The following is a 143,634-nucleotide window of genomic DNA, read 5'->3' as shown; positions in this document are numbered from 1 at the left end:
TTGTCTTGATCCGACTGTGATACAGGGGTCAATCTATCGCAATGCTTGACTCGTGGGCATGGCGCTGCTGCGCACATAAGCCAAGCTCCACGCTCGCCGAGGCGAAACCAGAGTGCGGGAGATCAACCCACATATAGGGTCGTGACCCCTAACAATGCAATGACCTTTTTGCCATGGCGTGCTACATACGACCGGCCCGCCATTTTCAAATTTGTGAGTCTATACTTTCCCAACAGAAAAGCTTCTCAAGCGTCAATTTCTATACTGATACATGTGTTCGACGCTTCGATAACAGTACGTATAATTTTTATACTCTATATTAACATAGTTATTGAGATTTTAACTACAGAAATGTCCAAATTTAATGCAGAATATCATTCTAACAGAAGAAAGAATAAGAGTACACATTAACGGCAATAAATGCACAAGTTTTCCAGACAGAGGTAGAATTCGTGCTCAGCAGTTCTGAACGCTTGTATTTGATAATTCTTTAGCCCTTAGCAATGGAGAGAATTTGGAGCTGTCAGAATTTCCTCAAATTGCGATTACGAAAGTAGGAACGTAACAGAGCTTCGGCAGTTCCGTCTGTTTACTGGTACGATAGCGTTAAAATGCCAGGTTCTTCGGCAGTATAATATTTTTTTTCTCTTATTTATTGTGGGTTTGTTTTTTTTGTCTTGCAAGTCCTGGGCTGTGTGTGAACTATGCTGATTATTAGGCTCATAACCTTTCATGTTTATTTGTTCAAGAAGCAGTGTTTGTATGGTAAAGGATTTTTGGTGTAAAATGTACTTGCTTTGTCACATATGCTGATAATGTTGACAGATTTGGTCCTTTGGACTCTTAACTCTGCCTCTCAATTTTATAACTTTTTAGGCTAGCTTAAACGACTTTTTCAAACACCAAACTTTCCACTGCAGCAGCTAATTAAGAATATTTGTCAAAGAGCAGCATAAGGATTGTGTTCCCAGTGGTGAACCAAAAAAAAACTTATATAGATAGCCCATTGACAACTGATTGTGACTGGAAGTATCATTTCAGACAACTTTAATGGTCTTTTTCAACAACAAATCATAATAACTGCATAATGGTCAATAATTTATTTTACTGTTATTCTAGATAGCTGGCTGCTGGCATTTTAAGATGAAAGTGGTCACAGGGTGTGCAACTTCCACCACAATCTATTGAACCAGATGCAAGCTTCATTAATTAGAGCTATAAAGCTGATTCCTCATGTCCTATGCTTCCAGTTCTCCTGCACAAGTCATAAGTAAGTGCAATTTACTTTTTGATTCATAATATTCATAATCCTTGTGCAGAAAGAAAATTTATGAAGCATGTGACCATTAATGGTCAAATGACTTCTATGTTATTGTGTGCTGCAGATTTAAGGAAGGAGAAAAAGATAATACCTGAACTGTTTGAACACAGTCATTTACACCACAGATAGTGTAGCTTTTGTTTGTGATGCTGCACTATAAGAGTGTGTTATTATTATACTTTTGATCTTGATTTGTGAAATCTTATTTGCCTTCTATATTTATTTCCATTGCAGGTAACTACCAAGAATCTAGCTGAATCTGCAAGGACAAAATGTCGGAGGTGAGAGTGATGACAAAAAATGCTCCCACTCAACCAAAAAGGATACGGATAACTCCGATTAGATTTCGGTCTGTTTTCATTTCCTCTGCTTAATTTTAGGGAATTTTTTTTGGTGGACATCATGTAGGGACACAAGGCTGTGTCCTCTTTCTGGTAAAATAGCATACAGTGATAAACAGTTTTGTACAATAACAATAAAATGTTCTTTAAAAAAATTTTAACAACCTATCAGCAGCTGACAGTTTTAAATGTACTAAGCTGAAAAAAGTTTATGCAAATGTATTCATTTGACACAGGGATGCACAGCTAACAGCGAAGGAGAGAAGGATGCCGAGGAATCACTATATGCTGACCATTCAGTTATGCAGCAATGTCCACCACCATTGCCATACTCTTTGCCACTAGTGGTTGGCACCATCTCAAGGGTGTCCCCCAGTAGCAGCTTTCAAAAAAGGACTGTTTCACCTTTGCCTTCACACCCCAGCGCCTTCCGATTCCATTGTCTGGTTTTCAGCCTGCCAGCATAAAGACCCATAACCCCTTGGAAGGTAATTAAAGCCATTTATTTATAATCATTTTAGCTTTTTTTTCTTCTTACCCTTGGCCAAGAGTTATGAACAGTGCTTTTATGAGTTAAACTGGAAGTGGAAAATCCCAGCCTTTTGCCATAGTGAAAAATTTGAAACAAATATGGATCACATATCAAATAGATATGACAAATGGTAAAGAGTAACCAAAATAAATGGTATTTTCCAGGCATTGTGAACTATAGCAAAGCTAGCCAAAGATCAGTATTTTACATGTTTTCTGCTATTGTGTTCTTAGGTTAGAACTAAACTAGAGAAAGTTGGGATGCAACAACTGTCTCTTCTGGAAGAGATGAAGAATGATACAAACAACCTTAAAAGGATGTTTACATGGATGGAGGAACAAGAACAGGAAAGGCAAATGACACGGAAATCTGCCAGAGGGTTCCAGTCTCCCTTAACAATCAGCAGAAGATGTAGAGAGTCTTGAGGAGATATGAAGACAGACCCATAAAAAAGGACATGCTTGGTATGTGCTTTATTCTGATTTGTTAGTTAGGAGGAGTCAAATCTTTTATCTGATTCCCTTTAAAGGTTTCCATACCATACCATTCATTGTATAAAACTAATGACATGTTTGCAGTACTAAAAAGTAATAAAGGCATTGTTATGGTGCATTGATTAGAGCAGATAGTAAATTTTCTGTACCCACTTTTGCTTGGTTGTATGAAACTTCCTGAATTGTTGCTGTCTTTTTTTTTTTTTGGGGGGGGGGGTGTCTTTAAATAACTAGTTGTCATAACAGGTATTATAATGTTGCCCACTGCAATTTTTTTTTAAATGATGTGTATTTTATTTTTGTCTGTTTTCAGGAATGCCATTCGTGATGCGTCGGGCTTCACATTAAAGCATGTAGTGAGGGGCATTCTATCTGTGCTATTTTCAACTGAGTTGGCCTGATCTTACAACTTCAATGGGACTCAAGAACCACCCCTTCATTTTACAAACAGTTCAGGGTAAGGATTTAAATATTTGACTCTGTGTGTGTGTTGTATACGGTACATTAATACATGCCTGTCATAAAATAGGACTGTTTGGATTGTTTCTTTATCTTTTAGTTATGAACCTTAACCTTTGACTCTGCTAGGTGCAGACAAGAATTTTCATGAGTCATAAAAAAAAAAAACATGACAGGAAGATAAATCAGGCCTGGAGAACTGTCCCTACCTCATTTTATTGTGATTGAATTACATTGCCAAAATAAAAATATGGACACATGTTTACGCAATTTCTAGTGACTGTAGTCCTTTAATCAGCTGGTTACACTGTGTAGAAAGGAATTAAAATGACAGTTTATAGACATCTTTACAGTTCCATGTATTGGATTGTTTTGAAATTAGAATTTCCAGAGTTTTTCTACTATAGAAATTCTAACTGAAATTCAAATGCAGTTCCACTTGTAGTTCCTTCTGTTTATAACACTTTAAATTTTTATGCCACTTTACATATCAGTATAATTTGCTTGTACCTCTTTTTGTTTCACATTATATTCTGGATTTTAGGGTCAGTAACCTACAATTAAGTGATTACTTTTTATGCAGACCTCATATTCTTATATTTGTTCTATTTTTAGATGCTGCAAGAAAAAGTTATCCTGAAGCTACGGATGCTGACTTGCATGCATCAACTTGGTTAGCTGGTGCTAGGATCAAGAGAATGGCAGAAGGAAAGGTGCTGAGCACAGCCTATACGTCAGTTAATTGTTCTGGGGTGGTGGACAAGTAAAGCTGTGCAACTTTCTACCTACAGTTGTAAAATTCTTGTACATAACCTGCATATACTAAATCTGGATTTATATAATTATATAAAACTGTGCTGTGATTATTATTTACTCTAACCCATTAATTTATCAATGAGGATATTTTCACCCGATCCAATAGAGATGTGTTGTGGTAAATTCAGAATCATTTATATGTTTACAGTTCTTTTCTAATACCTTCTAAAATTCTTGACATAATTGTGTTTCAACATGTGTTTGATGGTTTCCTCTTCTTAGTGATAAAGGTGCAATTTAAAATTTTAATCTGTTTTAAAAGATTGTAGTTAATACCATAAGCTGCAATCCAACTAGAACCTTTTATAGTTAATTTCATGACTTTGATTTATTTTTCGAAATGTCTATTAAGCATCACTCTTTTTTGACAGCAATTCAGTTCATACTTATCATTTGATATATTGTCATAGATCTTGAACCTTTTCTTTGGGAAAATGTAATTAGTGTTAAGGAACTGCAATTTAATTTTAATTGTTTTGTCAATGGATACATGGTTTGCATCGTTCTACAACTTATAATTAAATAACGAATGTTGCATTAATATATCAAGAGGAAACATCTTTTATGTATGCAACAGACAATGCTTTAAAAAATTTTTATATATTTTTAAAATTATTTTTTTTTATCAGTTTGCTTTTTATCCTTATTTATGATTAACATTTTTACCTTGATAAATGATAAATTGTTTATGTATCAAATGAGACAATGCTTTAAAAAAATTGTATATTTTTAACATTATTTTTATTAGTTGCTTTTTATCCTTATTTGTGATAATATTTTTACCTTGATAAATGATAAATTGTTTATGTATACAAATGAGACAATGCTTTAAAAAAATTGTATATTTTTAACATTATTTTTTTATTAGTTTGCTTTTTATCCTTATTTGTGATAATATTTTACCTTGATAAATGATAAATTGTTTATGCATACAAATGAGCAATGCTTTAAAAAAAAATTTTATATTAAAAAAAAATTTTTTTAGTTTGCTTTTTATCCTTATTTTACCTCAATAAACGCAATAAATGACAAATCATGTTTGTTTGTTTTTTTATAACATTTTGCACTTTTGTGCACTCTTTTGCTGCTTGTTATATATATAATTATTGCAAAATACACAAATTATTAATCCATTTGATATTGGTATTTTTTAGGAATTTTGGCATGTCTTGATTTAGAAATATGTAAATCAGGATATGCCGAAATCCCTAAAAATACCAATAATCTGAAGATATAAATAGTGGGATATATAAAAAAAAAAAAAAATGGGACGTACCCATGAGCCATCAGGGTTGACTAGCGGTCACAAGGGGGAGAGAAGCGTCCCACGCTTGTTTGACAGGTAAAACCGACATGACCCCGTTGTTACGGCCCGGTTTCACTTTCGCTATGGGTCGGACGCCATTTTGCCACATGGCCCCCGGATACTCAAGACATGTGTCCCACCTGTAGCCAATATTCCTTTGCTGCTGGGGTAGAAGCTCTGCACACTCAAGGTCGTTTGCGGCAACAACAGAGAGAGGAGCTAGTGTTGTTTGCGTCTCTACAGCGGCGGCGAGACAGTGAACAAAACACTACACAAGCTTTTCTATAAGTAGAGGACCCCGTCGAATACTAGCTTTTCTGACCTTTGTAGGTGTGACACTATGTTTTAAATAGTGAGACATCATGGGAGTAGCTAGTGATATTTATATTGATTACCTATTCCTTTTATCGTTCATGATAAGCAATAATCATTCCATGCCGTTAATAATTGCTGCTTTGCAGATGTTAAAAAAAAAAAAAAAATACAGAAGGTCGGTGAATGATTTGGTTGAATTGATCTTCTAGTTGTAGGTTTATCCAGCTTCGACCTTTGACTGTATATAATTAGCTATTCATCAGCTTACAGCTAAAGCCTGATATGCATATTCTGTGCGTCTGGGTTGAGGAAGAAAGGAAATTCTACTAGACACAAAGTTTGCATTATTCATGTGTTAATCAGAAGACCAAGGGTACACGAACTGAACCTTGAATATGCAGCCTCATACATTATGCATTGTGCTCTTACCAAGAGCCATTCAAATATTCATCCGGCATTGTTATCTCCACGACAGCGGAAACACGTACGCCTCACAATCATCGCTGTTGGTGGTTAGATTGTACATTTTTGTGATTCAGCATCCGGTGTTCCTTCCACTATCCAGTCAAGCAGTTAAACTAAAGGTCATGCTTTCTGACTCATCATCAGGTCATTGTACACACCATGCACACATAGGAGGCGGTGTACGAACAGAACAGCCACTGTACTGGTGGGAGAGTCCACTATGCTGAGGGGGAATAAGGCTGCTTGTTTCTGGCCACATCTTCAAAAATTCTCGTCGTGGCCTTGTGTGTGAGAAAGCGAGCGTGTATTCGTATGTGTACATGTGTCTGTGAAATAGAGCATGACAAGCTGGTTCACGGTAGTTTTAACTCCACTACCTTCATGCTTCCCAGAAACCTCTAATGTATTGACTTACTGTCACATGACTAAGGTATTAAACTCTTGAAACATTTTACGCAAAAGAACAGCAGACTTATTTCCCTTGATACAGATAAACACTTGAGGTATAACTATATACTAAGAATTTAGTTTCGATTATACATTAAGTTAATTTCTCTCTGTGTGTGTGTGCACGGCTGCTATTAAGAATTATGCAGGTCACTATACAAGAATGCAGTTTTGGGGACTGAACTGTACTTCTGCTTTTCTGGTCTAGTCACACACATACACACGAAAAAAACATTCATCTTCCTTCTCTTCTTACTCACTCTAAAGGAAGACATTTTCCTGTATGACAGTCCTCATCAGTCTAGATACACTGTTATTTTTAATCGACATATAAGACTTCTTATCATCTCGCCTAACAGAAATTGTTTATTTTTGACAACGGTTGAAATTCTTTCTGTCTTTAGCTCAAGATGGAACTGGAGGATGTGGCACGGGATGCATAGTTGGGATAGTCATCGGAACCTTTCTTGGAGTAGCTCTTCTGATTATCATTGTCATATTTGCATGCAGATGTAAGTATTCTTCAGACTTCAGACTTAGTTTTAATGCGGAGCTCTTGAGACCACGTGACTAGAAGAAATTACATATAAACCATTTAGCAAACATCAGTTTGAGGGCAAGTTTTTTTTTTTTTTTTCAGCAGCCCCGGTCATTCCAGCTCAGAGTACATTAAAGTCGTTGTGATTTAAAAAATAATCGTAGTTGGATCTCTTAATGACACAGAGGCAATTAGTCACACGAGATCGCTCATTAGCTGGACTCCAAGTATCAGTTTCTCAAAATTACTGGAAACGGTGGAAGCGTTTCAGATCAGGGGCATCTAAACCGCGAAACAAAAAACCTGAGAGGACGACGGATGGTTAAGTAAGTTGTAAGGATCCAGCGAATAAACATCTTAGCGAAAGCTTTCCGCATCGAAAGGCACAAGGCACAAACAAGGGCATAGTTAGAAATGGATAGCAATAACACAGCGACCATAATCTCGTCTACACCCAATCCTAACATTCACTTGGATCCGAATAAGCTGCCTTACCCTAATGTTGCCGAACTCTTTCAATAGCAAGTTGTAGGCTCATTCGCCGTAACCATAGTCGGTTCTGGCGTGGACACCACGTGAAAGAGGTGCTCCTGTCCACTGCCGAAAAAGATCCTAGGCCGCCCGGAGTTGAAGAAGCAGCCCTAGGTTACAATGAAGTTTTCATCTTTGCGACCGCAAGAGGGCCTTGAAAAGGGAAAGGAAAGAAGTCTAAAACAGACACGGGGTATCGAAAGGTCAACCGCGATATCAGAAAAGGGATAAAGGAAGCCAGGGTAACTTTGATTGAAGACTGATGCCTTGAGGCAGAGAAATTGATGGCTTCGTGTGTCAACAGTAAGCCTTTGCACATGCTATACTTCTTCTTATTGTCTGTTTCAGCTAAGAGAAGAAAGAAGGGTGGTGAGCGTAGTCTCAGATTAACACAGTGACGACTACCTGCCCTGAAAACATTCCACGTGTAACGAGATCGTGGATTGCACGCCAGAGAGAGACAAACGACCAATCTTTATTTACGGGGGTAACAAAAGAAGAAAAGATTACTTCTTTTTTTTTTTTTTTTACATCTAGCCCTCGATCCAAGTAGAATAAACTGAAACACTACATTAGTTCAAAATATAACATTAAAATTACAAGAGAAAAGAATTAGGGTTAATGTCTGAATTAAGACGGATTTGTTTTTTAAAAAACGAATGCGTAAACAGCATGTGGTACTTCTCTGTCTTGTCAATATTAGTGAAAGGTGTTTCAGCTGAATAGGAAGCTTCGGTAAATTATCGAAGGTTTTGATGTAGATGTTGTAGGGGTCCTTTTTGAACTGGTATAGACCTGATTCCGTTTGTTGGAGATGCGAAGGAGAGCTGTTCAAAAAAATAAACAAAAAAACACTAACACAATATTTTAGACTCTTCAGTAAACCGATTCTCGGTATGGGAGTATTAAAGCTGAGTCACCCTCTTATTATTTTGGTTGAAAAAGTGTAGAAAGTTTAGGGCACATTTTGCCGGCTACTATTTGGTAGATAAGCACATTATGTTTAATTGTAGTTGGCTTATTAGCAGCAGAGAGAGAGAGAAAGTGTATTACTAAGTGCGTGTGATGGATGGAGACTCGTAAAGGCTTTAGTACATTCTCGACTACTCCGCCATTCACAGATATACCTGTGCACGATGCGTTTTTACTAATTAATAAATTCACAATGGCTCGAGCCTCCAACGCACATCTACAATAAACGAACACAACACAATTTAGTTAAAGCAAGTTAGTGGTAAGAAAAGAGTTTACACCGATCACTAACATAAACAATGTAAGGGAATATATATACGTAAATTTCCTATCTTAGCTAATTATCCAGGATGTTCTATCTTTATTCCACTAATCCAGATACCTATTGAGTAAATAAAAAACCGTATCATTAACTACCACTTATCATACTCACACTCGTTCACGTACACATTTGCATGGTCCATATGTCAGGCATTCGGTCACTTCTTAGCTCAACCAAACTGTCTTTGCTGTGTGGAATACAATGATCCCTGATGGTATGGCACACAACTGTCCTTGCTAAACGGAAGACCCTCCCAATGCCACGCAATAAGAGATGGTGGTCTACTGACCTTCTCTGGAACCTTGCACCAAGACACAAAAAGTGGTTGCAAGGATTTGGAAGGAGCGGTCAGGTATACTGTCCCCTTGTAGTAGTGTGCACCCCTTACCTGCCACCCGCAAGCTTGATGTGACCACAGATAAGTACTGGAGTCTCTCTCAGTTACCAGAGTAACCTATCCCGCTTAGAACGATGTCTTGTAGGGATAGATATTCCTCTCCTTGACACTCCGTTTTAAGAATGAACTGCACACCTGTTGGGGATTCTCTATACCTCGTTTCTTGTCTGGTGATGGCGGACTTAACATTTGATGACGGAAACTTGGGTTTTCAAAGGTTCTCGCCCTGATGCGTGTGCTCAAGAGTTCGGTGGCAAAGCAACTATTCTAGGTGCATCACAATGTTAAATTACTGGTTTGAACCTCTCACAGCCACACTCATTATTCACCTTTCTACAACACTGCAACCAATCATTCATCACCACTAGAGCGTGTTATTGTCACCCAGCCTCGGGAATATCTTCCTTACCTGCATTGACCCTTGTCTGCCTATCATTACTAAATAGTTGTGTGATTGTAATCAGAGCCAGTGCTACACGCCCCTCGATTACCGAGTGTCATCCAATTACACATTCCACATTATTTTGTGACATTGCAGTCACGTGGTTTTGCAGTAACTACTATTTGTGCTTTGGAAGCTTCAAGATAAGAAAATATCATTCAGACATTCAGTGTTATTGTCCACTACCTAACTGGATGAAGTCACACACATGTTTTTTGTTGTTTTTTTTTTTTTTTGCATTTGCATTTTGACCTAAACCTTGATCTACAACTTGATTGTGACCGCACAACCACATGCTCCATTTATTTCTCTTTTTGCCGTTTTTAATACAGAAGAATCGTCCCATATAAATTTAAATTTAACGGATATAGTAGTCCACATATCGCCTTTTACATATTGGTGGGAAAAGGTGCTAAAATCGCTTTATCATCATCAAATATCTAATTCTTTATTTTTATTTTTTCACACATAGAAAATGTATAATTGATTTTGGTTTTACATTTCAATGTCCATTTATTACCTTGATTTAAAATGATTGAATGGATTTAAATGCTTTGGTCTTTTAATGTTTATGTTACTGTCGTAGCTTCTATAATTATTCTTTCCGCTAGCGTTCGCGTTTTCTATGCTGATGTGACTACTTCCAGTCACAAGGATTGTACGTGCTTTTTGCAATAATCATGACCAAGTAACTAACTTTTTTTTTCTTGCGTGTGGGTGTGTGGGGGAGGTGTCAGCTCTCCTCAGTTTTGCTTTTTTGCTGTGATTTATTGTACTCGTATACCTATTGTACCGGCCAACTCTTATTGATGACGTCATCGACATTTTGGCCTTTTATGTTTTGTCTCCTGATATCAACTCTCTCATCGCCGTTTGTCTTATCTAACTAACGCAAACATATTTTCTTCATTTGTACAAGTTGTTACATGAAAGACACACAGCTATGTGCTTCAACCTTTTACTGCAACATTGGTGATCACGTGAATATTACCCTTACAATTTGATCTATATTTCTGATTATTAATTAACCTATTCTGCTTTAAAATGGCCTGACATTCCCATGAACTTCACAGAGAATGGCACATGGGTTGTTTTTTGGTGTTGTGTTTTCGTGTTTGTAATACGCGGACATCCGGGCTTTAGCTGGGATACCGCATTAATCAAGCTTACATCATCATGTTATCACAGCTGCAGGACTTCCGTACATGTAGTGTGGAATCGTGCTGCAGACAAAGAACTTTTCCTGATAAATTTGACAAAGAGTATTACAAACGGGGACCATTTGCACACACACACACACACATATTACGAGCACGCATGCGCACACGCATATGCACATACCTATACAAGGACAACAATTACGAAATTCTCCTCTATGTTAGATGACCATTTACACATCCGACATATGCAAAAATAATGAATATTGTAAGAAATGAACAATGCTGGAGAGAGCTGTGCTACTTCTCAGATATCGAGTAGAGTCCACTGTCCTGAGGCAATCTTTTGGCTTCTCTGATTTGTAATTATTGTAATAATCACTGGGTTTAGTGTTATACTATGCTGCACTCATTAACCGGGGCTTCAAGACAGCGATGACAATGTCAATCATAAAAAAAATTGTTATATTTTCTGTGTGCCTTACTTCTTCGCCTAATAGGCAATGCAAGCTTATGTTGATAAATTTGTTCATTTTTTTCGGAGACAGTTTGAATTCCGCTTGTGATGTACTCTTGTAATAAAGCTGGAAAAAAAGTTTTGTCTTGAGATGTCTTTAAACTTTTTTCCACGTGAATGTTATTTGGAGAACTAGTGTTATTTAATATAAATTTTGGTAATCATTCATTTATTTTTCTTACATTTTACTATTCATTCGAATCAGTGTTTGTGCGTGTATAGATGTGTGTGTGTGTGTTTGTTATCTTTTAATTGTTCTGAAGTGGGAACCACTCTTAGCCCCTCGCGTACATCCTTTGTCGGGTCTTCTCTCTCTCCTCCTGCAAACTTGAATCTGTCTTTTGAGAATTACATCAACAGCTCTCTCTCTCTCTCGTGCTTTTTACCCGACGCACAAACCGTACTCATTCCTTGCTCTGACACACGGAAGGACAAAAGACATCTTTAAGAGATAGCAAGAGCTTTCCTGTGCGAGGAACATGTTTCAATGATAATGTTTATTTTTATTCTTCTATGATTGTTGTTATCACACGTTATTACTTTTTTGTAAAATGTTTGTGACAAGTTGACGAGTAGATAGCTCGGTGATTATGGTGAGATGCACAGAACAACCACACGGTGATAAAGCACGTATGCTCTCTGCCTGCAATCTACCTACTTTCAGTTCTAGAAAATATTTTTATAACACACACACACGAACGAGACAGAGGGAAGGATAGACAGAGTCAAGGAAGGCCAAAGACACCAGGACCACAGTTAGTGCGACAAGTGCATGATATGACTGGGCTGGTAGAACAGACCCGGTATTTCATTTCCTTTCATCAACCACTTGAGTCTCTAGTTGTCAGAACTGGAAAGTCTGGTGTTACAATTCACTTCACTGAAACCCATTCGTCTTCCTGAATTTTAGATTGAAATAGACAATAATAATATACGACAATTATTCTTATCTTTCTCTCACACATCCACCGACAAACTGATAACCAGGGGAATAACCCTGTATGTAGATGTTAGCTAAGAAGCATATCTACTGGGGATATGCTCTCAAAGTATTCCTTCCTAGCTTAGTCACAGGTTAGTGAACATGGCCTAGTGAACTTGAAAGCACGGTTACCCATTATCGTTGACATGTTGGGAAAAACGAGAAGCATACACCAAAAAGAAAAAAAAAGTTATATCTTTCATCGACTAATATAACACATAAGGAGTAAAACACAACCATCAACACTGGTTCAAGGAAGTTTATTACAAAGACATCCTGCTTACAAGTTACCTGGCTGTTAATTTTGACCATTGTGTTTTCCAAGCGAAAGGAAAACAGAGGATAAAAGTGTTGTGGTTAAGCAGAGACCGTTTACCTGATACTATTAATAGCCTATACTGGTCCTCTGTGTTTTTACACTCCTGACACTCAGCAACATGTTGTCTAAATTCCTTCCGTGTTGATGGCTGACGGTGTGGGTACCAACAGAGCGATCGCGGAACCCTGTGTGAATCGTGTTCCTGGTTGAGTGAAAACTCCGACACCTCTTGACCTCCACTTGGCACCACGCCAGTTTAGGTGGAGTGGGGGTTTATTCAAGTACTCTTTTAAACCAACAACCGCTTGCTAATGCTATTTTTTGTTCTATTATACTATTCAAATACACACAAGCACGCGCGCAAACACACATACACAATTGACACAGACATATGTAAACCCATGATATGCAGGACAAAGAGTTGTATGCACGTATAATGTACGTGAATACGTGAAATAATAGAATGTGACTTCCGTTTAAACTGTGCATATAAAGGTGTGGGTAATCATGTGAAATATATAGGTAGATAAAAAGTGTTAAAATTTGGCTATATGTGTATCTTAATATAATTTTATTTGTATCGACTGGGGCACAAGTTTGTCTGATAAAGTCGTAACTCAACAACACCGGTATGTGTTCGAGATTATTCGTCGGTCTCTTAACGAAGAGATAACCCACTCAGCTTGTGTACAATGACTCCCAAGACAGACCCACTGCGGCATACGGGCTCCCTCTTGTGTCACCCAAGGTATAAATTATGGGAAAACAAAGGGGCTTCCCACTCACTATTTTTTTTTTTTACGACACCTCAGGTTGCCATGTCGTGGGAACTACACACCCAATGCAGTTTACGACTTACACCTAAGAAACAAGTGTTGTTTGCGTCTGAAGAGCAGTGGCAAGACAGCGGGAATAAATCTCTGTAGGCTTGACCTCCACAGACTAGTGCAGCCTGTTTCATTCTCTCACCTTTGTAGGTGTGTTTACACACTGGTCTTAGTCCGTGACACGGCATAGGAGTAGCTGGCAATATTTATATCAACTACACATACTTTTTGCATAATTTGATGAATAGACTACAGAAATAAGTTGCATTCTTCATCTAATAGCAGAATTAGTCTGATTGCTTAACGCTATAAAGTTGTAGTTGGCAAAGGAATGACATTCTGGGTGTCTTTGCTTTGGGAAGAAAGAGAATTCTATCAGATATAAAGTTCTTTATTAACTGCTACGATAGATGTATACTACCCCAGCCCTTTCTACTTATGACCACCATTCCATCCTCCACCACCCCTTACTACTTCCAATCCCATTCTTCCCCCCTCCACAGGGCAAATATACATTCGGTGGAAGCATCTTCTTTTTCAATAAAATCACCTTTATCTACGAAAAAATAGACCGCCTAGAAAGATAAAAAGATCTCTTGCTGTAATAGTTTGACTATTAAGATTCCTTAAGTGTATAATATGGTGGGTACTACTTGACCCTATTAGGGTCACTCGTCTCGCTGCTAGAAGGGAAGGGGGTTCATACTAAAGGGAACAAAAATAAAGCACTGACAGGGGTACACACTACTCCAAACAAGCGCTATCTCTACAATAATTATTATTTCATAAGGTATAAGAAGTGGTAATTTCCTAACAACTAACTTTGAAAAGAAATAAATGAAAAATGATTAAAAGTAACTTTTTTAAGATTTGTAAATAGCTGTACTCATATAACACAAAAATATCCTACAGAGAGGGAGAGATTGTATACAAACTATATCTGGGTTAGAGTCTGGGAAGCTCCCACTGTTGTAAGAAGTGCTCCTTGCGAGCGAGACTGATGATCGAAGTGTCGTACACTTGTTTGTGTGAACCAGAAGGACGATACACCATGATGCTTTAGGTGCCTTTTTCCATGTTTAAGAATACCTATCCTCACAACTCTTACTCGTCAGCTTAAAAGAGCTCTTTATAGTCTGATTCAACATGAATGTTATCAGGAGTAGAGACATATGGGGGATATTCTGGTTACTGGCCGTTTCCTGTCCACGACGGTCTATTGGTAAGTAGCTTCTATACTTCTCGTCTTTTCACTCATTATGCATGTGTTTTAGATTTAGAAGTTACATGCTTAACACCTGAAGATTTGTGTGACTTTTTGCTGTTGATCACGAAGATTTTTACTGTTTTGTTTATCTGATATTTCTCACTCACCGAGAAGGATTAGGAAAAGTTGCAACACCCTCGTATACATAGAAAAACATTCATAGTGGTCGATGGGAAGTAATTCATGTAAGAAATTTCTTGATGTAATGGCCTCCCTTTATAGTTTCCACAATTGTAGCAATTATTTTAATATACTTTAAGAGAGGTAAATGCCATAATACATCATAGCTGGTTCACGCTTACATTGATTATATCTTAATCTTTTTTGATCTTTTATTTTTACTTTATTTTTGATTGTTTTAGTAACCTGTCATTTTCAAGACTTCCAGTTTAGCTTTTCTCACCGAACTTAACATGCATTATAAGATGAAACAATGTACTCGATTCATCGCAGTGTTTTTTTAAACAAATTATTATTCTTTTAATGATATACTTTTTTAAGAAACATAAAAATAAGATGTTTGACTAATAGTTAAAAAAAATTGTCTCTTGTGGGTAAGCAATGAATATTAAAAATGTAAGGGCTATACACTTACATGTATTCACTAACTGCTAATGTCTTCTGAGCCATCTCGGTTTGGTTCTTTAAATTAGAAAATCCTTAAACAAATACTTTGTGATGCTGTTCGACGACTTTATTTCTGACATGTAGAAAACCACACACACAAAAGAATCGTCAAGATCTGAGAGTAAATGCCATTAGTATTACTATTATGTGAAATATTGTTTAGTTACATTTTTATATTTTCTTGGTTTTACAAAAAACACCAGGAAAAAAAGTATAACACGACCCTTTTTAAAATGTTTGAAGCCTTTTTGATGACTCACTTTTGCATTTTACGCCTGGAAATACCCTGGAGAAGATATATTACAGCAACAAAACCTATACATGTACAAGACTCAAAGTACAGGAAAAAGAATTTGGTAGAAGAAAAGACAGACAAAAAAGAAATTGTCAGATATCATCCAAGAGTAGACCTATAATTTTATGAATTGCAGACAACCAAGAAAGTTGACGAGTTAGTAATACAATCACTCGGTTGCCCTTAAAGACATTCAGAGTCAGGAGGTTAATAATATTGATGCTAATCAAGCTACTGCTATTGCTGCTGCTCACAAACTCCTTCATAAATGAACACCCGCACACACACACTCTGCTTTAATTTCTTTCTCATCAGTGTGGATACTCGCGCATTTTATTTCATACACTTAATCTTTAAAAATCGTCTTTTGCTTCATCGCCATCTTTCCAATTGCCTAAAGTTTTATTTTTAATACCTTCTTTGTCTAAATTAACTTAAGAAGTTGTTTGTGTTTACTATTCAGATTTTTCTTGAGCTGAAAACATCATTATACTTTCAAATTTAGCCTCTCTTGCCATTTTGCTTTTATAAATGTAATAATTTTCTTAAACGCAAACGTCTTTAGGCAGCTTTTACACACACACACGACCTCACTCACTTGTGTGTATAATATTATATACATACAAAGAGACAGAGAAAAGTGTGAGAGGAATTAAAGAAATATCTTTAAACGAATAACAAGAGTCCTTTGGATTTGAGATTTTAAGATACAAGTATTACTACGTATTAAATGATAATGTAAAATATTGATAAATGAAATTTAATATTTATGCATTTTTTCGTATTAGAATTAGCAGTAAGAACCAGTACTATAATAAGATACATTATTAAGATACATTATTAAAAATATTTCAGTTGCCTTAGTTGACTCACTTTCCTTGTGTGACGACTGGAAATACCTGGAGGTGGTAGAGAAGAGCGACGACAACACCTTTACCTGTACAGGACTGAGAGAACAGCAAGATGTCGCCTGGTTATATAGTGGAAATCGTATGGCTACCTGTCCTCCCCCTCCGTCATCCTGCACACTCCGTGATCCATCTCTTAATACAATCTTCAGGTTTAGCAGAACTTTGACAACAGCCAGCAACATCACAGTTCTCGCCACGGCAGCTCCATCCCTGGACTACTTTGGTACAACTAGTCTGACATGTGAGAGCACAGCTCAGGAAAGTGTGACATGTCTGCTCGACTCAGTTTGTAAGTGTTTTTTTCTACATACGTGGAAAATTGTTTGTCACACGAAAAGAAAAATATGCAATAATGGAACTCATAATAATATTATCACCACGCAACATTTTCTTACTTTAACTTCATTCTGCTGCAATACAAATAGCACGTTAAATATTATTAAACATTCAATTATGCGTATATTTTTTTATGAATGTGTCCTTTTATTGTTAAAAACATGCACCTGGTTCTATTTTGTTACGCTATCATTATTTAAGATGTTTTGTAGAACTCTAAAGTAGTAGTATACTAGTAGTATGTTTCCAGAGAGGTGAAATATATAACTAACTAAAAGGACCAGCTGTGCGAGAAATAAATTATTGTAGAAAATTAGATTTATGCAAGAGATGATGTTAATACTTTAACTTTTATATAGAAGTAAGTGCCCGCTCTGTAACTAATCATGTTTGAAAACAAAATTGGCGTATCTATTTATTTTATTAACAGCTGAATGACCATAAATAATAAAGCCTTATGAAGACTATTGTTTATAAAAACTTGTAAAACAGACACAGTTTTGTGCATTTACAGTTACTCAGAATAATGGTTTTAGCTTTTTCTAACTAGAAAACACGTGCAAGGTCTGTCGCTGCTTTTATCACAAAAGTCTGGTCCCAAGAATAGAAATAATCACTAGTCACGAAAAGTAAACAGTGACAAGACTACAGGACCGTTAGACTAATTGGCCACGCAAACAATGATATGCCAAAAGTAATCTATAATCATATAAACATCCCTATTTGTACCTGCTAGAAGGAAAAATAGTAGCTTTAGACCGATTAGGAGCGCAATGGATCAGCTGCATATTACCAGTTCCGTCTGACCATCGGTGCCACGAAATCCAAAGTCATGTTCCACCAAGCCTTAGCAGAAGCCACACATCACATTAAAGGGTGAAACCTCGACACAGCTGAGCATTTTATTTATCTGGATAGCACTCTCTCAAACACAATATTGAAAGCCAAGCTGACTGTCAACACTGCAGTCGTTCTTCTAACCATTTTTTACTCTAGTGAGACCTGAACTATTAACACCAGACACACCAAGCAGCTTAATGAACTCTACATGAACTGACTTACACCTGCTGGTAACATAGAATCCCTCACAGAAGTCTTAGGACTTGCTTCCAATTCCAGCAACATCACCACTTTGCAAGCTCAAAGAAACTATACAAAGTCAACCTCGAGGATTTTGGCATTGATACTGCTATTAGGGAGGCTTTTGCCATTCACCGCCCTTCCCCATCTCTGCCAATACATCTTCTCAGGTATGTTCCGCATGCATGAAAACTTCCGGACCTGAACTGGCCCCATCAGCATTCTTCAAACTCATCAACATCGACACTTAGCCCACTCAGACATTCAGTAATATTTTGTGTCTGTGGTACATCCATTTCTTCTTCATTTAATTCTTCATATATATATATATTTTCTTTGCTTTTATTAACTCTTTAAAGTACTGTCGAGTAGCAATTTAGAATGATTATCGTTTCAGACCCTGCTGAAAATATTACATGTAAAATTCAGTTTAATGGAGAGACGTGGGAAGTAACTGGGTGGTGCTTGGTTTCCAAAGTTCGCTCAACGAGAAACAAATATGGATGTTATTTATACCAGACACAGGTATGAAGATGGTTATTACGTATTGTTTATAAAACATTTCGATGTATCAGATTTATAGCAACATTTTACAAAAAGTAATAGTCTTAATTAAAAAAAACATTTTATTAATTAACTTACATCAAAATTAATGTCTTCAGGTATTGGAAAAGACACTGTAGTACTTACTAATTAACCATCATTAGTACATCAACTTACAAGTACTTTATCGCGATTCGAAATTGAAATGTATGTTGCCAAAAATGATTGTTGCATTTAGGTTAAGTAATGTCTAATTTTCAATGTATAATTTTATTGTATATTTTAATTTTCGTTGTGTAGGGTTCGCAAGAGTCAGTAAGAGTTGGGTCATTCAGTATGAGCACAGAGGCATCCACGCCGTCAGGTTATTTCTCAGGCACGTGTAACATGACCTCTTACCTGCCATCTGACGGAAGATACAGCTACACAGTGCTCATCATGCCAGGGAAAGTAAACGTTCCCGCTGTACTTTACGGAAACAATGAAATACGCAAGTCCTTTAACTATTTGTACCTGCCTGCTTGTTAAGAATACCATCTCTGGTCAGAAACTGACCCGGCCGTAGAAGTAACTTAAGCAACAAATTTTAAGCAAATAAAATGATGTTGAAACACGTGGCAGACGACCCTGGTCTGAGTTGAATGTGTAAATATTACAATGTTTGGCTATGCCCTCTTTCATTTCTTCCGCTTCGAAGCGATTTGTATGGCTAATACATCGACATCATGCATAGTGTGAAAAATGAAATTTATTTGCAATGTCTTTGCCTGGCTATAAAAAGACTTATTTACTAGTACCCAGAACAGCTGTGGTTTGTATACATGACGTTCTTTGAAATATTCGATACCTCAATTTCCACCTCTTTAAAACAAAAGGTTCTAATTCGAGATATTGTGTTTCTCTACATCCATCAGAATACATACACACACATATGTAAAAAATTTGCAAAGAAAAGAGATAAGAAATAAAGTGAACCGTATAGTATGAGAAATTGAAAGGACTTTATCTTCTAGGCGTCTATCCTTATCATTTATGCTTTATCACATAGAAAGCAAGTTGACAAACTGAATTTGCTTTTTATTTCTTGAGAGATTTAAACAAAACCATTAAAACAGTTGTTTTAAAATCAATAACTTATGTTTATGGACATTTTTCCTATAAAAATATATCACGCTTCTCATTTCCTTCAATCATATGCATACTCGGTATTATCTTCTGTAAAGTCAGTTTGCATTCCTTTTAAGTGAAAGAAAGAAATGAAAGACAAATTTAATCAGTTAATAACTAAGGATACTAGACTATTTTGCGACATTTAAGAAGGTCTTCACATGCTCTTAATAACATGGAAATAAAATGATAAATCATTTATATATGTGTGTCTGATTCCTCAGTCCGTGGTGTGCATCATTCTTGGAGATAAACCCTTTTGGTTTTAATTATTTGTATATTTATGGTTTCAGGTCGACCTAAAAGTATTCCATATCACAACTGTCCCCTGTACGTCAGAGAAGACAACTCTGTAAGTTGTGTTTGTTCTGTCGACGACTTGGGTTCACCTCCTGGACAACTGAAGTGGAACAACATGAGCTCAGGGCAACTCGTACTCCCAGGTGTGAAGATGGACCAGCACGGAGTGAACTACGTGTGTAGTCTCACCTGGAACAGGACAGTCGTACAGTCGGTGACCTACACACTTCTTGTTGCTTGTAAGCTTTTAAGTCAGTGTTTCTTTACACGTGCTTCTCTAGTTTAGTAGTTTGTGCGATATAAAAATGGATATCGGTATTACGACTGAGCACGCTAGTAATGTTTACTTGGTATATGTCTGTCTTGATGGATAACTTCTTATGGGACGGCACACGTACAGTCATCTTGCTTGCTACATTTTCCCAAAATGAATTAAGTAAGTGGGGAAATAAATGCAACCCGCCACCATAAAATGAGTATTTTATTGCACGGAGTAGTTTCGTATTGCAGACCCAGAAGATGATTAGGGTCAACTCGGACCTGCACACTTTGAGCCTTTTTAACATCATTTTAGTATTAGAAAAATAACTTGGTTATCAAAAGATCTCAGAACCTGTATATTTAAAAACAAATATACCGGCTCATGCAGCTTGCTGGCCAGGGCATATGAAAACTCTTCTGCAAATCTAATGATCTGCCATTTGGAGGCATTAAGCCTTCCTTCCTTCTTCTCTACTATTGTGGCCTTTTCTTTCGCAGAGTTTGAGCTTAGTAATCGGCGTTAGTATCAGAAATTTTCTGAAACAGATTTCAAGAGTGGGTTAGGGTTAGACAAGAGAACAGCTCCTTTCTAAGTGTACTCGTTACCGAAAAAAAATTTGTTGAATAAATACTTTTTTTTTTATGACATCAAATTTGTGCTTGTTTATCTTTTTTGTACTTGCTGCCTTTGTCATTAGAATTTACTTTATAATTTTATAAAGAAAGAATTCAAAATGTGTTTCGTGTGAATATATGTACAGATCCACCCACTCAGATGAGCTTTAAGTTAAACATCGCCAGCGAGAACGTGGTTGTGACAGAGAAGAGCCCAGTGACCATGTTGTGTCAGTCTGACGGCAGACCCACACCTAACATGACCATCACTGACGTCACCAACGGTAACCGTGTGGTACACAGTCAGCCTGGAGGTAACGTGACTCTGGCTGATCAAAGAGTACAAACACAATATGACAAGGCTACGGTTGAGTGTGAGGACACCGGTGAATACAGGTGTTCGGCTGATAACATCATAGGCAGTAGATACCAGGCTGTCACATTATTTGTCATGTGTAAGTTTCTTTTTTCCCATTTTTTTTCTAAGAGAAATGTGATATATTTCTTCCATTAACCACTTGGTCGCATGTCTTTATCTACATTTTTTATAAAATTCGTAATTGATTATGTAGCTACTTTTACATCCAATATCCTGTGACCTCGTTTGTGTGATTGAGTAATAATTTATTGATTGGTTTATCCAAGTGTCATGTATAGAGCAAGCGTTTTATTACATATATTACATTTACATATGTAATTACTAAATTAACTGTTATTGAGTATCCATAAGCTACGTCAATCAAGGATCGCTGATCTATGCTTAGAAAATGTTTTAGAGGTAAGACTTAAACATATATAAGTTCACGCTTCATTTTCATGCCATCAGTGTTAACACCATTCCTGAATACTGGCTAAAATATAGGGACAGTGACATGGTTTACAAAGTGCATAAAATACAGCAAGGCCTTTATGCCCTAAACCATTTGTTGTAATCATTTTGTATCGTACTTCCAGATGCTTTAAAAAAAGTTTGGCATTACTGTAAAATGCAAGCCATATCTTAAGTGAAAACCGCCGTTTGCTCTATTGTGTTTTGGAGAATCTTGTAGACATGTGCAGTGGTTGCAAACAGTCTCAGACTGAGAGGGTTAATTGCTTTAGTTAAGTATCTCTTGCATATGAATCCTGTGCCAACTCCTTTTTTGTGGATACATGGCAAACTATAAAAGGCGTGCCGGACTTTTTTCTGAGTACTAACTGGCAAATGAATAGGTCGTTGGGAGAAGATGATAGAGAACTCGCTTTTCTCAGCGCAAGCTTTATGTAAGGGCGATATCCTGTTACTCACCATCACCTTTTCAACCCTCTATCATACCAGTTTTCGACAGCTCGGTCGACTGGGTGAAGATTAAAGAGTATCGAACTGGGGGCCCTCGGTTTCTATAAAGACTGATTCGTCTTCTATTATGTTTAAACTTATTGATGTTTATAATTATTGTATCCTGTATTTATTCAAAATCATTGTGTAATTGTGCATGATAAGTTACTTATAAAAACTAAAATGAAAGAGACGATTATTTGTTATTCAGGTGCGCCTAGAAGAAATCCTGCTGATGCTAACTATACCATTCCAAATGTTGAAGGAGGTAAATCTGTGACGATTGAGCTGATTGCTTACCCAACATCTTTGAATGTGACCACGTATTTCCTGGGACCAAACATAAGCAGCGATGAACAACCTGCCAAAGAAGGTATATTTCTTGTGGGCTGCAATGCAAGTCCTCCGCCTAGTTATAGAGTTATCTGCACCATCACTGTCACAAATGTGACATCGGACACAGCTGGCTTCTACAAGGTCGTTGTCATCAATCAGGCGGGAAACGTGTCATTTGCTTTTCACGCTCTTCCTCGAAATCTTACAGGTATAATTTTTAATTTGCAGTACTAATGAACAGTCTTTAGAAATTTCTTTTAAATTCTTTTGAAATTTCTTTTGAATTCTTTTTTATTATATTTGGCTAATAGCAAAAAAAAAGAAAACAAAACAAAAAAACAAAAAAAAAAACAAAAAACAAAACACATACACACACACACACACACACACACACACACACACACACACAAAACACCAAAACAAACAAACAAAAACAACGTAAGACAGAATAAACAATTTATATTATAGATTTTTGTAAAACCAGAAGTAGTGAACAAGTATTATACAAGGTCCTTACGTTTCATTTATTAAACAGTGAATTCGCTTATATCTCAAACATTGTAATGATGCGATAGGAACAAACTGAAAAAATATTGATATTAACGGAAATTTTTAGACAAAATACATTCCTGAACGTGAGAAATTGTGAGGTTTAAGATTAAAAAAAAAAACGGACACAATGCGTATCTAGGCTTTTTGTTAACCCGGATGATGACAGAAATTATGCCTCCAGTTAGCCTCAGTTAAACGCACTAAAACGGGAACACAGACGCAAAAACATACATGTACTTTACATACACTCCACACCCCCTGCGCATATTCACTCGCGTTCACACACCTGACTTGGTAATGCACTTTATGACTACTAAGTATGCTACCTGCATGCTCGCCTTGCTGTTGATGATAACAGACTTTAGAGCGCTTCTCCTTATGTGACAGTAATCGTCTCCTTCGGTTTAAAGACAACCACGATCGCTTAGCGAACTTTGCTGGAAATAAGCAAAATGGATACATGGTCACTGGGCTCTTCTCTGTCACAACCACGTTCTCGCTTTTGTCGTTTAGCTTAAAGCTCATCTGAGTGGGTGGATCTGTACATATATTCACATGAAACACATTTTGATAATAGTATCTTAATCTCTTTCTCTGAATCAAACCTGCATGTGTCAAGTATGGAGGAGTTGAAGAAATAGCTCAGCAAACAAGAAAGATTTTACCAAGCTTGACCCAAGCTTCGGGAAAGACTGTAACATTGGTTTTCGATTGCAAAGCCTCCCCCAAGCAATCGCCAGTGTTGGCCAGCGTTGTCGGTAAGCGCGTAAAGCGATTCGTGATCGCGAGATTGGCAAAACCGTTTAACCGCTACGATTTGCGACTAAGTCGTCAATTCGCTAACATTAGATTATATGGCGCATATTTGTAATTATAATTATCTTTTCTCATAGTTTAGTGAATTATAAATATATTTTATACTTTATGGTTATCAGAGTCTCAGAAAATATAAAGTATATATATATATATCATCAAGAACGCTCACTCGCACAAACTTTCGCGCGTTCATGTTTGTGCTATAAAAACAGAGCAAAGTTGCTTGTTTTTTGTTCTTCACTGGTCTTCAGTCACAGATCTTCACTTTTCGTCAAAAGTTTTCAAGGTACAAGTACAGTATTCACATTTTAATTATTCATCGATCAGCGTCTGTAATATTTACAAAGATGAGCGAACTGGTGAAGCACCAAACGAGGACATGGTCGAGTGGTGGTCTGAAGATAGAACTAGACATAAAAAAAACTAGAAACCAAAAAGGAAATTAGCTTTTTAAATGAGAGAGAGAGGAGGATTTTCTCTGCTTAAAGACAGTGATGTTGCCTGTACCATGATTACCGTAACATGAGTGTGATTTTTAGAGATACGGTATTGCTTAATTTATTACTACTCTACTACTGCTATTTTTGAACTTGTATAAACTTGCATGAGATAGGATTACAAACTCAAACTTTCTCTCTGTGCATTCGAAAGAATATGGATTACTACAAAAATAACAAAAGCAATCATGAAGATAGATTATTTAATGATAACTAACTTATTTTATTTCTCCTGGTGGAGACGTGTGGCAGACATGTTGACTTCCCCAGGCATGATGATGACTGTGTAGTTGTATCGTCCTTCATTCGGCAGGTAAGAGGTCATGTTACACGTACCTGTGTAATAACCAGTCTGTGTACTTGGCTTTAGATTCATTTTTTAACAAATGCTGCTGCGGTCTTTGCAATACTGTACAATAATTAGACAAATAATTAAGCTTTCATCGCGAACATTCCTTAAACTCCTACAGTGTATCAGCTAACGGGTGGGTATTTGATGTGTTTTTCAAACAAAATATGTAGTTTCAGGCCTATGCTTTATTTGTGTCACAAAAAAATTACCACTCTAGAAAGGAAAATTCATGCACAAGTCCAAAATATTTATTATTTAAAATTAGTTTATTGTCTACATAACATACACAAATGAGCGTATGATTCTTAACAGATTCTGAAATAATAATGCAACACTTGAAGTTCTTTTTGTTCCTACAAGAAAAAAAATCAAATAAATGACTACTTTTCTTACTAAATCAATCCCAACAAAAACCCAAAAAGAAATCAACCCACAAAATTCTAGTTATCCAACATTGCAAAAATGTAATGTCTTATATATTTTTAAAGAATAAGCGTTTATTTGGTTTTTATTTGTCGAAATAATGGTAATTAAAGCATTAACTCTGAATCAATGTGCGTTCTAGTAGAAGTTTACTAAAACACAGTGGACATGCCTCTTGACACAAGTGTCTAAAACCTATGATGCTCTGTTAGGTATTTACAACGTAAGATGATTGCATTTGTTATACTCTCATTGTAAAAACTACTAGTATTTTCGATGTAATTTTGTTCTTGTAGGCTGTTTACTAGTAACTTTTGTAACTAGTTTACAATCTTTAGAAAGTTCAAAAACTCGGTTGTTTGGCATTTTTTAAACTCCTAGGTCTGATCACCACAGCAGCATCTCTTTCTTCCCACCGGCTATTGGCGACAGTTGACTACGAGTATGTTACTCTCTGCTATAGACTCTTAACTTGCTTTTACATTATTTTTTCAGTTCTGATGTCTGTGTACAACTCTGCTAGAAACCGTCACTCTTTATGTCTCTCGTTCATCAACTACAAACGCAAGTACAGATCCACAATGAAATTCTCGTTTTCTATTAAACAAACTCTTTGCAACACTTCATTCGTTAGTTAGACTTAAAGACAATATAAAATTTAGTTTAGAACTTATCTGTTTGTTATACCTAGTTTTTCTCTACAACAACAAACAACAACAACAATAACAATACACTTAACACAATAGCATGCATATTACTGTACCTATACCGTTATATTTGTAAGATTACTGTCCTGATTTTAATTAGACCTGTCTATGCTCTGTATTGGAACCTAGCACTGGATATCATCTAAGATTATCAGGATTATTATCCAGACACTTTAAAGCTCACGTCTTTTTTCAAGTGTTTGTGTAAATTTACATTCCCTACAGAACTTCCTTGTCTTCGAGTACTAGTACCATGACATGAGGGAGAGACAATATAACAATACCCTGTCAACGACTTACTTGACCTTCAATGGACCAGCTTCAGTCATGATATTGCTGTTATTATAATAAAATAAAATAAAAATAAATAAAATGAGAGACTAGATAACTGTCAATATGAACTAAAGTATGTTCAGACTGCTTTCAACAGAGAACTATGTGCTTGAATTGAAGCCGTGTGTTTGTGAATATTTAACCTTACTATGTAGAAAGAGGTTCCATTATAATTTGTTTGTGATGCTGGTAAACAATGGGTCAGATGGTCTAATTAAGTCATTTAACTCTTCCACTTATTTTAGAGCTGGCTATCAAGGTCATTAAATCTCTGAGACTATAATAAGCAAAACTTAGAAAGGGACCAAAAGTTGCATAATATAATAGCTTTTTTATATTGTGGTTACGTTTATCTTTATGTTGACGACTAAGAGATTAAGATAAACAAGCACTTTCATGACAACGATGAAAATGTATATTTTTCTATTTACACATAGCAAAGCACGAAGCACAATGATTGTTTGAAATAAAACGGGATTGGGGGAGTAAGCATACTTTCTGTCTCAATTTTACAACTACTAGTTTTCATTCTGTCGAAGTAGTCGGGCATAGTATAAGATATTCTAAACAATACTTTCAGCGATCTACTTAGAAAATCATCCAATAAGTCTCAGAGAGGATGTATATTCTAGGAAAGTGTTCAATGCAAATAGCTAACAAAACAAAAATAAAATGAGCTTGAGAGGGCATTGCATGATCTGTGCAGTGTGCCTCATAATCCGTTATCATGTTTGTGTGTCATGGAAACCACATATACAAAGACTCTATTTATTTAATACTGTTGATAGTGTCTGGTGTTCTGCAGGTCTCCTCTTCTCACACAACTCCCTGCAGTCTGTGGTCTCATCTCATTCCGTGTCGGTGGCTGACGGTGTGGGTACCAGCAGCGCGCTCGCGGATCCCAGAGTGAATAGTGTTCCTGGTTCAATTACAACTGCAACATCTCTTGACCTCCAACTAGCACCGGGCACTTCTAAGTAGAAGAAACTAAAGAACCATTATATTAATGGAAAACAGATGATTGCAACCATAAAAAAATATATACATGTGTACAAACACGGAAGTGTCAGTCTGTTGTATCAGCGACAAATCTTAATTGCAGACACTCGCGGTACACTATTTCAATGCCAAGTCTAGAAGAAGGCTTTCCACTTTTGACAACTAGAAACTCGTGTAGCTGTAAAAATAAAATAAAATATCGGTTCGTTTTACCAGCCTAATCACACATTTGTAGTAATTGGTATCCTGGTGTCTTGCATCTTTCTTGTCTCTATGTATCCTTCTCTCTCTCTGTCTCGTTCGCGTGTGTGGGGTGGGAAGTGTAAAAAAATGTGTGTATGGGTGTGGGCTTCGTTAAAAATTGGTTTCGAAAACTCAAAGAGAGAGAATGTGTGTGTGGACGCGAGCGTGGTGTGTGTGTGTGTGAGAGAGAGAGAGAGACTAAAGGTGACGGTAAGAGCCAGATGGCACTGAGTTACCAACTCATCAATTTGCCACAAACATTGAAACAAAGAAGTAACAACCACCGAAATCGTGATAGATTAATACACATGTTCTATTCAGATATTTTCGTTGCACATCTCTTTTATGTGCTTTTTGAATAGAGAGTGAGGCAAAAGCAAGGTCTGCGCTTGAGGTAGGGAGAACACGAGAGAAAGAGAGAGAGAGAGTTTAAAATACAGTCGGACATCTCGATAAGTCGAACTGAAAGGGATCCGGGAAAAAAATCGACTTACGGAGTTTTCGAGTTAGGGAAAATGGCGTAATAGGCGCAGGTGTTTGGCCGGGAACTAACAATTAATTCGATATAGGGAGGTTTTCGACTTAGGGAAGGTCGACTTATCGAGGTCCGACTGTATAGTTCTCTAAAACAAACAGATGTAAGTAGATATCAAAAGCAGAGCAGGAAGACACGAACATGGATATGTGTTAGGTGCAAAGAGTAGTTCCCTCTGAAAAAAAAAATAAAAAATAACAAAACAGATGTAAACTTTCTATTTCTCTCTCTCTCTCACCCGCACGCATGCGCTTACAAACATTAACCAACCCAAGCACACAGTCAAGTACTTTAATTTGTATTGGCCTTATTAGACGCATTTTACTTGTGTGCCTTTGGGATCTTTTACTGAAAGATATTTGCAGAGCTCAGAACAAAATACGAAAATAACGAAAGTTGCGTACCTGTAGGTGGCGCCATAAAAAAGTGACGTAACTCGACCTCTGTCGTCTGCTCCACACAAGACACTGATCTAAACCGATGCAAAACCGATCTCTATGTGAAGAGATTAATATAAACAAAAGTTTTTATTACAACCATAAAAATGTACATTTTTCCATTTACACAGCTGCACTACGTCTGTTTGAAATGAAACGGGAGTGTGGGTGAAGGGAATATAGGCAATTTTTCATTCAGTAGAAGTAGTTGGGCATAACATTACCTAGGAAATCATCCAACGAGTCCAAAAGAGGATTGATGCTCGAGGAAAGTGTTTCAATACACACAGCTAACAAAACAAAAATAAAATATAAGCAAGAGTGAGCCGTGTGGGTACCAGCAGCGCGTTCGCGGATCCCTGAGGGAATCGTGTTCCTGGTTCAGTCAATCACCTCTTGACTTTTATCTAGCACTTGGAACCAGGTCATTTTAAGTGGGAGATGGTTTATACTAAAACCATTTTAAATAAACAATAGCATGCTAATGCTTGTTTTAGTTGTATTGCTCTATTAAAGCACACACACACACATAATATCATGGTATCTGAATCCTAATATAATTTTGTTTGTAAAGGCTGAGGTACAAGTTTGCTTGATAACGTTAGAACTCAACAACACCGGTATGTTTGCTAGATTACTTACCAGTCGTCTCAGTGAAGAGGTGACCCTACCAAAGCTTGTGTGCAGTTGCTCCCAAAGCAGACCCACTGCGCCATGGGGGCTCCTTACTTCTGTAAGCCCACACATAAATTATGGGAAAGAATGGGGCTTCTAAATCATGCAGCAGCAAATAAAAAAAAAAAAAACACTAATACGACACAATTGTTTTGCCAGGAGAGACTGTCTAGTATATACTGTTTCATGCTATATTTTCTGACCTATGTAGGTGTGTTCAAACACTGGTCTTCATCTGTGAGACATCATATAGGCGCATGTTACAATATTTGTTCCACTACTAAAACCTTTTTGCATTACTTTGATGAGATATGAATTCTGGGGTGTGGGCTTTGGGAACAAAGAGAATCCTATCAGAGACAAAGTTTGCATTATTTATTAGAAGACTAAGGGAGCGACTGAATCTTTGCAAATGTACTCTCATACATCAAACATTGTGCTCTTATCAAGAGTCATTCAATGTTTTTATCCTGTATTACTGTCTGTCTAAGGCAAGGAAGGCTTGCTATACAGTCATTGCCTTGTCTGCTGTAGCCACAAAGATAACTGCAATAGGTACAACAATTTGTTTCTTTCCGTTATTTTAATAATTTACACAGACACACTCATGTCAAGAGAAAAAGTGAAATCAAGTTACAGCGCACAGGTAACAAAGTCATTAATATCTGAGACAGGCTTACATCAAAAAACAAGGCTGAAAAAAAAAACATTCAGAATGATTTAAAGTTCCAAACAACATAGATGTTTTACTAAAGCCTTCATAGTTATGGTAGGGTTACACTGACCAGCTAGAGGGAAAGTGTTTACTTGACCACATAGGACAAATAAACTTATCTTTCTCTTACAAATCCACTAATAACAAGGGGTCTAGCTTTGTCATCTTGGTTTGTCGCTGCTTCAATGAGCAGAGTGAAGTTGACAGCAAAATCTGTTTAAATGGGTCACTCAATATCATAAACATGATATGAAAATCGAGAAGCTTGCACGTTTCAGGTCTGCATGATAGCGTGCTGTGGGGGATTTTATTCTTATATGCTTGGTTGTGTGTTGGGAGATGGGTGTGAGTGCATGTGTGTGTGTGTTTCCGCAAACATTTTTTTCTCTCTCTCTCTTTTATTTTCGATATAAATATGTCACTACACCTCAGGCACTATGAAACATTTACAAGGGAGATAACACAAATTAGAACCTCGCAATAAGGTCGCCGGAGTTATTCTCGCCGTTCACGATGTCTTACAAACTCGGTATTGACGTGACGGCGAATAAAACTTTGGCCGGTGTATTTGAAAATTATTAAAAAATAATATATAAAATTATAAAGTGCTCAATAAACATATTTTATTTGAATATAAATTAGAATTTTAATATTAATTACTGTTTTCTTATCATTTTTGGTTGTTTGAGTACAAATCCATGTTGAATTGATTACTCATGCGTTCGCTTCGTTACCGGGTTTACTAAATGATTACAGAAAAAGTAGGTTCTCTTCATAGTGAAGGCACACCCAAATGACAAAAAAGTGTCCTTGTGAGAGAAACAATTACAGTACCCCAAATCTACATTTCCGCAGACATTTTTTTCTCTCTCTTTTATTCTCAACATAAATATGTCACTACACCTCAATCTAAATGAAACATTCACAAGGGAGATAACACAAGTTAGAACCGCGCAATAAGGTCGCCAGAGTTATTCTCGCCGTAAATGCTGTCACTCGTTATTGACGTGACGGCGAATAAAATTTTGGCCATTTTATTTGAAAATTATTTACACAATCTATAAAATTATAAAGTGTTAAACAAACATTTTATTTCAGTATACATAAGAGTTTAAATATTACTTACTGCTTTATTCTCAATTTTGGTTGTTTGAGTTGAATTGATTACTCATTCGTTTGCTTCATAACCGGGTTTACTAAATGATAACAGAAAAAGTAGGTTCTCTTCTTAGTGAAGGGGTACCCAAACGACAAAAAAGTCTTTGTGAGAGCACCCCAAATCTGCATTGTGTGTGTGTGTGTGTGCAATTAAGTTGTATAATCGTCCTCTGAAAAAACTGGTGTTTTTGTCATTTACGAACCGAAGCAAGAAAGCGCTTAAAAAATGAATAGCAGACACATTAGTGACTTGCACTTGGAGCCTGTCGCATGGGGAAGAGTTTTGAATCCACGATTATATATAGACATTCTTGACCATAAAATTATTCACGAGTATTTTGGTTTAAATCAGGCTGTAATATCGAATCACTTAGGTCGTAGGCCATTAAGAACCTACAAAGAAATATCTATTCCCATATTTTTCTCAAGATATCTTTTTTCTTTAGATTTTGCCTCCTTATTCGTTAATGTTGTTATGTCGGAGTTTCATATGTACTATGTACAAATTTAAATGTAAAAGAGCTGTTGTTCCCACTCAAAGTGTATTCAATTTGTTGTTGGTTGTCTTATGTGTTTCATCTATCGCACTATAAGGCTATATTAAGCATGACTAAACTCGCTTAATAATCTGACCGAAGTTAGCATCCATTTCCTGTAGTGACGTACACCTTTTAGAGTTATTCACGCCTATAGTTCACACACAGGTGAGGGAGGGCTGCTTCACGTGTGCTGATGACGTCGACACTTGCGGCAACTGCTTCTTACCTCCCTTTGCCTAGGTTGTTAGCGCCTGCAGCATGGGGCCGTACTTATGTAGCGATGGTAAGCGAAAAATTCATGAAAAAATTGTTCTGTTCCGCAATCGTAAGGTTATGTTCAATGACTAATGACCTGTTTTATTTGTCACAGCACGCATTTTGAATATGGGAAGATGGTCTAGTCACAAAAGTAAAAGTTAGAAATATAGATAAGAAATTAAGTTTGTTGCAAGGTGCAATGCTAAAAGATGCCAACAATGAAAAATATTAGCGAAGGAAAAGAAAAAAATATGGGCAAGTATACAATTATACAAGACTAGGCTATACTTTAAGGTGTTGAATAATATCAAGTTCTTTTAAGGACACATTATCATTTTGCTGAAACCAAATACACAGCTATAAAATACCCTATGCTTGGTAATAAAATGTCTACATAGCTGCCCACACAGTTTAGTCTCATAGAAATGAGCGAGAAGCATAGAGAATACAAGTATAATTTTAATTCCATTTTAATTACTGTAAAGTACTGACAAAGTTCCTCTTAAACATTAAAAGACATTTTTTACAAATGGCTTTAGTTATATTGTAAAAATCGTAATTTTTCTGTGAAATATTTCCTTATAAAAGGAGCAATGACAACCTAACTAATAGAGTGGTATAAGGCAGGGTACTGAAACAGTAAATATCTCTTCTCTGGCATGACGCTTGCACTGGATATTAACAACAACAACAACAACAACAACAACAAGAAGAAGAAGAAGAAGAAGAAGAAGAAGAAGAAGAAGATTTGCATAGCTCATTTCTCCAGAATCAGTTTTACATACACACAGGTACCCGAGCACACCTTTTTAGGTCAGACAGGAAATGCATTGTGTGAACACACATACACAGAAATTTGCAGACAAAATGCACTGCAAAAAATAAATACCGTTGATTGTAAAAATACGGGAAGTTCATTGCATGGAATCGTCTGCTTCGAAGAGTAGAGAAAATATGATTGTCACTTGTGTGAAACTCAGGTCAATTTCCCAGTGCTGCTGCTCAACGGTCGCAGACAATGTATTTTGACACCAATAAACCAAAAGGTGTAAAAGCACCAGTCTAGGAAAATGCGCTGTTCTGGTAGACTACCTCCTTCTGACATTTTCCTCGTGCTGTCTCGTGTAGTTCCATGGGGGATTCATACACATGTGACTTCCCTTGATTAAGAGATACAGTACACTAATCAATATGATGCAGTAATATATTTATAATGTGTAAACGTAAACACAGGAACTGGTAAAAAAAAACTCGATTTGTGTGGAAAGCAGCAACAACAACAAAACTAAAGCAAAATAAAAATAGACCACAAATAAAAGCAAAGTAACACAAAATAAAAAGAGTAAAACAAAATCACTACTGTTGTTTATTCTTTTTCCCGAAACAATAGATACAAAATAACTATTACTAAATGTAATTATGGTTTCTAGAGGAGGTAAGTCGTTAGGGAGATGGTCACAGAGTAAGCAGTATGTAGAACTATTTATCAGTGTTTACAATTCACGCAACACTTGCATAAAAACTTCTCTTTAAAAAAACATTTTGCAAGCACTGCAAATATGCTATTGCCACTTTTATATTCTATTTCAGTAAGTAGGATTAGAAAATAAGATGTTCTTTATCCTCGTTTTCACTACTACTTTTTTACTGTCAACACTACGCACGTAAAGAACACAAATAGTGCCATCTCTTTTTATCTTCTTTTTCTGACAGTGAACTTTAAGCTTTTTATTTTGGGTGTTTGTCTTTTCCTTCTTTCTACAAGAATTTTTAATGACTTTTCGTCCCTTTTTTTACTCCTGTTTGATCATAATTTCATTCTAAGTGTTTTTATTTTGCTCATTAATTGAGGATGGAATAAAGATTAAAGAGTATTTTATTAAGATATGTAGTAACCTTCATGATCCGCAGAGTCGCTTGAAGTCTGCTGTTCTCCTAGTGTTTGGTAAGTAGAAGGGGTGTTTATGTCCTCCCTCTGTAGCTCATCATACAACTTTTCTAACCCTGCAGAGAAAACAGGATCTTAAAAGTTATTTATGAAGGTTTTACGTTCCTTATGCGAAAAAGAAACATTTCCCCGTATGTCCCCTTCTCTTTGTATGTAGCTTTACAGACTTTTGTTCCTGTTCTTTGTTTACAAGGTTTCACGAGTGTTGACAATCGTATGTTTACAAATGATCAGATTTAAATTAAATCTGTGTCCATTTCTCAACATCTTTGTTGTTAGATGAAGAGACACTTCAAAAGTCTCAATAAAATTATTTAGTCAGAGCCTATAATCACAGAATGTTAAATGGTTGTACTTTTTCCAGGTCTCGTTCTGGAGGTCGACGCTTGGTTTGATCTGAAAAAATAGGGTAATGTTGTATAAAAAGTATGTATGAAGTACCAAAGTGCAGGATATTTTATACTTTGATAACATGAAATGTACCAGAACTCCATTAATAATCTCATACAAAGAGCTGTTCATTCACTTTTACATAGACCAATACTCACGGTAAGCCTCTTTCGTCTCTTTTTCCTGGAAAAAATAACAAGTTAAAAACTATAAGTAAAGATTCCAGGTGTCAAACTGTCTCAAAAGATGCTTTACAACCTAATTTTATAAATAAAATGTGAGCATCGTTATTTATTTGCCCGTTTAAGTATACTTAACTCACTTTTAACAGACTTTATGGATACTTTCAGTTTACTGTTTTCTTTGAAAAAAACTCACTTTTTCTTATGATGATAAAGATGACTATACCGACAATGAACGCGATGAAAACGACAGCACCTATAACTCCACCGGCGATAGATCCTGCTAATGAGAGGTTATAGTGAACATTTTTTCAAGTCAAAAGAAACAAAATATACTGGAACTAAAGTTTTCGCTGAAAGACAAATAATCAGATGTGCACTTAAATCTTGTACCAGTTTATTTTTGTGAATTGTGCTTTTTGGTGAAGATCTGATGTAAAATGGTTGCAGCATATGAGAAAGTAGGTAAACGATGATTTCAAACTATAGACTAACCTCATCACCTTGAAGGTTATGTTAAAGAATGTCGTGGGTTTGTCCTTTGTTGCTACATGTATGTCTTTTAGCTGGGTGACAAAGGTGGCATCAGTAGAGAACGTGATGCACTTAACTTTGACACTGACTGCGTTTGATCAGATTGTCGTGTCCATTTTTGTCTCTTTTAAGTGGTTGTAAACTTAGTTGTAGCCATCGTCCTACGAAGTAACATTCTTGATGGAGCATCTACCTTTCTGTGCAACTCGAATATGCGCCTTGACCTTCTGATAACCCTCTGATTTATTTTCTCACAAAATACTAATTCTGTATATCTATTTAAATAAGGTGTGCCGATGTGTATTTTACTGTAGTAGTATTTTTTAGTTGTTACATTATTTTTCTATAACACTACTACATTACTTTACAGTAGTATGGTTCGGTAAAGGTGAATGTCTGGTGGTATATGTCAGATTATGTGTATTTTTTCATGTTTATTTTCCCCTTTCTTCATCTGCTTGTTTTACGCTGAAGAAATTCGAAATATGTCTATTTTTTAAATTCTAACAGAGTCGTAATTTCTGAAAAGTAGCTCACAACAGAACAAAAACGGATATTAAAAAAACTGCTTAAGGAAGCTTGAGAAAGCTGTTTAACAACCAAAACATGTCAAGTTATGGAAGTAACTGTATTCTGATGTATGCATGCGTTCATTTCAATAATACATATTTTATACTTACCTTTTGATACTGTTGCTTGTGTTGTGTCATATATTCTCTCTTTGACTTCAAAAGTGAAAGAAATGTTCCCAAGACCATTGCTGAAAGTCACGGTGTAAAATCCAGTGACATAAACTGTTTTGTTTAGGAGGATTACCGTGCAGGTAATCATAGAACTGTACGAAGTATCAGATAAACATGTAGACCTAACAGTGTCATCATGCTCCACCTTGCGGGAGATGGAATCATTTGCTGATCCGTTGTGAAATATCGATAGCAGGTTAGGCGAAGGGAAGGCGATCATTTTTATCATCAGGCTGGCTTCCTCATCCACAAACGTCGTAACATAAGAGTCGTTGTTAATCTTTTTCGGAAAACCTTTCAATCAGACAAAAAGTACAAAACAGGAACCTGCATTGAAGTAAATGTAGTTTTATATCATCAAAGGTTTTAAAGAGGGTGTTCCTATACGTATTTTCTATGAGCAAACCGTTAAATTAAACTACATCAATTGCTCGTTTTTGTTTTTAAATAGCATTGAACATACATTCAAAACTGTACACTTTCAATATCTATATTTTATCCAAACTCTTTGAAAGGTATCGTACTAAAAAATTCAAGCATAAACAGTAAGTAAATAAATAGAACAATAAAAATTCAATAACTAAATTTCAATGACAAACAGTAAGTAATAGTAAGTAAAAGGAAACGATTCAAATCAAGAATAATTCAGGTTTTAACGACACGTGTAACTAACGATAGTACAATTGAGTTCCTGAACTTGTAACAAAATTCTTGACTAATAATAAAACAGTAACAGGACACTCACATGAAACAATTAGCCGCAGATTTTTTTCATCTTCAGAGATACCGTTTTCTGATTTACAAGAGTAACTGGCTGTTGCCTCACACTGAACGGTAGTCATCGTATGTTGAAGTTGCAGTGCACTATAAGCTACACTTATTTCAAGATCTTGGTTGTTACTGCTCTTTTTCAACAGACGTATGGTGGGCAATGGTTTCCCCTCAGCTTGACAAACAACTGAGACATTTGTGTTTTCTCTGACATTTACAGTGTCTTCTGACTTGCCGTCAATTTGAAAACTCAGCACTCTGGATGCATCTGTTAGTATTACACATGAAAGATTGTTAGTCATAACAAATTATTATCATAATTCCTTACCATAATTTGAAAAGGGACAAAAAGAAAATAATTAATTGGAAAAAAACATAATTCGTGAAAGATTACACTATCGTCCACTTTGAAGAGTAATTTTTAATTGTATTGCAGTGCTCACTGTCCGTATGCAATAATTTTGAATTTATCGCCCAAAAAGCTTTAATGATTGGAGCCATCGATACTGTTAGTAACAAAACAGAATATCTGCTGTACAACCGGATTTTAAACTGCTTTAATAAAATAATTTTATCATATAGCTAATCATATAGCTTCCGTACGTAATACAATCAAGAACAAGTACTTTCTAACTTTTTTTCAAGAAATAATTACAATAAATATTGTCCATGCCAATCTTTCAACTACTGAACACTTTTCTTATTAGATAGGATAAGAAACAAATCTAAAATGTGTATTTTTTCTTCATTTAAGTAGCGATTTTTGTGACTTTGATAACTTTCAAAGATACTGGAGGATACTAGACCAAACGCGCTTTGAGTGAGCTTACAGTTGACTGTCACTGTGTAGATGGAGTTTTGTACAACACTGTTGTTCCACATCAAGTAACACATATTTCTTGTCCCACTATATGTCCTGTTTACATTGTAGATTTTCAACCTTGACGAGTTGGTTCCTTTCCAGATAAGAGAACCAGACGGAGCTCCAAGGTTCTCGGAGTAGCAAAGACAGTCAATGTTATCATCCTCCGTTATGTTTTGCGGGCAGTTGTGTAGGGGAGACTGAGATGGACGACCTAATACGAAAAAAATTTGTAACAATTGTGTAAACTTTTATTTGAAGAAAAAAAAAATTGGCTTCATTTGATGTACATACATCAAACCGGATATGCGAAAAACTGCGTATATCTGGCTAAATGGCTAATTAGTAGAAGGCAGCTTTAAATTATTTGCAGTTTCCCTGTTTGTACGTTATGGAGTTTATCTGCACCCAGTTATATTCTAGGGGGTTAAGCATCTTTAAGAAGTTTATTCTTGCTTATACAATAATGAATGACTAAAATAAATTTTTGTTTTTATTTCAGTAACTAAAATCATTGAATAATCTTTTCTGTAATCTTAAAGTTTTAGCTAAGTAAACACAGAAAAACATTGATGAATCTAAATACCTATTACTTGTGCAGTAAACTAATAATTAGCATAAAGTGGAATTACCAGAAAATATACAGTAGTATTTAAGAGTAAAAACTGTAAACTTACTAATTTGGTTGCTTCCATTGAATAATACCTGTACCTCACCAGGTATAATGATGACACTGTAGACGTATTTTCCTTCAGGAGGAAGAGCAGTCTTTATCTTACAGTCACCAGAGGAATAGTTAGTCCCTGCTACAGGTGTCGTAGACATTGTAAAGCTACCTATAAAAGCTGAAGATGATCCCTGGGGACATTTCGACTTTGGAAAACTTAAACATTTCAATGTTTTCTTGGATATAATAATAATAATAATAATAATAATAATAATAATAATAATAATAATAATAATAATAATAATAATAATAATAATAATAATAATAATAATAATAATGATGATGATGATGATGATGATGATGATGATGATGATGATGATGATGATGATGATGATGATGATGATGATGAGATGATGATGATGATGATGATGATGAAGTAGAAGAAGAACAACAACAGTATGAAAGCAATATGGAGGCACATATGCAATTTAGTACAAATGAAACAACAATCGTATGAAAATAAAGAAAACGTACATCACAATCAGATAAAACATTTGCATGCATAGTTAGCAATGACAAAAAGTAAAGAGCTAACAGAGACAAACTACAAAACCGAAAGTTTTTTCAGCCACCACGTCATTAACTGCATATAACTCAAAGTTATATTCAGCCGCATCTTCACACTACGAATGAGCTCCTAGCAGAAGAGCAGGAATGCTTCAGAACAGAGAGAACACATTTCAGGTTCAGAAGATCTCAAACAGACGGATGACATAGATAACAGAGCGCCAGAAAGAAAATAAGAGACGACCGAACTTCTGTAGTCTGATACTTTGGACAGTGAGAAGACTGGCATAGCGACCTGACCTGGCAGACCTGTAGGTGGACACAGGCTATATAGTTACACTTTTGCCCGCAATTTTCTCTTTGTTTTTCATACCAGCGTCCATAATTATTGATGAATTTTTTTAAGTACTTGAAGCATACTTTGGATGATAGCTTGAGCTACATCAATTCACTTTATTCATTTAAAGAGCTCAATGAAAAACGTTCCAGGGTTAACAAATACTGTACCACAGCTTGAAACATCAAAATGGGAGAAGATTGTGTGAGACCAGGCGACCATGGCCTATAAGAGGTATTTGCGAAGAGTGTCTTAAAGCCAGCATTAAAAATATCTAATATGGGATAAGCAACTGTGGTAGGGTATTACAGACAATTGCGCCAATATTGGTGACCAGGAACACAAAGAAAGTCTGCATGAGTAGGCTGGAGCGAATGATGGGTGGTAGAATGTAACACCAACAGATTTACAAGCAATTTACAATAAATCTCGTGTGTACTGGCAATAAAGTATTAAGGAATTTAAGTATTGGTTGAACTATCCGAGACATTACAGAAGGTTTTATAGCACGCGTACCTGTGAAGTCTGGTACAAATAGCAGCCATATCTGTCTCTCCTTGAGCGGACTTTGGAAACCGAGCACAAGCCAGTTACTTCCCATGTGTCTCCACTAAACTCAATCTGACACTTGGGATTTTCAGCAGGGTCTGTAAGTGTACAAGATTAAAAATGTCGCTATCAGATAAAAAGAGACAAAGAATAAAAAAATAAAAATAAAAGAAGGAAAATAACTTGTGATTTCACCGGTTACAACCGTAATGGAAAAAGTATTCAGTAATTATTGAATGTTAGTGACTCCATATTAAACTCGCATAATTAAACAGCAACAGCAGCTGTGTAGTCAAAGTCGGTGCAAGTAGAGACAATGTAATAAAATAAGTCGTTGCAGGCAAGATTAGTGTTTCTGGGGCTTCCTTCTGGAGAGTGTAGTAAGTAGACTAATGTTTTAATGTTATTAGTATCGTTCTTAAAATTATTATTATTTACATCACTTGAGATTACCTCCAATCACCAGCATGTCAGATAGCTAGCAGGTTTTATCTTAAATCTTTAATCACACAATTTCTAACAGTCAACACATCTTCAATAGTAGTTATTTCTCAAAACAAAGTACGTGTGTGTGTGTGCCTGCAAGCGTGTATGCGTGCGTATCCGTGCGCACTTTAAATATGCAAACTGTACTTACTAACTTACATATTACGTCCACTTGACAAGTCGCCTTACTGTCAGATGTCTGACATGACAGATTAGTTGTAGCTAAATAGTCTAAATCCGAAAAGGCGCCGGCATAAACTATGAAGTTACTATATGTTGCCTCTGGTCTGTTAGAACTGAAGCGCGTATGGTGCACATTTTGTTGGCAACCTGACACTGTACAGGTAGATACCAAGGTCGATTCATACAACCAGAAGGCTGTTTGTTGAGCTGTCAGTCCTGTACAGGTAAACGTGTTGTTCTTACCTTCTTTTACCTCCAGGTAACTATAAGAGCCACACAGTGACTGTGAGACAACTGAAACAGAGTAAAATAAAACATAATTTTATTACGTTATTAAAGTGCTTAAATTCCTAATTTCTAATATATGTAGCAAAAGTAATTAAACTAATGCAAAAGTTTATCTCCAGATTTTAAACTCCAAGTTTACCTTGCTGCATTTAACTTGAAAGTGTTATTAACCTGCTGTTTGAATGTAGTTCAAATGAATTAAGCTCATTTGTGTTTTCTGTCACCAAGGGACAGATAAAACAGAGTTAGTGACAGATCTTACTGTGTGATTATCATGAAAACCTACAAGCGTAACATGCTTCTTTTTGTCCCCTATTAGTCATCATATTATTCGTTAATAACTCCTCACTGAAGTATTTTTATTAATTTTTATATTTTTCTATACTCAAATATTAATCAGTAATATTTCGTCAAGGGAAATCTCTGTAGTCGTCCCCTTTTAAAGCGTTTAAAATGGAGTTTTCCTATATCAAAGTAATGCAAAGTGATGAGTAATTTGAGTTGAATATAACATTTAAAACAATAGCTATGTTTAGTTTTCTAAAATTCTCTTAATACTTTGCATGTTATTTTCACATGACAGAAAATTCAAATATATTAGCAAGAAGTGTACTAGTGACTAAAATAACAGCGGAATGTTAATGAATCTTGAGCTTTAGTGCTGTCCGTAAAGCACGAGTTTGGTTTCAAGCTGCCTTCATTAAAAAACTTAGGAATAGAGAAAAAAGTCAGAAGCATGAGGCATTTATCTTCTGTAGTCATTTGAATTTACATGCAAGGAATAGAACACGTGAATAGAAGAAACAAACATTAGCATTAAGCCCTCTGACCTCCTAAGACATGTAAATGTACACAAGTAGGAGCTTATCGTTCACCCACCCAAATTCTTTTTAAGCGCAAGTTCTGTTCAATTATAAAGTTCCTACCAGTTCCTACCGTGTGTGGCTCTGATAAAGAGTAAACACATCCACCCTGCTAGCGTGGACATGACGTAGAGCCGTCCGTTGCGTGGTACGTGAGATTACTGTCTCATATCCGTTATCATGTCTGTGTTACATATTAAACTACAACACATATTGAAACTACTCAACACCGAATGCTCTAGAGCGAGAAAACCCGCACACATCACGAAACACAGTTTGGAGTACACAGGTCTGACACACGACACCAGGAAGCACCCACAGAGTACAGAGACTTGAAACCCCGATATGACCGACTGGCGACAACATACGGGTGTCAGGGTGGAACGATACACTGAAAAAAAGTATATACACTGCTCACGCCAGACAACTGACCTTTCATAATAGGTTGTAATATCTACAAAAATGCTAACTGTTAAAGTTCTGATGTTTGCTATTGTGAATCTAAAAAGCCTTTCTGTTTTCGACAGTTTCTTATTGTAGAAGACACAAAATTTTCGTCACTTTCGAGATTTAATTATGAATTCACTTTATTCTTGTTCTCGTAGTTGCTTCCGAGAATATATAACAGAATCAATATGCTATGTTATGCTTTATCTTTAGATTGCTTTTTGTTTGCCAACAACTCCACTAATAAAAGGGCTTTGTTTACATTATGTCTCGGACATGTCACAGTTGCAAATATTGTTACAGGCGAATTACAAGCTAACTACATAAGGTTACTTACGATGTTGCTCTCTCTGATTATCTAGGGCAGGGATGCCCAACCTACGGCCCGCGGGCCATATCCGGCCCTCGACGCGGTGCCATCCGGCCCGCGAAAGTTCTGCCCACAGTGTTAGTAATAAAAAAAAACGAAAAAAAAAAAAACGAAAAAAAGAAAAACCGAAAAAAGGGAAGAAGAAGTATTTATCCCCACGTAGGGGCGTCTCTCAATTCTTTTTTCGATGGACGAACATTTCGATTCAGTGCTCCGACTTGGTGTCTCTACGATGAGGCCGGACATTCAGAAGTTGGTTTCGGGGAAACAACTTCAAATATCCCACTAATTACTACATAATTAATGGTAAGTACAACTTGTTTCTAATAAAAATGGTATCTGCTCTATTTCTTTTTTGTATTTTTGCGGTGAAGTGGCCCGCGACACGGCTTTCCGAAATGGATATGGCCCGCAGACCGAAAAAGGTTGGGCATCACTGGTCTAGTTGGTCTGTTGTTCTTCCAAAACTAAACCTCACTAATGACAAATATTAATTTGAGTTGGCATTTATTTCTTATGAAATGAGCTATGATTGAAAGATTAGACATACATGTATTTTGTTTCTTTCCGTTAACCGATGCCTTACAGAAAGCAGGGATGCCTATTTTTTATTTGGCAAGGGCGTAGACCTGTTTTAGGAGCAGTACCAGGAAACCTTGCAATAGCGGAAGTGCACCGATTCCAAAGTCACGATTTCGTGCTGCATCAGAGAATTAGCTTTTAGTGTTAGACCTTTATGTTTACATGTGGTTCTGCTGCGTTGTTTTTTCTATTCTAGTTTGCAACAGGACTGTAGTTGCATTAAATAAAGTGAACTGACAATTACCCTCTTGCACTTTCATACGATCACATTTCTTAATATTCTCAAGATTGTTATATGCAATAGGTATTACAGAAGAGAGGCGAGTTCTTTAATTTTTACATTGACCCAATTAATGTTATACATGTATTCTTATTTTAAAAAGACAAAACAGAACGAAATAATTATTCTTACCTTATCTTCCCAGTCTTGAACAGTACACCTGAAATTGATTAAGAATTTGATTAATTGGAGCGATTTGCAGGGTCTTAATGATGCAAGTAATGTAATTGTAAATTAAAATTACTATAGCTCTACAGCTATAACCACTTCTACTGATATTGCCTTTATCGTGCAAAACAATTGCATGGCAAATCAAACAAAAGTACAGCTACCCTTACCCAATAAGATTGCAGTTCCTACAGCAAATCTACAAAGAATCCCAACTGTTACACCAATTATGCAGGATGGGGAGCAGGAGTCTTTAAGGTCGGAAAGATCTGACACATACAAAACATTTATGTTTATAGATATATAATAATACACGCAAAACTTTTATAGCGCCTACTAACACTCCTAAAAGCCTATTCTCACGCTGCTATGTTCGGGCAGGCCTGACGAGAGGGGGGGACAGGGGGTCTGGTGTACCCGGGCCCGCGGCTGTCAAGGGGGCCCGGCCTTGGTCAGTGGATTTTTTTTTTCATCTCCTTTTCTTTTTCTTTTAAAGAAAGGTCTAAGGACAGAACACCCAAGCATTACACATGCAGAAGTTGAGTTTCAAGTCTGTAGAATACAATTTCGGGGTACCGGGGCCTGTCGTGAGAAGTGTAGTCAGCGGGTATCATATTCTCGCTGGACAAGCCAAGAGGTGACGGCCGCTGGACACCAAAGATTTTATCGTGTGAACCGCCCTGAAGAACGTTGGTGCCATGAGATTGCTGGCTACAGGTGCCACTACGAGGGGGGTGGGGTGGAGGAGGGGCGGGCCCTGCAAGCAAATCGGAATGAACAGTGGAGATCAGGCAGGTATGTTACTGATGTGTGCACTCTGTGAACCGACATGGTGGGGTCCCGCCCCTGGCGCTGCAGCTTAGTTCTAGCCGTTTTTCTAATCTGTCGAGGTTTTGACATCGCTGCTGACGTAACAGTCCTTACTGGGGGGGGGGGGGTCTGTGGAGCGGGGTGCTACAAGTCTGATCCTTTAACATCATTTGTCCTCATTTACTAACCACTCGCATGTAAACAACTTTATGTTCAAGTAGTGATGTAGATCCTAGTGCACTTGTCCAAATGTTTGCAGTCTATATTTCGTTACTGAATCGTTACTAATTATTTAAGTTTAAAAAAAATAAAATTAATTAACCAATTGTCTATTTACATCTTCTATTTTAAAACTAGTTACTTAATATTACCTTATATGTTGACGGATACTTTTGAAATAGAAATTCCAAAAGTCGATATTTAAAAAAAAATATTTTAGCTGAAGTTTAATATTAATTAACATTACCTGCTGGTTTTGATGATGGACTGGTGATTTGTTCTGTTACAAACAACACATAAGAGACAAATACGGAATAAAATGAGCTAAACGCAGGGCTTCTGCTTACGCAAAAAGTTGCGTACAGTACGCATTAAAAGTTCGGAGGACCCCTTCAATTTTCGTCAATGGGGTCCCAGGGGACCCCTTCAAATTTCGGGGAAGAACAGATACAAAATTGGGTAAGTGTAGTGTCTGACGACGTAGCGGCGTAGCCCAATCTATTGTCGTCTGCTACAAGGTGAGAGTTACTTCCCTTGCACTGAGTTTTTTTACCTTACCGGGAAGAGTTCCTCTAACCCAGTGGTTCTCAAAGTATTTTGGACCGCAAACCACTTTACTTAAGTAAAAATTTTGGCGGACCACCAAGGCCTAAAATCCCTCTGTACTATGAATTTCAAATTTAAATTGCCGCATTTGTTTCATTACAATTCAAAACTAAATGTCCTCTTGTGACAGTAGTATAGTAATAAGTTGACAATAAACTACGTACTTCGTTCTTTGTAATTAAAATGTTAATCCGAGGAATGCATCACTTTAAACATCACTTTGCTGACATATGACGACTGTCAGCCGCGGACCACCTGACATATGTCCGGGGATCACTAGCGGTCCGCGGACCACACTTTGAGAACCACTGCTCTAACCTATTTCCAAGATGTCGTTGACAGCGTGATTAAAATCATCGTCTCAGAAACGTAAAGAAAGTGAGCACCCCAAGTACAGTGAGCTCATAAGCTCATCACAGATGCTCGCACTGACTTCATGGCACAGAAATCTCACCGTTTCTGACTAGACATTACATTGCTTTGTGTTCCTCAAAGGCAGTTGAACAAAGTAGTTGATTTGTTGTTGTTTTTTTCAACTTTGTAAAGGGACCCCTTAGAGTTAGCCTGGGACCCCTTAAAAATCTGAAGAAGGGGTCCCTGGGACCCCAAAGAATTTAGCCTTAGCAGAAGCCCTGTAAACGTATTCACTTCAGAACATTTACTCTCCTCATTTTTCAAATATTTTTATATGGCATTGCAGGCATAGTACTAACATGATTTTCCTCCTCTTTTGATAAAACGCTGAATGCAGTCATGGATCCTTTTAGTCAGACTGCAACTTGTTTTGCCATCAGAACTATTATCGCTTCTGTAAGTGATGTAAGGGATGCATTGGATTAAGTTCATGTGTATGTGTGAGAGTGTGTAGGTGTGCGTGCGTGTGTGTTAAAATGTCGTTATATGGGTTCGTATGTTTATATATATATACACACCTGTTATGTTATGTTCACACGTATAAAATGTTTCGCAAGTCTTGTTTTATGTATGGTAGAGACTATAAAGATATTATAAATTATTAGACAAATTTAAACTATAAGAGGATAAAATGAATTCTTTCTTAGTCATCAATATCAATTAAATAGAAATTGGAAAAGGACTGCCTAAAACCCATCCTAGTGGACGATGACTCCTGGGTCAGGTATCATAAATGTGGGCTACACTGTTACTCTAACCCTTAGCAGAAAAATCGCAGCCAACTGTCTTGCTTATTAGAAGCTACATAGGCTTAGCGACTTGAGCCACGTTCTTTCTACACATTCAGTTTCATATCTACTTTTGTCCTATCAAAAGTTGCTGTTGTTGTTGATGATGATGGATGATTGATTGATGGATGACTGATGGATGATGGATGATGGATGATGATGATGATGATCCAACGACGTTAAATGTAGATATCGACGACGATGATGACCCAACATAAATTTATAACTAGTGCATAAAAACTCATTATTCCAAATAACAATACACATAATATATATGTTCAACATAAATATATAGATATACACAGTAGGGCAGCAGTATAAGGCAAGCGATTTTGAAACTTACCATAGCTGATGTACTGGCAGATTCCACCAAGTAGTTCACGTTCACAGTCCACATTACACAGTGTTCCTCCCTGATAAGTCGCTTTGTCTCCCAAAAAATTGAACTGATATTCTTTAGTACTCGAATTAGAACTTACACAACTACAGTTCATTCCACCAACAGGCGGTTGACCACATGTGGCAGTATCACTGGTTAGACATAGACGTCTAGGTACTTCGCTGTTTCTTTGGAAATCGAAGAAAACATTGTCGTGCAGACACATAGATGTTGGAATGGAGCATGAAAACATCGTTATCGAACCTTCATGAAGGGATGGGCAAGTTAGTGATATGGTTTGACACACTGAAGCTGTAATAGAAAAAAGGTAAGCTTGCTCAACACGTTTGAGCACCTGTTGTTTAATATATAGGTGCGTGTGTGTGTGTGTGTGAGGGAATACACGCACATTTCAAATTATAATCTGTGCTCCGAATATACACTAAGACTATTAAAACTGAATAACAGATTTATTATACTTGTCGCATAGTGGTAGAATCAGCCCTCAGCACAGCTACCCATCAACCAATCTACACACACTCAAGCAAAGCAGACACTCTATCATCGTTTACACTGATATGCAAGGCAGCGACCACGGACCATAAAATGAAATGTTCAGTCCCTATATTTATTAAAACAAAAATAGATAAAATAAATTACCTGATATAAAATTCATCAGTATAAACACTGGTCTGATCCTAACGCTGAATGATTTTATTCCGTTGTATGTCGCCATTTTGCGTGTGATATGTTTGTGTGCGTCATTGTAGCTGCGACACTGTGGAGCATTACCCATTGGTTGAATGGATAGCATGTATTATGCTCATCGACTGCTTGCTAATATATTTTTTATAAAATATCCAAACTCACCGTGGTAAGTCGACATAAAAAGTTTATGCATTCAAGACTAGAATTTTTTTTTTTTTTTTTTTTTTTTTTTTTTTGATAACTGTCAAAAAGGTGTTTCAGATCTCGTAAAATAAAGACGATTAAGATATCTATATTTAACGAGAAGTAATATAGGGTAAAATTTGAATATGAATGGCTTTCGGGCTTGACCGAAGAGGCGTGTTTTTCCACTCACTCAGCACGGAGCTTTTTGACACATCGAGGAAGTAAAAAAGATACAGAAAGGAGATTGTCTAACAAAACCCAGCGTAGATCATTGCAGCCCAACGATTGCATAGTTTGATACACATCGTTTATTTAAATAAATTCAAGTAATTCCAATCTGACTAGATAATATTTAGTCTCTATTTTCTTAGTCCTATATGAAAATAAAACAAAACAAAACAAAACAAAATTATGCATCAATTAGTATTTTTGACAATTATTATATTTAAGATATTTTTAAACATGTGTACAGTGGAACCTCGGTTAACGAACTTAATCCGTTCTTGAAAGCTGTTCGTTATCCGAAATGTTCGTTATCCGAAACAATTTTTTCCATAAGAAATAAAGGAAATAGATTTAATTGGTTCCCAGCCCCTGTTGACTCGCTAATATTTGAAAGTTACAGGCTATATAGGTATTTGTTTTAATGAGAACAGTTATAATGCAATATAAATGGAGTTAAATAAACAAAAACATTAACGAAAGCATTTAAACATCAGAAAACTTGCCGTTTTGACGGCGTGGGTGGATCGAGGTGTGGGGAGGAAGGGGTGGAATTACTGCTTTGATTCCCCCTCCATGAGCACACGTGACAGTATAAAATCGGGGGTGACTTCCCTTTTCTGTAGCTTTGAGGTTGAAGGACAAAACTTGTCCAGTGTCTGTTCCTTCTGACTTTTTTGTAAAAGTCTTCGGTAATACGACATCACATATCCGACAGACGCATGCCACCTTCATACTTTGAAATCATTTCCTTTTTCAATTCATTTGTTGGCCGCTTCCTTGTCATGACCTCACTACTGTTAATTGCTCTTAATCTTCTTTGGAGCCATGATTGAGGATTATCTTATTAAAATAAAGCACAAAAATCACTAAATAAGAAGGATGCGCATAGATAAGGAACAACTGATCGTAACTGTGTCTCGAGCGCGAATGATGACATGCTGGTCGGTCACGTGTGGTTCACGTGGTTGTTCGCTATCCGAGACAAACTTTGAAAGAAATTTTTGTTCGTCATCCGAAATATTCGCTATCCGAGGCGTTCGCTAACCGAGGTTCCACTGTAGTTTTGCTTATATAACACATAAATATCATAGAGAGATGGAGGAAGTGACTGTGTAAAAACTATCCAGGTCAGAGTGTGGGACGCTGCCAGTGTTGTCGGAAGTGTTAAGTGCGAGTGAGACTGATAAAGTCTTGTAAAATCTGTTTGTGTAAACAAGAAGGACGATACACCATGATGGACTAGGTGTCACGTTTCCATGTTTAAGAATACCTAGCTCACTACTGTTACTCAGTCGAGGAAACGAGCTCTTTATAGTCTGATTTAACATGAATTTTATCAGGAATAGAGACATATGGGGGACATTCTGGTTGCTGGCCTTTTCATGTCCACGACAGTCGATTGGTAAGTAGCTTCTACACTTCTCGTATTTTCACTAATTATAATGTGTTTATATAAGCCTTAAATTTAGAAGTTACGTGCTTAACACCTTAAGATTTTTGTGAACGTTCATTGTTGATCACTGTTTATCTGATATTTCTCACTCACCGAGAAGAATTAGAAGTTTCAACAACATTATCTCATAGAGAAACGCTCTACTCGTCAATGGGAAGTCATGCATGTCTGGTAATTGGCCTCCATTTATTGTGTCAACAATTGTAGCGATTTAAATATACTTTAATGAAGAGATGTAGATGACACAAGATGTCATAGCTGGTTCACGATTGCGTTTTGAAAACTTTAACTTTTTTGTAATGATTATAATAAGAAGAAAAGTAATTAGCAAAATATCATTTTAATAATAATTGCTAGATTTTGTCAGGCGCAGTAAATTGAGCTGTAAGATGATCTGACTCACTGGTATTGGTTTATATACTTAGCTATATAGAGAAATCGTCAAGATCTGATAGTAAAAGTTAATTGCTTTACTTCCATGTAATATACTGGTCAGTCACATTTTGATTGTTTTTTTTTACATTTTATGTGATTTAAAATACACCAGGAAAAAGTAGTATAATACGACACATTTTTTAATATTTGAAGTGTCATTGATGACATGTGACGCCTGGTAATACACTGAAGATTATAGAACACATCGATGACACCTCACGCACTAGTGTCTATAGTGAGAGAGAGGAAAAAAAAGAGGGAGAGGCTTACAAGAAATATCATTGACTGAATAAATACAGTCCTCTGGATTTGAGTTCTTAAGATACAGATGATGTTACTACGTATTAAACGATAATGTAAAATATTGATAAATGAAATCAAATATCTATACATTTTTTGTATTAGAATTTATAGTGAGAACAAGTACTCTAAAAAGATGCATTATTACAAATATTTCAGTTGCTTTAGTTGACTCACTTTCCTTGTGTGACGACTGGAAATACCTGGAGGTGGTAGAGAAGAGCGACGACAACACCTTTACCTGTACAGGACTGAGAGAACAGCAAGATGTCGCCTGGTTATGGAGTGGAAGTCTTGTCGCTACCTGTCCGCCCCCTCCGGCATCCTGCACATTCAGTCAGGCAGCTTTTAATACATTCTTCAGGATCAGCAGAGCATCGACAACAGCCAGCAACATTACAGTTCTCGCCACAGCATCTCCAACCCTGGACTACTTTGGTACAACTAGTCTGAGATGTGAGACAGCTCAGGAAAGTGTGACATGTCCGCTGGACTCAGTTTGTAAGTTTGTTTTTTTTCTACGAATGAAGAAAATTGCCTGTCATACAAAAATAAAATAAACACAATGGGACAGCTGCATGTTACTTTGGTCTGACCACCAGTACCCTGAAATCCAAAGTCATGCTCCAGCAAGCCTTAGCAGAAGCCTCACATCTCACTAAAGGGGTGAAACCTCGACCAAATTAAGCATTTCACTTGTCTGGGTAGCATTCTCTCAAACACAACACTGCAGTCATTCTTCTACACATTCTCTACGCCAGTGAGACCTGAACTATTTACACCAGACACACCAAGCAACTTAATGAAGTCCACATGAACTGACATATCTGCTGGCAAAATAGAATCCCTGACACAGAAGTCTTTAGGGAGAGCTGAGAGAGTAAGAGCACAGGTAGAGTGCAAAGAAAGCTACAAAGTCCACCTCCAGGACTTTGGCATTGAAATTGCTATAAGAGAAGCTTTTGCTATTCACCGCCCTTCTCCATCTCTGTCAATACATCTTCCACATCCATGAAAACTTCAAGGCCTGAACTGGTCCCGTCAGCATTCTCTAAACTCATCAACATCAACACTCAGACATTCAGTATTATTTTGTGTGTGTGTGTGTTACATCCATTTCTTCTTTATTTAATTCTTTAGAATTTTTTTCTTTGCTTTTATTAACTCCTTAAAGTACTGTCGAGTAACAAATTAGAATTATTATCGTTTCAGACCCTGCTGAAAACATTACATGTAAAATTCAGTTTAATGGAGACACATGGGAAGTAACCGGATCCTGCTTGATTTCCAAAGTCCGCTCCAGGAGAAAGAAATATGGATGTTATTTATACCAGACACAGGTATGAAGATAGTTATTATGTATAGTTTATAAAACATTTCGATGTATCACATTTATAGTAACATTTAAAAAAAACAGTCTAAACTTTCACACAATGACGAACTCTTTATGAATTAACATACATCACAATAAATGCTTTCAGGTATTGGAAAGGACACTGTATTACTTGTTAATTAACCATCCTTAGTACATCAGCTTCTAAGTACTTTATCTCGAGCCATTCAGTGAAAGAGGAAAGTTGTATTAAGATTACAAAGATTTGTTATTTTCTGACAATTAAGGATGCTGCATAATGATAGATATTATGGGATTAAAGTGTATGTTACCAAAATGATTGTTGTATTTAGGGTATGTAATATCTAATTGTCTAATTGTCAATGTATAACTTTATTGTATATTTTAATTTCCGTGTTGTGTAGGGTTCGCAAGAGTCAGTAAGAGTTGGGTCATTCAGTATGAGCACAGAGGCCTCCACACCGTCAGGTTATTTCTCAGGCACGTGTCACATGACCTCTTACCTGCCACCTGACGGAAGATACAGCTACACAGTGCTCATCATGCCAGGGGAAGTAAATGTGTCCGCTGTATTTTACGGAAACAATGAAATACGTGAGTCGTTTAACTATTTGTACCTGCCTGCTTGTTAAGAATACCATCTTTCATTTTTCTACATCCTGCAGAAAACAATCACACACACACAATTGCAAAGAAAAGAGACAAGAAATATAGTGAACGATGTAGTATAAGAAATTGAAAGGACTCTATCTCGTAGGTGTTTTTCCTTTTCATTTATGCTTTATAACATCGAAAGCAAGTTGAAAAACTGAATTTGTGTTTGATTTTCCAATATATATATATATAAAAACCATCCAAACAGTTGTTTTAAAATCAACAACTTATGTTTAGGGAATTTTTTTCAATAAAAATATATCAAGCTTCTCATCTCCTACAACTGTGTGCATACAAGCTATTATCTTCTATAAAGTCAGTTTGCATTTCTTTTCAGTGAAAAAAGGGAAATGAAATACAAATGTAATCAGTTAATACCCAAGGATACAAGACTATTTTGCGAGATTTACGAAGGTCTTCACGTGCTCTTAATAACATGGAAGTAAAACGATAAATCATTAATACGGTTGTATTTGATTCCTCAGTCCATGGTGTGCATCATTTTTGGAGGTAAACTCTCCTGGTTTTCATTATTTGTATATTTATGGTTTCAGGTCGACCTAAAAGTATTCCACATCACAACTGTCCCCTGTACGTCAAAGAAGACAACTCTGTAAGTTGTGTTTGCTTTGTCAACGACTTGGGTTCACCTCCTGGACAACTGAAGTGGAACAACATGAGCTCAGAGCAACTCATACTCCCAGGTGTGAAGATGGACCAGCATGGAGTGAACTACGTGTGTAGTCTCACCTGGAACAGGACAGTCGTGCAGTCGGTGACCTACACACTTCTTGTTGCTTGTATGTCAGTAGGGACTTAAACTTGCTTCTTATGGTTTAGATATACATTCACCACACTTTTCTCTATCTCTATATCTCATGGATTGTCTTCATGTCTCGTAGTTTTTGTTTTATTAGTGGATTTTCTTTAGGTAAATTATCCACTTTTTTAATACCTTTTATAATTCTTAGCTGGTCACCTTTCACTCCATTAAGTTATGTATTTATTTTAATAAATATCTCCGTGACTTGTTGAGATGTAGGTTACTGGTCTCTGACTCGTGAAGTAAGTCATGAAGAGTAAGGACAGGCCAGTAATGTCTTCAAATTTCTATGAAGATTCAATCGTCTTCTATTACTCTTATTGATGTTTATAATTATTTTATTTTGTATTTATTCAAAATCATTATGTAATTGAGCATGATAAGTTACTCAGTAGAACTAAAATGAAGGAGAAGATTATGTGTTATTCAGGTGCGCCCAGAAGAAATCCTGCTGATGCTAACTATACAACTCCAACTGTTGAAGAAGGTAAACCTGTGACGATGGAGCTGATTGCTTACCCTACATCTGTGAATGTGACCAAGTATTTCCTGGGACCAAACGAAGAACCTGCCAGAGAAGGTGTATTTCTTGTTGTCTGCAATCCAAGTCCTCCATCTAGTTATAAAATGCTCTGCACCATCACTGTCACAAAAGTGACATCGGACACAGCTGGCTTCTACAAGGTCATGATCATCAATCAGGCGGGAAACTTCTCATTTGCTGTGCACGCTCTTCCTCAAAATATCGCAGGTATAATTTTTAATTTCCAATAATAATGAACAGTCTTTAGAAATTTCTCTTAAAGGGCTTTTTGTTAACCAGGACGATGACAGAAATGATGCCTCCAGTTTCCCTCAGTTAAACGCACTTAACCGGAAAATCACCCACACACGAACACACATATATTTTACATACACTCCACACCAAGTGTATAATATACATTGTCACACACTTCAGTCAGGTAAAGCACTTTATGATTACTAAGTATGCAACGATGTAGATGGTAAGAGACTTTACAGCGCTTCTCCTTCTCTGATAGTCATAGTCTCCTTCGGTCTAAAGGCCAACACGAGCTTTAAACCGACATCGCTGGAAATAGAGCAAACAGTATCCACAAACACACACTTTATGACAAAGAGGCACGAGAAATAGTATCTTAATATTTTTCTCTCAATCACACCTATATGTCTCAAATAGGCAGGAGTTGAAGAAAAGCTAGTATTTCTAAGAATGGTCAGCAAACAAGCAAGATTTTACCAAGCTTGGGGAAAGCTTGTAACATTGGTTTTTGCTTGCCAAGCCTTCCCCAGGCAAACCCCAGTGTTTGCCAGCGTTGTCGGTGATCGTGAGATTGGCAAAACCGCTTAACCGCCAGGATGTGCGACTAAACCGTGGCCGACAAGATTGAGCCAGTCTCGCTGACGTGAATATTCATGACTATCAAGTCGCCGTACGCTATATATATATTTATACTGCGCATATTTATAATTACATTTTACATTGTTGAGTCAGTTATAAATATATTTTATACTTTATGGTTATCAAAGTCTCAGATAATTTAAAGTCTACATACATATCATCAAGAACGCTCACGCGCAAACTTTCGCATGTTCATGTTTGTGCTCTAGAAATAAAGTTGCTCGTTCTTTGTTCTTTAGTGGTCTTCAGTTTCAGATCTTCAGGTTTCTTCAAAAATTTTCAAGGCACAAGTATCCACATTTCAAATATTCATCGATCAGCACCTGGAATGTTTACAAAGATGAGGGAACTGGAGAAACACCAGACGAGGACATGGTCACGTGGTGGTCTGAAGCAGGAACGTGACATAACAGTATTGGTGTACTAAAGTATAGAATTTTTTTATGGATAGACTTCAGTCGTAAATATAAGTCGTTCCTACTTACGTAAAAAGACTGAGTATATAATTTATTTGTTGCTTGTCTAATTTCGGTGGGTGCGAGCACTAGGAGGTTACATTGAGTAACACCGCGCTTCTAAGGAGAGAGACTGATTTTGTGTTTAGACATGCATATCTACCAAACTTTTCCATTCTTTAAAGCTTTACTGGTGTACTTACTAGCAACAACAATAAAAACGACAACACCACAATTAACACAATGGCATACATGTTACTGTTCCTAAAGCGATATATTTGTAAGTTTACTGTCCTGATTTTTATTAGACTTGTCTATGTTTAGAATTGAAACCTAGCACTCGATATCATCTAGGATCATCAGGATTATCTTCCAGACACTTACAAGTTCTCTTCTTTTGTGAAGTGTCTTTTAAATTTACATTCCCTATAGAACTTTCTATTCTTCGAGCACTGGTACCATGACAGGGAGATATGACAAGATAACAATATCCTGTCAACCACTTATATGACCTTCAATGGAACAGCTTCACCATGATATTGCTGTTCTTAAGATGAAACAGAAAAGAATGAGAGAATAGATAACTGTCGGTATGAACTAAAGTATGTTTAAAAGACTGCTTTCAACAGAGATTTATTTATTTGAATTAAAGCCATGTGTTTGCGAATATTTCACCTCGCTATTTCCGTTATGAGAAATTGTTTGTGTGATGCTGGTTAACAATGGGTCAGATGGTCTAATTAAGTCATTTAACTCTTCCACTTATTTTAGAGCTGGTTATCAAGGTATTTAAATCTCTGAGACTGTAACAAACAACACTAAGGAAGGGGCCAAAACTAAAAAATATAATAGCTTTTTTATATTATGGTTATGGTTGTCCTTATGTTAACGACTAAGAGATTACGATAAACAAGCACTTTCATGACAACCATGAAAATGTATATTTTTCTATTTACACATAGCAAAGCACGCACCTGCACAATGATTGTTTGAAATAAAACGGGAGTGGGGGAGTAAGCATACTTTCTGTCTCAATTTTACAACGACTATTTTTCATTCTGTCGAAGTAATCGGGAATAGTATAAAATATTCTAAACAATATTTTCAGCGATCTACTTAAGGAATCATCCAATAAGTACAAGAGAGGGTCATGTTCTAGGAAAGTGTTCAATGCAAACAACTAATAAAACAAAAATAAAATAAGCTTGAGAGAGCCTTGTGTGATCTGTGCAGTATGTCTCATAATCCGTTGTCATGTTTGTGCTGTCATGGAAACCACATATACAAAGACTCCATTTTTTTGATACTGTTGATAGTGTTTGGTGTTCTTCAGGTCTCCTCTTCTCATACAAGGCCCAGCAGTCTGTGGTCTCATCTCATTCCGTGTCGGTGGCTGACGGTGTGGGTACCAGCAGCGCCCTCGAGGATCCCTTGGTGAATAGTGTTCCTGGTTCAGTTACAACTGCAACATCTCTTGACCTCCAACTAGCACCGGGCACTTCCAAGTAGAAGAAACTGAAGAAACATTATATTAATGGAAAACAGATGATTGCAATCATAAAACAATATATACATGTGTACAACCAAGGAAGTGTCAGTCTTTTGTATCAGCGACAAATCTTAATTGCAGACACTCGCGGTACACTATCTATTTCAATGCCAAGTCTAGAAGAAGGCTTTCCACTTTTGACAAGTAGAGACTCGTCTAGCTGTAGAAATAAAATAAAATATCGGGTCGTTTTACAAGACTAATCACACACTTGTAGTAATTGGTATCCTGGTGTCTTGCATCTTCCTAGTCTCTCTGTATCCTTCTCTCTCTGTCTCGTTCGCGTGTGTGGGGTGGGAAGTGGAGAAAAAAGTGTGTATGGGTGTGGGCTTGCCTGATAACATCGGAACTCAACAACACCGGCACGTGTGCTAGATTACCCGCCAGTCTCTTAGCGAAAGATAACCTACCCATACCCCACCCAACTTGTGTGAAGGCTCCCAAGACAGACCCACTGCGCTATACGGGCTGACGCTTGTGTCACCCAAGGTATAAATTATGGGAAAGAAAGGGGCTAACCCCTCAGGATTTTTTTTTATGTCAGGCTGCCATGTTGAGTGGGAATGGTGCACACTCAATGTCGTTTACAACTGAGTCAAGACGACGGCTGTATGCGTCTGAAGAGCAACGGGAAGACTGAAAAAAATCTGTCAAGGCTTTACCTGTTTAGACTAGTGCAGACTGCTCCATGCTACATTCTCTGACCTATGTAGGTGTTAACACACTAGCCTTAGTCGGTGAGACAGTATAACTGACAATATTTATGTCAACTACCGGTTATTACTCACTCACAAGGAGAGGTGGCATCATAAAACACATCGCTGTATGCGTAAATGAATAAAAACATAAGGGAGGCAACTACTGGAACCTCTAGGAATTGTTCCAGTATGGATTACTTAACAGGTATCATTATCTTCGTCTCACAAATCCACTGATAAACTAATAACAAGAAGAATTAGTTAAGAATGATATCTACTGGGGACATGTTCCTACTCTATTCCATCTTGGCTTAGTCACAGTAAACAGCATGTCCGCCTGAAAACGAGAACCGTACAGGGTCTGTACGATAGCTTGTTGTAATGGATTTTATTTGTATGTGTGTGCTTGTGTGTTGGGAGAGAGGGTGTAAGTGCTTAAGCGTGTGTTCACTCAGGCATGATTTTATTATCTTTTATTCTCATCACAAACATTTTACTTTAATATCAAGCTATACGAGACATTGACAAGGGAGGCAACCCAAATTAGTGGATTAAGGCTACCAGAGTTATGTTTGCCGTAAACGACGTTGAAGTACCTGTATACGATGCAGGGAGCAGACAGTCCAGTGTTCAGAGCGCTGGGGTGCGAACCGAAAGCTTAAAGGGTCGATACCCGCGTAGCGCATCTGACTTTCCCCAGTCAACCCAGCTCACGGGAATGGGTCAGGGCTTGACGTGATGCATATTTACTTTTGAAAATTATGTTTCACTTCGTGTTTATTGCTTCTAACAAATCAAACTTCTCTTTTTGTTCTTTTCCATCAGGTTCCTCCTCATTTTCCATTCATTTTATCGTCTTTAGTCATCACAACCAAAAAAAAAAATTAGTTAATTTATATGTACAAGCACTTTTGTTAAAAGGCATTCAACATACTAATTTTCTGGTATCGACCATTCTGTTAAAGAAAAGCTCAAAATACGCTATATAAATGTTCTTGAGCAAACAGCTTTTACAGTAGGATGAAGAAAAGGATGGTGATATCTTGGTCAGTTTTAGCTAAAGTCAAATTTCAGAGCGCTTCTCAGATGACCATACGTTCCAGAAGGAAGTCAGTCACCCACTCCGATTTGTCTGTCTGCGTTAATGATATCCTGGTAAGCTTAACTAAGTAAATTTTTTATCAAAGTGATTGCATTTATGCGAAAGATGGTTATTGTTTTCACAATGTTTCAAATTAAGTTAAATCATTTACCATGTGGGATGATAAAGTTAGGGTGCAGCATGTTGGGTCCACTTTTGGTTGTATCTAATAAGATATGTTGTCCAGACAAACCTTGTTTTAAAGAATGGGAAATGAATTCGCATGTATCGGTGAATAAAGATTTGTATCGGCCTAGCTGATTTCGCTGTCGCCTAGCGACTCGAACAATCTCTTTAATCCATGCCAACCGACTACACTAACCTATATTATCCATGTCAGTATGCACAAAGTTCAGAAAAAAAAATTACTAGTTCAGGACAATGACAAGCAAACAAACCACTAAGCAAAGAGGCGCCTTATGGGCACGCAATTAACCATACGAAATTACATTTCTCCTAAGTAATGTATTTAAGTTGTAATCCATAACTGATAGACACCATTTTCCTTCCTTTTACCATTTCCATGTGTTCTACTTTAATCTCACTGCTCTTTTGATACTTTTTGTTACATATTCATTCATTGGTGAAGTTGCTGAGCCTGTGGAGTCTGTAGCTGTTGGTTGTACTCCTCTCTTGACAACAGCACTGTACACGTCCTTTGTGGTCGAGTCTATTGTTGTTGTTGGCTGTGAGCGACTTTGTCAACATCTGTCTCTGTTTCTTTATCTTAAAATTAAAAGTAGTGTGACGTTGATTTATATTTTAGAACTCTCCTTCTAAAAGCTTTATTAAAAACAGCGAAAATTCAAACGATTGTTTTCTTTGCCAAAACAGTTTAATCATGTATATATTCTTAATTTTTAATAATATTCTGACATATTTATTTACGTTTATCATTATATCTCAAATCATACTTAGCTATTTGGATTAAAAATGTGATGAACATTGAAAACACATAGAGCTCTTGAAAATGCACGATAAGTGATCATAAAATAAGGAACAAAATTTGTTCTTCTTCGTTAATATAATATTTTGTAGCTCCAGTCGACCTGCAAAGTGATATAAAAAAAATTATTATTTGGACAATAAAACAAATCGCTAACAGACGGCTCTGGATAGAAAACAATCATTGTAGGTATATTTCAGTATAAGTATTTAGGGCTGTTAAACTGTAAAATTGTGCTTACACTGTGCAATTTATTACTTTACTGTGCTCAAAATCCTCAATCACATCATTTCCATATTTTGTAAAAAGGAGCCTTACTTGATTAGCTCGATTTATTAAGTTATTACTTAGAACGATAACATACAAGACTTAAAATGAGTGTGTGTGCTAATACACATAAAAAGGTCAAAGAATTTTCAGTCTTTTGAAAGATCATTTACCTGACGAAACTGATGTTTAAGATGCAATGAATTATCTCCATTTGTGTTATTTTTTAACAATTTCAGAAACATTTATACTTACCGTGACGAACCATTTTTACTTGGGCCTGTCATACAAGGTAAAAACTCATAAATGTAAAGAAAGTAAATGAGATAATAAATATGTTAATAAAGTACATGAGATCTTACTGCTTCCAAAATTGCCTTTTCTGTTGCTATGGCATTTCTTTCAAATAGTTTATCAGTACAAGTTTGCTAATCCTGGTCTCTTAATATATGTACTTGCAATTTAAATTGAACTAAAATTTAATCTTTCTTCATTAAGGTAAAATTTTGCGAATTTAATTGCTTTAATGATGCTTTCACAATAACCTCTTTAGCATTTGTAAAGGAATTCAATATTTCATTTACCTTTTCGCCTGATGACAAAGATAATTATCGCGACAACCAGCACGGCGAAAGTGAAGTGACTCAACCAATAACAACTTATCAACAAGTCCTGCTATTTTCTCTTCTGTTGTGGCCTTTCTTTCATAAGGAGTACATGTCACATTTAATGTTGTAAAGATATGTATTTGAACGTGACAGGCATAGTTGCATACGAACACACGACTGTAACGATATCCGCGCACAAGCGATGATAGGTTTTAGTAGATAAACAAAAGTATCGCAGGCTGTCGAATAGATATATATTTTTTTCATACATCAACTTGTGTGTTTGTACTGAGTACAAGTGTCATTTAGCTCACGATTTCGGACATCTGTTAGGGTAAGCCTGCGTTCACAACCATGCACACACACATTAATGCATACGCGTTTGTATGTGTGTTTGTGTGTTGTCTGTTATGTTTTCGACTGTCTCTTTGTAGATGTTACATTACGACTCATTAAAAAAATATGTATTCGTTACCTTAATCCGTAGAATGAATATTATATATATATATCTAAAGTAACAAAAACATTTAGAGAAAGTGCCTGCTAAGCCTTGTGGTTTTAAGAAAATTGATTTAGACTTAAACATTTCCATTGAGAATATTTTTAATGGAGCAATCAAAACAAGGGAAAAAAAAACACAAAAGGGAAGATGAAATTACAGTTGTCGTGAATGATATATATTACGTTTGTATTGAATAGTTAAATAGACGGTTGGTTTAATTAACTGACTTTCTCACAAACCCCTCTGTAATTGGGAATTTTAGGCACTTCCATTTTAGTCTAATGAACAACGTTTAGTTCAGTATTCATCAATATCTGATGTAAAAACACAATTTGAGTAAATAGGGATTAAGTTTATAATGATGCATTAATTAAGGCAGACTTTTTAAATATTAATTGAATTTAATGTTGTCACCGGACATTTACACACATTAGAAGTGGCTGTGGCGGGTGATGAGATCAAGAAGTGTTTCGTGTATGTTAATACTTAACACGACTTACCCAAGGGTTTTGTTGATGGATGCATTTTCTCTTTGACCTCGAAGGTAAAAGAAACGTTTCCAAAGACATTGCTGAAAATGGCGATGTACAAACCAGCACTGTAAACTGTTTTACTTCTGAAAATAACATCACAGGTAGTCCTGTACAAAAGCAAAGTGTTGCGAGTGCATTGATACTCAGCAGAAAAGTTAGTCTCCAGCTTTGTGGTATTGGTGTCGTTGAGTGAAGATCCATTGGGAATAATGATGAGTGAATCAGGATCTGGATAAGCGATCATTTCAAAACTTGCTTCGTCACCATCAAGTGTTGTTAAATATGATTCGTTTGTTAGTCTTCTCGGAGAGCCTAAAGAAAAAATAAAATACGTTGTTCTAACTCTCCCGACATATAACTCTAATTGAGATAACACCTTTGTAACTTGTGGAAAATTTATATACTTGTGAGCACCTCCGATGATTCACTAAGATTGGTCATGAGTGAAACGGCACCAAAACTATGTATAAATTCACACAGTATATGTATATAGACTCTCAATGACTGGCTTCATTGTTTGTTTATATATTTACTTTAAAAAGATATATTACTAGTAGGACATTATAGTGGGATTTATAGAGACTAGAAACCAAGAACCCATCATTTATTTTGTGTTGAATAAACCGGAAAGAGTACTTTAAAGTGCTAGTGAGTTTGCCTGTTGAATGTGTGCTGTTGCAGAAAATTCACTAATCACATATTCTTAAACATAGGCATACGCAGGTTAAAGAAGATACGCTAATTACCCCACGAAGAAATTGTGAAGCATGGGTGATCAGATTACTCTTCAGTAATTAGACAATATATAACCTTATTTAGTTTTTACACGTTAAAATGTAAATATGAAATACCTAACCAGTCGCAGATTATTTGTACATTTTCATAAACTTTTAAAATTATTTAGGTATTAATGGATTATTTTCTTTTGTTTTAATAAACAGTACATTCTTCTGCATCAGCTGTACTTTTATCAACAATACTATATTCTTTCGCATTTTACACACATTATACATATTGCAAATATTTTTCGTTAGTTTAGTTTATTTCTTGTTACTCCATGAGGAGCAGAGGGCCACAACAACATTTCGCTTGCGGACCTTGTTTAGGGCAGCCCCCCTCAGGTGGGTTCATCTGGTTCCGATGTCGTTTGCCTCCCTCTCTACTGTGATTTGTCAAGTACCATAATCCACTCTCTACTACTAATAGCCACCAAACTTTAAAATGTCAACAATCAGTAACAAGAGAAGTATAGTCAGTTTATGAAAAAAGTACAAAGAAAAACTTAACAAGTGATAATTACAAGATAAAGAGGATGGCACTAATGCTAAACATAATATTCAAATTTTAATTCGAACTCAAAAACCAAAATACTCACAGAAAACAAACACCTGGATCGATTTTGTATCCACACCAATGATGTTTTCTGATTCACAAACGTAGTTGCCTGCATCTTGGCATGTCACAGCTGTCATGGTATGTGTGAGTTCATCCGAATCCTTAACACCTGATAGTTTAAACTTTTGGTTGTCGATGTTCTTGAAGAGACTTAGACTGGGTGTGGGTCTGACATCAGCTTTACAAACAACTGTCATGTCTTTGTTTTCACTCACATTCACAGTGTCGATGTCCATGTTGTTTATTTTGAAAGTCAGCACACGTGATGAGTCTGTCAACACATGAAACATGCGACAATTCTGAATACTGCCTATTGTCTATGTCTGATAAGAGGAAAGATGATAAATAAGGATGTACACTTGAAGGCATAAGGTGTTTACGAAAACAGTAGCATTCTGTAAATATTCAAAACGCCTCACTAATAATCAACTGCTCCGTTATTTAAATACTATAGTAGTCAAATTAGCTAGAACAAACATCTGAGATATTGTACTTGTACGTAATTCAACTATTTTCCTTAAGCCATGTAGAAGTGACTTAAAATAAACACAAGTAAAATAATGCAATAAAGAAAACTTTCAAAGCACATTAAAATGGACAAGGGGAATTCAAGAGAAAATATTCTGAGATAAACATGTATGAGCCTCTTTAAGACAGTTGAAACGATTACAAAATAAACGAACAAAAGTAGAATAGAAAAGAAAAAGGTCAGAGTTAGTACCAGGTAGTACCGTGTCGGTCGTACTGTGTCTGTCATAAAGTGTGTGAAAGTGATAAACATTTTTTATGTGTTTGGAGTATTGAGGCATTTTTATAGAGATGGAACGAGATGGAGAGAGAAAGCTGACGAGCAGCACTTCCTAATACAAAATACTTACAGTTTACTTGTAATGTGTAGGTGACTTGAAATACATCGGTGTTGTTCCACATCAGACTACACGTGTAAGTCTGTTCATGTTGTGTCCTGTTGACTTTCTCAAGCCTCAACTCCGATGATCCAGTTTCTCTCCACATCACAAGACCAGACGGCTTGCCGAGGTCTGTGGTGTAGCAACTACACTTCACATCGTCGTTTTCCTCGACATACAGCGGACAGTTGTGACTAGGAGGCTGAGAAGGACTTCCTGAGAGTGGGAAAATGTACAATTAATATATCCATAATGGGTTAGTTTTTACACCGAGTAAAAACTGTATCATCATGATTGTCTTTGTACTAGCAGTAGTGGTGTTAGTATTAGTCGCATTAGTGTCACTGAAAACGAAATAAAAAAGATGACAACTTACGAATTTCACTACTTTCAATAAATGAAAGCGGCACTTGTGTTTGACCAGGTGTAATTATGATGTTGTATCTGTAATTTCCTTCTGGAGGTAGAGGGCTATTTATTTTACATGTGCCATTCACATAAGTGTCAGGTCTGGACATAGTAAAATTGCCCACTAAGCTCTGAACAGAAGGCGATTTCTGAAAATACAAAACACACACACATATATATAAGAAAATGACTTACTGGCCCTTGAATCCATGGTATTAAACTTTCAGACTAATCGAGCCCATTTGGTCTCCTTCATCAAGCGAATTTGTATTAAATTATGAAAAAGTGATAAGACGTGTGGATAGAGGGGATTCTTTAAAAAAGACGATTTTTACACACCACTGTGAACTTAGATTAATAAATATTAGTGAGTGTACAGTTTATATATCAGTACATAGTTTGCTCACCTGACTGATTTGATATACCAAACAGTAGTACCTGCCCCGTGAGGAACGTGCACGTGCGACATCACACTGTCCTGTCAGGGCCCACAGGCTGCTGCTAAACTCGCCACTACATACAACACCTGTAGCTGGAACTAAAAGTCACAGAAACACATTTTTTAAATTCTTCTCTTGTTGTCTTCGCTTTTCTATGTACATCTTTGGTATCAATAAAAATTGTCACACAGCATGGCACGTAAACATGAATAGTGAAAAGGAATGTGGTATGAAATGCTATCGTTTAGTGGGTTTTTTTCTCTGATACAGTTTCTCTAAATCTTGTCCCCAATGAATATAGTTCCATGAAAAACTAAAAATAGAAGTTTATTATACTGAATATATTCTTGTTTCCTAGACGCATCTTCTTTAGTGCAGTAAATTACTTTGATCATTTTTACATTAAAACTAGTCTTGTAAAGTGTATATTTCTTAAGGTAAAGAAATTTTTTTCTGAATCTATTCTTTAAAATATATACTACCAATAAAAAAATCAATAGCCATAAAGTTAGCCCATAGTTATTTGATAGTTATGTATACTCAAGGTATTTGATGAGGTCTATCTTGCATGAATACCTTTCCCACCACAACCACTACCGAAGCCTTGAAGTCCTTCATAAAAATTCCTCCTATTTATATTTTATACAGAAAGTTTACTGCTTCTTTAATAATATTTAATAAGCTTTTACTAATGACATGTATGCAAAGTCACTTACTGATCAAATCAAACTGACATTGTGTTTCCTCAAGTGTTGTTGTAACTGTAGAGGTCTGACATAATAGAGAGCTTTTCTTGAAAACATATTTCTGGGTGGTTGCCGTTTCATTGACAGTAATGGTAGAGGTATTAACAGTTCTGCTGATGCTGAATAGTGTTGGCAACACCCCGCCTGAGCATGGTTGACTGAGCTGAGTAGCATAACACGTGCCTAATGCCGTGCTATCATCCAGGAAACAAGAGAAGGACGCAGTTACTGTTAGTCCTGAACAAATGAACGTGTTATTCTGTTTTCCTTCCTCCACCTCCAGGTATCCTTTTGGTGATTCACACAGATTCAGTGTCGATTCTAAAGAAATAAGCAAATTTAGGTTTACTATTTTGTCACACATGTATGCATAAGTACAAAGTAGATAATTCACGTTTCTACAGAATAATAAATGCTGATTCCTTTCTTACATGTATATAAAGTAATAACGATAAGAAAGCTGGCTCACACATGCAAAAACAGACAAGCATGCACAAAAGTAAAGGGTATACAAGAAAAGAAGAGAAAGCCAGAAAGTAAGGTATTCCCGGAAAACATATTCTTGACTTTGACACATCGACAGTAAAAAGTGTGTGTTTAGGTTCACCGGTTTGTACATGCACTGTTTTTGCATTAAGCAAAACATAGAAAATATACCTGTCGTGTTATTGCCACCTACCATACAAAGCAAAGTTAAAAGTTAAACACTTACCACAAATGTTTATCAAGAAAACCACAAAACATAATACTGTGACTTTCAGCATGCTTACTTTTAAGCACAAGAGTGACGAAGAGCTGAGAAAGAGACGAAATATAATTACATCTCACAGCCCTTTATACTAATGAATATGATGGTGTAGCTTTTAGGCAAGTACCAGTAAAAATATCGCACGAGAGAAAATGCAATTTTTTGATGCATCTATAGAGCTGATAAAGATACTAATCACATTGATATGCTTTATAGTAGAATTGTCAATTCTGTTTTTAAGAATTGTATTAGGCCCAAGAGAACTGCTCTGTACTAATTGGCAAGGGAGAGATCAACGCTGCGAGTTTTTTGGCCCCATTAATTAAGAGACAGATACAAGTAGAGAAGCTGGATACAAGTGGAAGGGCTTTTTCCGATTTTAGGGAGTGAAAGCCAAGGATACCAAATCTGTTGCAATACCTACCTGGAGAAAATTATGCACGATACACTTAAGGACCACCCCAGCTCTGTACAAATTGGGGCCTACACCATTCCCAACACATAAAATAGAAAAAAATTACAAAAGAGCAAGTACTAATGTTCACAGAAGAATAAAATAAATTAGCTTTCAGATGGCAGTTGAGTCGCAAACCATAACATTCTTAGTTTGCTTTGTTCTAATTTCTCTCGCACTAAAATATATAAACAAACAGTTTTTTAATTTAAATTCTGTACTTGCTAGCCGTTCTTTTAATATCTATTTATAAGGCAATAGAAATGACATGGGGCATTTTATTTGACACCCAGTTAAAAGAAGGTTATGTGAGAAAGGACGTGTTATATCGATATTTATCGAGCGCTTTTGGTGAGTGGGTATATCCGCACCCGCCCCTGGCGTGGAAGCCATTTTGTCGAGCTATTGTTGACACGCATTCATAGCAGTTGTGTTCTTTCTGAGAAATAAGGGACACTGCGTTCTGTTTACTTGCTACACATGTAGTCCTAGTAAGTGAAATATAACGAACTTGTATTTGTGCATCGCTGTGTTTCTGTCAAGTACCCCTAGATATGTCTATATTGGCGTTTTACACCGAGCCAGCAGCTAAGGCCATGTAAACATATGCCGCATACACAGAAAGAACATCGTGCCGAAGATGAGAGTTGAACCCTGGACAGCCAGACTTCACTGTACTGGTGACAGGCGCTGCTTTCGTGCAAAATAGTTTCAATAACAGCTAGAGTACAACAGAGAGTTTTTCAGCTGAGAACTAAGTGCTTGAAGCAAAAATAGTTGTGAACTGCCAACACAGATACTTGCCACTTTTTATGTTTCCTAGATATGAGTATGAAGTAGCTTTGGTACTGCTGACGAATTTAGTTGAACTCATTTTAAACGTGAATATAAAGGACATCACAACTTCATACTCAAAGCGAAACATCAGGTGATAAAATAATTCCGTTGTTAGTAACAGGATATTCATTCATAGATTAATTTCGATCAAACAAATAATCGTAGCCATTAAAATTAAATAAAACCATTTATTTACAAAATGACAAATAAACAGGTGCACAGCATTTGCTTGTAATTTCGTTAAAGAATGGTGCCAAGCGGATTTCTGTCAGTTTTTCTTTATCTGAGTAAGTTGTTTTTGTGAAGTCAAATTAATTTTCCTGATAACGAAACTCGAATTTCTGGCAGTGTCAGTGTAAAGCCATCTCACAGGATGTATGCTCCCCCCTAACCCCACCAAAAAAGAAGAATTTGTAGAACAAGGATAATGATTTTTTTAATCAAAAGGCTCACCATGCTCCAACTACTCTGTTAAGGAAGTCCAAACAATAGGAGTCTGTTTACTTGATATTAGTAATAACCCTGTCATTGTGAGTTGCTGTATGGGTGCCAGTAGAGCTTTCGACAATCTCTGAAGTTTATTATTTAAAGTTAATAGCTTCTTGACAACATACCATTCGTGATTAAACGAGTATTTAAAACAACCCGTTTGTGGGAATTATTGAAGTAGAATTCTTTGTATTTCTACCCATTAAAATACAGCGGCACGCAAGCACACACAAACATATGTGACAATGCATAAAATGCAAAATTTTTTCCCTTATAGTTAACTGTTTATAAATTCAGCAAATGTTAAATAACTGTTATGTCTAACTAAATCTCTGCTGCCTGCTATTTTTATTTATTTTATGTAAATTTGCATTCATTTAAGTCAGTGAAAGACTTTACAAGATTGCTTGAGAAGATTTGAATGTTGAAGAGAAAGGGAGAGAAAAAGTTTTCTCTTCCCAAAGCACTAAAGGCATTAACCGACCTTGGAGAAAACAACCAAACCCACCAAAACAATGACACAAGTATGTTTGCTAGAATACACGCTGTTGTTGAGGCTGACTCACAAACATGTCCTAGACACGCTCCAGTGAGTAGATTATTTGCATGGGATGGGGGCGAAGTGTGGGGAAAACAGGGGCTTCCCCTTTAGTATTGTCCTTTCATGCCTTACCTGAAAAAACCAGCAGGTGTGCACACTCAGGTTACAATTATTGGCAGCTAGTAGCTGGTAGACGAACCAAGTCGAACAATCTCCACATCCTGGTGTTTATTTTCTTCTTGTAGACTCATGTGGTGTTGACTATCAAGCTTCTTTTCTATTCCAGTTTAGTTAGCAGGAACCTTAATTTTATTTTCCTGCAGATTGAAGTTCTTTCCTTCCCTACAGGTTGACTTCGTCTAGCTCTAGCTTCTTTGTATCCAGTGAATTTATTGTTTACGGGTGGAGTATTGTGTGTTGTTCAGGGGAGGATTTTCCTTAGCCGTCTTTATAATTTTGTTTTTTGAACCCTTTGACAACAGCATTGACTTTCCTTTCTTTTGTTGCTGGGTGGTGTTGTGATTATTGTAGTGGGTCAACACCTCCGTCTTCTTTTGTTTACCAGCCCTGAGCCTTGCATGGCGATGAAATGTGCAAAGGAGACCCCTGAAGAATCAAGCGTACAATGCAGTTCTTTGTCGCTTTACCAGGTGTTAGTGAACACATTTTACATTTGTGGGTAGAGAGAAGTTCTACCTGCTTCCTTTCTTGGTAGGAACTAAGCCAGTTGGTTGAAAATGCTTATTTCTGAGAAAGGCAGACATAACGATCGCTCTTTTCTTTTGGAAAGCATGCAAACTACTAACAGTAGACAGCTTTTCTCTCTGGGGCTGGACTTTGGTTTATAGTTGCACAACTCAAAAGAGGACCAAAATTTTATGTAAGAAAATGTGCTGCGTTGGTAGATTGTCTCTTTTTGACGAGTTTCTCTCGTGTTTTTTGCAGATTATTCGAAACTTTATACACTTGTAACTTTCCTTGATCTTGAGGGCAAACTTCACTACCTTAATTAAACGAGTGTGCTAATCCATCATTTTATAGAGTAAATATAAAATAAAACGAAATAGTTACATGGGGCATGATATTTTTGAAGCAGCAGTAATAACACTATGTAGTATCATGGTTATTTTACTATACACAAACTGGAAATTGCAAGAATGAGTACTTCTTTTAAGCATGTTTGCTTTAGAAAGGCATCTAGTTGGCTAAACTAACTGAACGCCCATAAACTTTGTTACTGTTCCCAGTAACACTCTTTGCAAGACACTCTCTATCCTGATGATAAATTTATAAACAAGTTCTCCATATCTGAGTAGTAATTGCCCTTCACATTCTTGTTTTTCTACCTTTATGTCTGACAGTAACTGAAGCTTAAACTGTATATTAGATGTTTTCTTTTTGGAGCATAGTAAAGAACAAAGAATAAACTGAAGTAGCTGCGTTCGTGTGCAACCGTAAATACGGGGTAAAACAACTGGTGTTAACATTCTAATGAATAATGGTCAAGTTCCTTGCTCCTTGACAAGATAGTATTAGCGAGTTCAATTTATTTCGTTGTCTCTTTAAGGCAGTGATTTAGAGGGTGAGTGTTGCTCATGACTTCCCTCTTAGCATGGGTTCAGGTCTGAGTTATAAAATTTTTGAACTCGAGCTCTAAATCTTTCTTATCCTTCCCTCATTTCTCTTTCTCTTCTATTCTTCCTCTCTCCCTCTCTTTTAAGAACTCCAAAATAAAAAAAAAAAGTTTTCTTTCCGGAAACAAAAGTGCTTTATTAAATGCAATTTTTTCTCTTTTCAATTTCAAATAGTAAAAATTACAAAAAAAAATTACAAAAATAATTATTTGTCAATTAGTAAACCGGTTTTAAATTAAAAATAATCGAAAACAAACTTCTAAAGCAAGCGTTTCATGGAAGGAACTAAATCAAAAAAACTAAAGCATACATCTTTTTTACATTCGTTTGTCAGACGCAACATGCTGACTTGTATATACAATACTCATCCTGAAACTTGTATACTTATCAATTAAGTTAGAGAACTATTTAACTTATTTTACATTATTTTTAACTTCAAAATAAAATGTTTTGAATGTAGCAAGGTGACATATAAGTAGATGTAAGACATGTTTTAATGTCCAGAACAAATATTTATAAAAATGCTAAGCACGTTAAAAGAAATTTATAATGCAGTTCAGTCAAAGAAAGAACAATCATTTTGGAGTTCATTCTTATCACATAAACTTTCGTTTAAAATTTAGCCACCTTTCCCCCAACTATTTCAGCATACACTGTTCTGTCAGATGTTGGGGTTGGTGTGGGTGTGTTCAAAGTGTCATCAAACACCACAATGGTGTAGTTGAGATTTTGTTCTTTTCGACGCTTGGTTTCTTTTGCTCCTTTCATTTTCTGCAAACAGAGAATTTTTAAACTCTGTTAATTTTACTAAACTGTTTTAACATGGGTTCACTACAATACAGTTACTGTGAAGTAGTGAGAAATGGGAAAACCAGAATTTATTTTTGGCAGGTTTTTAGTTTATTTTTACTTCTTCTAATAAAACAGATTTTAGAAAACTCTTTTCCACAGTTTTTTAAACTAAATGCAATTGTGCATCACTTAATTTATTTTACTTCAAAAAATCTTTAAATATGCCAGTCAGTTAAATTTTTAATTTTACTGCAGATTGGTCTAATAATACATTTACCTCATTTGTTTCGTTTAATGACTCTGTTTAGCATAACAGATACAGCCTGAAGTTACATTAAAATTCTATTTTTAAACTTTACGGTTAGAAATAAAAAACGTTCGCCGACCCACTTGCATTGACCTATCTATCTAAAACTTCTTCCTCGCACTGTACCAACCTGTCCTTGTGTTTCATCAAAACCAAAGATTTCATACTCGGACGCTCCCTTTGGAGACTTTGAAAAGGTCTCTGAAACAGTTATAAATCTGACTTATAAGTAATAAATGGTCAAAGTAAGCCTAGTGAGAACTTGACATAGTTATAAGTCACAGCAACACACCATGTGATCTCTGCTACTAATTTAAAAAAAAAAAACTTGTCCCAAAACATGAGAGCGACAACACACACAAAATGTTGCATGCTTTATATCCTTTTTATTCTAATATTTAATCTGTTCCCTTCCCTCTTCTTATACAACTACTTTTTGCAGTGATTAGGTTTCCTTTGCCTTTGTGAGAAAAATACATGACCATGTTTTTAGAACTTTTGCATTGTGTAATGTTTTGGTGCGGGGCTTGCGTGGACATAGATGGGTGCCCACGCTCGAGCTACACTACTTTGCCCTTTTCACTACTAAAGTGCCGACTAACGGTGAACACATTTGTTGCTTTATAAACCAATATGGATGATGGTGATGGTGAATGTTTAACGACGGTGTCCCGCGGCGAAGGACTGGGACCAGGGGACACTCCCACCACACAGCCAAAGCTCCATGGCACGGCGGTCTGAGTCACGTGTGTTCCAGGGGAGGATGAATGAAGATGCTTGAACTTCAATCTCGAAAGGATAAAATATTGTAACAGGGAAACGAAGGCTGGCATAACACATTGTCTTGTGGCGCATGTTCATACGATCCTACAAAATTACTCCTGTGTAATGTAATAGATTGAAATCCATGTCATAGATACCTTTTTCCTTCTTTTTGCCCTTTCCAGCTGTTTTCTTCGATTTCTCTTTTTCTTTATTACTTTTTACATCTTTATTTGTTGGTGAAACTGCCGAGTCTGTGGAGTCTGTAGCTGTTGGTTTTACTCCTTTCTTGACTACAGCACTGTACACGTCGTGTGCGGTCGAGTCTATTGTTGTTGTTGACTGTGAGTGACTCTTGTCAACATCTGTCTCTGTTTCTTCATCTTAAAAGTAAACGTAGTTAATACAAACTGCAAAATTCAAACTATTATAGACTTTGACAAAACGGCTTATTCAAGTATATTTTATTAATTTTCAGTAATATTGAGTCAAGTTCATTATTACTGTTTATCGTTATATTTCCGATCAATCATTGCTATTTGAATTTGAAAAGTGATGAAAATAAAAACTAAAAACTGAAAGCTTTTGAAAACGGCACTTGAAAATGAATAACCAGTTGAACCAGAAAAGCAAGAAACTAACTTTGTTCTTCTTCTATAGCTTCAGTCAACCTGCAAAATATTATAAAGCCAATTCTTGACAAAAATTGGTCAAAGATGGCTCTCGGGCCTCTCAAGTAAACGTTATGGTTGTATATATATTTGATACTAAGTATACAGGGGATAAATATCATTATTTATTTATCTGTAAAAATATCGCTGACCAATGTGGCAACAAGTTATTGATTTGCTATATTCAAATCCTAGTTTCTGTAAGTTTCATTCTGTATTAACATCAAGAAATAAAAAGACCCTTACTAGATCAAGCCGTTGTGTTATTACGATGGTGACCTGGAAGACTTAGCAAAGTGTGAGTCTGTGTGTGTGTGAAAATGAGTGAGAGAGGCTGTGTATCATATAAGAATATGTCAGTGTGTGTATATATATATATCAGTACCCATGAGAAGTTCAAAGAATCAATTATCTTGAAAAATCGTGTCCTTTACCTGGCGAAATGTATGTTTATAATCCCACCATTTGTATTTATCATTTTTTCATCTTCATGAACGTTTATACTTACTGTGGGGTTTCCTTTTTATTAGTACCTGCAGATAGAACAAGGTAAAACTCAAAAGTAAATGAAGATCCTATTGCTTGCACATCTGGCACAAACGTTTTGATGGCCTTTCTTTAGAGTAATTTAACATAGTAGGTGTTTGCTAATTCTGCCTACTTTATACTTGTAATATGAATTGAGCTGAAATTAAATATATATGATCTTTCTTCATAAGATGAAATTTCGCAAATTTATTTGCTTCAATAATGTCTTCCCACATACCTACCTTAGCCTTTATAAAGGAATCAAAAAGTTCATTTACCTTTCCGTCTGACAACTAAGATGATGATAGCGACAACCAACACGACAAAACAGACTCCACCAATAACCCCTCCCACGACAGGTACTGTTATATTCTCTTCTGTTATTTGTGGGGCTCCTGTGAACAGAAAAATAAAAAATCGCGTTAAGGGACATGTCACACTTTATGTTGCAAAGATATGTATTTCAATGTGACTTGTATACATCCATACGACTGTAACGATATAAGCGCAGAAAAGATGCAGGCTTGTAATCAGTTATCAACAGTATCGCAGGCTGTCGTATATTACATTTGTTCTCATTTATCAACTTATGTGTTAGTACTAACGTACAAAGATGTCATTTCTGACAACTTTACTTGTAAGCCTGCATTCACAACTATGCACGCACACGAATGCCTACGCGCTTGTATATATATATATGTGTGTGTGTGTGTGTTTTCTCTCTAAAATTTTTTGCACTAATTATTTGTAGACATAGTAACAAATATTCATGGAAAAGTGCTTGCTATCCCTCGTGTTTTAAAGAAAATTGAATTAAACAATTTTTTTAACGAAATCACACTAACTAGCAACAAAAACCAAAAAGAAACACGGAACGGGAAAATAAAATCGAAGTTGTGAATAGTTTTATGTTGATATAAAGACATATACATATAAATATTAGTAAGCGGTCGGTTGAATTGTCGCTGAATCTCTCTAAAACGAGGAATTTTAGGAATTTCTATTTCAGTCTAATGGACAACGTGGAGTTCAGCATCTAGCAATCTCTCATCTACAAACACCATTTGAGTAAACAGTGATTGTGTTTATCGTTAGTTAAGGCAGACGTTATTTAATGTTAATTCAAATTAATGTTGCCACCGAATATTTACACACATTAGAAGTGACTTTGGAAGGTGGAAGATCTTTGGAAGATCATTTTGTGTTTCGTGCATGTTAATACTTAATACGACTTACCTAAGGGTTTTGTTGATTTTGTTGCTGGATGCAGTTCTCCTTTGACCTCGAAGGTAAAAGAAACATTTCCAAAGACATTGCTGAAAATGGCGGTGTACAAACCAGCACTGTAAACTGTTTTACTTCTGAAAATAACATGACAGGTAGTCCTGTACAAAAGCAAACTGTCGCGAGTGCATTGATACTCAGCAGAAATGTTAGTCTCCAGCTTTGTGGTATTGGTGTCGTTGAGTGAAGATCCATTGGAAATAATGATGAGTGAATCAGGATCTGGATAAGCGATCATTTCAAAACTTGCTTCGTCACCATCAAGTGTTGTTGAATATGATTCGTTTGTTAGTCTTCTTGGAGGGCCTAGAAAACAACAACAACAACAACAACAACAACAACAACAACAACAACAACTGCTAAATCCTCAGTAAAACCCCTGATATTGATTAGGAGACTGTTAGAAAATGTTTGAACAAAAGCGTAAACATTTTGTCAAAAAATGAAAAAAATGAAAAACATCAGTCATGCGTGAACAGAGATATTTAAATTACTACTGAATATAGCTGTCATAAAGTTGCGAAATAAAACTATAGTGTACTGTAGCAGAAAGTTTACAATTCCAATATTCTTAAACATAAGACATTATACAGAATACAGGCTAATTATCCCATCAAAGAATTGTAAAGCATGGATAATCAGATTTCTCTTCAATAATTAGACGATACATAGGTTTATTTAATTTTGACACATTTAAAGATTATAATACATTCGCAGATTATTTTACATTTTTATGGACTGTTAAAACTAGTTTGGTATTGATGAATTATTTATTGCTTTAATAAACAGTTTATTCTTCTGCAATAGTTGTATTTAAACTAAAACTGCTATAATTGCTTTCTAGTTCTACACAAATATCCCATACTGCAATGATTTGCCAAGTAACATAATTCAATCTTTACTACTATAGTAACATTATTAATTCCTGTAATCAATAACGAGGGCTGTGTAGACAGTTTATGATAAAAGTACAAGAAAAAAGTGCTAATTACGAGGTAATGTGACTAATTATAATACTAGTCATAAAATTTAAATCTTAATCATAACTCCCAAATCAAAATACTCACAGAAAACAAACACCTGGATCGATTTTGCATCCACACAAATGATGTTTTCTGATTGACAAACGTAGTTGCCTGCATCTTGGCATGTCACAGCAGTCATGGTATGTGTTAGTTCATCAGAATCATTAACAACTGCTAGTTTAAACTTTTGGTTGTCGATGTTCTTGAAGAGACTTAGACTGGGTGTGGGTCTGCCATCAGCTTTACAAACAACTGTCAAGTCTGTGTTTTCACTAACATTCACAGTGTCGATGTCCATGTTGTTTATTTTGAAAGTCAGCACACGTGATGAGTCTGTCAACACATGACACATGCAATAATCATGAATATTCTACTCACTATTTAACGGACGACAGTGATTTATGGGTCATTGAATCTGTGGTATTTAAAGATAAAAGACGCGAAATAAGGAACTAGACTTGAAGAAATTAGTTTTGTACGAAAACAGTAGATGTCTTTTAGTATTCAAAACGCGTAGCTAGCAATAAACTAAGCCGACATAATTTTTTAGTAAAAGCAAGCTAGGATATTATGCGACAATGTCCTTTTGCGTTATTCAACTAAAAATTTTCAAACAGTTCTGTAAAGCTATCAAGAAGGGACTTAAAATATAGGAAACACCAATAAAGGACAGAAGAAAACTAAAGAAGCACAACGAAATAAACACAAATAAAAAAGTATCATAAAAAAGAGTCAGGTGTAGTACTCTTGCGTTTATACTGTGTCTGTCAGTGTGTAAAACTGATAAGCATTGCTAAAGTTTTAAGTATTGGGGCATTTTTATACAGATGAACACAAATGGAGAGCGAAAGCTGATGAGCAACACTTGCTAACACAACATACTTACAGTTTACTTGTAATGTGTAGTTAACTCTAAGTACATCTGTGTTGTTCCACATCAGGCTACACGTGTAAGTATTTTCATGTTGTGTCCTGTTGACTTTCTCAAGCCTCAGCACCGATGATCCAGTTTCTGTCCACATCACAAGACCAGACGGCTTGCCGAGGTCTGTGGTGTAGCAACTACACTTCACATCGTCGTTTTCCTCAACATACAGCGGACAGTTGTGACTAGGAGGCTGAGAAGGAGGTCCTGAAAGTGGGAAAATGCACAATTAATATATCCATGGCTTCCTCGGGTTAGTTTTTACACCGAGTACAAACTGTATCATCATGTCTTTTTACTAGCAGTAGTGGTGTTAGTATTAGTCGTATTAGTGTCACTAAAACTGAAATAAAAATAATGAAAACTTACGAATTTCACTACTTTCAGTAAATGAAAGAAGCACTTGTGCTTGACCAGGTGTAATTATGATGTTGTAGCTGTAATTTCCTTCTGGAGGTAGAGGGCTATTTATTTTACATGTGCCATTCACATAAGTGTCAGGTCTGGACATAGTAAAATTGCCCACTAAACTCTGAACAGAAGGAGATTTCTGCAAATACAAAACACACACACACACATATATATATAAGAAAATGACTTATTGGTCAGACTAATCAAGCCCATTTGGTCTCTTCATCAAGAGAATTTGTATTAAATTATGAAAAAGCGATAAGACGTGTGGATAGAGGAGATTCTTTAAAAAAAGACAATTTTTACAGACAACTGTGAACTTAGATTAATAAATGTTAGTGGGTGTGCAGTTTATATATCAATACATAGTTTCCTCACCTGATTGATTTGGTATACCAGACAGTAGTACCTGCCCCGCGAGGAGTTTGCACGTGCGACATCACACTGTCCTGTCAGAGCCCACAGGCTGCTGTTATACTCGCCACTACATACAACACCTGTAGCTGGAACTAAAAGTCACAGAAACACATTTTACACCTTCATTTTTTGTGTTTACTGATCTGACTTTCTTCATCTCTCGAATCGATTCAAAAACTATCAAACAGCTTGGTGTGGAAACATTCACGAGGGAATAGAAAGAAGGAAGTAGTGAAAAAAAGAGGTAGAAAGGCAGGGAGTGACCTAGAGACGCGCTAAAAGACGCAGAGTGTGAAGTATTATCTTTTATATTTTTCAAATACAATTTCACCATTTAAAACAGTAAATATTGCAACTAAAGAATAACGTTCCTTGAAAAACTTAAAATAAATGATTTCTATACTCCATTCATTCATGTTTCTTATGCGAATCTCAATCAATATCTTAATATTAGAAATATTGGTGTTTATATAGTAAGAAAATAACTGTATTCTAATCTATTGTTAGAAGTTAATATTGATAAAAAGTTTTAAAATTTTAAAAGTTTGCGTTCATAGTTATTTTACAGTCATTCGTGCTCAAAATATTTGATCAAGTCTATTCGGCTTGAATATCTTTCCCATCACAACCACTTCGTACTTCGTAAAAAACAATCCTATTTATGCGTTTATTTACAGAAGGTTAACTGTTTATTTAATGATTTTTAATAACCTTTCACTGATGAGATTATAAAAGGTCTCAATCAAAGTCACTTACTGATTAAATCAAACTGACATCGTGTTTCCTCAAGTTTTGTACCAACTGTAGAGGTCTGACATAATAGAGAGCCATTCTTGAAAACATCTTTCTGGGGGGTTGCCATTTCATTGACAGTAATGGTAGAGGTATTAACAGTTCTGCTCATGTTGAATATTGTTGCGAACACCACGCCTGAGCATGGTTGACTGATCTGAGTAGCATTACACGTGCCTATTGGCCTGTTATCATCCCGGAACCAAGAAACGGTCGTGTTTACTGTTAACCCTGAACAAATAAACGTGTTATTCTGTTTTCCTTCCTCCACCTCCAGGTATCCTTTCGGTGATTCACACAGATTCAGTGTGGATTCTAAACAGAAAAATAAATGTAAGAGATACGTTTAGTTATTGACACACTTATACATGTCTGTATGAGCGCGCACGTAAGCACAAAGTGAAAATTTCAAATTTCCACGTAGTAATTAAGATTATGATTCCCATGTTATATGGGACAATGTAATTCTGATAGGAAAGCTGGCTTACACATGCACGAGCAAACAAAAATGTACAGATTAATGTCAGGTATGATAGGAGAGAAGACTCCAGAATCCAGTATTTCCAGAAAAGGTGGGAAAAACTTGGAAGCATCAACGTTTATAAATGTCCGAGTAGAATGTTTCTGCGCCTACTTCATAGATAAAGGTTTTGTAGCAAAATCCTACATGTTTTGAATTTGAGTGTCGATTTAGTTTCAACACAAGCTAGCCTTGTGCATAGAGGATGAAGGAATAGCTAAGATTATGAACCTCATCTGCTAAACAGAAAAAAACCAACTAAAAAGGATGGAAAAAAAAAACTTGCAATGAAAAAGCATTATCACATATTTAGTTAACAACTAGTAAAAAAAAGTGTTTAGGCAGAAACAGTGAGCATGACAAACAAAACCTTTTCAGGTCCAAAGCACATTTTCTGGAAACGTTGTGTTTCGATTAACCGATTTATACAAACACCATTTTTGTATTAAGAATAACAAAGAAAATCTACGCGTTATAGCCACCTACAAAACGAAGAAAAAACAGTTAAAAGTTACCACAAATGCTCATCAAGAACATCACAAAACATAATTCCGTGAGTTTCACCATGCTGATTTCTAAACATAATGGTGACGTAGAGCTGACAGAATCAGACTATAACGATATTTCATAGCCCTTTATACTAACAAACATGCTCACAAACGTGTAGAACCAGTGAGATGCAAAAGAAAAATTGGAATTTTACGATCCATCTATACAGCTGAAAATGATAATAATCGCATTGGTATCCTTTATAGTAGAACTCTCAATTCCTTTGTTCGGCATTATATTAGATAAATCAAAGAAAACTGAACTGCACTAACTGGCATGGGGGAGATTGAAGGTGCAATTTTTTTTACCGCATTGAGTTACAGGTACTAATGTTGTCTATGTACGAAGGCTCCAGAATTTTGATACAAGAGGAAAAGTCTTTCAGATGATGATGATGATGATAATGATGATGACTGAGCGCCAAAGATGCCCATTCTCATTAATGCTGTTGAACATCTACCTGGAAAAAATTATGCACGAGACAATCCAGGTACACCACACCTCCGTGTAAAATGGAGTCCATGCCATTCCTAAGACATAAAATGGAAAACAAATTACAAAAAAAGCAATTACTGGTGTTCACAGAAGAGAAGAAGGAGCTTTACTATAGCAATATAGGTCACAAACTATAATGATTAAGCTTGCTGTGGTTTAATTTCTTTTTCATTAAATATGTCTAAACATAAAACTTTTCAATGTAAACCTTTTACTTGCTGGCAGTATATGCAATATCTCGTTAAAGACATGAAAATGGAATATGACATTTTTAGAAAAGTGAAATGAGGCATTTTATTTGACTGCTAGCTAAAAGAATTTTTGTTTAAAAAAAAACCCAACCTACTACCTCGATATGTATCGAACCTTTTTTAGGTTAATGGGTATATCCGCTTCTCTCCATTCCGCCATATTGTCGAGCTATTTTTACACACATTCATCGCAGTGGTGTTCTTTCTGAGAAAATGTTTTGTCCTATTTATCTGCTACACACGTTTTATTAGTGAACAAAATATAAAGACAGCTTTGTACCTGGTATTTGTGTAACACAGTTGTTTAACGTGTGCACCTGAATATACCTACCTGATGTAGGAAGGAGCTCCTTTACACCGTAGCATGGAGTGCTAGTAGTTCTTCAACATTTAGAAGCTGTACACAAATGACGAAAACGAAAATCACAAACCTACTCAACAGCTGCCTTCTCTTACTTTTACTGCTGAGGAATCCAACAGGTAAGACTTTGTAATCTCTCCTACCTACCTACCGTATACCTCAGCCGTATTTCTTGATCCCCCCATGTTTTGCTTTGAACAGGTCCTGATGGAATACTTCTTTTCCTTTTTGTGTAAATTCCAATGATATCATTTGTCTGTAGTCAAGCTGTGGTATCCCCTTTTACTCAGGATCGAATTCCTGATTCATCTACGTACAAATAATTATAATAAACATCGTTCACCACTTTGTCCAACAAATCGAAAAATATTTGAAAGTAGTGCTTCACCTTCGACATGAGATCGATGCTGCCCATAAATTTGTTGTAGGCAACGACAATTTCAGGACCAGGCACAACAGATCTGTTATCCATTCACTTGACACAGGTAACATTATTTGGTGACAATATGGGGCTTTCTCCGTGTTTCATATTATTGTCTTTCTTGAGATTTTAAATGCAAACCTCACAACACTGATGCTCAAGTGGTTTATTCAGCATAACATTCACTCCCTTTTGTAGCCCATATTCAGTTTCAGTTTTCTTCCCTGTGTACAAGTAGAATGGTTACAGGTAACTGGTCTTTGAATCAGGCCTGTATCACATATTGATTTTTTTTTTTAATTTATTGCTTCATTTTGTTGTACCCCGTGAATTTTATCAAGTGTTAATCAATTGATTGTTATTTGTTTGGGTTTCGTACATTTTGAAAGCATCGACATAAGGAATCTGTCCTCGGAAGCCTATCTTCATTGTTTGTAAAGGGAAAGGCATTACTTAAAACTACTTTAAAGCGATTCTGAGAATCACATTAGCAGCATATGACACCTGGAGATCAGGTTCAGTGGACTAGTAATCCCTCAAGGATGGAACCACATGATATCCCATTACAACATTAATTCCCAAGAATGCACGGATTTCTGGCGCATCAGTTTGGAAAGGAATTCTCTTCTGCAACATGTACTTTGCTCATCAACAAGAACTATCAAGCCAGAAAAATCACCGGATGTTTTAAATATCTGAAAGCCCTTAGGTGTCATTTCGGTCATTGCTGTATCTATTTTTAAAACTTGAAGGATAAAAGCAAAACATAAAAGTTGTTTCTTTCATGGCCCATATGAACATATATGTCCCATAGCAAAATATTAAATTGCAGGCAGTCCTCGGGTTAAGTCAATCCAGAGTTAGGATGTTTCGTGGTTACGACACATCTGCCATTGACTGTATGAAACCTCGTTTCCACTTCAGTGGTTTTGCTTCGTAAACTTCGTAACGCCAACTTCGTGTTTCATTTCATTATTAAACGAAATTATTATTTTTTTTGATAATTGCCGTGTTAGGATAGGTGTTAGGATAGTATAAGGGCGTTACAGTTTGTTATTTACTGACAGTATTTAGGTAAGTTCTGACTTACAAAGAAAATCAGTTTGCGACGAGACTTAAGCTGCTTGCTATGTTATATTTATTATCCATATCGTCAAAGTCACTGTTTGCTTTCAGGAACTCTAGGAGCAGCTGACATTACAACGATATGTGAAAACTCTACCTACACTGACGGCGCTACAAGCAAAGTATTTTGTGAAATTAATACAACAGCTGTTGCAAGTGCTTCATGTCTTGGAACACCGTCGCTGCTACTAATCCAGTTAACAAGTCCAGATGGAGTGCCGACAATACTGTGCCAAACAACCTATCCAGGAACATGCACGAACCCTAATGTAGACTGTGGTTGTGCGAACAATGTTAACAACTCAGCCAAATACCAGGCTCAGTTTACAGCAAATGAAATTACCCAGAAAGGGAGCTCCATCTCATGCACTATTGGCTGTGAGCCCCCCCTTTCCACAAATACAACTGTGGGCTGTCAGTCAATGACATTCATATCAGTCCCAACAACAAGTCCCATCTTGTTTACTACCAATAGTTTACCTGCTGATGATGACAAACCTGACTGCACCATACCCTGCATAATTGGAATAGTTGTTGCCATTCTCTGTGCCATTATTATAATTCTAATTATATTGGGTACGTGATAAAAGTAATTGATTACATACTGATTTGTCATGTAATGCTAAACATGATCACGGTTTTGGTGTGTCTACATACAAAGTGGAGACACAATATATACAAATGATCTCGATTTAGTTGGCTTTTGTTCGGTATGACATGCTATTCAGCAGCTGTTACTATCTAGATAGGTTTAGGTACACAAAGTATCATTCATTAGTCATAACATCTGTAATTACAGAAATTTAGTTCTCGTTTAATATAGTTTAGTATACATTATAGTTACTGTCTTAACCCAGGAAGCCTTAAAGAAATCAGCTTTAAAAACAAAAAAAGCGAATTGTGAGATTAGAAAAGGGATGAAAGGAGCTCTGGAGAACTGCATCAAAGCCCAATACTAGACCACATAAGAAGGCATATGAGGACAACATGAAACATCAGGTGGACAAGATAGTTGCATCTTGATAAGAGTAGTAATACTAATAACAGTAGCAGGCATTATATTTATTTTATTTATTAGATAGAGACATTTCTGTTTCTTAATTTAAGAATAATAAATATCATTCTGCATATTGTGTTTAAAATAAAAACGCAAATTTAATAAATTTCAGGAGTACTGTGCAAGATGGGAAAGATAAGGTAATATAATATTTTTTCTTTAATGTGAAAATCAATGCATAAATAAATTAATCTTCATTGAAATAAAAAGACGTTCCCAAGTGGGCAAACTCATTTTATGGTATAAAGAGCAGTGTTTAGTCAAACGCAGAACACAGCAATGTTTTAATAATTAATGTAGTAATTTATAATTAATGTAGAAATTTGTGTTTCTCTTTTCTCTTTTCTTTCAGTTGCCCTTAAAGAACAAAGGATCAAGAAATATCTCAACGTAAGTGCTAAACAAAAATAAACTCAAACAGAATACGATGTAAAGTATCTAGCAAGAAATGTTCGCCAGCTTATTCACTAGATCTTTCTTCTTTCTTCTTTCTTCTGATATTGTTTACTTTTTGGGTTTTCAGAATGTTCTACGTCAGGTATTAGTATGTTACAGTCATCTAATTACTCTAAGGACTTAATATTTAATGTGGAACAACTGCTACAAACAAAAGTAGCTGTTTGTCAAAGAACATTTTCATAAAGCAAAAATGTATTTTCTAACATCCATTGGTTCTGGATGAATACAAGAGTCGTTCAAAATGTTCTAAGCCTCCCCCAGAAGGAGCTGCTGAAACAAAACAGTTTTTCACATTCTCTATATAGTCCCCCTTGACACTTTGACCAAAGATGCTCAAGCATTGCAATCTCATCAAGGAAGAAGGTGGTGTCTTGGACCATAAAAAAAATCACCCACACAAATTAAAACAGAAATCTGTAATAGTTTTTTTTCTAGTTTTATAAGAAGTGGTAGTGTGTTACCACAACAAAAAAGTTCGACTTTGGCTCTTCTTTCGTGGTAAGTATTATAACGTTTTGAACGAGCCTTGTTTATAGAACGTACCATAGTACATTCTCTGACGGGAACTAAGCGGCAGAAGATGAATCTTTTTTTCCTGTTTGTGAGCTTGTTACGTGTAATTTTATCAAAGATCATTTGCATATGAATTACTTAATTTTTTTTTTTTTGCCCTAAAATATTGCGTTTTCTTACAAAATAACAATATAGTAAATGCATAAGGAGTATTGGGGGAAAACCTAGCGATTTTGTTTTCTAATAAGATTCTACTATGGACTATTACAGAGGCACTTCAGTGTCAAGTGGAAATGGACGACATCATCATACACCAGTTAAACAAATAAAAAGGAAGGCCTCAGCAAACCATGAGAACAAACCTGGGAATAAGTCAAGGCAACAAGTTAACAGACTACATAATCCTTTATCCTAATAAATTATTTAGTAGTTAGTCTCCAGAAGCTGTGAAATAGTTTTAGAACTAATTTCATTTCAATAAACCAATGAAAAACGCTGAAGAAGGCCAAGATGTTATGAACTGTTTTAAAGACCAACCTGAATGGTTTACGTTCTTTGCAGATATCGGTAGGTATAAGGGATATAAACCTAACCTGTAGATTTCCGCCTTTAAAACCCATCCGTTTATTAATTATCCAATAGCAGAAAAACGTGATTCGCACCTGCGATCAACGAACGCCGTAACAGTGTACTACGTGACACTAACAGTGACTACGTCACATTAGTGCATCATTCCCATTGCCGGTAGTCAACACCAATCAGAGCTACAGAGTGTTATTCGGATTATACGCCAGTCGTCTGTTGTTGAGGCTGACTCACAAACATGTCCTAGGCACTCTCCAGTGAGTAGATTATTTGCATGGGATGGGGGCGAAGTGTGGGGAAAACGGGGGCTTCCCCTTCAGTATTGTCCTTTCATGCGTCAACTGGGTCAACCAACAGGTGTGCACACTCAAGGTTACAATTATTGGCAGCTAGTAGTTGGCAGACAAGCCAAGTCGAGCAATGTCAACATCGTGATGTTTATTATTTTTCCCTGTAGACGCATGTGTTGTTTGCTGTCATGCTTCTTTTCTATTCCAGTTTAGTTCTCAGAAACGTTTTTTTCCCTCGCTGGGGCTGATCGTGTACCTCTCTTGCATTGTATCTTGTGAGTTCATTGTTCACTTATCAAGTATGGTGTGTATTTCTTTCTCATGAGGTGATTTCCTTAGCTGTCTTTACAACTTTGTTGCTTTTAAACTCTTTGACAACATTGTTGTTTTTCCTTCCTTTTGTTGCTGGGTGGTGGTGGTGGTGTTATTATTGATGCACCGCCTGTCCTAACACCTCTTTACGTTTACTGGCCCTTACCTTAAACCCTACAACGGTGGGTGAATTGTTAGGAGACCTCCTGAAGAATTAAGCGTATAATGCAGTATTTTACTATTTTTTGCAATATCAAACTTTCATTGGACACATTTCCGTTTGTGGATAGAGAGCATTGCCTCTACTGCTCCCCTTCCTGGAAGAACAAAGCAAGTTGGTTGTAAACGCTTATTCATTAGGGAAAGCCAGCCACAACAATTATTTGTAGCTAACCTCTGTACCTGGGGGTAATTTTTTGATCCCGATGGGTTAACAGGTGAGCAAACCACTTCACATTTTATCAAGAACCCTGTGACAAATCTCTTTATTTGTGTGTTACGCGTAAGACAGTATGGGTATAGCTTACATTAGAATATCTTACCTGTACGTTTGGTACTACTTCGTGTAGAGAAAGTTTGTGACAAATACCTGCATGCTGTCAATAAAAAAATCTGAAGTTTTCATTTGCTGATGATACATAACAAAGTGTAAGAAACATATGAGCTAGTTATAATCACACACTATACATTTTGTCAGTCGATTGACAGCCCGCTTCAGACGGACGCAAAATACGGAAAAATAAAGGCATTTTTTTCCTTGTGGTGTTTTTGGTTTGTATCACCTCAGCTGGGCAAAATAGCAGCTACACACACACAAGGCTATTTGCAGCCAAGAGGCGGTAGACGAGCCTGTCGACCCATTTCAACATGATGATTTTTTTTTCCTTCATGTAGAAACATGTTTCATTATCATGGTGTGCCTCACTGCTGTTCCCTTTTCGTTGTCAAACATATTTCTTTCCATCTCTGACATATTATAGCTCGTGAATTCAGGATTCATAATTTCTCTTTCTTTGTCAAAGGGTAGTTTCTTTGACTATCTGAGAATTTTTTTCGTTTGCAACTTTTGTCAGCGTTCTTGATTAATATATTTTTTTCCTTGTGGTGTTGTAGCTATTATACGTGTGGGCCAACACCCAAGTCTTCAATACACTGAATTTGTTTTAGAGTAAGCAGACCTTAGCTTAAAGCCTGCATAAGGTGGATTGTACGAAGTAGGCACCATGAGGAATAACACGTTTAGTGCGGTATTATCACGCTTTCAAATGACACATTGAGATATTGTCTTTTGTGGGTAGGCAGCAGTGGCACCAGCTATCACTGAACTTCTTTAAAGCCGGTCTCTATACTCAAATCTCTGTTTTAATTGTATGATAATTTTCTCAACCAACATTCTCTCTCACACAAACACACAGATGTGCGTAATGAAAGCCACTGAGAGGAAAAGATACAAAGAAAGAGTAAAGGTGAGTGAGACCAGAGCACCAGTTACTACAACAAGTGCGACGTATAGTGAACTGTAAAGTTATACCCGGTATTTTATTTCATTTCAACAACTATTTGAGTCTCTAGTTATCCTCATCTTTTAGAATAGATTATGCATTAAAACTGACATTTTACCGCAAAGGTATCTCCAGAGGTTTCCTTGCTGATACTAAGAACTGTTGACTCACACTTTTTTCCTTCTTTGCTGTAACCTCTACAATTCTTACAATCTGTGGAACACGATTTTCTACATTTTTCCCATGACTCGCGCGTGCGCGCGCACACACAAATAGAGTTACAACAACGCATTACGATGGTCTCCCTACTCATAATCGTCTAGTAACTAAGCAAGGATGCTTGTCATTATATTAGTGTCACGCACATTATAGCGAGTGGGATAGCTAAGAAGAGACAGAATCAAAGAGAGAAGCTCAACAAACCATACCACAAAAACTGGCTTGGGCATCTGACTACACTAATACATTGTTTACCTTACACCATACACTTTTTATTTAAATGTCCCTTACTTTGCTGAAGTTAATTAGTAGTTACTGGGAGACAGAGCATCACTAAAATTACACAGATAATCTTATACATTCCGGGATAAAATCATGATCTGTTAGGGTTTAAGCCCTAATTTTTATGCCATAAAATATCCGAGAGATATTTACTATTTACATCTAAACACAAGGCTGGACATTCGAAATGGTTGAACAAAAACAGTGCGTTGAATGCAATGCTCTAAACAATATAAATTCTTTACTAAATTTTGACAAATTGCACAGGGATGGTAAAGTTACTCTGACTAAAAGGAAGGAAATACATTGGGAAGTCCACAGAAGTGTTCCTTTGATTTTTTTTATAACTACATACGACACGTATATTTGTCTTTGTCTTATATATCCACTGATAAACTAACAAGAAGGGTCAGCCTGTATGTAGATACTAGTAGAGGCATATCTACTGCGGAAATTCTCTCACTGTATTCCTTCTTAGTTTAGTCATGACTTTGTGAATATGGCTGAGTGAAGTTGACAGCACAGATAGCATGCTGTTGATTTTATTTCTTGCGCGTGCGTGTGTGTTAGGAGGAGAGTATGAGTGCGTATTACGTTTGAGCAGGCGTGAGGTTTTTATCTTTCATTAAGAACATAAAATTGCCTTTTCTGAACATCAAGCTATTAAAAGAAATCGATAAAGGGAGGTAACACAAATCTGTATTACTCTTTAAGGTCGCAAGAGTTATTCTTTCCCGCAGCAGTGTACGTGTATACGAAGCATATCTTTTCGGGAAAGTTTTTAGTTTCTGGATGATAGAGCTTAAATAACAATTGTGCGTTGGGAGGACAGTTTGAGTGTGTAAACGGAGACTTTTTTTTTTAAAGACTGTGCCATAAAATTTCTTATTTGCACGTCAAGCTCAATGTAACATTGCTAGGGGAGATAAAGCACATTTATGTTGCACTTTAAGATCGCCGGAGTTATTTTTGCCGACAACATGTTTACGTTGCACCTTTATCGTAAGAAAAAACCTGCACCACAGGTGTTTTCTGTTGTTTGTGCCCTGTTTACCTGTTTATGTCTACGAGCTTTGCGAAGTCCGCATTGGTGGTCAACTGTATACGTGTTTGTGTCCTTTTTTCCTGTTGTTTCTCCTAGTTTTTAGGAGTATACGAGGCCTGCCAAATCTGCATTGGTGGTTTATTGTGCTGGTACCGGATCCCTCGATCGTGTTGTTCTATCCTGGGTTTTTACTAAGCTTTCCGGTACAATTTTAGTTTCTACTTAGACACGTGGGCTCGTTCTTTATTCATTATAGAGATCCGGCCTGTGAAGTCACCAAAACATGCGTGGCGGGCAGCAACTGTCAACATGCTTTCTACACAGCCTTAATTTTTTTTCATCGTTTAGGTGCTTTTGGGATAAACAATTAAGTTACTGCACAATATCTATTTTTCTTGTATATGGGAAGTCGTCTTGAGCAACAATAAAATCATGTCATTGATGTTTATCTTAAGATATTTTATAATTAAAATACTTAGCTAACTGGTTGTAAGAAAACAAAACATCGTTTCATAGCAAGGGAGGCTACCCAAGCAGTACATATAAAATACAGAAACTTTTAATTATTTCTTCTACCTGGTCAACTGTTCAACTGCTATTCATATCCTTTTACTTGAGTTAACTACCCAGAGCTATTTTACCGACTCGAGGGCTTTGGCGTGTCTTAATAAATCAGAATTTTTCTAGGTTCAACTTTAGCCTAAGCAGTGGCTGTACTTTAGATCAACATTCTCATCTTCATTCATAAAATTGCCCATAATTGTCACAGTGTGTACGGACATGTGTATTGATGCTATAACTTGCCGATACATTCCACGGTGTATAAGGAGACATATATGTCTATGTTTCATAGTTTGTGCCGGCAAGAAAGCTTACCAATGTCGATGGAAATGTTAGGTCTCGTGCAGCTGGTGGGGAAGAGGTAAATTAAAACTAAATAACCACACCAAGTTGATAGGAGCTAAAATGTAGTCACAATACCTGTCGATCATTCCTAGCTAAATGGCATTATTTCCATATTTTAAGGTGCTTAACATCTTTACTTATCATCTGTGGGTTAGGAGACAAACCAACATTTGACGGTGGAATAATAATTTCTTTTGAAAAAATACATGTATGGTGTGAAACCTCTCAAAGTGATGTGTCTGCCCAAACTTAGAAAATTGCATAGAAATGGATGTGAAGCACAAAGACTGCAAACTTTCTTTTTAATAACATTTTACATAGTATCAAGTAACAGTGAAGTTTGATAAATGAAAAAAAATGACCTTTGCTGACTGACATTACTATCTTTCTCTCAAATGCTCCCCAAAGCACCAAGGAAACAAATATATTTACCAATGTAGTGGCATCGATGAACAGCCTTAATAAGAGGGAACTTGTCTCTGGAGGACTGGACAATGTGCTTCTTTATCAACAAAATTAAAAGCAGTACAAAAAGATTAGTTTAACAAAATGTGGTGTTCTGGTAGATTATCTCTTTGTGTCGTGTTCCTCTTGTGTTTTCATGCAGATCAATTGGAGCTTCATGTGACTTTCCTTGATCTAAAAGTTATAAGTAAAATCAAATGAAATAGTAGAATGGAATTTTTGGCAATTATGAAACAACACAAGGCTACAAGAACAATTAACTTATACTAAAAAATATATTGCAAAACAAAAGAAAATCTACTTCCTGTTTTGTACCTATTTTAAAATGCAACAGTTTGCACAGTATAACTACTACTAACCATAACTGTGTTTTCTATGAGATCTTTCTGAGATGATACTTTATATAGCAATGGGACACTTTGGCAATCATCAGATTTACACCACCCTTCTTACGCATACATTTAATTTATGTAATAAAATATTTTCCCGCATTTTGAATATACACCAGACAATTTAGTCGTTAGGGTGGAGGGAGGGATAAGAGTAAGCTAGACGTCTGTCATTAGCTTTTCTCCTTTTTTACCTCTACCACCATCACCTACCTCAAGAACATCAAAAACACATTTAAACTTTTTAATCTTACAGTGGATGGTTGATATTTAAAATTTCTTAAATGTTTGGAATTTCTTTTTCTTTATCAGATATTTTGCTGTTTCCTTCTAATTTCTGGTGTGCCATAGATCTTGTCCTAATTTTTTAAACTATTTTATTTTATGCCCATAAAGTAAAGACAGAATAAGAAAAGTTTTAAAAAAGCTTTCTAATGATGTGTAATAACCTTTATATTTTGGAGCATGCAGAGGTTCTAGTGTTTGGTAAACAGATGGGTTGTTGATATCTCCCCTTTGTAGATGGTCATATAATGTTTCTAAACCTGCAGAGGAAAAACGAAAATAGAAAACCTCGTTTTAACAAGTCCTCCATTTTTATCAAATAATAAATATTTCCATACTCTACTCCTACTCCATGGATACGTCTCTGTTTTATCTGATTCTTTACGTTGTCTGCGCGAGTTTCATAAGTATATGTGCTCATGACTAAGCCAATATGTAGTTCAGGAAAATATTAAATAATCATACTTCTCTCAGAAGTTTTTGGAGTCAACACCTGGTTTGTTCTGAAATGAGTGGGAGAAAAAGGATTATTAATAACATTCCAAGTCATTTTATAATTTGGTAGCACTGTCTAAATTTATCTTTCAAATGACAACATAGTTGAGTTAAAAACATAGACTGATCAGCTTAACTATTTCATCTAAAAAGGCAGTACATGCATGGTTTCATTGTAGATTTATACTCACTGTAAGCCTCTCTCATCTGGTTTTCCTGAAAACCATTGCAAATATATCATCATAAGTACTTAAGAGTTTCAAATACTAAAAGGTTTCTAAAGACTGAGGATCGTTTTAAATTCAATTTTACGGTCTTCATTTATCGCTAATAAAGACTATATTATATATTTGTTTTCATTTATTGTTTTTTTAAAAAAAATTAACCTCACTTCTTTTTCTTCTGATAAAGAAGACTGCACTGACAACCAACGTGATAACAGCAAAAGCACCTATAACTCCCCCAGCAACAGGTCCTGCTACTTCAGACTTTGATTGCCCTGTGGAGAACAACATTTTATGAGGTAGGAAGAAGAGAAACAAAGTTCTATAAAAGGTTTGATTGAAAAAGCTAGATGTATAGCCTGGTGTGCTTAAATGCATTTACTTTGTTTAGTTCAGGTATCATATATGTACAAAAATCACAGAATAAAAATGAAGACCAATTTGTAAGTATTAAAAAATAACCTGTTGAGTCGACTTGTTCTTTGATCTCAAATGTAAGTGAAATATTTCCCAGGTCATTGCTGAAAACAGCATCATAAACTCCAGGCCTAAATGCTGTTTTATTGAGAAGAGTCACTGTGCAGGTGACCATATACCTGTACAATTGATCAGATTTACAGTCAAATTCTACTCTGTTCTGATATTCAACTTTTCTTGAAGTTGTATCATTTAGTGAAGATTTGATGGAAAATATGGACAACACATTTGGCGCTGGGTCAGCAAGGAATTTAAAGTGCAGTCTGGCCTTGTCACCATTAAATGTCACAGAATAAGAGTCGTGCATTGTTTGTCTAGGAGCACCTGAAAGTCAAATGAAAAGTGCTAAGTAACATTTTAGAAACTTCAATAAGTACACTTTGTGTTAATGATGCCATAGATCATAAACTGACAATAAAATAAAAGATTAAAGAATTAAAGGTAGAAACTATCATGGGCATGCCAGGTATCACTTGATAATAATTTTTAGTACTGCAAAAGTTCTCATACTTTTTCAAAATAAATGAGGTTTAAATCAAAACAATGAGTTTAAAAAGCAGCAAAGATTTTTATTGCCTGTAAATGGAATGAATTTTTCATTAAGTTACTGCACTTTTTCAAGGTAAATTACATTTGTGTCAAATAGCATGGCGAATACCCACAGGAAACAATTAGTCGAATATATTTTTGGTCTCCAGAGATATTATTTTCTGATTTGCAAGTGTAAATGGCTGTTGTTTCACACTTCACGGCTGTCATAGTGTATTGAAGCTCCAGAGTATTATTAGTTGAGGCTAGCTCAAGATCTTGGTTATCACTGCTTCTTTTAAATAAATGTATTGTCGGCAGTTGTCTCCCCTCAGCTTGACAAACAACGGACACGTTTGTGTTTTCCTTTACAGTTACAATGTCGTCTGCTTTGTTGTCGATCTTAAAACTCAGCACTCGGGATGCATCTGTCAACAGGACGAAAAAACTGTGCATTCATCACTGTTTTTAATGATTTTTTTTATTATGGTATATAACATGAGTATGTAAATACAAAAAAAGTTATGAGTAAAATCATCCACCTGTAGAAGTATTATTATTAAAATTTGACTGGTATTGCATAATTTATTGTTTGATTCCTATTGTCAACATATGGGAACTTAAGTTTTTAAAATGAACATTCAAAAGTCTTTTTATTAATTTTTAAATTGTGTGGTATTTCTAAATATTTGAGTTATAGTTAATTCTTTATCTTAATGAGTATCTGTTAATGTGTCTGTCAGACATAAGCAATCAATATTTATGATCATTATTTTTAATCTTCAAAAATAATTTGAAACATAGATGACTTCAATGTGTATATCAATGAGATGATTGCAGGAATGAGTGGGATAGAACTGATTACACGGAAAGAAAATGAATGGGACTGGCTCAAAACCAAAACAAATATTGAAGAAAAATGAATCCTTAGAAAAACATACAGTTTACTGTGACTGTATACTGTGTACTTTGTACAGCAGTGTTGTTCCACATCAAGATACAAGTATTACTTGTCCCACTATATGTCCTGTTCACTTGGTCTAACGTCAGCTTCGGCGAGTTGGTTCCTCTCCAGATAAGAGAACCAGATGGAAGTCCAAGGTTATCCGAGTAACAGAGACAGTTTATGTCACCGCTCTCCGTTACATATCGTGGGCAGTTGTGTTGAGGAGATTCAGATGGACGACCTAATTTGAAAATCATCATCATCATCATCATCGTCATGTATTTATTTTTAATAATAGGTTACTGTTTATCATCTATTAAGGCTTTGGGAGGTTTTTATATTACTATAGTATGAAGTCATCACAGTAAAAACCTGTGATGTTAACTGCTGTTTATATTCTGTGAAAGACATCCAGTAAATTTATCAAATGATATGAAGGAACAATATCAGAAGATTAAATATTTATTAAACTCACGTATTTCATTACTTCCATTAAAGGAAGGAAACACCTGTACTTCACCAGGTATAATGATGACACTGTAGTTGTATTTTCCTTCAGAAGGGAGAGTAATCTTGATTTGACACTCACCAGAAAAATAATTAGCTTTTGAAGAGGGTTTTAAGGATGTTGTAAAAGTACCCAAGAAAAGAGCAGTTAATTGCTGGAGACACACAAAAGAACCATTTAAAGATTTTAACCACTACGCATGACTGTCAATTAACTTACTATGAATGTTGTAAATATCACATAGTGAGTTAATAATGGTGATGAAGATGGGTTTATATAAAATTAAACTAGCTATCACAAAATTTTCAGTCAGTAAACTGTGTACAAACAAAGAATCTGGAAAACCATAAGGGACGTTGTAGAAGAATTTTACCTCTGAAATTTGGTATAAATAACAGCCATATCTGTCTCTCCTTGAGCGGACCTTTGAAACAGTGCAATGGCTGATTACTTCCCATGTATCTCCACTAAACTGAATCTGACACTGAGGATTTTCAGCAGGATCTGAAATTGTAAAATATTTCAAATGTGCTGCCAAAGAGAGAGGAGAGAGGGAGAGAAAAGCGGAAGAGAGTGGGTAGAAAGAGTGCTTCAAAACAGTTTAGAGATTACTAGTGACAATGCCAAGGCACTTTCACTATTGGGTGTGATATGGTAATTTGCTTTGATGTTGTTTAGTAGCTTATGAGTTACAACAGAAATCGAGAAATATTTCAGTTTACTTATATATGTATATTCATAGAGAAAGCGCATCGCTAAATACAAGCCAATTAATAGTTTATATCGCAGAAGAATATCAGAAAACTCAGCAGCGGCTTGAGGCTAGTTATTGCTGGTTATGTCTTGATAGTTATTGCTGAGCTGTCTAAAGTGAATAATGATTAGTAATCGACACAAAAACAAAACCCAAATCATCCCATGATGAGAGTTTAATTTGTTTATGTCATGTTTCAAACTCAACAGCTAAAGCTGTGGTCTCATTTAGTGCTCTAGCTATTTATGTACATTTATGTTCAGATAAATGTATGTGTCTTTAAAGGAACAGGCATAGGCTTACATAACCATAAATTATTAAGTTTGGGTCAAGTTTCCTCTAACTGACAATCGTGCTAAAATCGCTTATGCCACCTAGTGGCAAGAAAACTATCCTTCAATATTGTATAAGAATGGATTTAAAATCCAAATTAGAGCCCTGTTCAGCTAGTTATTTGAGACAACAATTTATCTGATCTTTCTATTTTGAAGAATTGTGTGACTTTAAAATAAAAACACTAAACAAAAAAGCTATATATTTGCTTGTCTAACTGTTTGGATGCGGATGGTTTTGAAAAAGCATGTGATGAGTGAAATAAATAAAAACACAGCTCACTGTTAGGTAAGAATTAATGTTTTAAGCGATAGATTATAGTAAAAATTTCTATTACTAACTATAGCTATACCTATATGTTTTACTAGTAACATGTAAAATTTTCACTAGAAAAAACAAAGGATTTAATTTGTCTAATTATTATTATTTATATTTTCATCTTGTTGGTTAAAAAATATGGAATGAGTCCGTAATGGAACGACTCTAATATCAACTGATTTAATTACTGTTGTTATTGCTTGGGGGGGGGGGATTGGTGTTTTACGCCGTGTCAGCAACTAAGGCTATATTACGGCAAGCAGCCAGTCCTGTAAACAGATGCCACGTGCAGAGAAAGATCAGCGTGCCCGAGATGTGAAATGAACTCAGGGCAGCCAACCTTCAGTGTATTGGTGACAAGTGCTAACTGTTGCGCCACCGGACCGCTATTGCTTGGTGATAAAAGAACTTAAAGTTGGAAGATCGACAAAGAAAAACCCGGACTATCTTACACTGTTTACGATATTTTAATAATTTACAAATTTAAGAATTGGCTGTTTCATTAAAAATTATATTGTCATTCTCCACTTTAGGCTTTTTACTGTCGTAGAAATACATATAAACGCACGACCGTACGTGCTTGTGCCTACGCACGTGAAAGAGAGAGCGCAAGCTAGAGGGTGTGAGTAAAAGAGCAAAGATGTACATGATGGGTGCATGTGTGCTAACGTGTACCCGTTCTTTTAAATAGACAAGCTATACTTACAGACGACATCTAGCTGACAAGTGTCCTTATTGTCACCTGACACATGGCATGTCAGGTTAGCTAATGCTGAGTTGCCTAAATCTGAGAGGGAGGTGGCATTCACTGTAATGTCGCTCTCAGTCGGTAAAGATCTGCTAATCTTGAAGTACGTGGAGAAATAATTTGCCTCACAGGCTGAAGCTGTACACTTAAGTATAAACGTTGTTCCCCAAAACCAGCTGACTGTTTGCTCAGCTGTCAATCCTGTACAGACAAACCTGTTGTCATCCCGACCCTCCTTTACTTCCAGATATTTACCATCTTTACACAGTGACACTGTGACAACTGAAACACCAAAAAATGAAGACCACATATTATAAAAGTATATTTAAATAGTTACAACAAATAAGCAACATTCATAATAATTTATAATTTAATTATATAATAATTATAACATATTGTGGTAATGTAAACAAAATGTTTTAAATTAGTTTAGATAGGTGCAAGTTAATTGCTGTCTGTGGGCGGGACATCATGTGCTCATCAAGAGAAATCCTGATGGAATAATTTTAATTCTCAACGTCCTCCTTTATTCAGTCCTCACACCGTGTAGAAGAAAATCCTGACAGTTACATCGCTACATTCCGCTGTACTTACAGTGCTTTGATGTCCACATATATTGCTCAGTGCTGTTGCTCTTTATATCTGTTCAAGACCATCCTTAAAATATATTTTCTTCATCATAATAGTTACATTTGAATAATGTGGTGTTCAGTAAGTTAACAGGTAATTATAAAAATGTCTTTATAATGAAGAGAGCATTACATAGTGTTTCCGCTTATTCGCTGTTTACCGTTTGTTTTATAAGAAGCAACAAAACTATAGAGTGTCCCAGCAGAGTAGGTGTGCCCACATACACCTCAAAATAAACCCGTAACCAAGTCCTTCTGCAATACCCTAACCCTAACCCCTGCCCCCTCCCTCTCTCTTCCAATTACACACACGTGGGCTAATCACATATTTGTATTCACGCACTTAAAAGCAAATCCTCAAAGTATGTGAAGATAACCTACCGTATGTGGCTCTAATACATAGCACGCAAATCAGTCCTATTAGCGTTGGCATAATGTGAGAGCAATCAGAATCAAGGTAAGTGTTGTAAACAATAATATTTGTACTTTGCCAAAAGCTTTGAACATAGCAACACACAGGCGGAAAGCAGTCCCACCTCAGGGCTACAAGACGACAGAAATCGTTCACATCACAAGACACACACTGGGTCACACAGATGTACACAGCGCCGGAAAGGACTTGATAAGCTACAAGGAAGTTAAAATCCTCATGCAACCACTCACACCCGATAACTTTGTAAGGGTAGCACATGGTGCAGCGAGTTTCTCAAGGAACGATACACTGTTAAACTAAAAAAGGTATTGGTTAGTAATACAGAAACATTTATCAATCAACCTGGAGTTTTGCTCAATGAAATGTTAGGTTGGTCAACATTTAATAGAGTTCAAGGGATAGGTTAAAGGTCAAGTTTAATGAAGCTCTAACAGACGCATTTACAGAGTTTACATCATGGTGTTTTGGTCTCGTATAAACACACCATCACAAAAACACTGTCAAGAAATGTATGCTGACTCACAACGGGAGGTAGATACAAATAGTAAAATATTCCTGAAAACATAGCATGTCATTTAACATTATAAACAAAATGAAATCTGATCTGCACCGTCCTTTCCCACTGCTGAAGACTTACACTTATTGTTTACTATTTATTTCCAGTCATTATTATTATTTCACCCACAAAAAAGTCAGGTTCAAATAAAAGTTAACTTAGAAATCATCCACAAGTGTTACAATTGTAATATCTTTGAATTCTATCGTATAATAGTCAAGAAACAAAATAGAAACCAAAATGTAAGCGTCTAAGTGCATTCCTCCTTTGCTCTATACATCGCTTGACACAATGGACCACTCTTAGGATAAAGAACTCGGCCATGGTGTGTACTCAGCCTATCTTTTTCCGGTTAGATATCTAATTACAGGCGACTAAACTCGGAGCGCTCTAGGGCACTGCTTCACCCCTCACCCTACCCCAGTAAAGTAAGTAGCAGACGATCGGCTATGTCATGCTAGAACCTTGTGATCTATTTAACCATCGGTCAGTATTCTGTTTTAACCTACAGTGAAGAAATGGTGGCAAACAAATTCAGAAGAAAGTCATCGTGCCTGTAGAGGAGAACACTCAGTACTCTCCAATAATTGCTTAAGTAATACTTTTTTTCTTTCTTGATGTTTTCGTGTATGTAAAATAAATATTTCTCACGCGCCATTTGCTATTTTGCATATCGGTGTCCACAGGTTGTACATATACTCCTTGATAGGTGTTTTATTGTGTGTGTGAGAGGGAGACAAAGTGAAAGAGGAAAAAAAACCTGAATATGCCCAAGGAGCAACAAATTTGACTTTTTTCAAGCATATTGATATGAGCATGGATTCATCTGATTATTACAGAACAGTATTTATAAATTACTGCCTAATACAATCAGGCCTAAACGAGTTTTACTCATAGGTGTGCTGGCTGAGGATTTTTAAACATTAAGTTAACCTTGAAAATTCATACACACACATAGAAACAATCAAACCCATGTACAGACAAGACCACACACATACACCCTATCCTGTGTGGGCATAGTGCCTGTAAATAACATTTAAATGTTTTGAATATTTCACTAAATTATTATATTGTCTATTTGAATGACATCTTTAAAGTGTGAAGTGACGATGCATAATCTTCATTAGATTCTCACCTAGGAGACAAAACACAAAGTGAATGCGTGGAATAATGACTTATTTCGGAAATAAGCATATCCTATGCTTTGAAGCAGTTACACAGCGAGATGTTTGCACAAACAAAAATTGATGTAAATAACACAGACGGCAAATTTTTCTTTTTTAATATTTTTAATAATATGAACGAACGACAAAATTACTCTGAAAAATGTTGAAAAAGGTTTTTGTCATATTGCAGACGTAGCTATCTTTCTCCAAGATGTTCCAAACAACCAGGGCAACAAACAGTTATACCAACGAAGCAAAATGTATGAACAATAATGCAATAGGAAACTTGTCTCTCGAGAATTGGACAGTGAACTTCTAAATTAACAAAATATAAAAGAAGTACGAAAAAAGAACCACTAAGAAAATGTGCTGTTCTGATAGACTGTCTCTTTTGTCGTCTTCCTCTTGTGTTTTCATGCCGATCAGTCGGGACTTCATACACTTGTGACTTTCCTTCATCTGAAAGACAAACTTCTTTTAATGAACCCAGTGCGGTAATCTCATCAAAATGTTGATGTAAAAATCAAAGATGACAATTAAAAAAGTTTATTACATTTATGCGGAAACAAAAATAAAAACAAAACTAGACTAAAGAAAATACAAAGCAAAACAATGCGCAGTTTTAGGTTATTGTATATTTATGATAAAATTAATACAATTACTGCTAACTAAAACTAAGTATTCTATATGAGATATTTTTGTCGACAATAAAGAAATCAAGATAAAACGATAACCATCAAACTTTTGTACAGTGCTACCTTCACATGCATAGAAACATCTCTTTTACAAACGACTTTGAAATATTTTCCCACTCGGTAAATATAAACCAGACATTTCAGTAGTCAGGATGGAATCACAGTAAGGTAGACGTTTGTCACTTTGTTTTTACATTGTTTATATTCGTTTCCTCTACCACCATCGCTTAAACCAAGACAATCAACAACATTTTTTTTTTACATTAAATAATAGATATTAAAAAGTTTCTATCTTAAATACTTCGATTTTTCTTTTTGTTTCAGATACTTTGGTGCTTCCATCTGATTTGTGGTACTCCATAGACCCTTTCTTTCTTCACTATTTTATGCTAGTATTCAATAAAGATAGAAAATGTGAAATAAGTTTAAAAAGTTGTCTAATAATGCGTTTCAACCTTCATTATCTGTGAAGTCGTTTGAAGTCTGCTGTGGTCCTAGTGTTTGGTAAACAGAAGGACTGTTTACATCTCCTCTTTGTAGCTTGTCGTATAGTGTTTCTAAGTCTGTAAAATAAATAAAAAGTAAATATCGTATATCATCCATTCCTTATTAAAATAAAGATCTGCTCGCACCACTTCCATCTGAATGTTTACGTCTAAATTTAATGTTATTCTTTTTGTCGGGTGTGTTTTATCAGTTTGTCGTGAACTCCGAGGAATGAGCACGCGAAGATGGTCAGAGTGCGATTCCCGCTGCCTCGGGCTGTTCACACTGTCGACACCTCTACCAACTGGCGACGACAGAAACGTGTACGCGCACACTTACACTAAATTGCTAATTGCCCTTTAATTGACTCAGAGCCCCCAGCTTACCTCCCCAATAAGCAGCACAAGGGAATTTAGTGTATTTCAGAACGTTATTAATAATCGAGAGTATTTCAACAATTTACAAATGATGCAATCTCAATATATAGCCTAAAACTAGGGTGTCCCGTTATCCATTTCTAGCCTAGGTAACGTGAGCCACTAATTAGCTTAGCTAATTCACACAATACATGCACACGCCACTTATCTCTTCACAAAGGCTCTAGTCACGTGAGGGCCCTCCTCGATCGACGTCTTAGAATCCGCTGATGTCCTCTGTCGTTCGTGTCGGCCTCCTTCCTCAAGCGCAGAGAGTCTGGCACCACCGTGTGCCTACCTGTACCTCGTCCCTTAGGCCGGTCTGTTGTCTCAAGCTTAACAGCGCCTAACAGGACCGACACTTATCTACCAGGTTTGCCTCTACTGTCTGCGACCAAACAGATGCTGGAGATGAAGCGTCGTACACTCTGCGACAGAGCGGGTCTTCCACACCTCTGAGTCGGTTGTGCTGGAGCTGTCACGATTCCCAGACAAACTCACAGCAGAGAATCTGAACAGCCTTGAACAGATTTCGGCTACAACCCTCCTCTTCCAGCACCAGTGTAACAGACACCGATCCTTCGCCGATCGTGATGTTAAATTCTCATTTGCGCGGGCTCTTCTCTCTCGTGGTTGGTCAAACATACCACAGACTCACTTCGACTATTCCACTATCTAGATATATCCAATCGCACTTCTTGGCCCTTTGTCCACCCGACGGTCGAGAGCCGCCAAAGGCCGACTACTCCGTCTCGACATAACTCACCGCTAACGCATCCCCACAGTTACCCGTTTCACCCTCCGAAAGTCTGCTTACCAGTGCGTCCGCCTGTTTCGTGGAGGGAACAGAAGTGAGACACGAACACTATAGCCCTATACTACTTACCACGTGACACAGTTGTTACTCGTTATTAAGTCTACATGTAGCTAAATTAATTCACCAATAAAGTAAAATTGCAGTTTTGTTCAGAGAGAAGAAGGCATTATCATATGTTCAATTCAAATTTTACAAATGGCCAAAAGTTAGATAATCATACTTCTCTGAGGATCAGTTTTAGAAGTCATTGCCGGAGTCGTTCTGTAAAGAAAATGGGAGAAAAATATAGCCTTACAATTGTATAATTTAACAATTGAAGCGCCTTAGGTCTAAATTTGTATTATGACAATAAAATATAATTAAAAGTGAAAACTGATCTGCTTAATGATTTCATCGAAACAGCTTTACATGGTTTAACTGTATTTTACTACATATTACTGTATTCCGTTCTACCTAGACACTCACCCTGTGCCTCCGTCAAATCTACTTCCTGAAAATAACCGCAAATAGTTCAATATTAGTAACTCAGAATTACAAATAACATGTATAAAGTTGTTCTGCTCTGTAATTTTATGTAATTTTTGTTGTGTTTCTATTTATCAGTCATAAAATAACATGTGCACCTTTTCGATTTGCTGTTTTTTCAAACAAAATTTACTAACTTTTTCTTCTGATGATAAAGATGACTGCACTGACAACCAACGCGATGACAATGACAGCACCTATAACTCCACCAGCGACAGGTCCTGCTACTTCAGCCTTTGACTGCCCTGTCAAAAATAAAAAATGATGCGAGCAGAATGAAAAGGCATAGTTCCAGAAATTCTGTTTTTAAACGACATATGGATAGTGTGGTAACTCAAGCAAATATTTGATTAATTTGAAGAAACACACTCTCATATATATATATATATAATTTATATAAACAGTTCTGCATGTTTGTAAGTATTAAATACTAACCTGGTGTATCTACATGTTCCTTGATCTCAAATGTCAGTGAAATATTTCCAAGACCGTTGCTGAAAACAGCATTGTAAACTCCGGTACTGAATATTGTTTCATTGAAGAGAGTCACTGTGCATGTCACCATGTACCTTAACAAATTGTCATATGTACACACAAAGCTAACAGTATTCTTATATTCCATCTTTCTCAAAGTAGTATCATTTAGGGAGGGTCCTATGTAAAATACAGACAGCTCAACAGGCGGTGGGTAAGCAATGATTTTAAACTCTAGTCTCGCCTCCCCGCCGTTGAATGTCCCTGAATAAATGTCTTGAGTTGTTTGTCTTGGAGCACCTGTAAGTTACATAAATATTTTTCAAAGTTCAGTTTCGACAAATGTCGGTGCTTAATAGGGAATAGTTATAAACATCCACACACATGCTCATTAACTATTTTAAAAGAAAAACGGATGAAGTTAGAACAAATGCTGATTTCACTAAACATTGAGAAGAAACACTGATTTGAACAGTAAAAATAATAACTGAATTCCTTGTATGAAAAATATAAACCTTGTGCATAAAAAAGTTTAGCCTTGAATATCTCTTTCAGCCGATGAAGTTTGTATTACTTACACATTACAAATAATGAGATTCGCTTGTGAGTCTGTCCAGGACCAGTGTCCACTTCACATTCATACTCTCCTGTGTCTTGGCACTGCACTGACTCCATGTCATAAGTGACTGTCGCTCTGATATCATTAACAGTGACATTTCCACGAGGACTGGTGTTCAGGACAGTGTTTTTGTTGATGGAGATTCAAACGCATGCTTGGGGTGGGTCTGCCATCCGCCAGGCACCCCATCCTCACTGTGGAATTTTCCTTTACTGTGGCATTTACAGTTTCTATGTCGTTTACCTTAAACTGTATGTCGCTGGGTGGGTCTGTAAATATAAAAGCAATAAAAGCTAGGTAGAAAGAGCTTTAAAATGTTACATTTCACTACTAGAGTCTTGTAAATAAAAAAAGTAACAGTTATATTTACATTACAGAAAACTCAACTTAACCATCAGTCATTATCCTACTCGAACATGACTATGTAGTTTAAATTTCAAAACTATATCATGGATGCTCATTTTTAATTTGCATACCCAGAGACCCAGAGGAAGACAGAACTAGAAGAAGAGTAAAATAATTCGTCACTGTGTCAGAGTGGCATCTCTCCAGGTAGAAGACTCACATGTTACGATGATGGTGTAATGTAGAAATTGTATTTCTGTTCTATTCCACGTAAGCACACATGTCAAAATGTTTCCATTCTGAGCTCTTAGAACACCATTCAGCGACAGTTCATTTGTGGATGACTTTTGCCAGCGAATTTCTCCTAGAGGACTTCCTCTGTCTGTGACTGAACATGCACACTGTAGGTTTCCATATTCAGATACAGATGTGGGGCAGTTGTGTGATAAATAACCTTTTGGAGTTCCTGAAAGAATATAAAATGTTACAGTCATCTCACCTGCTTGAACTGCTTAAATAAAGATTGCTTCGAGGAAGTAATCCCACATTTATTCCAACAGGTAGGACGATCTTAATTACAAAATTGAAACAGACTGTAATTTCTCATCTTCAGTTTAGAAATGATATAAAGGAAACTTAAAGTAGTCCACACCTGTTGTGTCCATACTTTGACAAATTTGCATTTTTTTCACTAAAGTCAGCTTTTACTTATATAATAAATCTTTCTAGTCCTTACTTATAAAGTTATTTCCGTTGAAAGGAGGAGTAACATTGACATAGCCTGGTATCAACATCACTCTGTAGTTGTATGTCCCGTCAGAAGGTAGAAAGCTGGTCATGCTACAATAACCAGAGAAATAGTCAGCCTCGGTGATACTTGATGTTGACATTGGCGAACTATTAACACGTCTTTCTTCTGGATCATTCTAATGAATGAAACAAAATGCAGTTAGTGCTCTTAAAAATCATTTTGAGCATCACTGGGAGAATCAGTAATCACAAGATTGCGCCTAGAAGTTATATATATATATATCGATTGTATTATCAAACTGAGGCTGATGACATGATATGAAGACTTACCTGTATTCTTTGGTAAAGATCACACCTGTATCTGGCTAGTGACGAGTAAACTTTTGTAACATTGCACTGGCTTGAAACTGTCCACGTGCTGCCACTGAACTCGACAGTACAGGAGGAGACAGTTGCAGAATCTGCAAATGATTGATGACTTTATTGAGAAGTGTAACTCTTGTGTGGTGAATGTTTAGCCTACGATATGACATTTTATAATTATTAATACTACATTAAAATAAAGACCTTTAAAAGCTCATCATCTAGAAACAGATATGATACATCCTTTTAAAGCACAAAACGATGGCTTCCTCTAATTGTATGATTGATACAAAGTCACTTTTATACGCAAATTATTTCTCAAGGCCTTCTTAACACCATTTTCAGAAGTGTAGATAAGAAACTCATGTTTTTAGGTCTAAATTGTAAGCGATTATTATGAAAATTAAGCAATGAGTGGCGATTACCAGTTCATTAGCGAGAAAAAAGAAATTAATCTCTATAAACACATAACTAATATCTGTTATTTGGGAAGTACGCAGTTTAATTAAACCATGCTTATTTCTCAGTGTAAGTTTTAAATATTTTGCTTCAAAGAGAAAAAAGATATAGTGGGCAGTGTCAAGGATACATTAAACACACAGTGGGTTAAAAAGAAGCTACTGGAAGTAATATTAGAGTAAAATACTTATCTTTGGACATATTTAAAATATATAATACAATATCTTTACTAGAAAATACCCACATGTTAAATCTACAGGACAGTTGCTGATGGCTTTTGTGTCGGCGATCTCACACGATAAGCTGGACTGTTTATCTTTAAAAATAGGTTTAACTGTCACAACACTTGTTGTTGGCGATGTCCTGCTAACAATGAACACTACTGGTAGATAAGTTACAATACAGTTTTGTTCATTCTGAGACTGTAATGGGCTACATGTGGCAATTGTATTTCCCTTAAAGTACCATCTAATAGTTTGAGTTCCTAAAAAATTGGAGCAAATAAATTTTGTCTCCGTCCCGTTAATCACTTCCAAGTAGCCATCACTGCAGAGAGATGGTAGGTCTCCTGAAAATAAACGAAAGTATTTTAAAGTATGCAACAAACATGTAGAAACAAATACACACAATCACTACGCACTTTCAAACATAGATGTATCACTAAAAATACAACTTAGTTATTTACCGTAAGATCGTTGCAACAACCAAATGAATACCAACAGAAACATTCTCAACATGGCTTACTGGATTTGTAAACGTACGTTCCTGAATAGCCTCGACTGAAACAAGGAAGGAATATCAACTGAAAGAGTTCCTATTATGGGTACAAATAAATAGCATCTGTTAAATACAAATACAAGTAGAAAAACCGCCATATCAAGCCTTTATATTTGACAAAACAAAACCAAAAAATTGAAAGCCTATAAACTTTAGAAAAAGATAACAGAAAGGTAAAATGTCACTTATAGGGCTAGGCATATCCCGAATTAAGGCTGTAATGACACACTATGCAGTTCATAAATTCGATCTGTATCTGTATTATTAATCTGTACACCTCAAACGAGCAGTGCGTGAGAACCATACAAAGTATACTTAGTACATCAAAGTTGTGTGTAGTGTGTATCTCTGTCTAGCAGAAACTTTATTAAGTTTTCGTGAGCAATGGGAATTTTAAATGAGGCATTGTGTGTGTGAGAGAGCTCATAGGTATGCTTGTCTATCGGTTATTTAGTGAGAGAGAGAGAGAGAAAAGAGAGGCAGACAGCAACAACCGTGCAGTAAAGATCACAACCTAGATTCATTGAAACTTATTTTCCATTTACATTGAAATGCCCTGTCAAAAGGTCAGTAATCCAGTAAAAGAAAACTATGGGTTCCACTCTGCACCGATCTTTCTAACACGGCAAGCACGGTTTGAATTTCTTAGTTCACACGAACACACACACACACACACACACAGAATAGTTCGTTTGATATCTTTTATAATTACATAAAGCACACATATCCTTCTCTTTCTCTCACATAGCTACCAATACACTACTAACCAAAGGGTAGCCTGTATGTAAGTGCTAGTTAGGAAGCATATTTAGCTCTTATTCCTTCTTGGCTTCGTCACGGCTTTCTAAGCATGGCTTAGCGAAATTTAGAACACCGACTACCTTGCGAAGTCACCCGATAGCCTTGACAGATTGTAAAAAAATTAGAGCTTTGCATGGTTTTATATCTGCATGATAAATTGCTGTTGTTGATTTTATTCGTGTACGATTGCATTCGTGCTGAGAGGAGAGTGTGAGTGCGTAAATTAAGCATATGTTCGCGTGGGGGGAAGGGATTTTTTTTCTTAAGAACACACCAAAAAATCCCTTTTTCTGCACATAAAGCTACATTAGACATAGATAAAGGGAGTTAACCCAAATAGGTGTCCAACAGACCGTTCAGAGTATTGGCACCGTTACAATGACATGAGGACTTTGAGTGCATTACTCCCTATAGGATCTAGTGGTAAACAGAAAATGTCAAAATAAAAGATCAGTTTGATTAAATGCTAATTTCAATTGGTTTCTATTCTCAAAACAATAATTTGTCGTTTATTGAGTGTACTAGCTCATTTATCGTCTGCCATGTAAATTCTTCGACGCTTTATCTTATAGTGTTGTCAGCATTTGGAATGTCTTCATCACATGTTAACATTATAATACATCATAATAACAGCATTTCCTAAAACATAGTGTCAATAGTTTAGAGATATATTTGTTTGATCTGATTTTTTAAAAGTCTTTAAATAGAACTTTATGGAGGAGAATTAGGTATGTTACTATAAATATTTATGTTCTCCTTTAAAGTACAACCACCTACGACGAGTTCATCACTCCTAATAAAATTTGAAGTAAGACGCTGTGCTAAGGAGAGGACGTGAGTGTGTAAATTTATGCTAGTTTATACTTTTTCCTTTAAAAAAAAACAGACTATTTCATAAAATTCCTAAGTTATTCCGTACTTTTGATAAGGGAGATAACTCAAATGTGCATTACACATTAAGCTCACACGAGTTATTCCCACCGTCAGATATTGACTTGTTGAGTCAACGTTCTTTGATCTCAAATTTAAGTGAAATATTTTACAGACCATTACTGAAAACAGTATCATAAACTTCGGCACAGAATGTTATTTTATTGCAAAGAGTTACTGTACAAGTAACCGTGTACTTGTACAAATTATCAGTTGTATACTTTAAAGTTACATTTTAAGAAGATTTCTCAATTTACTAAAGAAAAGCCTCAACACCTTCATAACAATATATTTTCTCATTTTCTTAGAAAAAAGAGACATGTATGTAAAAGGGAAGAGCGAAGATTATGGTTATGAATTCTGCAAATCAGACTGTTTGATCACAATGAAAAGTGGAGAATTAGTTAAAAACGTTTCGCAAGATAAGAAATTTACTGTTTATTATGTTTCCCCATTATTTCATATGATTTTCATTTTGATCTGACACACAATGTAAAGTTTGAGTTCCCCGTCCAATGAATGTTAGAGTGACAGATATGAATAAGCTCAGGTTCAAGCCTGTGTGTGTAGAGGGACACGTACGTTTGTGTCATGTCAACAATAATGCTTCAGCCCCTACCTGCTATTTTTAATGCCTGTGTTGTCGTCTGTTCTTTTACTTTGACTTCAAGCGCAAATGAAATGTTTCACAGACCATAAAGTAACGGTGTATGGCCCAGTGTCGTAGATTGTTTGGTTTAGTAGTCACCATACAGGTAATCATATAAATGTATGATGTGTCAGATAAACATGTAGACCTCACAGTGTTCTCATGTTCGACTGTTGGTGACATGGAATTATTCCCGGATCCGTTGTAAACTACCACTAGCAACTTGGGCGGAGGGTAAGCATTCATTTAAAATGTCAAACTAACTTCGCCATCCACAAACGTTGTGAAATAGGAGTTGTTTGTAGTTTTCTCAACGTCCTCCTGAATTGAATTGAATATTTTTTAAAATAAAAAACTAATGCTTTCTCTATTTTGAGCTTTACTCAGTTTCCGTTGTTTTCTTAAGTGTTTAATGCTCAGTTAGACTAACGTAGTAGTTATTTCTATCTTTTTTTTTTCTTTTTTATTTTTTTGGTGGTGGAGAAACGGGAAAAGAAAGTTTCAGTAACTAGGAAATAAAGGACTCGACCTCTCGCTTACAGGTTGCAAAGCCAGGGGAGGGGCCCAATCCGCTCAATTCACAGACTGGCCACACCTCAGTAACTTACCTTATACCTACCTCTTCACTCAGTTCCAACTTGCCCCCTCCCCCTCCCCCCTAGTGGCACATAAATCCAGCAATAGCTCAATGCACGAACGTTCATGCGCGATAAATCCTCGGTGTCCAGCAGCCTTCTGTCTCCAAGCGCGTCCAGCGAGAATGTGATACGGCTGACTATACTTCCATATGCCTAGTTACCATATCAATCAAAAGCGCGGGGCCCTAGGCAGATGCCTCGCCCGCCTGCCCCTAAGCACGGCCCTGATCACATACCTCAACTAAAACCCATTAACGTTTGTGCTAAACCTGCCGGCCCTCCTCCGACTATTATAGAGCACGCAAGCATGTGCACGCATACACGCATGCGCACACATGAATGCTTCTACACGGGTGCTCACTTTTAACCTACTCATTTGTACCCAGACACCTGATAGAAAATACCCTTAAATTTATGTAAACTTAAGTAAGTACATGTATATGCAGACATCCTATCATGTGTTGCTCTAATACACAGTACACAAATCAGTCCGATTAACGTTGACATGACGTTAAAGTTGTCAATATGGAGGAAAATGCTGTAGACAAGATTTTTCCTTTGCGTTTTAATAGCTTTTACAAAAGCTAACCGTTTACATAGCAATGACTCAAATGAGAGACACACTTAGGATGGTAGCCCTGACGCCAGAGGTCAGACAGTAACCCTAAGGCTACTGCGAAAGGTAAACTTGCGAGAGCCGTAGGATCTGATTGGCTAATATTGTAAGAGTCAAGCCAGGTGGTGAAACGATTCTTTTCAAGAGACATACATCACTGCTATAAATGTAACATACAGTTTTAAGCTATAATATGGAAAAGTGTCTACCAATGGAAGTATAACTGTCTCTAATAAATAATCAGCGGCATAGCGTAGTACAGACATAGCCGTATAAGGACTATTTACGTGGATACAAATGTAGCCACAAAGAATCACATGTAAAAAGTATTTACAGGAGTCCTCGACTTACGAGGTTGTTCCGTTCCTATGTCGCGTCGTAAACAGATTTTCACCGTAAGTCGGAACATACGTACATACTGTACGTAAGTAACATACTGTGAGCACTTATCCTACCCTAACACAGTAATTATTTTTAAAAAAACCCACAAACAAACGTTTTATAATGAAATGAAACACGAAGTTGGCGTTACGACGTTTACGACGCAAAACCACTGGAGTGGAAACGAGGCTTCATACAGTCAATGGTAGAGATGTCGTAACCACGAAACATCCTAACTCGGGGCTGACGTAACTCGAGGACTGCCAGTACAGATAAGCAGCTGCAGTTAAATGTATTAGTCACAATTCTTAAAGTATTCTCTGTTGATCACCAGTCCATGTTTCGCTGCTTATGAGTCTTATCATGGCCCCCACAAAAAGTACACAACACATGCTGCGTTCAGATTTAAACGACAAAGCAACTCTTAACAAGAAACAAAACTCATTGACTATTCCAGTTATCACAATCACAAGAATGGATGTGAGTCAATGCACACCTAGTGTGTTCTGAACGTGTGTCAATGTGTATGTGTCCTACTGACTGTGTATATTTGTATACGCGTATCTTTTAAATGGATAGGTGGAGTTGGAAAGAGCGGAAAATTGTGAGTCGACGTGTATTTGCCTGTGCTGTGTAATGTGTACATTTTAGTCTGGTACGTGTACAGCTGTGTGTTGCTGGCGAATGCATGTTTTTCTCATGATAGCTTAAACATCTCAAAGATTAGCACCCGTCTTCAACATCATCTGAACAGTTAAAGAAATCTATTTATACTAAGTTGTACTATCGTTCCATCTCAACTTCTTTAGGTCAAGCACGCTTTGCCAGTCCTAAAAACAACAGGAATTCAATTAGGCTGTATTCATCTGCTGTGTTAATTTTCTTCTTGAGCCATTCTGTTATCCATGCATTTTTTTAAACGTGTGACTGCAGTTAAGAGCGTTTCATGGTACAGAGGTCATCCTATACAGTTTATACAGTGGCCTTCACCTCTCACATTGAAAGGTAGACAGTGATAGCCAGCCAATGGGAACGGTTGGGAGTGCTGATGCTGCAATCGTTCAAGAAAAGCGTCAAACGAAAAAAGGCATTGCTCATGTACGGAGAGAAATCTTTGCAAGTGAAGATGACACCACTAATTCCACTTTTGATTTTCATGAAATTTATTTCAGGTAATGTATTTTTTATGTATTTCTACTTTTGTATATGTTAATATTATTCCGCTTATCGGTGTTACCGACAAACAAGTTATTAAATCTTTCTGGTTTATTGTGTGTGGATGTGCGCACGTTACACATCCTGGTACTAAACTTACTGACACTGGATAAGAAACCTCAGAAAAGAATTTGGTATAGTTTTTATCAAAGAGTTAACTAACAACTGGAGATGAGGTATGAGACTATTGGACAGTATAAATCCTGATTTTGAAATAGGTCAATTGGTGAAATGGTATAAAGTTAAAAAATGTGTAATGGTTGTGCCCAGTGCGTGGATACTGTAGGAGGCAGTTTACTCTATAGACAGTGAGAAGGGTATGGGATAAGAAAATTTGACCTACCAGGGCAAGCAGCAGGTGACTCAGGACGTTTATAGTGAGGAAGATGTGTTGTGTCTTGGTTCTTTATTATTGCACAAGTTAGGTGTGTCGGATAACACAAACTTGTTTGCTCTTATCGAAGGAGGGAAAAGAACGCGGCCGTAGTACGTTTGGTGTAATTTTTCCGTACATCACTGATTGAAGTAGAGTGGAACTTGACAAACGAAACATAAGGGAGTGAGACATGCACTTTCTAAACCAGATATATGTTGTATTATTGTTTGTATATGTTAAATTTGGGCTTAAGTTTGTCAATTCTTAATATTAGTTTCTATACGTTAGTTGAATAGAGCTCCGACTGTTGGCCTGGATAAAACAATTTTTCCTTAACTATCTTATACAGTTTGTACTTTCTCAGTTTTCAGCACCCTATGTTAAAGTCCTAAACGTAGAATTATGTTCTCTATTTTACATTAACTTATACTCTAAGCCATCCTCTTGCTATGTGTTTACTGTATGAAGTCGTATAATAACGATAACAATGGTGTCTCTGCACAAACACACGAACTTGTATAACAAAAATATTGTTGTGTTACAGATGCCACGGGTCAAACCATATCACTAAGTTGTCCATCTCTTCAAGAAGGTTCAATAGTGGGTGTCAACTGCTCAGTCCCATCATCGATCTGTGCATACACTGTTGTTTTCTTCGTTTTTGAAATCAATGGCGGAACACCTGATCGTTTATGCGCAGTACCCTCCACTCAAACATGTGATATGGAACCTGTTGGAGCAATGAACTGTAGCTGTATACAGAATGTTTCTGATGTTAAAGTTTACAAGCTCAACTTCTTGGGAGAAAGGGCTAAGTATGAGGGAGGAAAATTAACCTGTAGTGTGGACTGCTCGCCAGCCGGACAGAGTTGTGAACCTCTCCGCTACAGTGAGTTCAATGTTCAAAAATTAATTAAAGTAAATTCCTTTGGACTGTTTATTATACATACAAATGATTCAAATATTGCAAACCTTAGCGGAATTACTAAATATATTTTTATTTTTAAAATGAAATCTTAGCTTTTACATGCTGAATTGTAATAATCAGTTACACAGATAAAAATTGTTTAAATAGGCTTTGTTTGTGGAACTTGCAAAAATCAGTTTAGCTGCTCAGTACGAGTAGACTGAATTTCATCCTTAGTTATGTAAGAAGTTACGCTTAACTTACTTTAAATAAGGTTACTATTGCTATTATACTATTTACTTAAACGTGATCCATATTTCTATTACACTACAACAAATAATTATAATATATTTATACAATGTTTAAGCTGTAAAACTGTAGAATACAATTATACACATAAAATTGTTCAAAATTGTTAACAGAAGCTTCAACATGGACACTACACATTTTCAGAGCAACACTCTTATATAAGAAGATAACAATAAACAGCTCTGTTATCTTTTGAAGTACGATTTTAAAAAAAAACCAGCTACATTTGAATGAACAAGTCGATCTTTTTTATTTCAGCCGTAACAACATCTCGTTCGCCTTCTGCTACAACATCATCTTTTTCGTCTTCTACAAAAGCGGGTGACACAGGTCGGCACACTTACCGTTATCTGTTCATCAGAAAATATATTTCGGTGTGTCTGATGCAATCGTAGCAGTAAGACACAATATAAAAATACAGGGTGAACCACTTAAGAGTAGTCCCCTCGTATAATACTCGGACGAGCGCGAGCGTAACCCACCCTATAATATGAACTCTATACTAGGAACTTCGTATTAAAGACTCGATACAAGCCAGAATTATTAATTTTTGGAGTTTATGTACCAATTTAAACATCAAATGATGAACGAGTTACAACGCTAGAGAATATAGAAAAAGAAGAATATTGTTTACGCTTAATATCCCTTTCTCCTGGAGAATATGAAATTTTATCCTGTGGAGTAAAATGCAAACTATAACTGCAAATTGTTAATTCAAGAGCAAAAAGAGATTTTGAGAATAAAATCTTACCTCTCTTTTAATCTTCTGCACCCTCTTAAGCCGCTGCATCTTATGCTTTGTAATCTGAAAAATGCCTAAAATGTACATTCAGATTTATGATGAGCCGTCCCGAGCACTAGCACATCCTCCCGTCACCCCTAGTCTCACCATTCTCAGGGACTGTATTATGAAGAAAAAATAGTCGGTGCTCCAGGGCAAGACGAGGAAGTAAAGGAATGGTGCTTTTTTTTTGTTTTTGTTTTTTGTTTGTTTTTTTTTGTTTTGTTTTGTTTTGTTTCTTTACCCCAGGACTTCAGCGCTAAGCTCTACGCTCAGTTATCTAAGAATGAAATTGAGCATATATATATTATGGTTACTGAGACATATAACCCTTTTTTTAATTTCTGGAGCTATTAAGTGTGGCGTAAGAGTACATAATGTTTTAATACTTTTATTTGCCTATTAACAGTAAAAGAGTTTGAAGGAATGAATTTCTTTCATTTTCACAGTCGGTAAAAAGTTAATAAATAAGTGCAGCCAGTGAAACAGTCACAACACTCAGCTACATTATATCATTTGTATCCTGCCTGCCCGCCTTTTTTGTCGGTTTGCCTGTCTGCTTTCTTGTCTTTTTTTATCCTAAGTGCCTACAACTCCAATGTCTCTTTTCATCCATTTATAATGTAAGACTTTCGTCAGTATGTCAGCCGGTCGGTGCCTATCTTTCATATAGTCAGGCTTTAACTTATTATCTTTCTTCCTTCATTCTTATAATTATTTCTGTGGCTTTATATAATTATTTTTGTCGCTACTTTCTACCACTTGTCCTTTGTTGTACAGGTAACGGTTCGATGGGTTGAACGTGAATATTTGGCAACTTGGATCATTGCGGCCATGAGCGGAACCATCGCGTTCATCTCAATACATTGGTTGGTATAAATTTTATCCTAATTGTGTTTATCAATATAGATGGATCAGACGTTCTTTAAGTGTACCTTTGACAGTGACTCAATAGAGAATCAAGAGAGATGGTTTGGAAGAAGGAGTATGTGTGTGCGAACGTGCGGTCGCGGGGTGCATTGTTAAAGATCGACATCACTCTTGTGTATTAGAAATATGTAGTTGACCACATTTTATGTTATGTTGACTACATTTTATTTTATGTATACTACATATTATGCTGATAAATTGTTTTTAACCTATTTGGCTAGGCAGTAGAAAATTTAAAGTAAAATAAAATAATTGACAGCGTGACACCTAATAATCGGTAAAATGATTTATCACTAAATAAATGAGGAGTAATGTATCGTTTTTAGGTAGGATTTCAAAGCATCTTGGAAGTATCTATTTTTGTAAACAGCTGATTATATATATAAAAAGTTTCAGTCAGTTGCATGGCTCCATAGACATTGCTAGCTCCGAAATCGTCTCTATAAGGAAAAAAAAAACCCACAAAATTTTTTCTGTCTTAGAACGGATGAGGAGTAGGATGTGACGACCGCTGGAGCCGATGTTTGCTGGAGTAAAAAAAAACAAGAAATCACTGCTAATGAGTTTTTCTCTAAGTTACTCTCTTTCATTTGCTTCTTCAGCATGATAGACTTGTTCGCTTTCGTATATAACTAACGCTCCTGATTCTTAGTACTTGCTGTACCTTTAAAATCAAGACAGCAGTAGGATATATATTTATATACACATAGAATATACAGATACACAGTATTTTATCCCTTCTCTACTCACTTCCATGCATACATTATGATAAGATTAGACATGCACACTTTTATGTATTTAATAATATTTAGATATTGGGCTTAAATTTTAAAATTCCTGGAATTTGCCAGACACATTATCTGTGACATCTGTTCTGTGTTGCTAAAAACTGAAAGAAGTCAGCAATTTTACTAAAAATTATTTTTATTAGATAGAATCAGAAACACATTTTAAATAGTAAGCACTGATTGATCCAGTCTGAAGATTTCCTAGTCTTTTCACAGAAGTTTATAACAACTAATTTTTGTATATTTCTAGAAATATTTGTGTAATTATGCGCACATGTGACAAATAAAATTACAAAATTGTTATGTAGCAGACACAATGACTAACTCACGGGTTTATGTTAAATTTTGCACCACATCCCGTACAGACTTTATAAAAGCCCATATATACACAGTACTTTTCTCTCTTATTCCATAACACTTTTCATTTATATTTCAACAAAGGTTAAAGTGCTTTGATTTATTGTCTGTCGATTATTGTTATTAACATTTTATGTGTCTTGTATCTAGCATAAGGGTAGCACGAATAAATACCATATTTAGATAGTGACAAAATGCAAAACAACAATCACAGTTAATGGAAGTAATCTTGACATCTTCGCATTTAAAACAGTTGGATTAAACTAGCACTGTGTACACATGTACTTTGCTTTTGTTATATATATAATATATTTTCTCATTTTTCGTAGAAACAAGAGATATGTATGTATTAGGGGAGGGGAAGGATTATGGATATGAATTTTCCTATTCACAGTGTTTAATCAAAATGGAAAGTGGATAATAAAGTAAATGTTTCTGCAAGATATGAGACTTACTTTTTATTATGTTTCACCATTATTTCATATGATTTTTGTTTTGATCTGATACCTCTAACTTGGGCGGAGGGTCAGCGCTCATCTTAAAAGTAAAACTAGCTTCGTCATCCACAAACGTTATGAAATAGGAGTCGTTCGTAGTTTTGCTAGGAGAACCTGTCAGAGACACAATTACGAAATGAAACTAGACAAGGCAATATTAATAAAGGTTGTAACTACGCTTTATGAAAACACGATCGTTATCCCATCGTTCCTTTTCTTCTTTCGTCTGAAACCAAACTTTACCAGAATTTGCGAAAATTGCTTTGATTACCTAATTTACCTTTTGCAGTGGAAAACAGTGTTGTAAGAAACGACAACATCCACTCCACCTTCTATGATGCTTTTTATAAAATTTTTTTTGCTAACCTACCTAATGTGCGAAATATCAAAAGCTTATCGACTCTCAGTGACTGTACTGTTGAAGTCTGCCGTTTTAACATGTTAAAAGTTCAAACTGTAATAAGTTTCTCTAGGGTGCTTGACATTAAAGGGAGGCAGCTCTCGCTAGCGTAATTGTACAATTTAGGTATTGGCTACCTCCCTTACCTCAAGTGATAAAGCTATTGCAACAATGCGAATAATGTTTCCAATCGGGTTACTCTCGTCACCAGTCACGAGTTTAATTTTCACCAATGCCCCATTAACCATCAAAGTATGAATTGAATTCTGAAACGATAAAAAGCCACCGGAGAATTTTTTTGTTTCCTTAGATATTCAATCAGCTAGCCGTGCTGTCAACAGCAGAAGGCGGAGGGGCTTACTGTATGTGGCTCTGATAAATAGTAAACAAACCAATCCAAATAAATGCATACAATATGGGAACGAAAGGAGCTTCCCCTTCAGAGATCGCAGCTTTTAAGGAAAAATGATATATTTTTATGGGAGAGAATGAGAAAACTCAAGATAAGTTCTTATTTTCGAAGTTATAAGAGTACTGAAACACCGCGAATACTACTTTTGTTCTCTATCATAGGATACCTGACAAACCGTTTTATAACTACGCCCTCAGGAGTAAAACAACATCGGTGGGTTCTAAACACTGCTTTCTAACTTAAAAAATAAGACATTTTTCCTCGAGTTCCCCATGCCCTAGAGTTTTAAAACTACGCCGAGCCAGCAGCAGCAGCAGCAGCAACAACAACAACAACAACAACAACAACAACATGTACATAGAAGAAAATATAAAATAAGTACAGACAGACAAAGTAGAATTAATGAATGACGTCGATAAAAGAACAGAAGCGTTCTGTGCCGTGCAGTACGACATGTGCAATACCTGATGCAGAGGTAACATTTGCACCATAAGCCGTTTATATATTTATATCTTAATTTCTGTGTCTTTCTTTTATTTGAAAGTAGTAAAATGGTCGAAAAGTTTTATTTGCTAGAAGTAATAAACTCGCCGCGAAAGACATTTTCCAAAAAATAGATATACTTCGTATTGATGTTCTTTAACATTGCTGACGGCGAGAATAACTCGTGAGACCTTAATGTGCAGTGCTAACGTGCGTTATCTCCCTTATCAATATCTGGTATAGCATGACCTGCAAAGAAAGAATTTTATGAGATTGTGTTGGTTTTTTTTTTTTTTTAAATTATGGGCGTATATATATTTACACACTCATATCCTCCTCTGAACACAACATGCTTACACGAGATTCCTTTCAAGAACGCGAATGAACGTAACATTCAAGCTAGCAAAGGAATTGAAGTTCACTTTAATCTGCTTCTTAAAAAGATATGTAAACAATTAAGGTTTTTTTTTTCCTTCTAGTGAATTTCGCGCAGGAATACTTGTGTAGATATGCATTTACATTTAGACAATATATGGTTATATTTGTGTTAATGTTTGCTTTGTAGAATGAAGCTGACCGAGGTCGTAAAACTTCATATTAGAGGTAAATTCATTTTGCTTGTTTATGCTTGCTGTGCATTTTTGGGAACTTGTACCCGTGATCAGTTAGGCCGCCTACCGTGTCCAATGTCATATATTTACAGACTCACACACATAAATAAATGTAGATTTCTTCTTCCTGGTCTAGCATTACTTGAGTTCAGAAACGAGCGCCATTTTCACCACTCAAGGGCCTGGACGAGTGGTGATAAATGAACACTTATCGCAATATTTATGTAAGACGTGCAACGTGCACTTGTTGGATTTAGTCTGTGAACACAATTCTTGCTTAATCAATGGCTGGACCTAAGATTATTCCTTTAAAAGAAGACAATCCCCTAAAATTCCTTAAAGTTATTCCGGACTTTGATAAGGGAGATAACACAAATTAGCAAGGCGTATTAAGGTCACAGGAGTTATTCTCGCCGTCAACAATGTTATAGTAGATGTATACGATATCTTTACTGTTGGAAAATGTCCTTCACAACGAGCTTATTATTTCTCGAAAATGAACCTTTTTTCTTTCCTGCTGCATCCCATCTTTTTTTCTACCTCACTTTCTATCCACTTCAAAAAAACATTTTCAATACCGGGTAGTATTTCAACAGGTAAATATTTTAGCAAACAAGTGGTAAATTTATATTTTCAATAACTTATATAAAAAAAAGCAAAACACTAGCTGTTTAGCTGTTGTGTTCGACCATTCTGCTAATAACTTTTACCTGGTGTCATATTCCACGATCATGATGATCAAACGTTCCTAGTGATCCCTTTTCTGATAGACGTTATTCATTAATTATGTTGTATCTGTCCCTATTAATTATATCCCCCTAAGCTAAGTACAAGTGACAATTGCTGTCATCACCGTGGAGGAGCTTTATATACTGTTCTGATAGACAGCTATACTAAACAATGAAAAGGCCAGGGAACCAAATTTTTTGGTCGTATTGCAGACCTCTCAAATATTCCTAAACATTTAAAGAAACCAATACAGTTACCAATGTAGTGGCATGTATGTACAGCGCTAACAATAGGGAACTTGTCTCTGTGGGACTGAACTCTCCACTTGATCAACAAAGTTTAAAGCAGTACAGTTTCTTTAAGAAAATATGCTGTTCTGGTAGACTGTCTCTTTTTGTTGTGTTCCTCTTGTGTTTTCATGCAGGTCAATCGGGATGTCATAGACATGTGGGTTTTCTTGATCTGAAAGCAAACTTTTATACATTAATTAACTCAGCGTGGTAGTCCCTCACTTCAAAGTGACCATGAAAAATCAAACGAAACAGTTAAATGAGACTTTCAGCATTTACGCAAGAAGACAAGGCTACAAGAAAAATTAAACAATATTATACAAAACAATGCAAAAAAAAAAGCTGACTTCATGTCTGTCTATAGCATTTAGAACAGTGTAATTACTATTAACAATAACAGTTTCTTTAGGTTGAAGATTATGTAGCAACAGGACACATCGGCAATCATCTGAAATATACCACTCTACTTTTCACATGTCAATTCGCAAGAATTGTATTAAAAATACTTTCCCACACGTTGAATATACACCAGGCCTTTCAGTAGTTAATGCGAAGGGATAAAAGTGAACTAGTCGTTTGTCAGTAGTTTGTCTATTACCATCACCTACATCAAGAACATTCACAATCTTTTAATTTAATCTTTTTTTTCTTACAGTGTATAGTGTCAGATAGCTTCGTGCTTCCTCTTTACTTTTGGTACGCTATAGATTCTGTCCTAATACTCAACTGTTTCGTTATACGAATACAACGAAGACAAAATATTTCAAAGACGTTTTAAAAAGCTTTCTAATGATGTGCAGTAACCTTCATGGTCTGTAAAGGCGCTTGAAGCCTGTTGAGGTCCTAGTGCTTGGTAAACAGACGGGCTGTTGATATTTTCCCTTTGTAGATGGTCGTATATTTCTAGGCCTACAAAGCAAATAACAAGAAAATTTCGTCTTCCATTTCATAAAAATAATTAATATTTCTTTACACAAGTATGGCTACAGGGACGGGTCCGTTTTTTATGTTAATCTTTTTGTTGTCAGCCATAGCTTCATAAAGGTGGGCTCGTGGTTCTTATGTAGATTAGTAAACTTATCAGTGCGAATTAAATTACATTTTCCTTAGAAATAAAAATACTATCATATTTTAATCCAAATTTTACCAACAGACTAGTTTCAAGTAATCATACTTCTCTCGGGGTAAGTTTTTGAAGTCAGCGCCTGGTTCCTTCTGTAATAAATAGTAAATATAAATATTAACTTTTAAATGTATTTTATCATTTGGTACCACAGCATGTCTTAATGTGTATTTTTAATGACAACACGTTTAAATTAAAAATATCGACTGTTATGATTAATGATTTTTGTACATTATTTTACAGTACCTTTATACTCACGGTAAGCCTCTCTCATCTGGTTTTCCTGAAAATAATTGCAAGCATAATATCATTAGTAGTGATGGGTTCCAAATATTATAACGTTTCTAATCTAAAGATTTTTAGCATCGCAATTTAAAAAAAAACATTTTTATTTCACCATTTTTCACTAATAAACACACATTTGTCTTCAGTTTACCGTTGCTTTCAACAAACTTCACTCACTTCTTTTTCTTCTGATAAAGATGACTGCACTGACAACCAACGCGATGACAACAAGAGCACATATAACTCCACCAGCAACAGGTCCTGCAACTTCAGACTTCGACTGTCCTGTAAAAAGTAACACTTTGCAAGAAAGGAAAAAGGAAAGCAAAATTGCAGAAGATGTTTTGTTGAAACAGCTAAATTGATAAATGCATAATTCATAAGTCCGAGCATTTGAAATATCTTTTCTTTTACTAAATACTAAGCCTAAATACCTTCATAACAATATACTTTCTAATTTTTGCTAGAAACAAGAGATATGAATGTATATGGGTTATGAACTCTCCTGATCACACCGTTTAATCAAAGTGGATAGTGGAGAATAAGTTAAAAACGTTTCTGATAGATATGAGATTTACTTTTTATTATGTTTCACCGTTATTTCATATGACTTTTGTTTCGATCTAAGATACATAATGTAAAGTATGAGTTCGCGTGCAATGGATGTTGATGATGTAGTTTTGTAGTTTTGTAGCGCGCTAGTATCCACGTCACAAAGTAACAGATATGAATAAGGTCAGGTGTAGAGGGACATGTACTTTTGTATAATTGTAACAATAATCCTTCAGTCTCTACCTGTTGTTTCCATTGCATTTGTTGTTGGTAGTAATTTTTCTCTGATTTCAAACGCGAATGAAATGTCTCCAAGACCATTTCTGAAAGTAACGGTGTAAAGCCCGGGGGTGTAGATGGTTTGGTTTAGTAGAGTCACCGTGCAGGTAATCATAGAGCTGTACGATGTATCAGATGAACATGTAGACCTCACACTGTTCTCATATTCAGATTTACTGGAGATGAAATTATTTGCTGATCCGTTGTAAACTACTCCTAGCAGCTTGGGTGGAGGGTGGGCGTTCATTTTAAACGTCAGACTTGCTTCGCCATTCACAAACGTTGTGAAATAGGAGTCGGTTGTAGTTTTCTTAGGAGAACCTGTCAAAAAGACACAACTACGAAATAAATTCAATTAAATAAAAATCACAGTTCTTAATAATGGAACAATAAAAATATATCTTATGAGGAAGACAAAACTGATTTTTAAAATATTTTTCTTACCCAATACTTTAATAATGCTTTCAAATAGACTCCGTTACTGCGAGCACGAAAGCAAGAAAATAAGTCCTAGTAACTGCATTAAAAAGCAAGTTGCAGCACCTAAAGAAAATATTTATAATTTTTTTATGTTCTGTTCAACTTCGCATCTTAGCTGGTGATTGAAGAGGGAGAAGGGGAATAGAATCAGAGACGGACAAGGTTCTTCACACTGATAGTGTGAGGACGCAAGCATGTTTAGAATTAGAAGTGTTGTACGCTATTTTGGAACCTAGTCTTTTCTTTTCTGCCAAATACTGACATCTCATCAGTCTGATTTATGAATGCTTTGAAGGCTAGTCTTAGACAACAAGCAAACACGTGGTTTGACTGGACAGTTGTGTCATTCTGTTCTTCCTTAGAGTTGCTGTGACTATTGGAATCCTGGTCGGTACACTGAATCGGAGATGCAATCTTCTGAGAGCAGCTCGCAAATACTTAAAGATATTAACTTATTCCAAACATATGCTTTGTTTTGCTGTTCACCATTACTTTACTGTTGTATGCTTACTTTTATATGGTATGAACTTCTAATCTGTGTGTTCACTGGTGTGCAGTGAGGGCCTCGACCAAACCGGTTTATAAAAGAATTCTAATTTCTTTCCGTCAAGTCATTTTACACTTGTGACATCAATCTGTTATTTAAATGAGACTCACAATAAACATCTAATTACCAGAAATACTCTCTGTGACTTGTTAAGTGCCCAAAGTTGATAGCATTGGCAATATAGTCACAGCTTTTCTCCACGTTGGATTATGTACATAGCTTAGGACTTAATACTATATAAATCTTTATTTGTACCCTTTATGTTTCTATAATTTTTTTAATTAATCGTTGATATATAAAACTATAATAACTAAAATAACTACAGTCTGACCTCGATAAGTCGAACTCAAAGGGACCCGAAAAAAAATTCGACTTACTGAGTTTTCGAGTTAGGGACAATGGCGTAGTAGGCGCAGGTATTTAGCCGGGAACTAACAATTAATTCGATATAGGGAGGTTTTCGACTTAGGGAAGGTCGACATATCGAGGTCTGACTGTAAATGACTGAATATGACTGAAAATTAAAGCTCCTAATATTGAAAATATCAAAGAATAATAAATTAGACAAGGTAATAATAATTAAGGTTGTAAGTACGCTTACAATTAACGATAATATAATTAAATTACGTTTTTCGAGAAAAATTACCTGCTGAATAATATTAAAAATAACAACAAGGATACTTACACAAAACAATCAGAAGTATATTTCTTTGGTCCGCAGAAATACTGTTTTCTGATTTACAAAAGTAGTTGTATGCTGCTTCACAGTTTACAACATTTATAGTAGATTGGAGTTCTGACACATTATTAGCCACAAATATGTTCTGATTTAGGTTGTCGTTGCCCTTTCTAAAGAGACTTATTGTTGGCAGTGGTCTTCCTTCCGCTTGACAAACAATGGACACCATTGTGTTTTCTGTGACATTTACAACGCTGTCTGTTTTGTCAACAATCTTGAAACTCATCACTCGCGATGCATCTGTCAACACAATTCATACAACATTTTATTTGTTTTAAATGACCATTATTGTGATAAGTGAATGTATTATGTGAATAGATAAGAAAGAAAAGAAATTTGCTATCAGTAAAAAAAGCCTCACTGAGATCTTTTAGTCAGTACATGGGAATTTAAATGCGGTAAGTTGAACCTTCGCCTATAAAATCTGAAACCCTGATAATAACAATTTCAGTATGGGTTGTGTAGAAAGAAACTAAAAGTCATCTATATGAAACTTTTGTAAAATACATAAAAGTGAATTTTAAATCTACTGCCTCACATTATATTACATTTAAACTACATTTATACAAATGTCTTTATTAAAATCATTATCATTTTGTTTCAGCAGTCCAAACTGGCAAGCTTATTAAATCTCTTTATTAATCACAAATAGTTGTGGTCAGAAAGAACGAGTACATTCAAATTTGGTTTAAGTAAACACCTGGTATAAAGTATACTTGCATGACATACCTTTAAGAATTTAAGTATTATCTACAATATAAAACGCTAAAATTGATCCTTGTGCCTCTTTAGTGCTTAGTGCTCTCTAGATATTTTAATAACTACTCTGTTGTCTAAATGTGCCTAATCAAATTATTTGTCCCATAAAAAAACTTGTATGAGAAAAATGTGATATTTTATTTATTAGGAATGACAAATACATTGTCAAAGAGATTTCTTGCTTAACAAGTGTAATGCCTTCATTATAAAAATATTAGATGTCAAATTATGTTTGCTGGGCAGAAGCAAAAAAAGTGTGAGTATTGAAAACACTACGAAGCATAAATAACAAAAAAATTATTTCTTAATAAAAAAACGAGAAAGGAAGAGCGAAAAATAAAAGCTTTAATAAAAATTGCATGAGCGGGTAAAGCAGATTGAAGAGAGAAATGGAAAATGAATAACTTCTACATCCCAAGCAAGGTTGAAGAGGGGAAAGACATGAATGATGTTTTCCAAAGGAAACTTACAGTTTACTGTTACTGTATACTGTGTACTTTGTACAGCACTTTTGTTCCACATCAAGATACAATTATTACTTGTCCCACTGTATGTCCTGTTTACTTTGTCGATCTTAAGCCTCGAAGAGCTGTCGCCTCTCCAGACAAGAGAACCAGATGGAAGTCCCAGGTCATCGGAGTAACACAGACAGTTTATGTCCTCACCCTCTGTTACATATTGAGAGCAGTTGTGTTGAGGAGGCTGAGATGGACGTCCTAGAATGAAAATATATTATCATGGTGTACATTAATGAGGGGCTTATTGTTCAATCTAAGAAAATATGGTCGTTTTAATTTAATGTGGGTTGTAGCAGAAATTATATCAAAGTATGACAGATTTAGGATTCAGTAAGCGAAACTGGATGAATAACACATAGGAAACAGTTGTAAAATACTAGAGGTTTGCTTCGACTACTATGCCTATGCTATGGAGTTAGTGTCTATTGAAGTGTTGTACACTTTCCTGATATGCAATATCTTTTCATTGTAAAAATGTAACAAAAGGTTGGTTTTTGCCTTTATATTAATAACTAATAATATAGATTGCACATTAAATGTCATGTTTGCATGTCAGTAGCTAGCTGTATGCAGATATTACAATAATCTATTCAAATACACAAAGGTCGTATATTAATACAGTGGTACTGTAAGTTTTGACAGAAAAGATGGAAAAAAATCTCTGAAAAACAGCTCTTAAAGATTCATACAATATACTAAACAAATAATAAACATAGTTAATATTTGAAGATATATTACCTAAACAAAATACTGAACTTACGTATTTCGTTACTTCCATTAAAGGAAGGAAACACCAGTACTTCACCAGGTATAATGGTGACACTGTAATTGTATTTTCCTTCTGGAGGAAGGGCGATCTTTATTTGACAGTCGCCAGAAACATAGTTAGTTCCTACAATAGGCCTCATGGACATCGTAAAGTTTCCCTCTAATAAAGAAGGTTGCTGCTGACACATAAACAAAAGATAAAGAGCTTTATGTAGTAATGAAATTCATGTCTATTCTTCTTTGAGAGTAGCAAGAAATATGGACTTACATTGCATATGATGACATGCGTGTGATTACTAAAGTAGTAAGAATATTGAGTAGTTATCTAGCTTAAAAAGTAGAGCAGAACGGTGCTTTCTCTTTGGGGCACTTTTACACTATTGGGTGAGAGAAAGAGGGTGGAACCTGGAGAAAATGTCCGATTCCCAGCCCTGTGGGCAAGGTTCACATACATGAGATCTGAACCCTGCGCCACTCACTGGAGTGGTGATAAGCGAGTGTTTCACTTCACTATCAGGCGCCTATGAATAGAGTTATAATAATTACAACGCTTATGTACACTAAACGTGTTAGGAATTATCAATAAACAATAATCAAATGGTGAAAGAGGAAAACAAACTGATACTTGAATAGCCTGGCTATTTGTATTCTCGAAAGTCCGAGAAAAAAAAAAGCATAAAAAAATGGTTTTAGTGCAAAATCGCCCACAGAATTTAAGGTTCAACTGCTGTTTGAGGGAATACATAGAGAAAGAGGATAACAGCGCCTGTACTTTATATTGTGGTGAAAGGGAAACAATTCAACACAATTGCAGGTTGTGAAGTAGAGGATACTATTTTGGATAAATTGGAAAAGCTACAAGGTAACTTTCAACAAGAACAGTCTTGACGGTACTTTGTGCAACAGTTCAAGTATTTGTTAAGCAATTAAAAAATATGACGATTTATAACAAAGGCTTACCTGGTATACTAAACACCCATATCTGTTTCTCCTTGACCGGGCCTTGGAAACGGTGCACCAGCCAGTTACCTCCCATGTGTCTCCACTAAACTGAATCTGACACTTGGTATCCTCAGCAGGGTCTGTGAATAATTACATGTACGACGATCAGAGAAAGAAAGAAACTGCGCACACACACACCAGCACACACACCAGCACACACACCATCAACAAACACACACACACCAGACCATAATCCACACACAAACACACATGCAGACACAGACCATTCTCCCCTCCCTACCAAGCACATCAAGAAAGAAAAAGAAAATGAAAGAAGTGGAGAGGGAAGGAGACATAGAAGAGGTAGGTTAAAGTTCATGAAAGAAGTTATAATAATAATAATAATAATAATAATAATAATAATAATAATAATAATAATAATAATAATAATAATAATAATAATAATAATAATAATAATAATAATAATAATAATAATAATGTACTTCTAAGTGAACATTGTGTAGATGTGATCAGTTATTTTATACGGTGACATACAGCAGGAATACATACATTCTTCCTGAAACAGCTTTAAATAAACGTAATCTGGTCTCTACCATTCGGTAGTTTCCATAAACTCTCAGTGAGTAACATATATTTGAATTAAAAGAGTTAAAGGGAAAATTGAAAGTAAAAAGCTGCTTCAGAGCATGTGATCTCAATCTGATTATCATCTCTCGTTACAGACCGGTCAGCGGATATTGTGATGAGGGTTCGCTCCACTTGTTCAAAGGTTATTTTGATTGCTGGCTAGTCAATGTAAGATGTCTGGTAAGGTTGTTAAAACTGTGTTCCTTCCAACAGCCAGGTACTGACCTTCAGACGGTCTTCCTTCATTAGCATGGTAAAATGCTTTGTGGTATACTCTGTTTATTTATACCGATGTTTAATTTTAGGAATTACTCAAGACTAAAGCAAAGACATTAATAACTGATGCGACACTAAATTCTACATTTATATATATATTATCCGTATTAAGGTTATTGAGACTAAGAAACTATTTTAATATCTGTGTTCTTATGTGTGTTTGTATTCATGCGCACGCCTGCTCTCAAATCTTTAAACTATACTTACATACTACATCCAGCTGACATGTCACCCTTGACGTCTGCTGGCAGGACAGGTTAGTTGTAGCTAAATAATCTAAATCGGGGAATGCGGTGACATAAACTGCGATGTTACTTGATGTCGGTGACGCTCTGCTGATCTGGAAGTTGTCAGGGTACCTGTCGTTGCTGCAGCCTGTCGTACCACAGGTAGATATACTCTCCGATCTCCAAAACCAGTAGACGTTTTGTGTTGCTGCTAGCCCTGTACAGACAAACGTGTTGTCTCGACCTTCTTTTACCTCCAGGTAAGTACTGGCATCACACAGTGACTGTGAGTCAACTGAAACAGCATAAAGAAAAAAGTGTCTTTGTAGGATTCGTACCTAATTCAATGAAATGATAATAACCATATCAGACGTTGAGTGACGCCCTATTGTCCCAATACCTTTAAAAGAAGTACAGTATAACTAGTTTTGTTTTTTTACAATTTTTTCTATATCTTTTGGCACAGAGCAGTAAAAATCTTCAATGCTCCTTTCCCCACTATGTTTTAACAATTAGCTAAAACACTATCAACGTAATGTGGTTAGTCAACGACTCCGCCCCCCCCCCCCACACACACACACACATTTGAAGGTCTACCAAAGAATTTTACTTGTGGAAGATCAATGATAATAAGTGGGTTGAAGACAATGGGGAGAAACTCTAGGTACAGCAACTTCACAGTTTGGTTATAGGTTACCTCCCATACCTGCGAATTCAGTTGCAGGGATGGAAACTGTCGTTCCAATCGGGTCACTCTTATCACCATTTACAGCTTTAGACCTCACTAATGCTCCATTAACAATCATATTCTAAATCGTGTTCTGAAACAATGAAACGCCATCGAAGACACTTTCTTGATACATTTAGCCGTGCTGTTAACAGTAGAAGGAGGAGGTGCAGGTGACTGAGTCACAGTTTTTAATTTTATTTAAAGGGTATTAAACTTTTCTTTAGCTTGCCTCTGAATGACATAGCTGATATGATCGCACTACTATCATCGACTATTGTTCGCTGATTTCTCTTCGGCCTTTAACACTATCCAGCCACATATCCTAGCTCGAAGACTCCTCGACGAGTTTTCCCTTGATCATCAGCTAGTGTCATGGATAATTCACTTTTTGGTCGACAGGCAGCAACGAGTTCTTGTCAATGGCACTTTTTCCGACTTAACCACCACATGCACCGGCTCACCTCAGGGATGTGTTCTATCCCCGCTTCTGTTTATCCTGTATACCAACAGTTGTCGCAGTAGTCATGAGGGTCACTATCTTGTCAAATTCTCTGATGACACTGCACTGCTGTCTCTACTTAGCGGGCCGGTGCACACTCACGGTGATGCTTTGGAAGAATTCATTGTCTGGTGTGATGACAACTTTCTAGAACTTAATGTGAGTAAGACGAAGGAGATTGTCTTTGATTTCCGTCGGAATTCTCCACCGTGTCCCGTCTGTGTCATCCATGACAAGGAGGTGGAAATTGTTTCTGCTTTTAAATACCTGGGCACCATCTTCGATAGGCGACTTTGCTGGGATGTCAACACTCAAACTGTCGTGAAGAAGGCTCAACAACGCCTCTTCCTCCTACGGAAGCTGAGGTCTTTCTCTGTTTCCCCCAATTTCTACAGCTTTTTTACAGATCACATATTGAGAGCGTGCTGTCCTTCTTGTTCATCTGTTTCTATAATAGTTTATCGGTGAAGGACAAGAGAAGCCTACATCGGGTGGTATCCACCTGCTCCAAAGTCGTTGGATCCACCCAGAGTTCTCTTCAGGATCTGTATAACAGGAGGACTCTTCTGAAAGTGTCTGCCATCCTTCGTGATGACAGGCATGCTCTGTCGGGTGAACTTGTCCAGCTCCCATCAGGTCGCCGATATAGTATGCCTGCATGCAGGACAAACCGACTGCGGCTGTCTTTTGTTGCTTCAGCCGTCAGACTTTTGAATGGATTATGACTGTGATGTGCATGCGATCATGTATGACTTTAATCGAGCTGGTATGATTGACTGCAACACGACTGCCTGTGGATTTAATATATATAATCGAGCTGCAACTGAATTGCCCTTTAGGGATCAATAAAGTATTATCTTATCTTATCTTAAAAAAGATATCTCTGTACACAGAGGTTGATAGGTATACCGTGCAGAGAAACTGGAATAATCCAAGGCGAAAAACTTAGCAAACCTGACAAGACCTACTGCAAGTTGCCCTAACAAACAATGATAACAGAGGGAAGGTATGCCAGATACAAAAGTCGTTTATTTTATGCACCCATGCGAGTGCACATCAAAACACCCAGGCACAAAAAGAAAATGAAAATATATCTTAGCTTCCCTTTCTGACTCCATCACACGTACATACGCACGCAACCACAAGCAGACAGACATACACACGGACATAGAAGCTTATAATCCACCAATCTATTTTTGAAACACAAACGTACACGTATATGATAAAAAAAATCCCTACCGTGTGTGGCTCTCATAAATAGTAAACAAGTCAATCCAATTAGCGTTGACATGATGTTAAAGTCGTCAAATAAATTAGTCTTGGCGATAACCAGATTTGTGTCTTCTTGAAAAGTTATATGTCAAGGCCGAAAGTATATTCCCTAATTTAAAAGACTATTTCAGTGACACAAACGTTACACATCATCAGACACGTTAAAGCTCTGACACACCAAACCAGGAAGAACTCGCAAAGCCACACCGACAGAAAACCTATCACAGACTGACTTGACTGGTGAACATGGCAAGAGTCAGCCACATGGTGTAACGATGTACTTACTCAAATATACAATGTATACGCCATCGCGCTGAGGTTAGGTTTTATGAATAGTTCTAATGTACCCATAAAGCTAAAAATAAGCTACGAATTGATATTTTGTGTGCTACATCACACGCAAGTCATCTCCTAGAGAAGGAAGAATCCACGCAGTATTGTGTACAATCAAGACCCACACCACTGTACATGTAGGTCGATGTGTTCAGGTGATTCCAGTGCCGACCCACTGCGCCACTCGAGGTCACCTTTCTGTCAACCACCCGCAGAAAATATTTTAAAATGAGAACGATAGGGGCTAGCCCTTCCGAGGCCTTTGCTATTTAGCACAACTAGGATGTTAAGAAAGTTATAAATGGGTACTCAGACCCACGCGGATAGTTTTTTTTTCTTTATGCTTTCTGTGCAACCGTTTTATAACTACGGCTTCAGAGGTAAAAGAAAAGTAGCGAGATCTTAGCACTACTCTATGACTTTGAAAAAAGAAGTTTTTATTATGTTCCCCATGCCCTGAGGCATTGTAATGCGCCCCTGGTTGGAGAATGGGTGTTTTACACTGAGCCAACATTTAAGGCTATGTCAGGGTAAGGCAGCTAACCATGTAAACAGCCATATACAGAGAAAGAAAAGCCTGCCAGGGACGAGAGCTGAACCCAGGACACCCAACCCGTACTGGTGATAGGTGCTAACCGTTGCGCCACTAGACCGCCCAACGGCCCCGAGACTTTTCTTGAGGTTTTCATGGCTACAGGCTGAAACGATCGTTAGGAACCAGGATGTGAGAGACATCTAAACAGCAGCAATAAGACAGTGAGACTTGAACAGTACACTCTGTACCACAAGAGATCTTCTAGGGTTAACTGTTTCATGCTACTTTCTCTGACTTTGCCGTCCGAACTTTGTATGTTTACACTTGTCCACAAGTCAGAAATAGAACCCCTCATTTACCTCGGGTGGGAATGCTAGTGGTAAAGATAACGTAAGCATGAGTAGCTCGTTTGAGTATACTTTGTTGTACCCACCAATTCAAGGGTGGCCTATGATTGACACAGCAGCTTCAGCTAATATCTTTCACTCCTGAAAGTACAAATAAGATCTGGATATACTTGTAATTTTAAGCCAATTTACAACATCACCTGATGTAAAAATATCGTACTTGTCGTCGTGGTTATTGAAGATAATAACAATTTTCAAGATAAAAGATCAGCAAGAAGCACTAAAATAGTTTTGGTGGACAGGGCTCTTCTGTCTCATCCCAATGGGGAAGAGACTTAAAGGACCTGTAGTGAGAGGAAATGAGAGAACAATAGAGACAAGGAAGTAGGGACAAAGTTCAGTATATTTACCAAAATTACATGTTTGCTACAATGCACACAATTATTTTTGTTACTTAACCACTTGACTTCTGCTACGCCCTTTAACTCTTTAAATAAAATGATATTTCTGTCTCCTGTTGAACCACTTCACAGTTTGGCTTGACTCCAGGACTCTTTGCAAGCATTCGCTACCTCAGTACGACCTCTGACCCGCAATTTGTCAACCATGATTACTGGAAGGGAAATGTGTTCCATTGTTAAAACTTTGAAGTGTCACAAAGTTTCATTGTTCTGGCAAGTGTACTGGCAAACAAGTCTGGACTTAGCTCAGTACAAGATCGAGTACTAATGTCCTCATGATGAGACAATCTTGTGGCCTCCAAACATTTCTTTGCCAGCTTGGGTCAAATGTCGGAGGACGTCTGCCTGCTATGCACTGTCAGTGCTTCACAATCTTCCTCTTTCTCTACCTTTCACTCTTTCTTTTTTCCTTCTCACCTTATGCTCTCTCTCTCTCACACGTACGAATAAACACAGATATACAAGTACACACAGACAATATATAGTTACGAGTGTTTGTGCAGATGTTTGTTTTTTCTGCTACAAGAATGAAGCTGACCGAGGAAGTAAGACTGTAGTTAAAGAACTTTATTATAATGCAAGATGATTAGAATCGCCTTAAAACCTAGAATTTAAGAATTTCATTTCGTTTGTTTATGCATACTGTTTATCTAAATATCATATGTTCACGAACCAAAGCAACAATAGAACTCAAAGTAGATTTCTTCTTCCTGGTTTACCCATTGTTCAAATCCTATTACTTCAGTTCACCAAGAGCGAGTCAAGGGTCTCGACGAGTTGTGATAAATGAGCACTTAACACAATATTTATGTGCCTGACAACGTGCTCTTCGGGCTCTTCGGGCTTTAGTTTCTGTACAAAGTTCTTGCTTAATCAGCGGTTCGACTCGAGACCATTCTTAACTGCACTCGTTAAATGTCCCTACATTCCACAGGAGAAGTGGATAGTCGAGGGGTTCTACAAACTGACAGCCCCCTGGCTTAGAGCCCGAAGAGCACAGCAAACTTTCCCAGGCTACCCAGCTGGCAGGAACGGGTATAGGGTATACAGGGCTTGGGAGGGTAGGGACCGAATGACAGGAGACAGCTCTCCCCTAAAAAAGTGAGGTCACGAACGCCTCACCTCCCAACGACCTGAAAAGGTTAGGGTATGACCTTTAGCTTTTTATACTCCACAGTGTGTATGAAAACACGTGTCACGTTCTACACTGTGTACCCGGAAGAAAGATGAGGTACGTAGATAGACGTCCATAGCAAGCTACGTGCACAAGCTTTATGTTCGTAGTTGATAGCAGCAAAAAGGAAGTTTTGGGACCTTTCGGTTCCTGATTAAATGATATTAATTTTAAATCTCAAGGGATTATACATTTTCACTTATCATCTATGAGTAGAGTAAATGTATTTGTATTTAATGTATTTTAATTCGCCGTTAACTAAATTTAAGTTTATGAAATATATGTTGTGATGTGCTTGGTGACTACGATCTTCATTCGTCTTGGTTTCCCCCCAAAAATAAATAAAACGTCGGGTAAAAATATATCCATAAACATGCAAAAAAGCAATAAACACATGTTGTGTGACATATACAGACCAAAGTAACTGACCAAAAATTTTAATCATAAAGAAAGGGATGTAAAGCACAAAGAACGTAAATTTTTTAACGTTAATAGTCTAAAGCAGGAATGCCCAACCAACGGCCCGAGGGCCATATCCGGCCCGCGAAACTTCTGCCCACAGTTCAGGAAATCGGCATGTTAGTAATAAAAGAAGACCTAAAAAAACCGAAAAAAAAGGAAGAAGAAGTATTTATCCCCACGTAGGGGCGTTTCCCAATCTTTTTTTCGATAGACGAACATTTCGATTCAGTGCTCCGACTTGGTGTCTCTACGATGCAGCCGGACATTCAGAAGTTGGTTTCGGGTAAACAACTTCAAATATCTAACTAGTTACTACATAATTAAGGGTAAGTAAAACTTGTTTCTAATAAAAATGGTATCTGCTCTATTTTTTTTTTTTTTTTGTTGTATTTTTGCGGTGAAGCGGCCCAGTGACACGCATGTCGGAAATGTGTATGGCCCGCAGGCCGAAAAAGGTTGGGCATCACTGGTTTAAAGTAACTCTGAAAAACAATAAACCATGCTCTTAGACAAAATGGATTGTTTTCCTATTTTAGACATTGTATCTGTCTTTCAAATGTTCCCAAACTACCCAGGAAACAAACATGTAAACACAATGCCGAGAAAAGGAAACTCGTCTCTTCGTACTGTGGTACTGTGTGATTCTATATCAACGAAATCACAAAACAGTAAAAAAATCCCTTTAGAAAAGTGTGTTGTTTTGGTAGATTGTCTCTTTGTGATGAGTTTCTCTCGTATTTTCTTGCAAATCAATCGGAACTTCATATACGTGTGAATTTCCTTCATCTGAAAAGCAAACTTCAGTATGTTAATCAACTCAGTGAATTAATCCCTTAGTTTATTGTGTTGATATGAAATCAAACAAACTCTTCAAATGGCATTTTGTGGCATTTGTGCGGCAGCATAAGAATTACATTAAATGAAAAAAAGGAAAGTAAAACAAAGCAAAAAAATACTACTCAATTTCGGCCTACTGTAATTGCATGTTACAATATGTACACTATAACTACTATCAAAACTACGATTCCTGTATCAGGTATTTCAGGTGATGGGTCATAAAGCAGTATACATCGGTAATCATCAGGCTTAACCCATACTCAATACACAGTTTTAAAAAAGTATTAATAAATCCTGCTGTATATGCACATACAATATACGTAATATTAATAAACCAGAAAAACTTGCTAATGATGCATAGTAACCTTCATGATTTGTAATGTTGCTTGATGTCTGCTGATGTCCTAGTGATTGGTAAACAGAAGGACTGTTAACATCTTCCCTTTGTAGCTGGCTATATAATGTTTCTAAACCTTTCGAGGAAAGAAAATGAAAATCATGTATTTTATTATATCCTCCATTCCTTATCAACTAAGAAATGTTTCTCTGCATCAATTCGTATAAGTACATCTGAATCAGTACATCTGAATTTGTTTTATTTGGTTCTTTAATGAGAAAGTAGTCTTGAAAACGTCCATGTGTATTTTAATTCATTCATCAATGGAAGCAAAAGTAAACTTTTGTTCAAACACTATAACATTTTAAATGAAAATTTTACAAATTCATTTGTATGATGTAAACCTACTATTCTGAGGGTCCGTTGTTGAAGTCATCACAGGGTTCGTCGTCCTAAAAAGGAGAAATATGGAGCATTACAATTTACAATTTGGTAACTCCACATATTTTTTATTTCTTATGACAAGAGAATTTAATTAAAATCAGAAACTGTTTTCTTTAAGGGTTTCATCTAAATATCTCTACATGGTTTTACTGTATATTACTGTATTTCGTTCTACAGAGATCCATACAAACCGTGAGCCTCTGTCATTTCTCATTCCTGAAAAAAAAATTAAATATACAACTATTAGTAATTGAGTAATATAAATATTAAAACGTTTCTAAAGATGCTTTGTAATTTTATATCATTTCCTTAGATTTTACCACTTATTATTCATAAACTAAATAATATATCTGCCTCTTGTGTTTACTGATGTCTTAAAGACAAAACACTTACTTTTTCTTCTAATAACAAAGATGGCAATACTGGCAGTCAGCACGATGGCAACGACAGCACCGATAACTCCACCAGCGACCTGCCCGGCTACTTCTGGCTTTGATTGTCCTGTCAAAAATTAAACTTATTTGAGAGCAGAGTTGAAGAAAAATGTATTCCCAATAGATAAATGTAGAGTACGGTTCACGCTTAAACGTTTACATTAATTTCTTTCATAGATATACAGAGTTATACATATATATATATCACTAAATAAATAACAGTTATGTGCACCTGTAAGTATGAATAACTAACCTGTTGTGTGTAACTGTTCCTTGATCTCAAATGTCAGTGAAATATTTCCAAGACTATTGCTGAAAACAGCATGGTAAACTCCGGTACTGAATATCGTTTCATTGAGGAGAGTCACTGTGCATGTAACCATATACCTGTACACGCCGTCAGAGGTACACTCAAACTTCAAAGTATTCTTATATTCCACCTTTCTTAAGGTGTTATCATTCAGTGACGATCCTATGTAAAATACAGACAGGTCATCAGGCGGTGGGTAAGCAATGATTTTAAACTCCAGTCTCGCCTCCCCACCGTTGAACGTCGCTGAATAAATGTCTTGAGTTGTTTGCCTTGGAGCACCTGTAAGTTACATAAATACTTTTTTTAATATTAGTTTTCTATAGACTTCAGCGCTTAATGAGAAAAGTTAAATATTTGCTAAATGATTTCTATTTAATAGTTAAATCATCCTCATACGCGTGCTTTCATTGAACAGTGAGAAGAAAATATTTATGTGCTGTCAGAAAATAGTTTAGCCTTAAATGTGTCGTTGTCAACTGCTTGCTCAGTTTTCTAAACAGGCGCCAAATTTGTGTTATGTCACTGCTTTCTGATTATAGGTTACGATTTTCAGATGTAAACAATATGGCGACGACTTAACTGCTTCTAGAGACAACGTATTAGAAGACCAATTAAAAAAGCAGTAATCCTGTCATAATTATCATATTTCATAACAATAAAAAAATAAAAACGAAATAGTTAAAAACGATTTGAAGTAAAATTAAGGAACAAACATTTACAAGTCGATGTAAAAGCAACGATTTTAACTACATATGAACTCAAGAGTGCCCATTATATGTTTCGTTGTACTCCTGAAAGTATGGATAAAGAACAATAAGGATACTCACAAGAAACTGTAAGTAGAATGCGCCTTTGATCTTCAGAGACTTCATTTTCTGATTTACAAGAGTAAGTTGCTGTTGTTCCACACTTCACTGACATAGTATATTGAAGTTCCAGGCCATTAATAACTGCAGTCAGTTCAACATCTTGGTTGTCGCTGCTCCTGGTAAACAAACGTAATGTCGGCAACGGTCTTCCTTCAGCTTGACAAACAGTTGAGACGTTTGCGTTGTCACTGACATTTACAATGTCGTCTGCTTTGTTATCAATCTTAAAACTGAGCACTCGGGATGCATCTGTAAACAGCACACGAAACATTTACTCGTGACGATGAAATAATGGACAAGCATTTTAATATACTACAATTTGTATAAGATCTTTGAGTTCATACGAATGTCAGTTGGATGCTTAATTAATGTCTATTTAAGTCCACTTTAGCTTTCTAATTTCACGTACAAAATGTTTATAAGTATTTGTTTTTTTTCTGAAATATACTGCAATTGTTGGCTGAATAAGCCCTTTGTCATAGTGGTTTTTATTAAGAACAAGCAAACACCTTAAAAATAATATGAAAGTACATAACCAAACTTAATATATTAATGAGATTAATAAAGGTACAAAAACACGAAAACGCATAAAAAGGGCGAAATGGATGGTGGAATTAATGAGTCTGGCGTCCGCAGATGATATAAAATAAAATTACTTTATAAATAACTTTGCTCATTGAAAGACTGAGTACTTTTAAACTTCGCGGAAGTTTCACCAGCTATATATTATATTTGCAAAGCAAACTTTTAAGATTAAACATGGAACATGCTTTCTCTGAAGTGCCTATTAAATACTTTCATAACTACACTCTTGTCGAAATATCACTAATTACATTATTTCTAATAAGACAAACTCTTCGTTTAAAAGATAAAGAAAACTTTGTCAAAACGATTTTTCTCTTATAAGTGTGGTCAATTTATTTCCAAAATGTTTAAAGATATTAAAATATGTTTGTAAAGCAGAAGAAAACAGCTTTGTGAATATTGAAAAAAATAAAAAATGAAAAAGAGAAACGTTCATGACAACAAGACGCACTTTTCAATGAGACAGGAGAAACAAAGAGCAGAAGGTGTAATATTTCTATAACATCGCATAAAATATGAAGCAGATCCGAGACAGAGCTGAGAAATAAATAACACTGGCATCCCAAGCAAGGCTAAAGAGAGAAAATGTTTAATGTTTTACAATAGAACCTTACAGTTTACTGTTACTGTGTACAGTGTACTTTGTACAACAGTTTTGTTCCACATCAAGATACAAGTATTATTTGTCCCACTGTATGTCCTGTTTACTTTGTCGATCGCAAACCTCAAAGAGTCGGTGCCTCTCCAGGCAACAGAACCAGATGGAAGTCCCAGGTTATCGGTGGAACAAAGACAGTCTATGTCCTCACCCTCTGTTACATATAGCGGGCAGTTGTGTTGAGGAGGCTCAGATGGACGACCTAAAGTTAAAATATATTATCATGGTGTACATTGTTGGGGCCGGGGGGGGATTATTGTCAGATCCAAAAGATGCGGATATTTTAACATGTGTTTCACATGCTTACCAGGCGTGTGTTATTGTCTATTATTGTCTATGTAAAAAAAATTGTAAAAATGTGATATAAGGTTTGCCTTGCTTTTATATTAATAAATAATAATATAGATAGAATCCTAAATTAATTTGTCGGTACCGTGTTGAATGCAAATAATCTGTTCAAAAGTCTTAGATTGAGACAATGGTACTATAAGTTATCACAGCAAAAAACGTCTAAAAGCTTAGAAAGATTTATACAATCCATGTATCAAATAATAAAAACAGTTATAATTGAAAGAAACAATATCTAAATAAAGTACTAAACTCACGTATTTCGTTATTTCCAAGAAAGGAAGGTAGCACCGTTACCTCACCAGGTATAATGATGACACTGTAATTGTATTTCCCTTCTGCAGGAAGAGCAATCTTAATTTGACAGTCACCATTAGAATAATTAGTTCCTAAAATAGGGTTCACAGACATCGTGAAATTTCCCACCAAGGAAGTAGACTGCTGTTGACACACAAACGGCTTAAACAGTATACTTATACAGTAATACACACGTAAAAATTCGTGTCTCTTCTTTCACTAAAGAAGAGTTACACAAAATATAGACTCACATTATAAATGATAACATACATATAATCTGCTTGGATGATTAAATTTTCATCAATAGGGTATTACATTTAAGAAAAAATACAACTCTTAGATGCACTAAAATTGTGTTAGGAATGATCAATAAGCAATAGCACAATGGTGCAAGTGCGAAACAATTTAATACTTGAATACCTTGACTAACTGTATTCTCAAAAGTAGCATCACGAAAAAGTGTCAAATTAAATAGTCTGGTGTAAATATTCACATAGAATTGATGAGCATCTACTTTTCGAGCGAATAAATCAGTATAGAGGGTAACAGCGCCATAACCTTTTGGTACTGCAGCAATTCCACAGCAATTGTCGGCTGTGGGAAAATAAGATAATTTTGTATAAATTTAGTAAAGGCATAAAGTAATTTTTGTCAAGAATAGTCTTGATTAATTTTGGGGGAAAATTAAAGCATATAATAAACAATTAAAAACGATTTGTAATAAAGGCTTACATGTGATGTCTGGTATACATAACACAAATATCTGTCTCTCCTTGACCGGGCCTTGGAAACATTGCACCAACCAGTTACCTCCCATGTGTCTCCACTAAACTCAATTTGACACTTGGGATCTTCAGCAGGGTCTGTAAATAATTACATGTACGGGGTTCGGAGAAAGTATGAAACTGCTCACACGTTTGCACTCCCACGCACCTATACGCACACACACACACACGCACAAACAGACCCACCTAACGATTATCTTACCCAACACACACACGCACATCGAGAAAGAAGAAGAGAATGTGAGAATAGTGGAAAGGGGGGCAAACATAAACTAGAGATAGGCTAAAGAAACAGTTGTGTGTTTATAATAATAATGATATAGCACTTCCCCATGAACACTGCTCAGATTCGATCAGATATTTTATGCGATGACTTACAACAGTAATCCATACATTCCTTGTGAGACAGCTTTAAATAGAAATAAATTGGTGTCTACCGTGCTGTAGTTTGTATCAGTGTGTTATGTTGGAATGAAAAGAGCACTTAAATGGCAAATCTAAAGTAAAAAGTTGTGACATGTGTTGATGATTACATGTGATCTCAAACAAACAAGCTATACTTACATACTACATCCAGCTGACAAGTCACCCTTGACGTCTGCTGGCAGGACAGGTTAGTTGTAGCTAAATTATCTAAACTGGGGAAGGCGGTGACATTGACTGTGATGTTACTTGATGTCGGTGAAGCTCTGCTGATATGGAAGAGTTGAAGGTACCTGTCGCTGACGCAGATTGTCGAATCACAAGTAGATAATAGCTGTGATCTCCACAGCCAGAAGACGTTTGGTTGTGCTGTCAGCCCTGTACAGACCAACGTGTTGTCTCGACCCTCTTTTACCTCCAGGTAAGTACTGGCATCACACAGTTTTTGTGAGTCAACTGAAACAACACAAAGTAAAGAGAGGGTATAATAAACTTTTCTTGTACCCTTCGTACCTAATTCAATGCAGATGATAATAATCATATCACATACGATGCTGAGCGATGCACTATTGTCCTAATGCTCTTAAAAGAAGTATAACTAGTAATTTCATTCATTCTTTGTACTTTTTTTTCCAAGATTTTTCGGCAAAGAGAAGTAAAAATCTTCCTTGTTCGTTCCGTTTAATCGATGGCTTTGCTACAGCTGTGATTACTATAAGAAACTGGCCATTTATCTTTGATTATTGAACTCTTTTGTTGTGTATATATCTTGAGTAGTTGATATGTCTTTTAACGTTTCATCTGATTGCTTCAACCATAACTTAAGCTTTGGTCTTTGATCCCGTTCTCCTTAGCTGCCTTCATCTGTATCCAAATGCTCAAATTTTGTACTGGAAGCTGCTTTATGCTTATTTTTCTTATTATTATTCAAGGACGTCAATTAGTCACAAAGAAATACGCTTGTTTAGCTATTTAGGTATGTTTCTTCTTTTTGTCAAATTCGCACCTTTTGGGCTGTTGAAATTTTGGAGGGTAAGATTGCGGTCATCGTTAATCCGAGCCTTTACTAATTCAGAATGAAGAATAAGGCCTTCTGGAATGAATATTCATTGTGATAAGCTCACTTGACACACTTTTTTGGCACTCGTCTTTCTCTCCCAGGAAACTGCAGTCGATGCGTCTGCCCGGTCGAAAACATGTAGGCTCTAGGCCCTGAGCAGAACTTTTATTTTGGAAAGTTTTCGCCCGTTGATGTCGTGCAGTAAAAAGACTATATGAGAAACCAAGTACATGTAGTGGGGTTTTAGGGTGCGAGTAAACAATTTTTACCCACACACTCAATTGCTTCAGGACGAAAGCCAGCTATTGTGTATTGGATCGGCCTGAAAAAAATACCAGACCTGTCTATTTGTACAGAAGTGAACGGACACATGGGTGGTGAGGAACGTCCGGCCCGTGGGCCGTATAAAGCCCATGAAACTGTTGGGTGGCAGTCACAATTTTAAATTTTATGAAAGGGGTGCTAAACATTTCTTCAGCCTGGCTCTGAATGACATAGCTGATGTAATCGTACCACTATCAAAACAATAAGGATATCACGGTACACAGAAGCCGACAGGTATAACGTGGGGAAAAACTAACTTCAGCATAAAAACACAACAAAATATATTGCAAGTCAGAACGCAAAAACCCTAAGCCAGACAAGACGTACTAGAAGTTGTCCTTTGAAGCCATAAGCAGGCAAAAAGAATGAGTCAGATACACGAATCATCTTTTTACTTAACTATGTGAGTGGACTAGCAAGCACGCAAGCACAAAAAACGAACGCATGGCTGAGCTCCCCTTTCTGACTTCCTCATACTTACATACGCACACATCTACATGCAGACACGACACACGCACACATCGACGCTTAAAATCCACTCACCTATTTTTGAAACACACACATAAACGAATAGGATTTTTAAAAAATCCCTACAGCAGCGGTTATCAACCTGTGGGGCTCGCCCCCCTGTGAGGTTGCGACATGCCTATGCGCGAAGGTGGTCATTTTTATAAAAGTTTCTTAAACCGGTATTAGGTACATTAGTTTACATTGTGTAACCGAGTGGTGAGGGAGCTCAAACTCCAAATCTCTTCTCCCTATTCAAGTACACCGTCTCGGCATGCAGTGACTTCTCACTTCCAAAACTCAAAACACAATCCCCCTCTCAACAATTAAGCCTCCAATCTCCCTCCTCTAGCCTTTTGCCCTCTCTTTCCCCAATCTCTCATCGCTGACTCCCCTTTCCCTCTCCAGTCACACCTCTCTTTCTCTTTTTTTTAAACATCTAAAAGGCACGCATTCAGGAAACGTCCATCATTCATACCCTTTCGCCCTCGCAGATGCGCTGATCCTAGCACAAGCGGATTGTCCACGCAAGAAGAAGAGCAGGTCATCGACCTTTCGAGTGACCAATCCCTGAAAATGGTCTTCCAAACAACACCAGTGCCAAAATTCTGGATTAGCATCAACGGTGAATATCCTCTCCTTTCTGAGAAAGCAATGAAAGTTCTTCTGCCATTTTCAACTTCGTATATGTGTGAGCAAGGATTTTCAGCATTGGCAGCACTGAAGTCGAAATACAGAAATCGTGTGGACGCAGAGGCTGAGCTGCGAATAGCAGTGGGTACGAACATCGCACACAGGTTCGCTTCTCTATGCAACAGCAAGCAGGTTCAACCTTCTCATTAATCAAAGAGAGTGTCCAATAAAATAATATTTATTAGCACCGCAGAATTTGCTTTAGTAAAATTTCATTAACAGTTATACTTCCTGCAGATACGAACTTTGTTCTTCCGTTGTTGAATTGCATTGATTTCCTCGACGCGGTGTTCTAGGTTATCTAAGCCCCCCTCTTCCCCTACACCGACCTATAGCTGGCTAAGGGGGGGGGGGGGCGGACGTACCTTTGTTCGTCAGTGGGGTCAGGGCCGCCGAGAGCCAGCCCGGGCCCCGGGACAGACGACCTCTCAGGGCCCCTTGTACTTGTAATCGTAAATTATTTTCCCAGTATATAATGTATGTTTACAATTCGAATCTCAATATCTACACTCAAACTCAACTTCTGCATGTGTAATGCTTGGGTGTTCTGTCCTTAGACCTTTCTTTAAAAGAAAAAGAAAAGGAGAAGAAAAAAAATCCACTGACCAAGGCCGGGCCCCCTTGACAGCCGCGGGCGCGGGTACACCAGACCCCCCTGTCCCCCCCTCTCGTCAGGCCTGAGTGGGGGCGTCACAAGTAAAAGGTTGAGAACCGCTGCCCTACAGTATGTGGCTCTGATAAATAGTAAACAAGTCAATCCAATTAGCGTTGACATGATGTTAAAGTGAAAATAACAATGACTTGGTGATAACCGGATTTGTGTCTTATCATAAGTTATGTTTAAATGCTGAAAGTATATTCCCCGATTTAAAAGACTATTAAGTGACACAAATGTTACACATCACGGCAAAGCTCTGACACACGAAACCAGGAAGAACTCGCAAAGCCACACCGACAGAAAACCTATCACCACAGACTGATTTGACTGGTTAACATGGCGAGAGTCAGCCACATGGTGTAACGATGTGCTTAATAAAATATACAAGGTATACGCCATCGCGATGATGTTAGGTTTTATGAATGGTTGTAATGTATCCATAAAGCTAAAAATGTCTAAAATATACTAGGTCTGTTATTATTATTCAACATGTCTTGACTATTATGAGTTATGGATTGTGTTCTGTTTGGATAAAACATGGTGTAGACGCTACGAAACATTACAGTAGACACGATAGATTATGCATCAACCCTTGGAAGTAATTGTACAAGAGGAATTTGAATGGGTTATGTAACCGAAGATACACAACGCAATATTTGGTGTTTTGCGCCAAGCCAGCAACTAAGGCCATGTCAGGAAAACGCAGCCAGCCATGTAAACAGCCATATGTAGAAAAAAACAGCGTGCCCGAGACGAGAGCTAAACCCTGGACAGCCAACCGGGACCTTACTGATGACAAGCGCTAACCGTTGCGCCACCTGACCGAGCCCCGGCAAATAAAGAACTCAGTCAATATAGATTACCCACTGCTAATTAAACAAAGAATTCCTACCGTATGTTGCTCTGAAAAATAGTAAACAACTCAATGATAGCAGCTTTGACATTGCGTAAACCTCCTCACAACAAACTGATCTACACAGCAAGATTTGTCTCTTCTTCACAAGGTATGTGCCACAAGCTAACGTTGAAGGACTGTTAGCTGACACAAACTTTACGCATCACCAGACACGTGAAATCTCTACACGCGGCCCCAGGAGCCACACTGACAGGAAAGCCTGTTACCACAGACTGACTTGACTGGTTAACATGGCAGGAGTGAGGGAAATGTGGAACTATTTGCTTAATAATATGTATACAACCTACACCCACTGAACGGGGGTTACATGGGGAGACCTAATCTATCCAAAGGAGCTAAAAATTTCTTACAATGATCAGGTCTATTATTATTAGCTGAAAAGTCTTGAATTGTGTGAATTGTGGGTTTGGTTCTGTTTGGCTAAATCTTACTCTATACGTTACAAACTCTTTGTCAGCTCCAGCATTATTCCCAGACAAACCTTTTTTGACTCCTTCTGGTTTTCCTGACTCAAAGAAAGGTGAACATATGCTTCTGTTCTTTATTGCCATTGAGGGTTGACAAGATTGACTGATAACCTCAGAACTCAACAACGCTGGCATGTGTGTTTGATTGTGCGCCAGTCTTCCTTTAAGGGGACGAAGTCCCACACAGTGTCGAGTGCACTCACGGACCCACATGACAGTAATGTAGGTCGATGTGTGAAGTGGATTCCAAGCATACCCACTGTGTCATACGAGCTCACACTACTGTCACCTACTCTTAAAAATGAGGAAAGGAAGTGGCTTCCGCTTTAAAGGTCGTAGTTATTTAACAAGAACCACTCATTCTGTTAATCTGTATCTGGTTTTACTTTTCAGGTCCTTTCCACATTCAAGCTCGGACTAAAAATCTTTTTCCCCCTTTTTAACAGATGATTGCACATAGCACCCTTGTACTGATAACAGCGTGTTTTACTGCTAAGATAATTTATTGTGCATAGAGAGGGTTGTAAAGGAACTTGTTTGGGCACTACAGAGTAAGAGATTTTTGTCATTTATGTCAGGGAATGTGTAAATGCGTACGTTCGTTTAAAGGAAAGGTAAAGTGTATAAACAATGGCATTCAGTTTGTAACCTTCTACACTTTCTCGACAGATTCGAAACCAGCCTACCAAAGAGCTGAAAGGTATCAAACTGCTCGTTAGCAAAGAAGATCAGTGTACTTTTTTTCCCTCGATGCATAAAACATGGGATGTAACTATATTATTATTTCTTTTAATTGTACATAAACTGTGCAGGACTACAGGAATGTACACTACGTGTGTCACAGCTTAAGTTTTTTTTTTTTGTTGTTGATTGGTTTCTGAGAAATATTCAAAAAGGATTGAAAGTAAAACATCTGTACACCAGCCAGGAGATCCCCTGCTCTTAAGAAATCCGAGGCAGAGCATTGGTTCCCAACACTCACCCTCCCCTTTTTCCAAATTCCGACGACTGCCATTTGTCAGTAAGTTTTGTATAATCTTCCTCTTATTTTTCTCTTTCCCGCTCTCTGTCTTTTCATTGACTTTCTACTTTTAATTTCTTTTACTTTCTTCTCTCACTCAGAGGCTAGAAAAGATTTTTGCTATATAAAGATTTGTACAGTGAGGAATATACAAAGTCATGTTCGTAAACATATAAAAGATGAAGCAATGAATAAAAGATGCACCTTTATTGTCTTCAAAGCGAAACAGATTTTAAAACCATACTACATTTGATTTGTTCTTTCTGTACTAGTATTCATGTTTAAATAATAATGACTTAAATACTATCTTCGGTATCGATAACTGTAAACATTTCATGAAACATTTTGTAAATTGAAATGTAAATAGTCTTTGAGACAGCTTTATGTCAGATAAAAATCACTTTCTTTTACCAAATATCACATTGTACATATGCATAAAAATTAATAACTAAAGACTAAAGAGAAGTCGGAATGAGAGATTGTAATACTGTGGTTTTTTTACAATATTTAATGAAAGATCTCAATTGACTGACAACATTTCAGTAAAAAATATAGCACACAAAAAAGTGACAATAAACTTCAGGAGGCATATGAAACTTCGAAGTCAGTCGAATATTGTGTAGTAGACCTAAACAATATTGTGTATTTTATAATTTTAGCCTAACGAACTGAAAAATTAAAAGTCTTCTAAATATTTTAGAATTTTTGTATTACTTTTGTGAAACGTTCTA

At 36.4% G+C, this 143,634-nt stretch overlaps 11 protein-coding genes and 3 long non-coding RNA genes across 15 annotated transcripts; 5 read left to right on the top strand and 9 right to left on the bottom strand.

Annotated features, from left to right (window-relative positions):
• Positions 1–14,454: 14,454 nt before the first annotated feature.
• On the top strand, positions 14,455–22,790 carry LOC112567629. Its single transcript, XM_025244321.1, has 7 exons — positions 14,455–14,722; positions 16,545–16,889; positions 18,414–18,541; positions 18,860–19,082; positions 20,020–20,265; positions 21,049–21,357; positions 22,432–22,790. The coding sequence occupies exons 1-7, from the start codon at positions 14,647–14,649 to the stop codon at positions 22,788–22,790; spliced, it is 1,686 nt and encodes a 561-aa protein (XP_025100106.1). The 5' UTR covers positions 14,455–14,646.
• A 9,774-nt stretch (positions 22,791–32,564) lies between these two features.
• Positions 32,565–39,430, bottom strand: LOC112569581. Its single transcript, XM_025247402.1, has 10 exons — positions 39,313–39,430; positions 37,903–38,083; positions 37,194–37,439; positions 36,338–36,631; positions 35,530–35,886; positions 34,512–34,598; positions 34,292–34,316; positions 34,099–34,139; positions 33,692–33,799; positions 32,565–32,955 (listed from the first exon to the last, which is right to left on the bottom strand). The coding sequence occupies exons 2-10, from the start codon at positions 38,048–38,050 to the stop codon at positions 32,858–32,860; spliced, it is 1,404 nt and encodes a 467-aa protein (XP_025103187.1). The 5' UTR covers positions 38,051–38,083; positions 39,313–39,430; the 3' UTR covers positions 32,565–32,857.
• A 9,134-nt stretch (positions 39,431–48,564) lies between these two features.
• LOC112567628 lies at positions 48,565–55,750 on the top strand. The gene is made up of 6 exons (XM_025244320.1): positions 48,565–48,749; positions 49,695–50,032; positions 51,294–51,483; positions 52,098–52,343; positions 52,797–53,117; positions 55,575–55,750. The coding sequence occupies exons 1-6, from the start codon at positions 48,674–48,676 to the stop codon at positions 55,748–55,750; spliced, it is 1,347 nt and encodes a 448-aa protein (XP_025100105.1). The 5' UTR covers positions 48,565–48,673.
• Positions 55,751–60,249: 4,499 nt separating this feature from the next.
• On the bottom strand, positions 60,250–63,356 carry LOC112567626. Its single transcript, XM_025244319.1, has 5 exons — positions 63,165–63,356; positions 62,759–63,004; positions 61,861–62,151; positions 60,453–60,797; positions 60,250–60,266 (listed from the first exon to the last, which is right to left on the bottom strand). The coding sequence occupies exons 1-5, from the start codon at positions 63,304–63,306 to the stop codon at positions 60,250–60,252; spliced, it is 1,041 nt and encodes a 346-aa protein (XP_025100104.1). The 5' UTR covers positions 63,307–63,356.
• Positions 63,357–69,239: 5,883 nt separating this feature from the next.
• Positions 69,240–73,740, bottom strand: LOC112567625. Its single transcript, XM_025244318.1, has 7 exons — positions 73,382–73,740; positions 72,424–72,540; positions 72,126–72,150; positions 71,589–71,617; positions 71,105–71,329; positions 70,315–70,385; positions 69,240–69,856 (listed from the first exon to the last, which is right to left on the bottom strand). Exons 1-7 carry the CDS (start codon positions 73,665–73,667, stop codon positions 69,698–69,700), a joined length of 912 nt encoding a protein of 303 aa, XP_025100103.1. The 5' UTR covers positions 73,668–73,740; the 3' UTR covers positions 69,240–69,697.
• Positions 73,741–74,458: 718 nt separating this feature from the next.
• Positions 74,459–77,111, bottom strand: LOC112567624. Its single transcript, XM_025244317.1, has 5 exons — positions 76,964–77,111; positions 76,169–76,299; positions 75,749–75,929; positions 75,341–75,586; positions 74,459–74,787 (listed from the first exon to the last, which is right to left on the bottom strand). Exons 1-5 carry the CDS (start codon positions 77,109–77,111, stop codon positions 74,459–74,461), a joined length of 1,035 nt encoding a protein of 344 aa, XP_025100102.1.
• Positions 77,112–78,999: 1,888 nt separating this feature from the next.
• On the top strand, positions 79,000–83,392 carry LOC112569207. Its single transcript, XM_025246935.1, has 5 exons — positions 79,000–79,294; positions 80,773–81,297; positions 81,891–81,918; positions 82,131–82,168; positions 83,021–83,392. Exons 1-4 carry the CDS (start codon positions 79,222–79,224, stop codon positions 82,138–82,140), a joined length of 636 nt encoding a protein of 211 aa, XP_025102720.1. The 5' UTR covers positions 79,000–79,221; the 3' UTR covers positions 82,141–82,168; positions 83,021–83,392.
• Positions 83,393–86,477: 3,085 nt separating this feature from the next.
• Positions 86,478–91,689, top strand: LOC112568103. The gene is made up of 3 exons (XR_003099997.1): positions 86,478–86,942; positions 89,937–90,048; positions 91,129–91,689. It is a non-coding gene; the product is annotated as an uncharacterized LOC112568103 (long non-coding RNA).
• Positions 86,953–103,872, bottom strand: LOC112568095. 2 transcript variants are annotated; one of them, XM_025245196.1, is made up of 21 exons: positions 103,780–103,872; positions 103,339–103,662; positions 102,603–102,733; positions 102,259–102,448; positions 101,743–101,988; positions 101,137–101,446; positions 100,520–100,858; positions 100,222–100,329; positions 100,025–100,049; positions 99,780–99,820; positions 94,320–94,643; positions 92,582–92,712; positions 92,176–92,362; positions 91,696–91,941; positions 90,889–91,182; positions 90,212–90,550; positions 89,917–90,024; positions 89,717–89,741; positions 89,496–89,533; positions 89,195–89,290; positions 86,953–88,530 (listed from the first exon to the last, which is right to left on the bottom strand). In XM_025245196.1, the coding sequence occupies exons 6-21, from the start codon at positions 101,231–101,233 to the stop codon at positions 88,433–88,435; spliced, it is 2,496 nt and encodes an 831-aa protein (XP_025100981.1). In that variant the 5' UTR covers positions 101,234–101,446; positions 101,743–101,988; positions 102,259–102,448; positions 102,603–102,733; positions 103,339–103,662; positions 103,780–103,872; the 3' UTR covers positions 86,953–88,432. The 2 variants fall into 2 exon arrangements, with proteins under 2 accessions (XP_025100981.1, XP_025100982.1); XM_025245197.1 differs by lacking the exons at positions 99,780–99,820; positions 100,025–100,049; positions 100,222–100,329; ... (5 more) ...; positions 103,339–103,662; positions 103,780–103,872 and adding an exon at positions 95,372–96,407.
• LOC112568101 lies at positions 97,245–98,901 on the bottom strand. The gene is made up of 2 exons (XR_003099995.1): positions 98,296–98,901; positions 97,245–97,604 (listed from the first exon to the last, which is right to left on the bottom strand). It is a non-coding gene; the product is annotated as an uncharacterized LOC112568101 (long non-coding RNA).
• Positions 103,873–108,904: 5,032 nt separating the features above from the next.
• Positions 108,905–113,992, top strand: LOC112568099. The gene is made up of 4 exons (XM_025245201.1): positions 108,905–109,058; positions 110,022–110,366; positions 110,952–111,023; positions 112,255–113,992. Exons 1-4 carry the CDS (start codon positions 108,935–108,937, stop codon positions 112,272–112,274), a joined length of 561 nt encoding a protein of 186 aa, XP_025100986.1. The 5' UTR covers positions 108,905–108,934; the 3' UTR covers positions 112,275–113,992.
• Positions 113,993–115,623: 1,631 nt separating this feature from the next.
• Positions 115,624–119,525, bottom strand: LOC112568098. The gene is made up of 6 exons (XM_025245199.1): positions 119,175–119,525; positions 118,557–118,664; positions 118,353–118,377; positions 118,146–118,186; positions 117,776–117,880; positions 115,624–117,143 (listed from the first exon to the last, which is right to left on the bottom strand). Exons 1-6 carry the CDS (start codon positions 119,455–119,457, stop codon positions 117,040–117,042), a joined length of 666 nt encoding a protein of 221 aa, XP_025100984.1. The 5' UTR covers positions 119,458–119,525; the 3' UTR covers positions 115,624–117,039.
• A 4,285-nt stretch (positions 119,526–123,810) lies between these two features.
• On the bottom strand, positions 123,811–128,165 carry LOC112568102. The gene is made up of 3 exons (XR_003099996.1): positions 127,583–128,165; positions 125,095–125,409; positions 123,811–124,103 (listed from the first exon to the last, which is right to left on the bottom strand). It is a non-coding gene; the product is annotated as an uncharacterized LOC112568102 (long non-coding RNA).
• Positions 128,166–131,554: 3,389 nt separating this feature from the next.
• Positions 131,555–137,697, bottom strand: LOC112568097. Its single transcript, XM_025245198.1, has 11 exons — positions 137,399–137,697; positions 136,782–136,912; positions 136,010–136,193; positions 135,361–135,606; positions 134,120–134,410; positions 133,233–133,571; positions 132,939–133,046; positions 132,737–132,761; positions 132,510–132,553; positions 132,130–132,237; positions 131,555–131,713 (listed from the first exon to the last, which is right to left on the bottom strand). The coding sequence occupies exons 3-11, from the start codon at positions 136,161–136,163 to the stop codon at positions 131,610–131,612; spliced, it is 1,419 nt and encodes a 472-aa protein (XP_025100983.1). The 5' UTR covers positions 136,164–136,193; positions 136,782–136,912; positions 137,399–137,697; the 3' UTR covers positions 131,555–131,609.
• Between the last annotated feature and the right edge of the window lie 5,937 nt (positions 137,698–143,634).

Source organism: Pomacea canaliculata, linkage group LG7 (genome assembly GCF_003073045.1).
Source record: "Pomacea canaliculata isolate SZHN2017 linkage group LG7, ASM307304v1, whole genome shotgun sequence".
In the NCBI taxonomy this organism is placed as follows: Eukaryota; Metazoa; Mollusca; class Gastropoda; order Architaenioglossa; family Ampullariidae; genus Pomacea; species Pomacea canaliculata.
This window is presented reverse-complemented; position numbering and strand designations above follow the sequence as displayed.

Bases quoted from the DNA above. Each gene is read 5' to 3' on its own strand.
- LOC112567629 (XM_025244321.1), top strand. From the start codon at position 14,647: ATGAATGTTATCAGGAGTAGAGACATATGGGGGATATTCTGGTTACTG. The intron at 18,542-18,859 runs GTATGAAGATGG...TTCGTTGTGTAG, and splicing joins GTTATTTATACCAGACACAG to GGTTCGCAAGAGTCAGTAAG. The intron at 21,358-22,431 runs GTAAGTTTCTTT...TTTGTTATTCAG, and splicing joins TGTCACATTATTTGTCATGT to GTGCGCCTAGAAGAAATCCT.
- LOC112567624 (XM_025244317.1), bottom strand. From the start codon at position 77,111: ATGAGCAGAACTGTTAATACCTCTACCATTACTGTCAATGAAATGGCA. The intron at 76,300-76,963 runs GTAAGTGACTTT...TGTGACTTTTAG, and splicing joins ATGTCAGTTTGATTTAATCA to TTCCAGCTACAGGTGTTGTA. The intron at 74,788-75,340 runs GTAAGTATGTTG...ATGTGTTGACAG, and splicing joins CTACACATTACAAGTAAACT to ACTCATCACGTGTGCTGACT.
- LOC112569207 (XM_025246935.1), top strand. From the start codon at position 79,222: ATGACGAAAACGAAAATCACAAACCTACTCAACAGCTGCCTTCTCTTA. The intron at 79,295-80,772 runs GTAAGACTTTGT...GTTTGCTTTCAG, and splicing joins ACTGCTGAGGAATCCAACAG to GAACTCTAGGAGCAGCTGAC. The intron at 81,298-81,890 runs GTACGTGATAAA...AATAAATTTCAG, and splicing joins TATAATTCTAATTATATTGG to GAGTACTGTGCAAGATGGGA.
- LOC112567628 (XM_025244320.1), top strand. From the start codon at position 48,674: ATGAATTTTATCAGGAATAGAGACATATGGGGGACATTCTGGTTGCTG. The intron at 48,750-49,694 runs GTAAGTAGCTTC...CAAATATTTCAG, and splicing joins ATGTCCACGACAGTCGATTG to TTGCTTTAGTTGACTCACTT. The intron at 51,484-52,097 runs GTGAGTCGTTTA...TTATGGTTTCAG, and splicing joins TTACGGAAACAATGAAATAC to GTCGACCTAAAAGTATTCCA.
- LOC112568097 (XM_025245198.1), bottom strand. From the start codon at position 136,163: ATGTCTGTGAACCCTATTTTAGGAACTAATTATTCTAATGGTGACTGT. The intron at 134,411-135,360 runs GTAAGGTTCTAT...TGCTGTTTACAG, and splicing joins GTACACAGTAACAGTAAACT to ATGCATCCCGAGTGCTCAGT. The intron at 132,762-132,938 runs GTAAGTGTTTTG...TTTTTTTTTCAG, and splicing joins CTTTGTTATTAGAAGAAAAA to GAATGAGAAATGACAGAGGC.
- LOC112568099 (XM_025245201.1), top strand. From the start codon at position 108,935: ATGCTGCAATCGTTCAAGAAAAGCGTCAAACGAAAAAAGGCATTGCTC. The intron at 109,059-110,021 runs GTAATGTATTTT...GTTGTGTTACAG, and splicing joins TTTCATGAAATTTATTTCAG to ATGCCACGGGTCAAACCATA. The intron at 110,367-110,951 runs GTGAGTTCAATG...TTTTTATTTCAG, and splicing joins TTGTGAACCTCTCCGCTACA to CCGTAACAACATCTCGTTCG.
- LOC112567625 (XM_025244318.1), bottom strand. From the start codon at position 73,667: ATGATCGCTTATCCAGATCCTGATTCACTCATCATTATTTCCAATGGA. The intron at 71,618-72,125 runs GTAAGTATAAAC...AATATTTTGCAG, and splicing joins AATAAAAAGGAAACCCCACA to GTTGACTGAAGCTATAGAAG. The intron at 71,330-71,588 runs GTTAGTTTCTTG...TTTACTTTTAAG, and splicing joins AGCTATAGAAGAAGAACAAA to ATGAAGAAACAGAGACAGAT.
- LOC112568098 (XM_025245199.1), bottom strand. From the start codon at position 119,457: ATGAACGCCCACCCTCCACCCAAGCTGCTAGGAGTAGTTTACAACGGA. The intron at 118,665-119,174 runs GTAGAGACTGAA...TACTTTTTACAG, and splicing joins AAATGCAATGGAAACAACAG to GACAGTCGAAGTCTGAAGTT. The intron at 118,378-118,556 runs GTGAGTGAAGTT...AATTATTTTCAG, and splicing joins CTTTATCAGAAGAAAAAGAA to GAAAACCAGATGAGAGAGGC.
- LOC112567626 (XM_025244319.1), bottom strand. From the start codon at position 63,306: ATGTCCAGACCTGACACTTATGTGAATGGCACATGTAAAATAAATAGC. The intron at 62,152-62,758 runs GTAAGTATTTTG...ATGTGTTGACAG, and splicing joins CTACACATTACAAGTAAACT to ACTCATCACGTGTGCTGACT. The intron at 60,798-61,860 runs GTGAGTATTTTG...TTTTTTCTTTAG, and splicing joins GATCCAGGTGTTTGTTTTCT to GCTCTCCGAGAAGACTAACA.
- LOC112568095 (XM_025245196.1), bottom strand. From the start codon at position 101,233: ATGGAGTCAGTGCAGTGCCAAGACACAGGAGAGTATGAATGTGAAGTG. The intron at 91,183-91,695 runs GTATGTTTTTCT...TCCTGTTGACAG, and splicing joins GTATACAGTCACAGTAAACT to ATGCATCCCGAGTGCTGAGT. The intron at 88,531-89,194 runs GTTATTACACAT...TATAACTTTTAG, and splicing joins GCATGCTCCAAAATATAAAG to ATCAAGGAAAGTCACATGAA.
- LOC112569581 (XM_025247402.1), bottom strand. From the start codon at position 38,050: ATGTCTACGACACCTGTAGCAGGGACTAACTATTCCTCTGGTGACTGT. The intron at 35,887-36,337 runs GTGAGTGTCCTG...TCTGATTGAAAG, and splicing joins TCTGCGGCTAATTGTTTCAT to GTTTTCCGAAAAAGATTAAC. The intron at 34,317-34,511 runs GTGAGTTTTTTT...TATTTTTTCCAG, and splicing joins CTTTATCATCATAAGAAAAA to GAAAAAGAGACGAAAGAGGC.